Source organism: Aethalodelphis obliquidens, unplaced genomic scaffold, assembly GCF_003676395.1.
Source record: "Aethalodelphis obliquidens isolate GAN/ISIS:26980383/991018 unplaced genomic scaffold, ASM367639v1 scaffold105, whole genome shotgun sequence".
NCBI lineage: Eukaryota > Metazoa > Chordata > Mammalia > Artiodactyla > Delphinidae > Aethalodelphis > Aethalodelphis obliquidens.
The window spans coordinates 2,074,979-2,199,096 of NW_020838049.1; the positions used below are offsets into that span (position 1 = coordinate 2,074,979).

Genomic DNA, 124,118 nt, shown 5'->3' on the forward strand with positions numbered 1-124,118 from the left:
TCCCTCTTTTCTGACATAACAAGAAACAGATCCAAAAATAAATAACTAAAAACACAGTAGGAAATCAAGATCACTTTAAACACTGTACAGGACAGGAGATCAAAATGCACAGGCATACAATTGGTTCATTTGAAAAGAACCTGATATTCTGAAAAAAAATTAACAGTGAAAATATTAATTTTTCAGAATGATTATACTCAGTAAAACATCTTTAAACAAGAATAAATTTATTTAATTTCTTTTAAAGATTTAATGACATACAAAATGTATATAGTATAATATCTTTAATACATTTTTTCTTTCTCCCCCCCCATCAATATTAAACACTATTTGAACAGCTTATCTCTTTTTCCCTTGTCTGTATCTATGAGATACACTACTGAATACAAATAAGATTTACACTGCTCCCTCCCAAATAAAAATTAAAATTAGTACCTAGGGGAAAAAAAAAGAAAGAAAAATAGTCAAAGCACAGTACTTCAGACAGATTGAAAGCTTTTCTTGTTGTTGAGTATTCAACAATATCTGGGGCAGTTAAATTACATTTTATTGGCATAAAGTTGCATTGCAATCTCCCAACATCACAAAATGATAATCCAATTCAATTTCTTAAGTACCACAAACAATATTCATGTTCAGATGTTCCTACACAATTTTAAATATATGCAAGAATTCATGTTTACATTCTGATTTGATATACTGGTCAATAAAATCTTTTGAGAAGTATGTAACTTCCAAGTTGTAACTATAGTAGATATAGATAAGAAAAAAGCACTTTAACTTTTCTCACAGGGTAACTTCTCTTGGACAGTGAGTTAAGTTTCTCCTTTGATATATTTAGGTTATACCAGTCTGCCATGGCTTTCTTCTACTTAACAATGTTTAAAAAAAAAAAAAAAACACTAATACTTTGCACAATTTGGGCTCTATTTAACGAAAAAACTGGCTCTACCTTTTAAATAGGAGCCTAACCCTGATTCATAAGGTCCCTCTTAGAAAATGGTTTTCTGCTTGGGCTTTCTATATCCCTGTAGATCTAGAATTGTAACAAGCCATCTCCTTTCCCATGAGATGGGAAACAACAAGCATCTAGCTGGGCACTAGTGACATCATCACTGAACACACTGAAACACACTGAGGAAGACACCTGACTGCCATTTAACCAAAAGACTGGGTGATTTCTTCATTTTGCTAGCTGAATGGCAGTAAACCAGCTGCCAATAAAATCTGCACGGACACCTAACTTTGGTTAATGGTATTGCACCACATGAAGAGAGGGTATTACCCTCATCAGAACAAAGTCAAATGAAATCCTCTGTTAAAAAGAGCCCTTTAAAAAGTTATAAATACTAATTTTTCTTTACCTTTAAAATTTAACAGCTGCCAGCTGTATTGTATAGGGAGTTCCCGACTAATTTAATCAGGTCAAAAGAATATTGACCTTTTAAATGTGCCAGTTCAGCATATTCAATTAGCACACGCTTTTCTTTATTACCAAACAGTTCCCTCCTAAATGAAAAGTGACAGTAACATTTTTGTGAGATGTAGGCAAAACCAATGATTCAGTAATATTATAACATCAGACGAATAGAATTAGTTGATTCTGATTCTTTGGTGGAATTTCCAGGCTGAAGAGTCAAATCAGAAGGCTCATCCTGAGGAAATATAATTTTGTCAGGTGTATAGTCATTCCTCTTCAGATCTATATTCATGACCCCCAACAAAAAAAGAAAAAAAGAGTATCGCTTAGAAACAAAAAATTAAGAACATTTTCTAAATCAATTTCCCTCTAAACATGCCAGATCTATTTTCTACAAGGTTGTTATAAATTCAAAAGTCACAAAATTTATACACATAAAAATGAAATCATTCAACAAATAATTATTACACTCCGACCATGAGTCAGTAACTCATGTAAGTGTAGAAATGCAGCAGTGAACAAGGCAGGTAAGGTCCCTGTTCTCATGGAGCTTATATTCTTGTAGGTGAAGAAAAACAAATAGAAAAATGACAATTATAAGTAGTAGCAAGTGCTTTGAAGAAAATAGTGTGATGAGGGTCAGGTGGGAGACGGTATGAGGTGATTCTTTTAGATAGGGCTGGGCAGAAAAGCCACAGGAGGTAACATATAAGACCTGAATACTAAGAAATGACCTATCAAAGTCCCAGGAAGAGTACTCTATGCAGAGAAAGTTAACTGCAGACTGCAAAAAGGAAATGGACTTGGTGTGTTCCAAGAATGGCAAGAAGCAGCATGGCTTGCATGTAGTGAATGAGGGAAAGACTAAGAGAAAATGAGGTCAAACAATCATTAACGGTCAGCAGTTGTCAAACTACAGCCTGTGCGCCAAATCTGGCCGACTTGTTTTTGTAAATAGTTTTACTGGAATGCAACCATAGAAATTTGTTTACAGATTGTCTATGGCTGTTTTTGTACTACAATGAGAGAGTTGGGTAGCTGTGACACAGGCCATATGGCCCACAAAGCCTAAAATGTATACTTCCTTTGTTTGCCTTTTACAGAAAAGTTTGCTGACCTCTGATTCATGGTTTGCAAACTAAGTATAGATTACGGTGAAAACCCACTGGAAGGTATTAAGAAGTCTTAAGGGAGGAATGTAATCAAATTTGTTTAAAATGACCATTCCAATCGTCACATGAAGTCATGTTAGAGGGCTACTGGTAAGAATCCAGGAAACAAAATGGTGGCAATGATGATGAAGAGAAATTGATAAATTCTAGGGAGATTTCAGAATTTGAGCAGACAGAATTTGACAGATTGGTTATGAAAAGTAAGAGAACAGGGCTTCCCTGGTGGCGCAGTGGTTGAGAGTCCGCCTGCCGATGCAGGGGGCGTGGGTTCACGCCCCGGTCCGGGAGGATCCCATGTGCCGCGGAGTGGCTGGGCCCGTGAGCTGTGGCCGCTGGGCCTGCGCGTCCGGAGCCTGTGCTCCGTGGCGGGAGAGACTGTGACAGTGAGAGGCCCGCGTACCGCAAAAAAAAAAACACAAACAAACAGAAAGTAAGAGAACAAAGGAACTGGCTAGCTTTTAGGTTTTGAGCCTGAGCAACTGGGTAACCATTAATGAGACAGGGAAGCAGAATTTCGTGGGTAGGGGTGGAAAATGAAAGTCAAGAGTTCTGGAGTGAAAGTGTTACTTAAAAGTAATTCAAGTAGCAATGTAGGAAACTCAATATAGAAACAGGAGCTCAGGAAAGAAGTTAGTCTTCAATTAAATTTGGTACTATCAGGATGTAGACTGCCTTTATAGCTATGGGATAGGATGAACTCAGGGAGTAATAGACATATATGACAATGGTTGCAGAACTGGAAAACAATGCAGTAGTATCAAATTTATACTTTATAAACAAACCATAGTCGTGTATATACCCTTATACTTTTATCTCCATGTAAAATAGAACACTCAGAATATGAACTGTTAATTTTAATTTCAGTAATAGTCTATATTCAATGATCCAAATACATATTTGCTACAGTATGAACAATTTTTTTTTTGCGATATGCGGGCCTCTCACTGTTGTGGCCTCTCCTGTTGCAGAGCACAGGCTCCGGACGCGCAGGCTCAGCGGCCATGGCTCACGGGCCCAGCCGCTCCGCAGCATGTGGGATCTTCCCGGACTGGGGCACGAACCCGTGTCCCCTGCATCGGCAGGCGGACTCTCAACCACTGCGTGACAAGGGAAGCCCCAGTATGAACAATTTTTGATAAACTTTAAATTCAAGACTTTGCCAGTAAGGCCTTAGGGAATGCAAATTAATTTGTAGCTGAAGTGTACACAAAGAACAATGGACAGAAACACAATTATAATTCAAACACAATTATAATTCAATTCACAATTATAATGCTGTTAACTAATGGTGTAACCATGGGCAAATCATGTAAACTCTTATTTTATGTTCTGTAAAACGATGGACTTGGACTGGGTTGCTTTTAAGGTCCCTTCCAAGCTGTAAAATCCTTTAAATGACAATTTAAAAAACAGATATGCTATTAAATATTGCATTGTATCAAAACCAAATAAAAATTATATCTGGGCTGCCTGTTAAATTCATCATTGTGTGTTCTACTTCTGGCTTAAATGGACTAAGCATATTTCATCCTCTCTCTCTCTCTCACTGATTACAAATAAAAACTGATTACAAGTAAAAACATGATACATAAAGCAACTATCTCAGATTTCTGAAAAGTAACAGCAGACATATAGGAGAAGGAAATCAGAACTTGAAGAACGATTTATATGGTGGTGAGCTTCCTGTTTTTTTCCCATCTCTTATTTCTGGGCTTAGACTTGAAAATAGCTCAATCATAGAAACATACAGTGAGCATGGACACAAAAAGCTCCAAGACCTTCTGGCCACAGGATAAGGAAGGAGGACCCTGTGGGATGGAAAATGTTGAGGGGAATTCCCTCTTTTTAATTATTCTTTTTGCTCTTCTGCCCTTTACCTAAGCCCTGGTCATGAAGAGGCATTCCTACAGTGGTGGCAGTTGGGCAAGAACCTACAACTCCAAGAGAAAACCCTTCTCTCTGACCAGAAGAACTGAGAATATGTACCTCTATGATCCAAAAAGTATTATTTTCAGCACCAGAAACAGACCTAATTGCAGAATGTGTGTGACAGCACAGGGATGCCAAAATCCTGGCTTTCTAGTCAGTGTACCAAAAAAAAAAAAAAAAAAAAAGGAAAGAAGAGGCCCCCAGGAGTCACAAAGTTTGGAAGAAATCATGGAGAGGAGGAAAATGGAGAGAGAGATACCCTAAATTTATGTATGAAATCCCAGACTCAGGCTTGAGTGGCACATATATGGAAAGACGGCATAGCATAGGCTTTGAGAACTAAACTATGGTGCAGACCTTCACTTGTGTCCCAGACTTGCCCTTGTTTGACACACATGTGAAAGAGACCTGGTTAATAATGCAAAGCCTTTAAAAACTAAACTGACAGTAGAGGGACAGCCACACAGAAAACAGACTGGGACTTGTGAACTGAATTTAACTGAGTTGATTGCCTACTAACACCAAAAATCTCAAGGATTCAAAATTCAAAATTCTCTATAGAGGATTTTTAATAAGACCTCAAAAATCTTATAATATTCAAAATATCCAGGACACATTCTAAAATTACTAGAGATACAACAAACAGGAACATTTCAAAGATTCTCAAAGATTCTCAAAATCTTATAACATAATATTCAAAATATCCAGGACACATTCTAAAATTACTAGAGATACAACAAACAGGAACATTTCAAAGATTCTCAAAGAAAATCTTTGAATTCTCAAAGATTCTCAAAGAAAAATTCTTGAAAGAAAAAGAATCTTTCAAAAGATTCTCAAAGAAAACCAAGAGAATCCAATCCCAAGGTTACTCAGATGGTAGAATAATTAAAAGACTTTAAACTACTAGAACCATACTCCATGACGCAGGACAAACAGACTTGAAATGAAAGGAAAAGTAAGTTTTCAGCAGAGAAATAATCAGTATAAAAAGACCAACAGGAAATTATAGTACTGAAAAATATAACTGAAATAAAAAATTCAGTGTATGAGCTTAATAGCAGAATGAAGAAATAAAGAATGAGGAGTCAGTGAATTTGTGTGTAGATCAATAGAAATTATCCAATCTGAACTAAAGAAAAAAATTAATTTTTAAGGAAGTAATCAGAGCCACAAGTTCCTGGGTGACAATATCAAAAGGTCTAACATTCTTTTTATGAGAGTCCAGAAAGAGAAGAGATTGATGCGGACAAATATTTGATGAACTAAGAGCTAAAAACTCCCCAAATGTGATAAAAGTCATAAATTGGCAAATTCAAGAAGCTTAGTAAAACTGAAACAGGATAAACTCAGAGAAAGCTACAACTAGACATAACTGCTAACTACAGTTAACATAACCACAGAATCAAACTGCTCAAAACCAAAGATAAAGAATAAATCTTGAAAGAAGATAGATTATAATGATACATTATGTATAAGGGAAGAACAATTCAAATGACTGGAGTTTTCATCATAAATAACAGAGGCTAGAAGACAGCAGAACATTTTTTAAGTGCTGAAAGAAAGAAATGTCAAGCTAAAATTCTAGATCCAGTGAAAATACCCTTCAGGAATGAAAGCGAAATACATTCTTAGGTAAGGGGAACTAAGATCAACCACTAAAAGAACTAAACATAAAGATAAAACAGAATACTAAAACAGAGCAAGGGCTGTGGGGTGTGTGGGGGAGAAAACAACAAAAAAACCAAACCAGAGACATCAAACAGAAAACAATAAAACAGCAAATCAAAATCTAACCATATCAATAATTACATTAAATGTAAAGGGTCTAAAACAGCTATTATAAGATGGAAATGGTTAGATTTTAAAACACAAACCTAGGAACTAACTATACGCTGTCTACAAGAAAACCACTTTAAATAGAATTAATATATACAGGTAAAAAGAATGGGAAAAGATACCTGATGAAACCACTAATCACAAGCTATGTTAATATCAGACAAAGCAGACTTTAGAACAAGGAGAATTACCATGGCATTAATTTAATAAAAATTAAATCACCAAGAAGTCATAACAACTGTAAATCTGTATGTATCTAAGAGCAAAGCTTCAAAATACATGCAGGAAAAATTGATAGAACTGAAAGCAAAGCAGATAAATCAACAATTATACTTAGAGACCTTTCTTCTAAGTAATAAATAGAATAGACAGAAAATCAGCAAGGATATTAAAAACCAGAACAACACTATCAAAAAACTTTCCTTCATTGGGACTTCCCTGGTGGCCCAGTGGTTAAGAATCCACCTGACAATGCAAGGGACATGGGTTTGAGCCCTGGTCTGAGAAGATCCCACAGGCCGCAAAGCAACTAAGCCCGTGTACCACCACTGCTGAATCTGCGCTCTAGAGCCTGTGAGCTACAACTACTGAGCCTGCGTACTGCACCTACTGAAGCCCGCGCACCTAGAGCCCCTGCTCTACAGAGAAGCCACCACAATGAGAAGCCCGCACACCGCAATTTAGAGTAGCCCCCACTCGCCACAACTAGAGAAAGCCCGTGCATAGCAATGAAGACCCAATGCAGCCAAAAATAAACAAACAAAAAAGACACCTGTAATTAATCCATAGGTCAAAGAAGAAATCTCAAAGGAAATAAGAAATATTTAAAAAATAAAACTAAAACATACCAAAAAAAATTTTTTTTAAATACCAAAATTTGTGGGATGCAGCTAACACAATGCTTAGACGAAAATTTACAGCACTAAAATGTTTTGTTAGAGAAAAAGTCTCAAATGAATATTTTAAATTTTTACCCTAACAAACTAGAGAAAAAACAAACTAAACCCAAAGCAATCAGAAACATGGAAATAACAGAGAATAAATCAATGAAACTGACAACAGAAAATAGAGTAAAACAATGAAAACAAAAAGTGGTTCTTTGAAAGTATCAATAAAACTGATACACCTTAGCCACACTGACCAAAAAAACAAAAAGCACAAATTACCCTAATGAAAGATGGGATTCACCACAGACCCCCCCACAGACAAAAAAAATAAGATGATAGTATCATTGACTCTATGTCCATAAGTTTGACAATTTAAATAAAATGAAGACAAATATTGCATGATCTCACTTATACATGGAACCTAAAAAAACAAACTCACAGAAACAGATGACTTGTGGTTACCAGAGGTAGAGGGGTGAGGGGAGGGAGAACTGGAGGAAGGTGGTCAAAAGGTACAAATTTCCGGGCTTCCCTGGTGGCGCAGTGGTTGAGAGTCCGCCTGCTGATGCAGGGGACACGGGTTCGTGCCCCGGTCTGGGAAGATCCCACGTGCCGCGGAGTGGCTGGGCCCATGAGCCATGGCTGCTGAGCCTGCGCGTCCGGAGCCTGTGCTCCGCAACGGGAGAGGCCACAACAGTGAGAGGCCCACGTACCGCAAAAAAAAAAAAAAAAGTACAAACTTCCAGTTATAAGATAAATAAGTACTACGGACGTAATGTACAACATGGTGACTACAGCAACACTGTTGTATGATATACAGGAAAGCTGTTAAGAGAGTAAATACTAAGAGTTATCGTGAGGAAAAACATTTTTTTTCTTTCTTTTTATTCTATCTATACAAGAAGATGGATGTTAGCTTAATCTAGTGTGGTAATCATTTCACAATATATGTAAATCAAACCATCATGCTATCCACTCTAAACTTATAGATATGTATATCAATTATTTCTCAATGAAAGTGGGAAAAAAAAATAAAATGGACCAATTCCCCAAAAGACACAAACTACTAAAACTCACTCAAGAAACTGACATCTATTTTAAAAAACTAAAAATTAAAAAGCATCTGACAGAACTTCAGACTGAGATGGTTTTGCTAGACAATTCTATCAAACAGTTGAAGTTGGGATAATATCAATTCTATACAATCTATTCCCCAAAACAAAAGAGGTATAAACACTTAAAACTTATTTTTAAGGTCAGTATTATCCTGACACCAAACAAGACAAAGACAGTACAAGGAAAAAAACCCCATAGACCAATATTCTTCATGAACATAGATATAAAAATCATCAACAAATATTAGAAAATTGAACCCAACAACACATAAAAAAGATAATATACCGTGACAGGGACTTCCCTGGTGGCGCAGTGGTGAAGACTCTGCACTCCCAATGCAGGGGATCCGGGTTCAATCCCTGGTCAGGGAACTAGATCCCACATGCATGCTGCAACTAAGAGTTCACATGCCGAAACTAAGGAGCCCGTGAGCTGCAACTAAGAAGCCTGCCTGCCACAACAAAGACCCAGCACAACAACAACAACAAAAAAATATATATATTATAATAATATAATATTATATATAATAATATTTTTTATATATATATATATATATAAAAATATAAATATACCATGACAAAGTGGAGTTTGTCCTCGGAATACAAGACTGGCTCAACGTTTAAAAAGTCAATCAATGTAATTCGATGTAATACTAACCAGTTGAAGAAAAACCAAATGATCATACAAATAGATGCAGAAAAGACATCTGACAAATTCAGTGAACATTTAGGATAAGTGTCTTCAAGAAATGAGGCATGGAAGATTAGTCTACTCTCACTACTCCTATTCAACATTGTACTTGAATTCCTTGCCATTACAAAAAGTCAAGAAAAAGAAATAAAAGGCATACAGATTGGAAAGGAAGTAATAAAACTGTCTCTATTGTCTACCCAGAAAATTCCAAGGAATTTACAAACAATAAACAAGAACCAAACAAACAAAAACCTCCTAGAAGTGAGTTTAGCAAGAACACAGAATACAAGGTCAATATACAAAAATAAATAATTTCTGTATCTATTAATAATGAACAATTTTTAAAAATTTACAGATAGTAGTATTAACATGCTTACTATGTGCCTGTCACTGTTCTAAGTACGTCACAAATACCAACTAATTTAATCCTCAAACAAACAAAAAACAACAAACCTCTATGATGTAGGTATTCTCTGAGGCCCTGGAGTCTGGCTCCCAGGTCCAAGCTCTTAACTACTACTATATTATTGGTCATAATGAGAGGGACTTTTAAAAATACAGCTCAAGGACAAGTGCCAGGCACCTGTAATTTTGAAAAAGTTCCACAGGGGATTCTGACACACACCAAAGGGTGAGAACAACTGGTTTGTGATACAACTTATGATTCAATAATAACTTGTAATTCTTCGAATATAAGATGAAGTTACTATCGTGAGAGACTGTATCTTCAGTTCCTCTTCCAGTTTCACAGAATACTCTTTTCCCAACTCTTTTCCAGGCTAACTTGAAAGTCTATTCATCCTTCAGTTTTAGGCAAATCTGTTAGTTCCCCAGGTAGCATTCCCTGACTTCTAAGTTTGTGTTAGGTGATCTGCTTACCTGTTCTATTTTTTCTGCTTGGCATTTATGATAGTCCTATAATTCTCTGTTAATCTTGTCAGTATCCAAGACCTGGGTAAACTCCACCGAGTGCAGGGACCATGTTTGTCTTGTTCACTGTGCATTGTTAATATCTAACACAATTCCTGGCATCCAGCAGACACATAATAAATATGTATTAAGTGAATGGACTTTGTGTTTTTATAAGTAATAAATGAAAGCACAGATCCACTTATAACCAAAAATATGTATTTATGCTTCTGGCCTTATGAAGTTCTGTAGTAATTAACTTTGCTAACAATTTATATATTATACTGATTAAGAAAATGCTTACCTGGAAGTTTAAGCTTTCTACAGCAAGAATTACAGTGATGTTTTGCTCTGAAGTTTTTTATTGCATCTTCTCCTAGGTTTGCTGGGCCAAAAACCATATCACAGGATCTGTGGAATTGGTAGTTAAAAGAAAAAGTCAGTTAATGAAAATAGAAATGTAGAATTTGAAATTACAAAAATGTCTTAATGAAATTATTAAAACTTATTACCTCTTTTCTTCTGCCTTTATCACAGATGGGTCAGTCAAATTTTCACCCACACCTTTATATGTATATATTAAAAAGACAATTTTATTATATAATTGATATAATTACATAAGTATAATAAAAAGTCACAAGAGATTCTATAGCATCATCAACCATTACATGATGTTAAATTATTCAAAAGAGGATAGGTTTTTCACTCTTGATATTTCATAACTTGACTTATGACCTCAACATTGCACTAGGAACACAGTTCCTTTGACATGAACAACAGTTAAATGTCAGAATAGGTAGGTAGGCATGTAATCTCCTGGTGACACCAGTTTCTGATGCAACAAGGCCAAGCTGGAAGTAAATATCTCCTTATTTACAATTTGCCCTTGTTTCACCTTAGTTAGCGAAGAACAATTAGGTACATGAAGGCATGATCTATAAGTCATTTTACAAGTCTTTTGGATTTTTTAAAATCACAGGCTAATTACATTTTCTTGCAAAAGATTTAGATTACATAAAGAGTAAGATTGTGAACATCTTCCTTCACCTCCAGCCCTCTCCAGAGGTGTTAAAAGTGTGGTTAAATCTTTTCAGTCTCATCTATTCATTCGTATAAAGAACAACTACTGATATTTGAATAATCATAAAATATTTAACCCATTAGAATGAAACCTAATAAAACGGGTAGAATTTCACAATAGGAAAAGCTAGAATTAAAACATGAGTCTAATTTCTACTCAGATTGGCAAAAATTAAGTAAATATTCAGTAATGAAGAGATGGCGAAGAAATGGGCGCAGTGATGAGTGCTCACAGTGCTGAGTATGAATTCACATAACCTTTTGGAAAAGTAACCTGGCCGTTGCTATTGAAATTGTACTCATCTCTAAAACTAAAAATAGGATGACTGTCTCATAATAGAGGATGTAAATCATGCTATGCCTCCATACTACAGCTGTTAAAAGGAATGCCTCAGATTTATCAATAATGATCCAGAAGATGGCCATCATGTATTATTAGGTAGGAAAAAAAAAAAGTGAAATACACACACACACATACATATATATAGCATGATCCCAGCTGAAGGAAAATCACAACACAAAATGATTAAAAGTAAGTTTAAAAATTTGTAATTTGTCTTCACAAAGGTAGAGGAACAGTAAAGATGGGAACATTTTGTTCTTTATATTTCTATATTGTTTAACTTGTTTGTAGTAACTGTCTAAAATATTTCTATGAAAAAAATGGCTCCATGAACACATTAATTTTGTAGAGAACACCACTATTACTCTGCTTGTTAAAAATAACTGCCATCTTTTAATTAACAGTTTGGCCTCACTTCCTAGGCATATTTGAAGATGGACTAGCCCGTCTAATAATATACATCAGAAATTTCACTATATATATCACTTAATCATTTATGTAAAATGATGAATTTACTGAAAAAAGGATAGCTATTTTTACAAAGATTTTCTTTCTTGAGTTGGTATTGAAAATCAATACCAACTGTTTGCTTTTCAACAAATTGTTTATATTTGGGAGTATCTATATAATGAAAGAAGTCATCAAGTGATAAATATTCTAAACAATTGTTTTTATGTGATTGGAAATCTGGTCTTTGTTGACATTTGAAATTAAAGCTGCTCTTTAGGGGCAAAAAAAAAATGGAACCTATAATGTGAAAGTGCCATCCAGGCAGAGCTGGCAATTTGCTCAATTTCATTTTTCTTTGACCCTGCTGTGAAGCTGCATAAATATTACTCTAAGCAAATCATTGCTCTCTCCTAGTCATAATTTCTTTTTTTTCTCCCTTTTACATGTATGAAGGAATCTGTCTACAAAGATGGCTATGCTCAGTTTTCCCCTCCTTGTATACATGCTGCTCTACCTTCCAAGTGCTTGAATCTATTCTCTACCTCTTAAATCTGAGCTGTCCTTATAACTTACCTTGACCGGTAAAATGTGGCAGAAGGGATATGGGCCCATTCTGGTCCTAACCTAAGAGTTTCTGCTTTCTCTCTGGAGGAAGCCAGCTGTCATGTAAGAAGTCTAATTACCTGAAACTACCATGCTACAAAAAGTCCAAGCTACCCAGCCATGTGGAAAAATCACTTTGTGGTGAACTGAGGAATTCAGCTGTCTTGAACAGAGACCTAAGACATTTGGCTCCAGTCAAGCTGTCCAAACTAGTCTCCAGCCATTCAAACCCTCCAAGGGGACAGTAGAGATGAGCCATCCCCAAATTCCTTAACCAAAGAAGTGTAAGCAAGCAAAATGGTTGTTTTAATCCACTATTAGGTAGTTTAGTTCACAGTAATAGATAACATAAACACCAGGAACAATACAGATAGTTGTTATTGTTTTAAAGAAATGGTCTTTATACTTTTAAAGAAATTAAGGCTACAGATCTATGAGTGGAATAGGGGATTTCACATGATTTTGCTTATTAAAACATCTGTATTACCTAAATAACAATTAAGATAGCATCTCACTCTTCAGGGCCCTGATAGCTATATACTATGGCTGTTATTGACTTGCTTTTTTAACAGCTTCTGCTGACCTAAGACTTTACCTATCCATAAATTAGCAGATTTCTGTATATTGCTCATAACACATGAATAGATGAGAACCTAATGCATAATTCCCTTTTAGCAATATTTTAATAAATTTACCTTGTAAATCAAGTACCAGTAACTCCCCTCTTGTATATTCATAAGTCCAATGGCTAAAGGCAAGCATGATCTCTTCCAGTGTATTTGTTGGAATAATCTCATCACCATTATTGTTGTTGTATTTTCTAAATTCTCCAGTCATACATTCTTCCACAGCAAACCACTGTCCTGCTGAATGGCAATACAGCAGGAAAACTTCAAGGAACCTTATGAAAAACAGTTATAGATATTACTAATAGTTTTTTTTTATGATAAACAACCGAATGACAATTTTTATTGATTTAATAATCTTAACCAATACACAATCTATGCCATATATAATTCTTTCAGCTCTGCAACCACCTACACTTATTCTCATTTTTCAACTCAAGTTCAGTGCCCTCAGAAAGGTTCCTGCTCAATTTAGTCATTTTATCCTATACTAGTAGTTTTCTTAATAAAATTCTAATCCATCTTTAAAATGGGTAAATAATGAAATATTCAGCATCAATAATGAAGGTCAAAAGAGAATGCTATCCACATAACACTAAAAGATCTCAAAAATTTTAAGAGATTTACCTTGGAGAATATGGTATGGATTTGGGTTTCATTTGGTTGAAGGCAAATGTGAGCTTTTGTGCTGCTCTCTGTTGTTGAATTTCCTACAGAACAGAAAAAAGAAACCCTCATTCAACACTGAAATTAAGATTACTTGATTTATCATACTTTAGAAGTGAAAACATGAAGCTCAAATAATGCTTCACTGTATGCATTCACTAGCACTTACTCTAAGACAAAGATGCAGAACTGTATCTTCTTTATAAATACTTGACCATGTATTAACCACCTCAGGAAGAAAAGATTTGATAATATAAAGATGTCCTGATTTGAGGATATCATGTTCTGACCAAGTACACTGTACTTTGACAGCTCTTCGTAAACCTCCTCCCATCTCCTCTTTACTTAAAAACTCTATTTTGGCACAGAGGCCTAGCTGTGACCACGAAGACATGCTGTTATTCAGTATGTTGGGAGAACTCTCTTCCAAGCGATACACTGTGACAGGCTCACCTGCAACATGAATAGACATATTTTAAGGTCAAAGTATGACTCTGAAAATCACAAGGTAGAAATTGGCAGGTATCTTTGGTTAAGATTAAGTAAGGAATAGAATACGAGATGGACCAAGTTGTAGTTTTATAAAAGAAGTTTAAGGGCAAGAAATACTCAGAAACCAAGGATCTAATATCTCTAAATTCACCTGTATTTGGTAATAATAAGCATTTTTGAAATCATGAACATTTTCGAGAAAAACTTTTAGAAAGCAATTAGACGTCTAAACACTTCTAAACTTTTTAACAGGAGGTTAGATCTGTTCCACAAACCCTGTGATATCAATTTATTAATGCTTTCATTGCTAAACTACGGATCAAGAGCTTTTCTGAATTAAAATACACCACTGCTTCCGATATGCCAGAAAGAGAGAAAATCAATACTTCTGATGCTTCCTTCAGTTTAAACATACCTGAATCTTGTAGTAATCAGACTGATTAAAATTTATATGAAATTAACAATTCTTAATGTGATCCTTCCTCTTTCTGTCACCACCCATGTTCTATATTACAGTTAAAACCACATGTTAATTAAGGGTTTATTTTCCCTCTTATTTCTTTACTTTTTGGATTTACCTCTTGGAGGCACAGGTGTAAATGGAATGCTCTGGGATAATCTCATCAAGTTATTTCTTTCCACAGCTGCATAAAAATGAGAGAGAAATAATGAAATCCCTAAAAGCTCAAAGAACTACTAAATTTTGTTTTTAATATTTACTATTACTAACCTGAGTAATAGTAATTTGTATCCATAACTGGTTTAAATGGAGAAGCAAGACCTAAAATGGTAAATAAACAAATGAGACCCTTTTAAAAGTACTAATGCAGCATAAATTTTTGTTCAAGCATTCTCATTTAATCATCCCAAGTTTCCTTCATGTAAGCTCTGTTCACAAAAACAGAAAAAAACAAGTAATAAATTATGTCCATCATGTGCTTTATTACCCTACTTCATTATGCCAGATTAGTGGTTAACTGTGTAGTATGACCCCTGGAAGGGAAAAAGCACATGATGGTTCACACTCTCCTGTTATAAACTGCATTCTTCCCTTATTCCCTACTCAAAAAGAAAAGTGTCAGACCTTTGGGGTGTGGGGCTGTAGCCCTATAACCATTTTAATGTGTTGACCATGAGAAGATATAAAATAACAAAAAAGCCCCTCTTCCATCTCTAAGTATATCTGAGGACTTTACTTTTTTAAATTTTTTTATTGAGGTATAGTTGATTTACAATGTTGTGTTAGTTTCTGTGAGGACTTCACTTTTTTTTTTTTTTTTTTGCAGTACGCAGGCCTCTCACTGTTGTGGCCTCTCCCGCTGCGGAGCACAGGCTCCAGACGCGCAGGCCCAGCAGCCATGGCTCACGGGCCCAGCCGCTCCACGGCATGTGGGATCTTCCCGGACCGGGACACGAACTCTTGTCCCCTGCCATCGGCAGGCGGACTCTCAACCACTGCACCACCAGGGAAGCTCAGGACTTCACTTTTTTATTTTTTGGCCACACCGCGCAGTTTGCAGGATCTCAGTTCCCCAAACAGGGATTGAACCTGGGGCCATGGCAGTGAAATCCTGGAATCCTAACCACTAGGCCACCAGGGAACTCCCGAGGACTTCACTTTTTAACTGTACTGAGAAAGATGGAGAATAAATTGAACCAGGAGAATAAATTGAACCTGCTACGTGTTACGTTTCTAGAATATAAATGAAAAAGAACCTATCGTCTTGCAGAAGAAAGCTAGTTAACAGTTGTATCATTGTGTGAGAAGTATAAAATATAGTGTGTGTGTGTGTGTGTGTGTGTGTATATGTGTGTATGTGTGTGCATGTGTATGTGTGTTCTCACACATGCACACAATACAGGACTGTAGAGGAGGGGTACCAAATGTCTCCTGGTTGAAGAAAGGTTGAAGGATATCTCAGAGGAAGAGGGCTTTGTGAGTGCAAGGTCAAGGGGGTCAAGAATACCTCCTGCTCAGGTTTCACTTAGCTGACTGAAAAAGTACCATTCACTAACACACGGAATATAAGGGAAGAAGCAACCTGGGTAGCAAGGATAAAGGGGAGTGGGGAGACTTTTGTAAAACGATCATCATTCACACGGTGAGTTCTTGTATTTGTGAAACACTTATAATGAAGAGAAACAAGCTGAAGGGAGAACTTTCTACTACCTTGGCTTTTTCAAATATGAAGTCTAAAATTTCTTCCTTAGGACAATGTAGTATTTGCTAAAGTATATCATATACAATCCTCAGTTTTTCGCATTAAATCTACCACACAGACTCACCATTCAACGTTCCTTCTTCAGATGGCCTAAAGAAACAACAAAAAATATAAGTTACAATTTTAGTAACTTAAAATTAGTTTTGGCTACCACAAAATTTTTTATTTTATGAAGTTACTGTGATTTAATATAACATTATTAAAGGAATTCTGAGATTCAGATTCACTTTTGTTTGAATATTTGCCACTTCCCTTAAGCTTGTACCAAATTCATACACGGATATGTATAAATCCATATGCATATACTTTATCAACAACTTTTACCTCCAATTTATGCCTACATAAATATTACTAGTAGTTTGATGCCAAACTGAAGGTTCAGTACTAATACAGTAAAATATTCCATGACTCCTCTATTTGTGGAGATTCATTCCAGTACTTTAATAATGCCTTGAAATGACTTTGCAGGATTCTAAAAATACTTCAACAGAACTGATGGGCAAAGAACAGAGAGAACAGCAATTGTATATCATTTTGCAAAATTCAATTGCTAATGTTGAAAAAAATTTTTTTCCAATGTGAATATGTTTATTTATAACAACATATACTGGTACCAAGTGTAGGTTCTATTAATCCCAAAGATTCCAGTGCAAATTAGAGACAAGTGTAGTGGAAAGGAAAGGGGAATGGGAATCAAGAAAAATAGATTAGAAGCTTAGCTCTCCCATTATACAGTTATGTGGCCTTGCTCAGGACTAGAAGGACTAGATCTAGAAAGAACCACTTGAGCAGGAGACATTGGTAATCTCTTTCTTGCTCTTACATTCTATCTGATCCTAATATTTCCCGTTGGCTTTCACCTTAGTAACATCAATATTTCCTATAGGAAATACTTTGACCCTAGCATCAGCCCTTTGTCTACTGCTGATAAACCACTGTTAGCACATCCAAAGAGTACTGACCAACTCCACCTTTCTGGGTACTTCTATGGGTCAGCATTCTGTAACTCAAAGTTCTCTTGTTAGCCGAATTAACATCAACTTTAAGTACTGATTCTGCATTTCCATCCTACAGTTCTACTTATAAAAGACATTATTCTCTGAAGAGGTCTGATTATAAATAGATTTTCCAAATGCCATTCAGGGCCAGGATACCTCCACAATTTGAACAACTGCATACCCACATAGCACCTGGTTTATTCTCGTCTCCATATATTCACATCTATTTCTGATACAGAGAAGGAAATAGGGAAAACACTATATAATATATGATAAATTCCCTCAAATTGGCCTCCCTTCTCAAGCAGTTCACATTGGAGAGTAACTTTACCATGCTTCTAGTATCAAAACAAGATTACTTTTTTAATTACTCTTTTTTAATGTCCTTTGGAATCCTAAAATACTAATTTCGAGGCTGGAAAACAGAGATTATCTTTGATTCTTCTTTATCGTTATGTTTAATCTGTACTGAAAATTTTCACTTTCTGGGGATGACTACTTGTAAGATTGCCTTTTGTTTCTACTTTTGGTTCTGGATTATCACATCAGCTTTCTCGTGGAGCTTCCTGTATGCAGGCTTTCTAATGTACACTGTGTATTACTGCTCTAATTATCAAAGTGTTTCCCAAAAGCAGAAGAAAGGCTTGTTGATTAGAAAGATGGGCAGAGAAATTATTAGCTAAAGTGTCAAACTAAGTTGAACAAGTTTATTCAAAAGCAAGTTGGAAACAGGACTAAATAATAAAATCATAACTGTATCATTATAATGAAAATTTTATTTGAGTTGTGGTTATAATATGACTAATGTAACTATATAAAATCATAAATTAAAATATATACATTAACTTATAATAAATGATTCCCTAATCTCTTCTATGTAAAGACAGGAGATCACAAAATAAATAATCAGCAATAATTTCAAGAAGTGTTAAAAAAGATGATGCAAAGAGCAGGAAAAAAACAACATTCAATACCTATGATACTTTGCACACTAACGATGAGAAAAGGCTTACTTACATTTCTCTATTTGATGGTCTATCTTGTAGCCAATCCTTTAGTCAGAAACAAACACAAACAGAAAGTTAAAGAAAAAAGTCTCTAGATAAAGCATAACTGTTTATCTGTTTTGTATCCTACATGTTTGATGAATGAAGGGTTGAAAAGTTAATATGAATTTGTTTTATACAACTGAATAAAATAAAAAACTGGTATAAAAGCTACCATAAGGCCATTCCACAAAGTAGAATAAACAATTTCATGAGTGTTATTTCCTACAACATAACTGTAATTGTCTGCTGACAATTTTATTTTCTTAAAATACATATTTGTTTCTATGACTCTAAAAAAAAATATGTGCCTGGTGCCAAAACACATCAAAGTATAAAGATAAAAATTAAAATCATGCAAACTGTGACAAAGAAATCACTAATAACAGGCATATTTCATTGAAGCCCTTTTGTGTGTGTACGTGGTGGGCTTTATTCTGCAGTTTTATAATTATTTTTCTAGGTGTGGATTTATTTTTACCTCCCCACTTTGGGACTTATGCTTCCTGAATTTGAATCTTCATATATTTCATCAATTTGGAAAATTCTAAGTCATTTATAATCTCTTCAAATTGTCTACTCTCTCAAGGCCAATTTAGAGGTATTTTTCCATCTCTTTACGCTTAACACATTTTCCACCTAATTATAATTCTATGTTACATTGTGGTCCAATTTAGCAAAATTCTCCATTCAGCTGTGCCCAATCTGTTATTTTAACCCCCACCGAGATTTTTTTTTTTTAATTAACTTATTTTATTTTTGGCTGCTTTGGGTCTTTGTTGCTACGTGTGGGCTTTTATCTAGTTGTGGCAAGCAGGGACTACTCTTTGTTGCGGTGCGCGGGCTTCTCATTGCGGTGGCTTCTCTTGTTGAGGAGCACGGGCTCTAGGCACACAGGCTCAGTATTTGTGGCACACGGGCTTAGCTGCTCCACGGCATGTGAGATCTTCCTGGACCAGGGCTCGAACCCATGTCCCCTGCATTGGCAAGCAAATTCTCAACCACTGCGCCACCACGGAAACCCCTGAGATTTTTTATTTTTTCCCAAATTTTCCAGTATTTCTGAGTAATATCTTTTCTTTTTTAGAAATATTTATAATACTTTTTAATGGCTTTAATCAGACTTATAATCTGTAACCAATAATTCTACTATCTCAAGTTGTCAGAGATCTAATATGTTTGTATAAGCTGGCTCCCACAAGTTTTGTAATTTGGCATCGTGAGGTCATCTTCAATGGAACCTTATTTGTAGCAAAACTGTGCAGCTTAGGTTCAGGATGAGTCCTTCAAGAAAGGAGGATTTGTTACTGTGAAACTCTGCGTTCACTAAACACCCTTCCCACTGAAATAATTTTTTTAATAAAATGATTTTTAATAATACAATCTATCTCCTTATAGCACACTGTAAGTTAATATGGTTAATATGTTCTTTTTTTCTTTTCTTCAGGCTTCTAAAATGTTTTAATAAGAATGGGCATCTGGGGGACTTCCCTGGTGGTCCAGAGGTTAAGAATGCGCCTTCCAATGCAGGGGATGCGGATTCGATCCCTGGTCGGGGAACTAAGATCCCACATGCCACAGGGCAACTAAGCCCAAGTGCCGCAACTACTGAGCCCGCACGCTGCAATGAAGATCCCGCGTGCCTCAACTAAGACCCAAAGCAGCCAAATAAATACATAAATATTTTTTAAAAAAAAAAAAAGAAGAGAAAAAGAATGGGCATCTGGGACAACCGGCAGGCGAGTGAGCAGGGCAAACTGGGATCACTGGGCGGCTGGAACTCCTTGCTGGACCCGATCCTCCTGGTGAGCATTTCTCTGCTCAGGGTCATAGACTGCAGACTGGGCAACACTTTTCTCAAATGTTCCTGGGCAAGGTACGACTGCCAGGGAGGGGATGGATTCCTCACTCCCCATGCTGGGCCGGTTGTGGGCACTGGAATTCACTTCCAAGATTCACTGCTGGCTGGCCTCAGCTGGTGCGAGTGTCGAAAAATTTTTCCCATCATCTTCAGTAAACATTGCAACCTTTGGGCATGCGTGAAGAAAGTTTCCTCTCCCCCAACCCCCTTGCTGTCGCCACAACAAAGGAACATGCATAAATGAGATGAATAAAAATACAGTAATATTTTTTTTAAAAAAAGAATGGGCATCTGATGGACTTAGAAGATCCTCTTGTTTCCTTTCTGCATTAGATGATGGAAATGAGTGAAACAATAGCAGCAGCAGGTCAAAGGCTTCTAACAGGATAAGATAAAAAAAAAAAAAAACCTGGTGTACAAATACACTGACTGGAATATCCAAGGGGTTTCCCTTTCAGTTTATCACAGAAATGAATCCACATCCCATTCGCACACTGAACCACTTATAGTGCCCAGTTCTATGCACAACCTGGGATTTCTCCCCTGCCTGCTCTGGCAGCTTCCTGGAATCTTCTCCATCACCTTTGCTTGCCCCACCTGGGGCTGATAACACCTGGTTGAATGACTTCTTTGTCTTCTGAAGAACCTCCAGGCTCTCATGGTTGCCTTGCTTGCCAGGGTGGGAGCAAGCAAGAGGGTGTGAGTACATGTGTAGCGTTCAGTCCAGGGGGATGGGGCCAAGTTAATATGTTCTTGATGATCCAGGATCATAATTATGAGCACTAATTTCTATACTTGACTAGAAAGGAGCAACTGTTTTTGCTTTCTCCCAAGCTATTTGTCTTGGTTGCCAAAGTCTGCTTTTAAAGAGTGTTTGTAAAATCAAATATTACTCCAGTTGGCTGGGAATAATTTCATATCATTAGCTTCAATTCAAACAGAGATTCCTACCTTTCTTTCTTCTGCATACATTTTTCTTTAATAATTCCTGACTATTCACTACAGGAAGAAACTCTTTTCCATAACTGCTACTATGCACTGAGGTCAGTTTTCTAATGTTAAAAATTTTTTGAAAGCTAGATATAATCTCAGATAAAATATCACCATCTTTTAGCTCTTATCTAATAAATAATTTTTTTTTTTTTGCGATACGCGGGCCTCTCACTCTTGTGGCCTCTCCCGTTGCGGAGCACAGGCTCCGGACGCGCAGGCTCAGCAGCCATGGCTCACGGGCCCAGCCGCTCTGCGGCATGTGGGATCTTCCCGGACCGGGGCACAAACCCGTGTCCCCTGCATCGGCAGGCGAACTCTCAACGACTGCGCCACCAAGGAAGCCCTAAATAAGTATTTTTAAATACGCATATGTTTAATTGAAATGTACAAACCGGTAGTAAAGCTGCTTTGGAATCTACTTCATGACTGTCTTCTATAGATGGCCTTCTACTGTTACTTTCCACTAAAAGAAAATTTAAAAAAATAAAAAAGTTATACAAGTAAAACAAATTTTTTTTAATACCAACTAACCAAACACAAAGTGTTTCGAGGCATAATATAACTTACCTAAGATAACTTATCCTCTCCCCAACACTGATGAATGTAAGCGTTATATGAGTCTCACGGGTCTCTTGACAGGATATCAAAATTATTCAATTTATTTTTGTGAAAAGGCAATATGAAATAAAAAAGTATGGAAAAAAAAGTGTCTTGCTCTTCCCCTGTTCCCAAATTTCTTGTGTATCCTTCCAAAGATATTTTGTGTTTCTATATATACCCCTGAATCTTCTTTTTTAACATAAATGCTAGTATAATATATATATCCTCAGGTTTTTTGTTGTTGGTTTTTTAAATTTAAGCTTGGAGATCTTTCAGTATCAGTACACAGAGGATTTCTCTATTCTACTTTGATATTATGCTGAACTTCATACAATGGATATACAATAATTTATTTAACCAAACTCCTATTGATGGACATTTGGCCTGATTTCAATCTCTTGCTGTAACAATGTTGCAATTAATAATCTTAAACATCATTTTACAGTAATGGAAAAAAAATAGTTCATCTTTCCCCCCATTTAAGATGCCACTTTTGTCACATTTTGCTTGTTTATGCTAAACAAACTTTAGAATTAAGCCTATTTTCCAAAAAAAGTGAGGATGTTAAATTTTAAATTAATTTAGAATTTACAACCTCATGATACAATAAAGGAAAACCTCAGAAAGAACAGTGAAGAGAAATCTTAGAACGAAAGAATGAACGGTGAAAGGAAATCTTAGAACATTCCAGGTATAGAGGGCAAAAAGAGCAGATTGAGATATATTAGGGGACTCTGGGCAAAAGTTTTTCAAGATGATGAAACTGAATATTTTGAAAAAATTTATTCAAAGAGCAGAGAATCCAGTGTTGATCTAACCAAAATCATGACATAACTACACTGGTGGGACAGGGTAAAGACATCTGTGCATGCATGTGGGCTAGGGAATAGAGAGGGGTGGGGACGGCGGTAGGGAAGAGCTCAATCCTTGTCTTCTTTAAAGTGGGAGGTTAATAGATACTGCCTAAAACTGAAATACAAGGATATAAAATTACAGGCATCCTAACTTTAGAAATAATATCCATGTTATCCAAAAATAGTGAGTTTTATTTCTTCCCTCCTAACCCTTCTACCATTTATTTTTCTTCCTTTTCTTCTTTGGCTAAAATGTTAAATAGAATCCTTGTCTTGTTCTCCTTCTGGGGTGTTCAATATTTCACTATGAAGTATGGTATCCGTGGCAAGTTTTTGTTAGATACCCTTTATTCAGATTAAGGACACTCCATTCTATACTTACTTTGTTAGGAGTTTTAATCATGAATGGATGTTGAATTTCATCAAATTCAGCCTTTTCTGCAGCTATTAAGATAACCATATGATTTTCTTCTTTAATTTGTTACTATCATGCCTTATATTTTTGAATGTTAAACTAATTTGCACTCCTGGAATAAACCCAACTTGAAGAGAATAAAAGGAGAAATGATGGTGAGGGGAATAAGGAAGTACTGCTTTTCTTAAGGAACCTTATAAAGATTAAATGTACATAACTGAAAAGTTAGATAACAATAAATTTATACGCATATAACTATGATCCCAAAAAAGCATGATATGGAAACATCTCCAGATCATTCAACTTTTTAAATGAAAAATTAAACGTGCAGGACAACATGTATGGTATGCTACCTTTTGTGTAAAAGATGAACAAGTAAAAAAGACTATGTCATATATGACCACATAAGCATGAAACTAGAGAAAAAACAAAAATAACAGTGGTTACACATGGGGTTGGTGTGAGACTGAGACTGATTTTCAAAGTGCTTGTGTGTGTGTGTGTGTGTGTGTGTGTGTGTATTTTAATTTTGAACCAAATAAATGTATTAATTATTTTTAAAGGTTAAAGCAGAAAAATAAGTTGATTAAATGACTATACAGATTAAAATACAACCGATTCATTTGTAAAAAAGTCAGCATATTTGTAAAAAGTGAGTCTTTGCCTTTCATCTTTTAAGTCTAAACAATCTGTTGAAAAATATTAGAATGTTCAGATTATGTATTATTCAAGGTTAAGAACAACAATGATGGACCAGAATCTTCATTTTCTTCTGCAACATTCATTGCTCAAGCGTGTGACATACATAAAATACATTTAAAGTTTAATGATGTCCATAAAATACCTGTAAAGCTTAAATGAGTATATTTGTTAGCATAATTCATGAAGTCAAAATACTCACCTTGCTCTGAATGAAGAGGAACAGAAGTTTTGTGACACTCAGTAAATCCAGCATGAGAACTCACATGTTTCAGAGTGTTTTCAGAAGGAATATCATTCTGCATATTATACATATACACAATTTTAAAACAACTGAACTAAATTTCAAATCATTGCTCTAAGTAGTATAAGAGCCTCTGGATCTATTTAGCTCAATATGCTTTAATCTACCTGGACTCCAAGGGGTATATTACAAATTACAGTTATTTTCTTCAATGTCAATTTCAAAAACTGCCATCAAAACACCTTACTTGCTTATTGTTCATAAATCCATCTGAATGAGTTCTTTTTCATAGCAATACAAGTTCATTTAAAAAATTGGAGGAAAATAGGAAACTGTAGGGAAAATAATAAAACATTTATCAATTCACCTTAAAAAGAAAAAAACTATTTTACACTAAAATTGAAACAGCAATACTTTCTTCTTTGGAGAGTAAAAAAGTGGAGGGGAAATTTATTTTGGGGAGTTTTGGTAGCTTTCTTATTGCTTTGTATAAGCTATTTGTATAACAAAGATCTATCTGGTCATTATTTGTCAAATTTCAATTTTTTTCATATTTGTTTTATCTATGCTTTTATATTTTTAGGTACTCATCTCTTTTCATCCTTCCCTTAATATTTGTTCTAAAAGCCCTCCTGGCTTTACTGACTTAGTATTTCTATTTTCTTAAGTTTGTTTATACTTTGAATTTTTATATTTAAATCCAGAATTCATCTGAGCTTATGAAGCAATATGAAACAGACGTTTCCTAATTTCTACCCAGTTGTCCAATCTGTGTGTTTACTGACAAAGCATTCCTTTTCTCATCAATTTCTAATCCAACTCTTATTAAATTTGTATTTGTAGAAGGGTTATTTTGGAGTCACCAAAATGTTTCACTAAATATTCATGTTTCAATTATACCACTTGTATAGATATTTTAGAATCTAACAACTAATTCTCCCCCATTTTCTTCTTTTTACCTATTCGTTTTTCCAGATGAACTAACGAAATTCATTAAACTAATGCAGAAGATCTGATACCTTCACCCTGTTTTTTTTTTCAGCTATACACAGGTCATACTACTATGTAACTTTAAAATATTTCCAAACCTCTACCACCGCTCAGAAACAATGAGTTTTAAAATGTTACTACCACAATAAGCTATTACTTTCATTAAATAAATTTAACTTAAACATCTCAAGAATATTAAGTTTTTCTACCTTTGATGTTTCACATTCTTCACATTACAGCTGATTTATTGATATATAGCCAAGCAAAAAGTGCTAACCTTTTTCCTATTGTCACAAAGCAACTCTGATTTCCTTTCTGATTTTAGTTGTTCCTTTTGGAACCAGTTCTAGCTATTTCTTGATTGTTTTACTTAAGTATTTTCCTTGATATATACTCTTTGATACAATGACACATCAATTTCATAGAACCGTCTTTGATAGAAATTCTAGTGTGGGACTGATGAGTGGGCTTCAAGGTATTTGTAAACTCTATAGTTTAAAAGAAAAAAGTTTGTATATGTGCATTTGCCTGGGAAGGTGGTCTGTAGTTTTCATTAAATTTTCAAAGGGATGTATAACCCACAAATGTTCAAGAACTCAAAACCTCTAACCGTCATGAGCTAGAGCTCATTATTCTATTATTACAGTTCTTTTCCTCTAAGTAAAGTACTCACAGTTGTTAAATTTAAAACATAGCCACCACTTTTCTTCCCACTCACAGAAACTTGTTATTTCTTCTTGTTTTTACCAGGAAGTTATTTGCTCACTTAAAAATTTTCAGCATACTCCTGTTTTAAGTTCATTTAATAGGTCCATTGTTAAAAGGTGCAATCTGTGGGGAAACCCTAACATCTACCATTTACCATTAGGAAATGTCCATTCATTATAAATGATTTCCCACCATATATCAAGTGCTTCACAACAGCAAAATGCCCTCAGAGTGTCATCAAATTCCTTCAACTACTGTTGTGACACCTTGTTAAAGATACCTTAAAAGTTCAATGAAATATAAATTAGAGAATTAACAGCCTAAGTCAGGGTAACTATAACTACTATAACTAAGGATTGAGAAAAGTAGAGGCACTAAAAAAGTATTTAGGAAGCAAAACCAGGTAGACTTGGCTGTTGACTGGAAGGGTAGGATGCTGATGCTATTAACAGAGGTAGGAAATACAGGAGGAAAAGAAATATGTCTGCTGAGAAGGGAGATGACGGTGAATTTGAGGTTTTGACATGATGAGTTTAACAACTCTCAGAGTTCCAGCTAGTTAGCAGTTCTAACCTTTTACTGTGGTGTCATGTCAATTCTCTAAGTCATAATCACTCCAAAGATTTACTTTCTCCATATCCATTCCTAGCCCTCAGAATTTTCCTGGCTAAAATTGAAGTGTACAGGTTTAGAGTCAAACTTGGGGTCAAATGCCACTTAGGCACTAATGCCCCTATTACTAAGTTTTATTACTAACTGCTAAAAGGTATCAATAAATATCTCTAAAATTCTAGGATACCAAGTACTCAACTATAATATTTAAACATTTAAAAAATTACTTTCACTAATAAAAAGTGAGCAAATATACTACCCAAATTATCATGTACATCTCTCTTGAACAACTAATTATACTATAAGGAAGGACTAAAATAAGAGGCATTGGGCTCTCTTACACTGACATAAATGGACTCTACAATTGAGCAATATAACATACTGGGTCCATATTTTTAATTAAAGGGTATCTGCATATAGGAGAAAGAGAGTGTGATAGAAATTTTATTAAACTTAAATAATTCCAAATTACAAAAAAACTCTATTAAAAGTTACGAAGGTCCATAAAAAACTTCATTTACTATAAAATCCACTTCAGTTAAAACCTGTTCAAGAAAAACCCCATATGGAATGTAGATATATCACGTCTATATTTTAAGAATTATAAAACCAACTCTGGTAGAGCTTTGTCAGTTCTTCTTTCTACTTATTATTTTTTCTCATTCATTTATTCTTCCCTTGTTTTTCATCATCATGTGTCAGCTAATGCTACCTAAATTCATTCAACCTATTTATTTAGTTCTCTTCTTCTCTGTAAGGCATCATATATAATGGAAAATTCAGATCGTTAGAAGTATGTCACAGAATTAAAATGGTTAGAATACATCATGCAAATTAGCCTTATGGTAAGTTTATCTTACCTACTTCCTCCATCTAAATGTATATGTATATTTTAAGTTAACTTTTTGACTCCCACAAGTACTAAAGAGACTTTACCTGATATTTACGCATCTTTGAATACTCCATAATCGTTATTTCTTACATCATTCTGATGGTCTTATTTGAGTTAAGAAATACAAACTTAAAGGCAAATATGGAAAGAAAGGGACCTCATGGAATCACTACATCTCAATTTCCATATAGTCACCAATTAAATCCAAAGTTAACAAAATCTAGTTAATAGACATTAAATTATTCACTTTTGTACAATAATTCAATCAAAATATATGCTATTAAAAATACAAATGTTGGGGAATTCCTGGCGGTCCAGTGGTTAGGACTCTGTGCTTTTACTACCAAGGGCGCAGGTTCAATCCCTGGTCAGGGAACTAAGATCTTGCAAGCTGAGTGGCACGGCACCCCCCCCCCTCAAAAAAAGTCGGCATTTATATTATAAAAAATGCACTTGAGTCTACCTTTTAGATGTAGGGTAATAAGTAACATGTCCTGACAGCAATTTCACAATTAACTATAGATCATATGAGAAATAATCATTTATAAAAGCTTATATTATATCATTATCATTTCCTTGACTCTAGTTTTAGGAAAAACTTTATTTCCGTTATATTTATCACTTGATCATTTCTACAACTTAAGTTCTTAAGGGATGGAGAAGCTTAGCACTTTTCCAGGTCTTCCTAATTATCTCGATGTAGCTGTTATTACCCTTAAAGCTCAAATTAGTTATTGGTAATTTATGAAAGCAACAGTTAAAAAATAAAAATTTTCAGCCAGGAAACACACCTTTTTGCTAGTTGTTCTGTATACTTTAAAACTCATTTAACCAACATTTACTGAACAGCTTACACTTGCACACGATACTGTAGTTACTGGCATATTCAGCTTTTTATTGCTAGACCACAGGGTCCTTGAGAAGCAAGGTTATATTCTAATGAATTTTGGGGCCTGGGAAAGAGTTGAGTTCAATGAGTAGTCTGTGGAAACCATACAGGGAGAAGCATTTTTTAAGAGAAATTATTAAATAGGTGATTTTTAACTTCAGTTAAAAAATGCAAGCTATTTGTACATTTTTTCATATTCTTCAACTGTTTCTTCTTTTTTTCAAATTATGTATAAGCTTCAAATATTTGGAACTCTCATGTTGATGATGGTTTCTGCTAACACTGTATTTTTCCTGAAAAATATGTTTAATTCTATTTTGAACTAAACTCCAAAATAGCAAAATAATCACGCTGCTATAAGGATTTACTTACGGATAATATTTCTTTTATCTTGTTTGACGTTTCTTTAAACCTCTGTAAATCCATGCTATCTCTGTGTCCTTAAAAAAGAAAAAAGAAAAGATTACAACAAAAAATACTTGTTTTTTTTAGTTCTATCAAAATAATGTCATTGCCTAGTCTATTCAAACAAGTGACGTATGTTGTCTTGTGAGTAGTTTTGATGGCTCTGAAGTTTCCTGTAGCTTTCCTGATAAATACTGAAAATAGGTATCAAAAAGCTGGAGAAGATGAGTAGTTCAAGTTTACAGTAACAGGATCCTAAAAGAATCCAACATGTGATATGAAGTAAACTGCTTGAAATTTAGAAGAGGGGGAGCAGTCATTTTTACTCTCAATAAAAAAAGCATTATATATAATTATTATACATATATACATATAAATATAGACATCAAACATATGTATATCTACATATCCATACCAGTGGCAATATATTAACAAACAGACTAAAATATGTTTTTAAAAAATAAATTGGGATAGATTTTATGTAGGAAAAGTTGTCTCTATAAACCCACAGTGAACTCACATAGCCTAGCAGTAGAGATCAGCAGGCTCAGTACCTAGATAATCCATGGGGTTGGCCCTAATGTGGAGAATTTTACATGGACATAACATTCTGTGAACCATCTCTATACATGTTCTGTGACTAGGTAAATTCCTAGGCTGGGAAGGCTCATATAAGTGTTAAAGACAAGGTTGGGAAGCCACCTGAAGGAAAAATTCTAACTTGAAGAGACAGAGGGCCTTCTTCAAACCTTGGAACATTCTGGTTATGTCCACGAACAACCCAAGTTGTTTTCTAAGAATTCTTTGTTAAATACTTTTATCTTTAATAATCTAAGAGGAAGGCTGTTAGAACACTATATTCTACAAATATTTGGGGCTTAGCTAGCTCTACAAAGCATTCCCTCTTCATCTTTTCCTTCCACGTGGCATAATGTCAACATTTAAATAACAAAACATCATCATTAAAAACAAAACAAATAAAACCTTAAACATACAAACCACAATATTAGTTCTTTCTTTCTGCCTTCATTGCCAAGCTCTTGAGTCGCCCCCCCATCACTCTCCACATTCACTCCCATTTGTACTTTATTTCACTATAATCAGGCTTCTTCCTCTATCACTTCCTTCACTGAAACAGTTTTCACCAAGGTTATTAACATGTTATCATTGCCAAAATAAATATATTTTCAGTCCTTATTTTACTTGAGGTGAGGTATAAGAATGAATCATTCCTTTCTGAAATGATCTCTGGGTATATACTCTCTGGGTATATAAATGGGTTGACCATAAATACTCATTTTCCAAGTAGAGTCTTGGCTTTCCCTATTATCCTAATGTAAATATCAGTAACATACCCTTTCACTCTCAAAAGCATACTGGCTTGGATGAAAAACTATATGGTCAGCCTATTTATAAAACACTGTTCTTTTCCAGTTACTTCTAGCCTCCCCTATACCTTTGTCTTGCAACACTTACACATCACTCAAATTCTTTCAACAAAAGTTGATCAAATTCAAGAGACTATGCTTAAATTCAAAAGACAGAGTCCAGGGCTTCCCTGGTGGCACAATGGTTGAGAGTCCGCCTGCCGATGCAGGGGACACGGGTTCGTGCCCCGGTCCGGGAAGATCCCACATGCCGCAAAGTAGCTGGGCCCGTGAGCCATGGCCGCTGAGCCTGCGCATTCGGAGCCTGTGCTCCGCAACGGGAGAGGCCACAACAGTGAGAGGCCCGCATATTGGAGGAAAAAAAAAAAAAAAAGTCCAAATAAGTTTTCCATACAATTGTTATTATAGTAAGTTGCACCAAAGAGGTATGTGCTAATATAACTAGTATAGCCCAATTCAACCTACTTCCCCGACTTCTGACTCCTTAAAAAATTTTTAGAACTATACTCTATGAAAAGGTAATCCACTTGTCACACAAGTACATGATTTTATTAATTAGCAATTTATTTTTATTTCTAAGGTGATAATTATAATTAAAAAATAAATAATATTGATATACAAATATCAGTTTGCCAAACTTACCTACGAATGCTCCAAATTCTACATTATCTCCTTCTGCAGCTTTAGAACAAACAGTTTCTTGATCTTTGGTTATAGTTTCCAAGTGGCTTTTGCAACTTGGCTGGGATGGTGTACTAACAAAAAATTTGGTTGGTGGGGATGATAGATGTGGTATGCTATTAGACGAACTGCCTGATTTTTGATTTTTACTAAACATTTTTAAGGTTTCTACTCCATGTTGTCTCTGTCGCAGTTCTGGAGGAGAGACAGCACTTGGGAATAAGGCACCACAAGAGGAACCAGCCTCTGGAAAATTGAATTCTTTTCTCTGGGGTATTACAGGTAAATCCTGACCTGATATGTTAAATTGGGAATCTTTTTCATCTTTCATAAAAATATTACAAAGAAAAGGATTATTACTTTCAAGACCACCTTGAGGAAGAGAGGAGCTAAGTGTATTTACAACACTGTGCTTTTTCCATACAGAAGGTCTTACAGGACCATCATCAATAAGGTTTTGAGCCAAATGTTTGGAAATGCTCAATTCTCGTGTGATTTCATTGTGAACTTTGCTAGCTTCTGAAGCTTTCTGGGCAGTGAGTGTTTTTAATGTATCTACAGTCAGGGCCGAAAGATCTTGCAAATGGCCAATTTGAGAATCTAATGATTGTAATGATCTTTTGATATAGTTGACGCGATCTCCAACTTCTTTAATCTGAATGGACATCTGCTCCACTCTGTAAGGGAAACACAGGAGTTTTACAAATGTTAAAAATTAATGGTTTCGAAATATCCGCCTGCCAATGCAGGGAACATGGGTTCGATCCCTGGTCAGGTAACTAAGATCCCACGTGCTGTGGGGCAACTAAGCCCGCGTGCTGCAACTACTGAGCCCACAAGCTCTGGAGCCCACACACCATGACTAGAGAGCCCACGCACCATAACGACTGAGCCCACACACTCTTGAGTCCGCACACCTCAACTAAGACCCAACGTGGCCAAAAATAAATAAATAAATAAATATTAAAAAAAAAAGGATCAAGTGCTAATCCTATTATAATAAAAATATAAGATTTTAAAACACACTTTTGTACCATAGGCTATTTATTCCCCCATCAGAGTAACACAAAACTGTGTATTCAGCTACATACACATAAACTACTATTACCATTATTGTACCTACACAAATACCATATACTTTTAGAACGTAGCAAAACTAATGGAAAGAAACATGTTTTAAAATAATTAAGACAGTTTAACTTTTCTCCACCAACTCTTTTCTGCCCTCTGTAACAAGGGTCAAAAAACAGTTAAGAGACTGACTGACTGACTTACATGAAGTCTTAGAAGTAAAGAACTGAACTGTCTCACAATATATTATGTAAAATCATTACTAAACTTACTTGTTTGACAAGCATAAATTGAACAATGACCATGTGTAAGAGACATACCTAAGAGAACCCACTCTGACACAAAATCAGTTATAATTAAAGAGTTTCTGAACCTTTCAAAAGTGACACGAATTCTCTCTTCACTCCCAGAATGGAATTTGTCATCTTTTTCATTAAAATACATCTCAACACACTGCTCTTCAAAATCATGAAGTTTCTTTTGATCTTCTTCTGTTAAAAAAAGTTCTAAGGAGGGAAAAGAAAAAAAAAATCAACAGAGACATCAAGATAAACTTTAGCTCATGAGTTTTATGTTATTTAGAGTTCATAAGGCTATGTAAATCATCAGCATTTTTTTTTTCTTTTTACTGGTGTGTTTCTAAAGCCCTAAACAAGTATTTCTACTTCTTTCTTCACTCACAGTGTGATGTTGGAAGAATAGTTTCCAGTATTTCCTCCTTTTCGAATCTCCTTTTCCTATAAAATACCCTACCCCATCTATCTCTCACACCTCTCCTTCGCATACCCAGGTACAAGAATATAAGAACTGATTTGATAGAATAAAAAGCCACTGTAAAATTTTAGGCAGAGTTTATTATGTCTCACGTAGTATACAGAATGTACTAAAAGTGTTATTGTTTACACAGCAGTCAAAATGGTTTGTAGAACGGCAAGTGTTATGGTTTACACTAGCATTTTAACAAAACCGAATTGAGATGCCATACCAAAAAGGAAATTTAATACTAAATTTACTTTTATAGATAAACATATTGCACTTTAAATTCTTTTATGTTTAGGCAAATTCAACAAAAGCCTTTACAATAACATTAACCAGTTAAGTCTTCTGAATAAAATTAATACTTAGCTTTCAGGGACTTCCCTGGTGGCACAATGGTTAAGAATCTGTCTGCCAACGCAGGGGACACAGGTTCGAGCCCTGGTCTGGGAAGATCCCACATGCCGCGGAGCAACTAAGCCCGTGCGCCACAACTACTGGGCCTGCACTCTAGAGGCCGCATGCCGAGAGCCTGTGCTCCACAACAAGAGAAGCCACCACAATGAGAAGCCCGCGCACCGCAACGAAGAGTAGCCCCACTTCACCGCAACTAGAGAAAGCCTGCGTGCAGCAACGAAGACCCAACGCAGCCAAAGATAAATAAATAAATAAATAAATGTATTTTAAAAAAATACTTAGCTTTCAGTGTGATACTGATAAGTGATAAAATAAAAACATTTGCCTTAATATATTTTACTTACTTGGTCCATCCGAAGTCTTGTCTTTTTTTCTTCTTTTACATATGCAGCAAAACAGAGAAACTATATGGCTGAGAATGATAAGTGGTGGAGGCAGAACTGGTTTCTCATGATAAGCCATAATAAAATGATAACGTTGGTACTTCCATACAATATTGGAAATTGCCTTCACTTGTAAATACACATTGCTTGAATAACAAAGAATAAAAATAAACAAACTTAGCTAATCACATTTTAAAATTTTAAATACTAAAATTTTATTGTAATTCTACTCTAAACAAGGATTCAAAGGAATACTCCACCATAAACAAGACTAAAAGGTAAATGCGAAACCGGAAAAAAACACATGCAACAGTATAAGGCAAAGTTTGATACTGCTGAGGGTCTTAATTATAAACTCCCAGAAAAATAGGCAGAAAATATGATTTTAAGCTTTTTAAATTACATATAAATGACAAAAACAGAAGAAAATATTCAATCTGAGTAGTAACAAAATAAGTGCAAATAAAAACAAGACTCTTATGTACTGTCAAATTAGCAACCATTAAAAAGATAATACCTACTGTTAGCAGAGATTTGGAGACACAAGGCCTATTTTGACTTAAATAGAAGAAGTCTGAAATATACATATATTGAACAGTTCTGCTTTTAGGAAAACACTCTAAGGAAATACATAAGGATTAATAAAAAATTTAACCACAATGTGGTTTTGGGGAACAAAAAATTATAAACAATCGAATGGAGCAATATAACATATTGGCTTAAAAATTACAGTCTATATCATGGAATACGAGGTAGTCATTAAAAAACTGGAGAGGGATATTTATTAATGTAGGATAATATTCATGTTTTGCTTAGTTAAAAACAGTATACAAAATATAAGAAAATTATTTTTAAAAAGAAAAAGTGGTTCATATATATAAAAAGGATGTATACCAAAATACTAAGAATGGGATTACTGAAGAATTTTCTATTTGCCTTTCTGTTTTGTATACTGTGTATTCCCTGGCCACCTTGTAATAAATACAAAATAAAGATTAAATTTATAAAAGAACTGTATGTTGAAAGATAGAGTCTCAAATTTAGAATTAATTTGATTTTGAAAATGCATGCTTTCTTATTTGTAATTTTCAAAAATAATTTTTAGTAGTGTAAGCCTCAATAAAATCTTTATATACTTTAAATTTTGTATAGTTCCTTCAAAAAGAGAACTATATATTAAATGATCTCATTACAATAAGCAACCAAATAAAATTCTTACTTGAAAAATGCAATAAGAAGATTGACCATAATGATATACTGTACAAAGAGGTAGACTGCTTGAAGAAATGGAGTCAACCATGTCCCAGGACCACAGATTTCAGTGATAGTGGAATCCTTTGCACAAACTTGAGAAAGAAAAAAAAAAAATTAAAACAGTAATTTACCAGTTACTGCTTCTAGTCAATATTTGTGTACGTTTGTTTGAAGGAAGTTTTGATTATGTACATATCTGTTTCACAGATTCTAGCAAAAGCTTCTGGGCAGGCAGCCATACAAACACCAACTTAACAGTATTCCAAAAGAGAAGAATTTTGTGAAGGATGTGGGTACTATTCTACGACTCTACTCCATACAAGGAAGTATATATTTCTGTATTATGTCTACCCTCCAAGGTAGGGTTTAGCCAGAGGAGCATTAAGAATAAAACTCCCAGATTCAGCCACACATTTCTATAAGAAAAATAACTGAACCAGAAAAGAGTATGATAAACTCATAGTAAATCTACAAACATAATGATTACTGACTTTAGCTTATTATGCCACAAAGGAGGGTTGGAGGAATGGTTAAAGTGCCTCTTAAATATACAATGATTAGATTTGAATTCCTTGCATTTCATTGCCTCCATCTGGAATGTTTCTGAAGCCATAACACAGCTGAATTAAGGAAGGGAAGAGCTTTAATACCCACCAGAGTTACGAGGAATAAAGTAAAATAAATTCAAGTAGGGCAAGGATTTGAATTAAATAGTCTTGAATTAGTGACAAGTTTTATACAAATATTTATAATACACTTAGCACCTGGTGTTTTGTAAGCATTTAAAAAATATACATCATTGAAATTCTCATCATGGCTGTATCATTTCTTTCACATAAAATGGTTTTACGGGCAAACTGATGCATAAGGTCCTTTCACTCCTAAAAAAAATTTTTTTTTTTTTTTTGCAGTACGCGGGCCTCTCACTGTTGTGGCCTCTCCGGTAGCAGAGCACAGGATCCGGAAGCGCAGGCTCAGCGGCCATGGCTCACGGGCGCAGCCGCTCTGCGGCATGTGGGATCTTCCCGGACCAGGGCACGAACCCGTGTCCCCTGCATCAGCAGGCAGACTCTCAACCACTGCGCCACCAGGGAAGCCCCTAAAAAATTTTATGAATCTATTTCCACTCTATTCAGATTAGTTTGATGAAGCAAATACCCAAGAAAGAGAATGCAGGAGAGTAAAAAACCATATCCAATGCTGTATAACTAAACTAGAGCCACATAAGAAAAAGCAGACAATAAAAACCTGGAAATGACACTAAACAGGAAGCCATTAAACACAAAATTTTACCAGGCTGGTAAAAACCTCACTGTTTTAACCAACATCTCATAACAACTGATGACTACTATGTGACCATCCCCTGATCTAATCACCTATAAATAGGTGGGTAAGGAGCAACACAGAATGGGGGTGATGGAGGAGTAAAGTAAGATGGGTGAGAGAGAGCAAGAGAGAACATGAGCAAACTAACAAAATAAAGATTCTATAACTCAATGTGAAGGTCAGAAGAACATCCTTGAAAGTTGGCAGTATCAACTATGTCCACAAGTTATCTAGCCTTTTTAACTAAAACAACAGAATAGCTTTATGAAGAGAATGTATTCAGAGTTGAATTTTACAATTCAAGAATATACAATCCGGGCTTCCCTGGTGGCGCAGTGGTTGAGAGTCCGCCTGCCAATGCAGGGGTCACGGGTTCGTGCCCCGGTCCGGGAAGATCCCACATGCCTCAGAGCAGCTGGGCCCATGAGCCATGGCCACTGAGCCTGCGTGTCCAGAGCCTGTGCTCTGCAACGGGAGAGGCCACAACAGTGAGAGGCCCGCATACCGCAAAAAAAAAAAAAAAAAAAAAAAAAAGAGTATATACAATCCAACTAATCAGTGTAATTCCATTACCGTTGCCCTGGACAGGTAGACTGAAGCCAATCTGAGCTAATGAGATTAAAAAATAGGTTCAATAGAAGGCATCTGGGAAAGGGACTTTTTCCCCTGAAGAGAACCAATGGAAAACAGTGTCTCTTTCCTCCTGTTGCTTGTGACAGAGTCTTACAATTGTAAAGGAAAACCTGTATGAATCAGACACTTATTACAGAGGACTGGGATGAAAAAGAATGTGTCCTTAGCATGAATTAACCAGTCCCAAAGACCACAGACCACTCTACCTCTGAACTTTCTGTTATGTGAGCTAATGTATGTCCTTATTGTGTAAGCCAGTTTAGGCCAGATTCCATTATTTGCAGCTAAAAAAAATTCTGAAATACTTTTTTTTCAATTAATTTTTGTTATGTTTCTTCTGGGATTAACTAATGTATCATGGGAGGATTTAGGCTAGTTAACAGTTTGATTTGTGAAAATTTGTAATATTACTATAATGCAATTTTGACTTTGAAATATGAAATAACCAAAAGATATATCTGTACACATAAATCCTTACCATCAATTTCATATGCATAAACTTCACCAAAAATCATCCAGTATGGATGAAAAACTATGTCTTTAGCAAGAGTCCAAGATGGTGCTTCGCGAGGATAAAGTATTGCCTTTCTGGGAACACCAAAACTAAGTAATACAAGAGCCATAATCACTACAATGTAGAACATATTGGCCACCTGTTAAAAAATGAACACTGTTAAAATACATGGGAATTTAAACACAAAGACAATTCTTCATCTTAAAAAACAGTTTCTAATGTTCCAACAGATAACTTGAATCTTTGAGTTTCTTTTTATTCCTAGCCATTAGCATTCAAGAAACCTCATCACTACATAAAACTTAACATCCAGGAAATTATGTAAAAACTGATCTGAACATCAGGTAAGTCACAGGCATCTTCTACATAATGAACCATATCACAGGCTCAAACTGGAGTCTGCCTATCTCATGTCCATGAAGATTTTAAAGAAGTAAAGACATAAGGGGCAGATTCAAGGAACCAATTTCCATGAGAGTTCTTTCCTAAAACTGTTCTGTTCTTATACAGGAGGTGCAGACTATCTTTTCTACCTTCCTTTGATAGTATCTTGTGCCCACTTCACAAAAGAAAGGCATTCTTCTCACCCATCGTGAACCCTACCATGGTGCCTTGTCTCCTGGGCTGTGAAAACCTCCTAGGAGGTAAATAAAACAACAAACTGAATTATCAGTATGGGTGTTGAAAAAATTAGTGATACCCGTATCTGGTTAACAAATTCTTTTGCAAGTCACGTAGTTTGCAATTCTTTAATTTCAACAAAATTGAAAAAGAGCCTAACTGAACTATCACATAATAAATCATTAAAAAACAATTTTTATTACTAAATCACAATGTGAATTTTGACATCATTACTCAGGAATTCAAAGAATTAAGTGAAATGCTATAATGAAACTTCAATTTCTATCCACTTATTTATGTGTACAAGTGTTCAGCACTTACATCTAAGAAAGTAAATGTAGTGTCACTCTGGTAATATGTAATAATATTCATCCACAAATAATAATCTAAGGGGAAAATCCCATGGAGATCAAGAGACTACATTTACAATAAATCTGTACTTTAATCTACTATGAACTAACAATAATTGTAGTAATAAATCTATCTAAAAGAAATTACTAAGACATTTTCATATGTTTTGAACAAGTATATAGTGAGAGTAGAAATGGAAGGCAGGACTGTGAAAAGTAAAGAGGACAGTAAGTCTACACTAGATGGAGAAATTATAAAATATTTATTTATAAATAATCATTTAGTCTTGATCCTTTACCTTTAAAATTGTTAGATCTGCCAATAAATTTTTTTAAAATTAAGTTAGAGTTGAGTCCCTGTGACTTACAATAAAAAAATCCCATACACCGCCCAAGATTCAGTTTTTTTCTTTGTAAAATGGTTAAATAATGCCTTATTTGACCACTTAAGAGAACTACTAAAAGAATATATGTTTTCAATAAACAAAATCTTGGGATAAAAGATTTTTAAAGGCAAATAATTCATCAAAACATTACTTGCGGCATTTGCTGTAATTTGGAATCCAAATTAAATAAAGAAAAAGCCCAACTCAAAAGTTCAAATCAAAACCCAAACCTGAAATATTCTAAATTTATTCAAGGTCTGTTGGCTGATGATTCAGAGTTCTCTGGATTTCATACCTTTCACATAAAGCCTATTTGACAATCTTCCTTATATTTGATCTAAATTTAACTAATTAAAATATCTGAATATTCCATTTCTTATATCTAAAATGAGGGTTCCTAGCTTGAATGTATAGGTATATGGAGTGAGTAGGATGAGTTCAGCATTTACCATGTAATTTTCATCAGTCTGATCTCTATTAAAGATGTCAAATGTGAAGATTTCTTCTACTTTAATCTTTCATATCTTTATGAAAGATATGAAGCTGTTTTCTCTGATTAGAAATTCCCTGCTCAGGAAAAATTCCTACCTATTTTCTAAACTTTTTTCAAATACCATGTTCCTTGTGAAAGCTTTGTCTTCACAAAACAGCTTATCATATCTTTCTCTATCTGCTCACATGCTTGTCTTATATACTAGACTGTGAATTCCATGAGGATCTGGACCACGTCTTATTCATCTTTGTAGTCTCAGCTTAGTATAATGCATAACATAACAGATACCCAATGATTAAAAAATGTTAAGTTACTCTAGGAATCTACTACATACTATAAAATCATCTCCTTTATTCATTAAAGCTATACTTTAATGAAGGATTTCTTATACTTTGCAGCATCTACTTTAAGCAGATAATTAGAACATTAACCATCTGAGAGTAATGAAGGAGGTAGAAAGGGAAGATGGCACTAGGAGAAAAGAGATAATGATATGATAAATAAATGGTTGACAAGGGGAAAGACATAATCCTGGTGGAGGGTGGTTCTAAAGAAGATCAAAGGTAAAGAAGAAAATGAAATATATATTTCAGCTCCCTATAATTGGGATGGGAGAACCGGTGGGAGTGTTGGGAGTACATTAGAGGTAAGATTCAGATGGAAATCCAGACAGCTCCACTCTCTCTTGGCTTCCTTACTTTTCCCATCTCCATCTGTTATTAAGATTGTTCACTTTTATACTTCCTGCACCTTCCATTTACTGTATAGCACCATTAAATTAACCCAATAACACTAAGTCACTAAATAATCTGGTAGACAATGAGAGCTAGAGTGGTTTTTTGCCCTAAAACTTTAGGCTAAAACCAGTTCCTCCCCCAAAACCTTAACTCCCCTAACTTTTCCTGGAAATATCACTACTTCATGAAAGAATGCAAAATGGATAATAAGTACTTCTTTGATGTGACAAATAATAAACCAGTAATTCTTAACTGGGGAGAGTAGGATACACTCTCCTAGAGGGAAAATGTGTAGTGTGGAAAATCAAGTATAATAATGAAACTCTGTATTCAAAAAATGTAAAAATTTTGTCTTCATGATGCAAAGCAATGCTGATAATCCTGTGAGCTAGTGGGGTTACTTAAAAGATAAATTTAATCTAGAAGACCAATTTTAAAAAGAACTGAGAAACAGCATACACATAATGAGCCCATTTCGATAAAACTATTATATACATTTATTCGTGTGAAGTTTGACACAAATAAACACACGTATTCATATATATGTCTTGAAGGATGGAAAGGTATACATCAAACTGTTAATATTGGATGTCTCTGGAGGGTAGTTTGTCTGCACTTGCTAAAATTTTCTACAATGAATAGTAATTTTAGAATAAGGAAAGAAAAGTTACGTTCACAAAAGCAACAGAAGCATAATAGAGTTTGCCTTTTTCAACTTAAAACCGGAAGTAATTTATGGCAGGAGTAGGCCCAAATTTATGGCAGGAGTAGGCCCAGTACATTTTAGATTTTTTCAGCTCAGTGCATAAAATACTGCACATTAAACCTGACATCTGTATTTTAAAAACAAAACCTGCCAGTTGGTTAAGCCTATGGGAAAGAGCAAAATATTGGGCATATTATATCAGGAAAAGATTAGATGTTCTGGATATAAATTTTAAAAACAGTCTGGGTCAGTAAAGATAGGAGGAAAGAGATACCTAAAGATATAAACCACTGACGGTATTTGTTTAGTTAGCATTATCTTGCAAAGTGCATTAATAAGGGACAAGATTAGTGTGGTAGGTTGGAACTGAGCATGAGGAACCCTTGTGAGACTTCTTCAGACTGCCCCACTGGTTGAAAATCATCATAATGAACAATCTGACTAGCTGCTTTCAATATCCATACACTGAAAAGTCACTCCAAGATGATAAGGAAAGACAGAGAAATGTCAACCTACTTCTTTTATGGTAAAGAAAAATCAAAAATTGGCGGGAAAACTCTTCAATGGTTTCCCCTATATTTTTCTTCTCTAAAGTCCTAGTTTTCAATGTTCTATATACTCCAAGCTACTACGCCCTGTCTAACCAATTTGCTAACAAACTATACCTCATCACAAAAAAATTTCCAGTCAGTCTGTTCCTTTTTACTCCCATCTCTCTCAAGCTTTCGAAGAATGGCTCAGATTCCACTGCTTTAACAAAAACCTCCACAAATTTCTCTCTTTCCATGAATCCCTATATCCTCTACTCATTAACTTAATCAATAAACCACATTGATAGTTTTACTAATATCTCATATAATTTCCTAAAATACTTTATGTAGGATAGGCTCCTCAAGCTAGATTATGTAACTGTTAAAAATAACTAGAGGACTGATAAAGTCAAAAAAGAGAAATGTGGTTTCACAAAGTTCAGGGACAATATCCTAATAACCAATCTGCACTGTCTTGCGTAACAGTGAAAATATAATAAACATTAAAAACTACTTGGTGAACAATTACAGTTTTTTAATTTATAATCTGCTGCTAAAGATATAAAAATAAGAGAAAAAAATCTTAACTACCAACCTATGAAAATACAATTAATGTTCAGTATTTTTATGTTGTTTTTTTCCTACTTGAAATGGCTTATCCACCCAACCAACAAATATTTACTAAGGAGGAATCTACTAAAGTGATAAGTATTGAGATACTAGAGATATAAAGGTGACCAACACCAGACAAGGTTTCTACTCCAAGGAATTTAAAGTCTAGAGGAGTATATAAATAATACAATAAGAATGTAGTTTAAAATACAGTTAGACACAGATAAATATTCTGAAGGGAAAAACATGGGTCCCATAAAATTATACAGCAAATAAACTTGATCTAGTTGAAAAAGATCAAAAAAGCTTCCCTGAAAAAAAACATGTTGAAGCCAAGATCTGGAGGACAAAACTAAGTTAATTAATGAAAAAAGCTAAGGATATGAGTGTAGATGAGGGTGATCATTTTACACAGAAAGAACATGAGCTATTCTTGGTTCTCTGATAGGGGCTGTGTTAAAGGAAAAAGATAAAGGTTTGTGTGACTAGAACACAAATAAGAGGTCAAAAATGGTAAGAGGTGAGACTTAAGAAAGCAAGGAAGATGTTACTACTGGAGGAAACTAGGTAAAGAGTACACAGAATCGTTCTGTATTATTTCTTACAACTGCATGTTAATCTGTAACTATCTCAAAATTTAAAGGGAGGGAGGGAGAGAAGAAGGGAAGGAGGGAGGAAGAAAGGAAGGAAAGCAACAGTCAAATTGGACAAGGCTTATGGGTTTCATTATTAAGTACACTGATTTCTAGCAGTAATGCAAAATCATTAAAAGATGTTTTTAAGAAGGAGAACTGACATATACAGATTTGCATTTTGAAATATTACTCTGGCTATAATATAGATTGAAGACAGGCCAGAGTGCTTGTGAGTAAACAGATTACTATACTACTGCCAGTGCCAGATGATGACAGATTGGGTTTAGGGTAGTGGCAGTAAAGATGAAAAGAAACTCATAGATTGGAGCTGGCAAGTTCATATTTTTCAAATAGCCCTAGCAAGTAACATTTAAAAATTAAAGTATTTCAAGAGAAAACAAATAAAATAAGGTTTCCTAACTTTATCCCCTCAAATATTTTCTTCAAAAGTTAATATCCTGGGCTTTCCTGGTGGCACAGTGGCTAAGAATCCACCTGCCAATGCAGGGGACACAGGTTCGAGCCCTGGTCCGGGAAGATCCCACATGACATGGAGCAACGAAGCCTGTGAGCGACAACTACTAAGCCTGCACTCTAGAGCCCGTAAGCCACAACCACTGAGCCCACATGCCACAACTACTGAAGCCCATGCACCTAGAGTCCATGCTCTGCAACAAGAGAAGCCACCGCAATGAGAAGCCCGCACATCACAACAAAGGGTAGCCCCCGCTCACTGCAACTAGAGAAAGACCACGCGCAGCAACAAAGACCCAACTCAGCCAAAAACAAATAAATAAATAAATTTTTAAAAAAGCTAATATCCTTAGGAATGGGTCTATTTGCAATATGAGGCAAATAAACATGAACTATCATTCTCTGGTTCAAGTAAAACTATATTAATAACATATTTTTATGATTTTAAGAAAAAATATCAATAAACCCATGAGTATTGTCAGACACCTCTCAACTTACCATTTTTCCAATCATCATTACATAAGGTCCTGCCTGTTGATTTACAGCTAGAAAATCTAGCAAACGCACATACCAAAATATTATGTTAAGACAGTAAATTAATCTTCCAGCCACAAAAACATGATTATCATATGCATTCTCAAAGTTCCATTTTGCTCCAAATCTTAGTCCAAATCCAATGAAGAAAGAAATTATGGCAATTGTATCACTGATATTGAAGTAATCACTAAACCACACTTTAATCTTCTGGCTTATTTTTCCAGCTTCAGACATAAAGATCTACAGGTTTAAAAAAAAAAAAAAAAAGGTTTCATCACTTTCTTCCTATTAAAACATATACCAGAATTCAATTATACTGTCAGAGCAGAATTTTATATATCATTTAATATTTCAAAGTATTTTGACTGTCTTGGCATTTGATCACCAAAACAATTCAATAAGATATCAAAGGCAGATACTTCTTATCCTCATTCTCTATACATAGGGGGAAAAAAGGTAAAAAAAAGACCCACAAATAAATGACCTGCTCAACCAAGGTCATCCAACTAAGACACTGAAAATCCTGGATTAGAACACAATTCTCTAGACTTGGAATGTGAGATACCTATCAAAAGTTGTTTTATTTTTCACTGAAACAACACTAGGATATCCAGGTAGGATCTTCCAAAGGTGCCTTATTTGCAGAAAGTAAACAACTCAATGGTTTAAGTAGCTATACTTAGCTCTTTAATATAAAAAATATTTTAAATTTTTTGTGGGGAATGGTAATACATTTAGAGCTTCAAAATCATAGTGTATCAAAAGTAAATACTGAAAAGTCTCCCTTCCACTCTTCAACCCAGCCAACTAATTCTCCTTCCCACTAGAGGCAATCACTTTTATTACTATCTAATAAATCCTTGCAGAACTGTTTTATGAATAAAAAAATTATATGCAACTTGCTTTCACAATTTAACAACTTAATTTCTTCAAACATGTTAGTAAAACAACAGATTTCATAAACATATGGGCTGTGGCACTCAAAGGCATTTAAAATGCATAAGCTATTAAATTCCTATTATACCTAAGCGGGAGGGAAGTACAATGCCTTCTATTTTTGCAATTTCATGTACTCTCTAAATGTAGAGACATGAAATAATTCATATGTATTTAAATAACTGTGTTATAAAACAACATTTATATAGGTACTAGATTAAACAGAAAGTATAAAACTTTTTTAAAAACCTTTTTTTCCAAAATCAGGATATTAGAAAATTTACAATTTTAAACTGAAAACTCTGATAGACATAGGGATCTAAATCTAAATGATAATTCAATGGGCAATACAGTACACTTTAGAGCAGTACAACCTAAGAGCAAAGTAAGAATATAATTTATCTACCTGATTGGCTATATGTATATTTAATACTTTTTGAGAATGGCAAAGAACACAAATATGAATGTTGAGGAAATAAGACAAAAACAAATCTATTTTTTGAGACAAATCATTATCTTTGTAATTGTGACAAAGTTAACCACACAATCTCTATTCTTTGGCCATCACTTTTAGAACAGCAAAACCAAACAATCTATATACTTCAATAACATCACCTACTGGGTATATAGGTGGGTATATGAATATACTCACCTACATCATGGTTATGTGTGTGGGTATGAATAACATATACCCACACACATAACCAAAACAAAACGTAACACCCTCCATATATACACTAAGTTATTGGTAGGAAAAACTAAAGACATACCTCACGGACTTTCTCAATAGCATAGGTAAAAATATAAGCAATAACAATCCATTCTTGAACTGAAGGTAATTGTTCCATTTGTACAAGAACGACAAATGTATAAAGCATCAGAAATCCTAAGTATGCCAACTAATAAAAAAAGAAAATACAAGATATGAATAAAATTTATTATAAAATACAATTTCTTTACTATGAAAATTTCCAAGCATACACAAAAAAAGAGACGAAATGAGCCCCTGTGAAGTATCTCCCAGCTTCAATCATTAAAAAAGTTTCGGAAGTAACTCTTCTTCCATGCAGACATTTCATTTATCAATCAACCATTTATAAATGGTCCCCAGGGTAAAAGTGTGTTATTCTAGACTTTAGTTGACTTTTTAGTACTTCTCATAGGAAGAATTTTATAATACCAGGTTTATGTTCTCAGTATAGTCCACATAATTCCACTTAACTTATATTATACCTCAAGTATCATACTATAGAACTTCATCACCATCAAGAAACACATAATATGTGGCTCCTCCTTCCCCCAACCAAGTAGTGTTCCTAAGACAACTGGTATTGGATTAGCCAAACAGTTCCTTTGGTTTTTAAGTAAAAATAAAAGACACATTTTTCATTTTCACCAAGAACTTTATTGAACAACGTAGTCACCCTTTTGTTCCACTACCTTCTGCCATTTTTCAGGCAACTTCATAATTCCATCTTCCCAAAATTTTTGTATTTTTGAGCGAAGAACTGTTCCAGATGCCTTTTACAGTCTCCCAGGGAATGGACATTTTTTCCATTAAGAGAAGTTTGCAAAGGCCAAAATAAATGGAAATCTGAATGTGCATGTCTGGTGAATACGACGGATGAATGAGAACTACTCAGCCAAGCCATAAGAGTTCTTGCCTGGTCATCAAAGAAACATGTGCTCTTGTGGTATCCTGATGGAAGATTATGCATTTTCTGTTGACTAATTCCAGAAGCTTTTCATTGAGTGCTGCTTTCAGTTGGTCTAACTGGGAGCAGTACTTGTTGGAATTAATTGTTTGGTTTTCTGTAAGGAGCCCATAATAGAGGACTCCCTTCCAATCCCACCATATACACAACATCGCCTTCTCTGGATGAAGACCAGCCTTTGGTGTGGTTGGTGGTGGTTCATTTCACTTGCCCCATGATCTTTTCCAGTCCACATTATTGTACAGTATCCAGTTTTCATTGCCTGTCACATTTTAAAAACGGAATATTTTCGTTACATTTAAGTAGGGAATCGCATGCAGAAATACGGTCAAGAAGATTTTTTCCACTTATGTGGAATCCAAACATCAAAGTGATTAACATAACCAAGCTGGTGCAAATGATTTTCAACGCTTGATTTGGATATTTTGAATATGTCGGCTATCTCCCATGTGGTATAACGTTGATTGTTCTCGATGTCTTGATTTGATCGTTATCAACTTCAACTGTCTACCTGACCACGGAGCATCGTCCAGCGAGAAATCTCCAGCATGAAACTTCGCAAACCACTTCTGACATATTCAATCAGTCACAGCACCTTCTCCATACACTGCACAAATCTTTTTTTGCATTTCAGTTGTTTTTATCTTTCTTGAAACAATAAAACATAATATGCTGAAAATGTTGCTTTTTTTCTTCCGTCTTCAATATTAAAATGGCTACACAAAAATTCACCAATTTTGATAAGCTTTTTTTAAATGACGCTGATATGACAGCTGTCACAATACAGCCTAACAAAATTGTTTTGAATGAAGTTGAAGACAACTAAGTGCTACTACAGCCATCTTACAGAAAAGACCCAACGAATTTTTTGGCCAACCCAATATTTTCTTAGCTCCCAATCACTGAGGTTGAATCCCAAGAAATGTAAACAAATATGGAAAACATTCTCCCTAGGTAAGAGAACATCCCACCTTTGAGACTCTTAACAAGAAAGGTTATAAGGAGATGATAAGGAACAATATATAATAACATTTGAAGAGTCATTTCATTTCAGAGGAAAACCCAGACTCTCTGACCCTTGAACAATTGTGGCTGAGAATTCTCTCATCGTTTTCCTTGCCTCTACCAGTTTTAAAATAAGCCATATCTTTGATTTGAACTATGGTGGAGTAGAGAAGTAAACTGCAATATGCAAAGAAAGAAGAAAGAAATTCCTAGAGCCACCTGAATTGTCCATTTTTAAATAGTTGTTCATACGAATGCAAACATATGAAACCTATGTTATTTCCATTAGTGGAGACAGAATTTGGGGATTATATTAGGTAATTCAGATTTACAATTTCAACATCTGAACAAGATGGAGCAAGAAAATTTTCGTATTGGGAAGGAAGCGTAATGAATTAGTCTCAGGTTAATGGGTATGTGTGTAGGTGAGAAAGCAATGGTTGAAGGAACAAATTCTCAAATGTTCATATTAGCATAAAGTTAACAGAGAACTAACATTTGCATACTTTGGCAATTCAAAAAAAGCCTGATAATGATGAAAATGAAACACAACAAACATGACAACAAAAACCAAAAACAACTTAAAAGTTTTCCTGGGGAGTAAAAACTCATTCACTCGGCCCCTGGAAAAAAGTAGGCACCAATCTCGTGTGTTTCTCAGATGGAGTCCATTCCTCTATGGACATGTATGCTCTTTAACCTGGTAGTAAAATTTGTTCTTCCACTGGCAAGGGAAAAACCAATTATGTGACAGATAACCAAACATGTACTATGATTAAAGAAATAAGCTATCATACCACTGAAAAATAAAACTATATGAATAATCTAGATTACTTTTCACCATCAACTAACACTGCAGAAAGGTTTATTTCCAAAATTTTAACATTATCTGCAAAATCCAAAAGCACGAAGAAATTATAATTGTGTATCAGAGAACGTACTATTCTTTTAAGTGGAAAATGGATTTCCAGTGATCTAAGTTATATCAAGATTAGTATGGACTCTAAACCAAAAGTACCCTTAAAGCCTATCTTTTAAAAACATTTTGCTGGCTCTGCGGGGACCTGGGCTCCAGCTCCATTCCGGGCGGGGGGTGTGGGGCAGTGAGGGTGGGGCCGCTCCGCCCTCAGTCACTTGGGGGAGAGTGCAGAATGCATGGCCCCACCCCTAGGGGGTTCCTGGAGGGGGTGCCCCAAGCGGGGGGGGGGGGGGGGGCGCCCACTGCGGCCACAGCCCCAGCCAAATAATACCTAAATGTTGGAGTTTGGAGCAGAGAAAGGTTTACTGCAGGGCAATGCAAGAAGACTGGTGGCTCATGCCCCCCAAATCCCAAACTCCTGAAAGGGTTTCAGCAAAGCATTTTTAAAGGCCAGGAGCTGGTTATTCCTGAGACAAAGGATGAGAGAAATTGGCCTTTTCAGCATTTCAAAGTCAACTATGAAAGTTCGGCTTGTGGGTAGGAGCTGGTGAGGGAGATGTGCTGACACCTTTGAAGGTATATTCTCAAGATGCTGATGTGTTTCTTCAACATAATATTCATGAAAAAACAACCCAGAGCAGGAGGAAGAACAGGAGGAAATGGCAGCTTCTCAGGGACTGCTGACATTCCAAGATGTGGCCATAGATTTCTCTCAAGAGGAATGGGAATGACTGGACTTTGATCAATGGGAATTGTACAGGGACAGATGTTAGAGAGCTATAGGGATCTGGTCACCTTTTTGGAGCAAAAAAAGGATCTCTAGGATGTAAAGGAAATGGAGACAGTAGCCACATACCCAACTATGTCTTCTTACGACACCCAGATTTTGATGACCACAAAGTAGGCACGGAAGATTTATTCCAAAAAATGCTGCTGGGAAAACATGAAAGTTGTCGACTTGGAAATTTAAACTGCAATATACTGTGTATGGTCTTAACCAAGAGCTCTATTTTTCAATAACTACAACAGCATTTATAATGGAACAACAAGCTATCCCTGCATTGAATCAGACAATAACTTTGACCAAGACTCAAGTCTTATGAAACATCAGGGCACTGAATTTTCAGAAAACCATTCTAAAAGTAATAAATACAGGAATGTCTTTTACCAAAGCTCAAATATTACTACATATAAGAGGATTCATATTGGAGAGAAGACTTACAAATGTAGTGAATGTGATAAAGGTTTTAATCAGTCTTCAACATCAACTTACTCAACATCAGAGTATTCATACTAGAGAGGAATATTACAAGTGTAATAAATGTAGGAAAGTCTTTAATCAATCATTAAATCTAAGTAGACAAAGGAAAATTCATACTGGAGGGAAACTTTATAAATGTAAAGACTGTGGAAAAGCCTTCAAATGGTGCTCAAAATGTACTCAACATCAGAGAATTCATACTGGGGAGAAACTATACAAATGTAAAGAATGTGGCAAAGCCTTTACCCAGGGCTCAAATCTTAAGCAGCATCAGATAATTCACACTGCAGAGAAGACTTACAAAAGTACAGAATGTGGCAGTACCTATAATCAGCATTCATATCTTATTCAGCAGAGATCTCATACTGGAAAGAAACCTTACAAATGTAGCAAATGTGGCAAAGCCTTTAACTGGCTCTCAAAAACATCAGAAAATAACAGTAGAAAAAGTAGAAAAAAACCATAATAGCAAAAAACATACAAATGTAGAGAATGTGACAAAGCCTTCAACCAGACCTGTTACCTCGCTCAACATCAGAGAATCCATAGTGGAGAGAAACCCTACAAATGTAATAAGTGATGAAAGACATCAGTCCTAAATGTATACTTCAGAAAACACCTGAGGAGTTCACAGTGGAAAGAAACTTGAATGATGAAAAAAATGTGAAAGTACTTAATCAAAAATCAAATCTAAACAAATATCAGAATACATAGTAGAAAACATTAAAGTCAGTAACTTTTCTGGCGTTACTCTAATTGAGAATATTACAGAAAATAATCTAAAGTTAAAACACTTATAAAATTTGTTTGTGGTATTGATCACAGGATCACAGGGAATGATGTTTGGGCAGGTGTAATTATTATCAGCATCTTTTTTATACTGGCATTATTTGAGATTATTTGAAAATAATACTAGGTAGGAATCATTTATTTTTACTACTCCATGGATGTTTAAAGAGCCTGTAATGTAAAATGTACAATGAAAATCTAAATGGAGATGACATCTGTCATTGATTTAAATCATTCCTATAGATCACCATTAGTTAAGTGTTCAGGGAATCATTCTTTGTATTAAAGACAGAGGATCACTGTAAATTTTAAATAGTTGTGACCATTTGCTTTTAGGATAAAAGGATGTTAATTCATTAAAATCTTGATAAACATTCATTAAATCAACAGAAAGTCATGAATATAAGTTGGCATATTTGAAACAAATACATCTTCATCAATAACTAAGAAAAATACAGGTAACCCTTCCATAAGAAGTTATAAAATTACTGTACATCCATGTTTACTAAATAACTAGGCTTCTTTGTGTAAATCAAAAAAATCACAATTCTCAGATCATTCTATCCAAAGAACAAGAATTCTTCTGAATTACTGTAATCTGTATTTTGATAGAGAATCATAGATGGATTGTTAACGGTTTATTTAGACCATGTAGGAACTTAATACGTTAACTAATAAAACTGAATGGTTTTTAATGTGGTAAAAACAATTTTTGCTCAATTTTAAAATATACCATGTTACTAATTCAAAAAGATACATGCACCCCAATGTTCATAGCAGCATTATTTACAATTGCTAAGATATGGAAGCAACCTAAGTGTCCATCAACAGATGAATAGACAAAGATGTGGTAAATATATACAATGGAATATTACTAAGCCATAAAAAAGAATGAAGTTTTGCCATTTGCAGCAACATGGATGGACTTGGAGGGTATTATCTTAAGTGAAGTCAGACAGAGAAAGACAAGTATTGTATGATATCACTTATACGTGGAATCTTAAAAATACAACAAACTAGTGAATATAACAAAAAAGAAGCAGACTCACAGATATAGAGAACAAACTAGTAGTTACCAGTGGGGAGAGGGAAGGGGGGGAGGGGCAATATAAAGGTAGGGGATTAAGAAGTACAAGCTATTAGGTATAAAATAAGCTACAAGGATATATTGTACAACATGGGGACTATAGCCAATATTTTATAATTTTATAAATGGAGTATAACCTTTAAAATTGTGAATCACTATATTATACACTGTAACATATAGTATCAATTATACTTCAATAAAAAAAATCATACCGTGTTAAACCAGAATTTTACAATTGGTGCATGATAAAAGGCATAAAACTTCCGTGTGATTGGAAGCTTTTTTGATTTTATTTGTATCTCCAATTCATTCTTCCCTTCATTCCTGTCCAATATTCTTACTTCTTTAAATACTTCCTAAAATAAAAAGAACATTTATTGTACATTTATTCACAACAAATTTATATTTACTTTAAATTTTTTCTCCTCCTTACCATGGGAATCTCTTCTGTTATGTTTTGAAAGTTGTTCTCACTATCTTCCATTGTCATTTGATGAGCATCTTGAGATTGTGGAATATGAGACATTTCAGCCTTAGTTTTATATTCTAACATTAATATGGCAGGTGGAACTAAAATGCTTAGTATGACCTAAAAATTTTAGAAACACAAAAGTTTACATTTTAAAATTAATGGCCTTCAAGAATATAATAAAGGCAATAAAAAGGTATACAATCTCCTGATTATTAGTTAGCCATTTTTCCCCTGGTGGTGCAGGGAAAAAAAACTTCATTTTACTTATATATAAAGAGGCCAGGTTGAATTGTTTTAAAGAGTAACAAAACATTTGAGTATTATGATATAAGGGTATAGAAAAGATTTAATAATTATTATACACTTGTCCTGTTAAAAAATCAGGTTACAATTTGTTCAGAAAATACATTTTTGTCTAAATAAAATGTAAGCCTTATGAAGTTAATATGTGCTTAATTTTATCCTAAATCTCTCTGCAAGTGTTCCATGTCACAACGTGATTACTCAGCTTGTGCCTCTATAAACAAAAAGGTTTATTTCCAAAATTTTATGTATTACCTGCAAAATCCTCAAGCACAAAGAAATTATAATTGTGTGTCAGGGTTTCTATTATAATTGTATATCAGGGTTAATCCTTCACCATTATTTTTAGTATATGATCAGTATTTATTATCCACTTACAATGATCAGTGATTAAACTACTTGCCTGATTTCTGCCTTCTATATTTCTATACCTTTTTTCAGACATAAAATAACAAAAAGGAAAGTTTAAAGTAAAATCTCTCACTAATGAAACTGAAAGTACCAGACAACATTTTACCCCAATTTTTAACCATAAAAACCGAGCAGATCCAATATACTTCAAGCAAATTAAAAGTAACAGATTATTAAGTTAGTAGATAGGTCCTGAATTTTAGAATTTGGGAATCATCTTTTCATAAAGCAACAACTTTTTTTTCATGGCTGCTATAAATGCCAATACTCCCATTTGTTGCTCTCATGCTCCTGGCTCAGACTGGGGAAACAATCACTATACACCACACCTGAAAAGGATTCAGAGTGAAGACTAAGAGGGATAAAATGCCAACACCGCAACCCCTACCACCCTCACAAATCAAGGCATTTTACTATACAGCTGAGCTAATTCCTCTGTTCTTTTTTATCTAATCACACACTTTATATTAAATTATTTCTAAGGTATACCTTGTACCAGGAATTTTTCCTCATATTCAGCCTTCCCATCCACATATCAGATAACAACATTTGTGTACAGGTGTGGGCTACAAAAGGTCTAAGTCTTGAAGAAACTGCTAACTTAAGACAGGTGGAATTACTCCAATTTTTCAGTTCGTAAGTGAGCAATTTCATAGCCATGGTTTCATCTTGTCTGAAGGATTGTTCTAATAATTCAACTGCCAGTTGACCAAAATCACTATCAAAAGATAAAAGCCAAAACATATTCAGATTACCAAATTGCAGTTTTAAACCATTATCCTTAAGTCATTCATAACATGTTCCAGTTTTTAGTATTTTCACACACACACTTAGGGAAATGTGAGGCATCAGAATCATAGTAGCCCTACGTTTTCAGATATCCACTACTATGTGAAAATCACAAAATATTAAAATATGCCACATTAGGAACAAGACTGAAAATGTGACTCCGGAGCACTTTCCCCCGGTCCTAGAAATAAACCTATAGACTCACAGGAAACCAAAACTGACAATATTCAGATGCTCTGTTCAGAAAGTCTCTATATAATATTTCAAACACAGAAGAGGGTTGGTACCCAGTAGAGAGGAAGAATAATGTGAATAGGGACTAACCTAATATGAAGAACATCTTAATCTTAAATCCCTGGTAACATGATCACAGGATCTCTATTTGAGTTATTTCCAGTAACAACTCTTACTCTCTTCCAAAGACAGCCCATTTTGGGGGAAGGTGGTCCTATTCTCTATTATAAAGCTTCCTACAAACTACCTTTCTAGCTTAATATTCTATTACTCCCCTAAGTAGACTGTAAAACTTGTGAACTATTTTATTCTTCTACGTATGTAGTCCCACCAGCTGAAATGCCCTTCCAGCTGAATTAAATTTATTTCCTTAGACTACAGCTCAAACCTCACTTTCTTCCTTTCCCCACCACTTCAAATGGAACTTTTCCTAATCTAATTGCTATTATGTACAACTAATTATTAAACTGATTTCTGGCATTTCTTCTTTCTTGTTGAGATATTTAACTCTTGAACTGCAAACAATATACATGCCTAGGCAGCAAAGTTTCTTTTTGAGTTTTTTAAAAAAAACTTAAACATTTAGAAAGTGGGTTTCTCTTAATTTTTCCAGTAAAATTATAATATGTAACCTAATTAGTGCATGGCACTATAATCTCCACTTAAACCCCCTCTATTTTGTATTTTAAAATGTTTCAAATGATAAAATGTAACTTACTTGGAATACTGTTTCAATTCCTCTGAAGTATCATCTACGAGGTCACTCTGCTTTGCTTCATATGCCATTGAACGATAGATCTTACAGGCAACTAATGCTTTAGCCATTGATTCTTCACCATGCTGCCACAAAAAACGGGCCATGACCTGCCTCTTCATAAGGCAAGCCCAAATTAGCAGTTCATTAAGTGGATAAGGAAAGCGCTTGGTTTCTGGATCATCAATATCTACAATTTCATCTTTGGTTCTTTTCTTCTTTCCTTCTTCCACAGCTGTATCAATCTTTAAGAGAAAATAAATGTTATAAGGCTCATCAAAATAAGGCCATAAGACATTCATGTGAGAATTTTAATAAAATACCCTTTATTATTCAATTTCATACAGCTGCACAAATCAAAATAGCATAAATTTTACACACTTGATTTTTATTATAGCTATTCATTTTATAGAAATGTCATTTCCAAAAAAATGTCTTTGCAACGAAGTTTTCCAGGATTAAAGAAAGGGCCTAAATATTTCAACTAATATCCAATAAAACACAGTATTAATAAAAGGAAAGTCTGGATAACACCTCTGTCTTGCATGTTGTTAATCAAGTAAATATGGAATAAAAGGAGGCAGTTAAGCAATAATCAAAGCATCTAAAAATTCTGGTCATTATCATAGTTAAATACTAAAAAATAACAGAATCATTAACAATGAATATCTTTTGGCATATAGGAAAATGAATAATCAAGGATATAATACCATATCTAAAAACAAAAGATAATTCTTACTAAAACAAGTAGTTTTTTGCTTCATAATACTAAGTAATTTAGAAAGAACAAAATGTGAAAGCCAGAAAGGGTAATATTTAAACAAATATACCTTTGGTCGGTAGGGCTGTGCTGTTTTAATGAAATGATTATGCCTCATTTTTTCCTTTTTATCTGCTCTATTGCCAAAAGATTCCTGACTCTTTCGCAATTGAGGAGTGCTGCTGGAGGTATTTCTGCCAGACCTCTGAAAACAAAAGCTTATTAGATTTTATAGATTTAAATATGCTGTTATGCTATAAAAAAATCAGTTTTTACTCATGTATGTATATATAAATATGTGTACGCACACCAAAAAAAATATATAGTTTCTTCAGGATTTCAATTACAAAATATTTCTAACTACTCTTAGTTTAAAATCTCATGTTTTTAAGGCAATCCCACTTTTACCATTCTAAGTAATTTTTAACTTTTAAAGTGTGTAAGTTCATTTTAAAGCACATCTATAGACTTCCCCCCAAATATTAATTACATACCCGATTATTTCCACCAAGACTATTATATATTAATCGAAAACGTTTCCGAGTGTAGGTGCATCTATAGGTTCCTCCCATAAGATATTCAATAACAAGTCCTATATCAATTAGAGTGATCTTATATCCTGGAGGAAGATTCCCCTGAAAACAAAGCATTAGTTTTAAAAAGACAAAATAGTATTTCTCAATATTTCCATGCCATGCCTAGAAATGTGCCTACTACTCTCCAAAATAACAAATGTTTACTTGTTACAGGAAGCTGGAGTTGCCAGCAGCTAACTTTACAGAAGAAGGGAGTGATTTGTTTCTGTTTCCTTTTGTAAGAAGAGAGATTCTGAAGTTTTGAAGTCCCAACGGTGTGGCTCAGGACAGGAGTATGGCTTACAACAGGAAGACAATTCGATCTCTCCACTGTACTAATACTTCACACACACAGGCAAAGAAACCTCTAAGTGCCAAGTATTCTGTTTCGCCGTGGCACATGAGTTGCATTTTCCTGCATAAATAATGCTATAAATGTTTCCTGAGGGGCCCATTAATACTTATAAATATTTTTAACCAAAATTATATTGGCCATATTGTAGATTACACGTTTTTATAGCCTTGACTAGAATTCAACTGCCGCCTATAACATTGTTCAGAGATAAAAATTCATTTTCCCAGGGTATCAATTTACAAATGAACTTTTGGAACATAATCCATTTGTGAGTTTGGAAAGACAGTTTCAGAATGAATTATTGGTTAAAGGGTTTAATCATCAGATGAGTTATATATGTTAACCAATTCTGCCCTCTTACACCATCCATCACCATTCTTTTCATTTCCCTAATTATAACTTCATGAACTTAGTACTTTTTAAAATGCTTATACTTTTTATATTTTGGCTGCATCTGTGAAGTTTCTAATTTCTAGATACCTATATTCTTTAGATCGCTAATTTAAAAACTAATCAAAAAACATATTTTCACCTTAAATACAAGATTTTTGTTTTTATTTCATCTTAAGCAACCTCAAAATATGCTCTATGATTAAGGATGTCAGGTATGATAGATATTTTAGTTTTATTTTTTTTTAAATCTGACAAATACCCTTATGTTATGAATTCACTTGTATGGGAAATAATTTAAGGAAAATAATGTGAGTTATCTAAAAAAAAGATAAGCAATTTCTCAAGCTATACAAATAACTCTTAGAAAACTCATTAATTTGAATTAGAAAATATTCAATTACTGCTTTTACTTCAGGATTTTTCACTTATGCAAGTAGAAAAACTGGGCTTATTATTATAGCCATCAATGTAAAAGAAGTTAACATATAACAAATCTCCTATGTGAGGTTCCCAGAATTAATAACTATAGTTCTGCTAAACCACGTAAGTAAATCATAATGCAAATGTGTTTAAGAAATCCCTGGACTGAAGGTCTCCCTCATTATTCAAGCTTTCTGGGAAGAAAAAAAAAAAAAAGAAAGCTTTAGTTACTTAAACAAAACAAACAAAAATTAATGTGAACTGTCCAGAATAGGAAAATCTACAGAGATAGAAAAGAATTAACAGTTGCTTAGGGTGGGCTCAGAGGCAAGGAGTAGACAAGTAGCAGGAATGGGGAGAGACTGCTAATGGGTATGAAGTTACTTTGGGGGGTACTGTAAATACTCTAAAATTGTGGTGACGGTGGCACTACCCTAAATATAGAAAGTCACTGAACTATATATACACTTCACATGGATGAATGTTATGGTATGTGAAATACATTTCAATAAAGCTACAAAGAAAAGCACATGGAAAAAAATAAAAAAAATTTTAAGTGTGACAAAGTCTAAGTTCTTTCTATGAAATGTTAGTTTAGTATTAAACATATTACAAAACACAGAAAATGACATTTCTATCAAGTTTTCCATTTTTTAATAGTATACTCACACTTAATGGCAAGTAAAACATTTGAATGAAGAATTCTAGAAGGAAAGCATTTCAGTTCAGAAACTTTAAAAATAATTCAGTTAACTAAATATGAGTACTTTTTCATCAAGGGAAATAAAACTATTGGATATCAATAGTTTAAATTGTTATAATTTTTAAATAAGCGTTTAAAACTATTAATTCACAGAGAATTCAGTAGAAAAGAAGAGGAATATCAGTGTATCAAATTTAGTCACCACAGAATGGCTTCAGACCATATGAGAGCCTTATATATGAAATCACTACCAATACTGAATATAAAAGAAGGGGGAAGAGGGAGAGAGACAGAGATGGTGGCGGGGGGCGGGAGAAAGACATACACAGAAAGAAAGACAGAACATTTACAGCCTTTTTATTGGCAAAATCTGCCATTGAAGATCACCAATCTGTGTTTCTCTCAATGTCCTTTACATGCCCAGGGAACAAATTTCTTCTTAACACAGACAATGAAGACCTTCCTTTATGAACAAATGAGCATTAAGAAATTCATCATACTGTATCCTGGATGACTAGAAGCTCAGATTTTAATTTCATAAACTTTCCTTTCTCTTGATTTCTGATACATTATGCTCTTTACTCCTGTATTACTACAAATTTATCCCTTATTTTAATCTCGATCTAAAAAAAGTCACTTTATTGCTAATTTTAAGATGCACTGAAATGCTTTCTAGAAACAGATGAAGTATAAATGACTTTTTTAAAATAACATTTTTCGAAAACAAAAATAATCTTTTACCTGTTTGACATCTCGAACAAGATGAAATAGCATTGGATTAGTTGGGCCTTGTTTCTTTAAGGAGAAAATAATTAGAGCAAACTATTATTTTTCTTCTAAAATAACTTAAACAACTTCCTCTTTGTTACAGGACTTTTGTTCTTACACAAATTATATTGTTTTTGAGTTATACAAGTTCTGTTCATAAAATGGAACAAAGAAAAAGATGTAACTATTTCATGTTGTCATATTTACCTTTCACAAGATATATAATTTCTTATGCTCTTACATTTTTACTTATGCAAAACACAAAAGCTTTTCTTTTCTAAAAGTCATGCAAACATTGCAAGCTTCACAATTATATGTTAAATTTAATTTATATTTCATTGATAATGGAGGCATACATTCTCTTTCCTCTTGTTAAAATGTCTGTACCTCTGTTTCTGCCACTAATCATCAAGCTGTAGCAATACATTAAATATTTTGGGTAACAAACTTTTAACATTTATATAGGCCATCTTTTCCCTATTATCTTAATTCTATTTAAATATAATATTACAGTAGACTAATGACAAGTTTCATTTTTACATTAATCTTATTTTGATGGTATCCTGTATTTTGAAAAAATACCCAGGAGTATATGTTCCCCCATCAAAACTGAGATAAATGGGCCAAAAAGATATTCTTCTAAACTTTTTGGACAGTGCTCTGACCTATATGAAATTTACTGCAATTGATTCTATGTAGCACAAATCAAGAGAATTATTGTCAATACTTTAAATCTATTGTTTAAAAGAAATACCAAATGAGATTTTTCTCCCACCACTGTGTTACTGTTAATTTTTATGAGGTCATTGTAGTAATCAATTCAATGTACTTCTCCATTTTGATTACATATACTTGGTAATACATTTTCAAATCTAAGTGGGTAAACTTATTATTCCTTTGAAAACAATATTATTTTCTTTGATTTTACTGGCTTTCAAATTCTATATAATATCTAAAGATGGCTATAACTGATACTGCATTCTTTTTACAGTATTTAGTCTATAGACTTAAGAGCTGAGTTCCCTCAGCTCATTCTCCCCTGTAAGTTAATTTTTTTAATTTAAAATGTCATTTATTTTTAACATAAAGAAACTTAGTAGAAATATTTACAAAAAATTGGTAATATTTTAGTGCACTTAGCCTTACAAAATATTTACAGCTCAAACATTTCTGAAATGCAAAGGATTATAAAAAATAAAGACAGAAGGCCTGTAAGTTAATTTTTTAAAAATAAATGTGTCTTCTAAGTGAATGTGAATTATTTCATAGTTTTTAAGTATTAGGAAGCTTCATTGTATTTTCTCTAATAATATATAATCAGAGAGAAATGCAATTTTTGTAATTCTATTTTATCTTAATTCATTAATGTTTATTCATTAAATATAACTTCTTAGTAAAAAATAAGGATACTTTAACACAGCAGTTCTCAAAAGTACAATCTGGGGACTCCTAAAGGCCCCCAAGACCCTTTTAGGAGGCCCACAAGATCAAAAGTGTTTTCAGAATCATGTTAAAATGTTATTTGCATTTATTCATTCTCATTCTCTCAGTGTTCAGTGGAGTTTTCCAGAGGCTTCATGATGTGTGATATTAAATTCAAAAACAAACATGAGAATCCAGCTGCCTTCTATGAAACCAGACATTAAAGAGATTTGTAAGCCATAAAAGTATTCTACTCTCCTCATTAATTCTTTTTTGTTTTCTTGGGAAATGTTATATACATTAACATGTAATGGATTTATTATTTGTATTGAAGTACAAATTAATAAATATTTTTTAAATTTCTTGGTGTTACATTCCAATATGGTACATATCAACACACATAAGCAAAACCTCTCTAGAACAGCTCTTTGATGTCCTCAATAATTTTATGTAATAGGATCTTGATAACAAAAAGTTTGAGAACCACTGCTTTATCATGTTATATATAATCCCTTAAATTTAAAAAATTTTATCAATAATTGATGCTGAATGTTAACTATTATCTTAATAACTTTGAGTTATACAGTTAAAAAAATTACTTTCCTTGCTAATGGGATCAATTTTTATTTTTAGTGTTTTATATTTGCTTTACATTTCAGGGATAAACCTTACTTCGGCACAATGAATAATTTTTACATCTATTTGCTAGAGACAGTAGAACGCCAACAAATCCCTACTCAAAGGAAATTTACAATCCACAGTAGAAGACATAACTGTACTTAACAAACTGCACCACTGGGCTTCAATGTAGTACTGCCTCGGCATTTTAACTAGGTTCCAAACAAAGAATAAAATCCAGTAAGTGGGTAGTAGTAGCTGGAAGAAAAACACATACCAGCACTGTGTAAACAATTAATGCTTTTTTAAAAAGTTTATATTTTGGGGAAATAGTACGTAGATGACATAGTTGAAATATCCACTATGCGGAGGTGGGAGATAGGAATTAAAAGGCCAAGTGAGAGAGATAGCTGAGGCACAATTTCAAAAGCTGAAGAGCTCTGAAAATCAAGCGAAGGGTTTGAGTATTATTCGATACATACTGGGGAGCCATCAAAAGTTTTTAAACTGGGGAAAGATATGATAAAATATGTCACTATAAGAATATTTAGGTTAAAGATTTGAAAATAGACAAGGAAATGAGATTACTGAAGTAGTATAGGCTGGAAATGATTGAGTAGTACAAAGACATTAGGAATGAAAAGAAAGAGATAAATAGGTAGAAACTGATAAATAAAAGTAAACAGCTTTGCAGAGAAGTCAAAGTTAGAAAGCTAGGATTTGGTCCTAGTACTCCTCAAGGTATACTTCTATTAGTAATGAAAAGCCATTAAGAAGAGTAGTATTTACCCTCTCCAATGTTAGTGATATGAAATTTGAAACAAAATGAGAAAGGCTTTGTAAAAGGAATAATTAGTTTTCAGGAGCTCTTTAAAAGAAAAATTGAAAAACAGTACGTAAGCTGAAAGTACGACACCACAAGGTCAAAATCATGAATGTAAACAACAAAAAGGAGAAAAGAAAAAGCAATGTGTAATTTCTCCATGGGTCAAAGGAATCAAAAGAAATTTGGTGTAACAAATGACCACCAAGAAAAAGAAGAAATATAATGACTCTATAATTAAGAACTTGATCTTATAGTTTTAAAAAGGGTTGAGGTGAAGGAAAGGGTTAACACTAACGACATCTCTTTCCTATGTGGCTATGGTGACAGAGAAGGTCTCCAGAAACAGGGAAAGGGTTTCAGACTGTCATATAAACAATCTATACTAAGACTGGCTGTAATTTTTCCATGTAATCCAGCAAAATATTAAAGGTTTTACCAATAGGAATGAATATACTCAGGTAAAATGACACTTTCCAAAGATGATAAAGCTTAGTCCACAAAGAATTTTAACATACACTTACAGTGTTGTAAAGTTCTTCCAGTCTAGGAATGGTAAGGAATTTATGCATGCTTACTCCATTTTCAATAAGAAGTTTTACAAATGCAACTCTATCCATTACAAGAGCATCAAGCATAGCTTGTTCCAAGGATCCAACCTAAAACAGTATCAAAATTAATAAAATTATACAAACAGTTCTACATGCAAGTCCTTAGGATTTATACATATTTGTTCCTAAACAGTTTTAAAACAAAATAAAAAAGATGCAAAGTAATAAAAGGCTAGGACTTAAGGTATATAGGGAATAGATAAAAAGACCTCACTAGGGTAGCATTCCCTAAAAAACATTCTGTAGGACAGCAAGGGTTACGTGGGGGTGAAAACAAGAAAGAATCCACCATCAAGTAAATTTTGGGAAAAATACCTTAGAGCAATGGTTCTCAGTGTTTAAGAAAGGTTTTTTAGAGGGATCATTTCAATAATTGGGGGCCACTACTACATTTAATGGACACGGTCAAAAGATACCAGAAATCATGCAATATGACAGACAATGTCACTCAAAAAGGAATTGCCTTGTATCTCATACAACTTTCTATTATCCTGTTAGATTCTCACAAATGAAAATCCAGTAATTCTGCTTTACATATAAACACAAAGTATTCTGTCACAAACTTTCCAAAAATACAACTACTATGTAAGTCAGAAAAGATTGTACTTAGTTTTCTTTAGAACTTTAACAGAAACCATTCACCGTCAGAGAAAAATCGTATCTCTTAACAGCAATACAACATGCGGCACTGCAGTTTAATATAACACGCGTATCAGTCAGCATTTGTAGCGCTCCCTTGTAAGTTTTTAGAGACACTTTTACAGACTTCAACAGACACTGAATCAAACACTCTAAAATCAGTAAAGACACAAATACAGAAATTTCACTGAGAAGCATTATAAAAGTCATCTTATTAATGTAATAATATTAGTATGTTTAGTATTACTGATATATTAATATTTTAATAATACCTCATTGCTTCTGTAAAATTTTAAATATTTTGGTATCATAGGATAAAAAACTTTGTGAAAATCAATACCAGAATCACTGGGTTTGGGCTTCCCTGGTGGCGCAGTGGTTAAGAATCCGCCTGCCAATGCAGGGGACGGGTTCGAGCCCTGGTCTGGGAAGATCCCACATGCCGTGGAGCAACTAAGCCTGTGCGCCACAACTACTGAGCCTGGACTCTAGAGCCCATGACCCACAGCTACTGAGCCCGCGTGCCTAGAGCCCGTGCTCTGCAACAAGAGAAGCCACCGCAATAAGAAGCCTGCACACGGCAAACGAAGAGTAGCCCCCACTCCCCGCAACTAGAGAAAGCCCGCGTGCAGCAACAAACACCCAACGCAGCCAAAACTAAATAAATAAACTAAATAAATTTTTAAAAAATCATTGAGTTTTTTCACCTCTTGTTTTTAAATCTTTATTGTCTTCAAAAGTTTACCATACAACTATACAACTTCTCTACAGCAGTTTCTATTACCATTTCTTTACCCAATCTACCCGATTTCCATTACTTTGCAAAGGATAGGGTCTCCAAAATCTTTTTAGCATAAGACTAAATGCACGCCTTATGCATGATGGATGATGATCAGACAGCAGATATGTTTTCTGTCATTTTTTTTTCACCACTCAGTTCTATTTCATAACAAGGAAAATATTTTGGCATTGCACTTAAAAACAAGGCACAACTAACTTATAAGAATGTAATACTTATTCAATTTCTCATATATTAACAGCCTATAATTGATCATGGCATGTTATTCCTATTTTAGTTAAGATTATCTCCTACTTTCTCGTATCACATACAAATCTGATTTGTTATTAACTTATTCTAACATTAACAACATTTACTCTATTGCTCAGTTGGTCTTCTCTCCTTTCTTTTCTTACCCTGTACTTGTAAGGGGTGTTCTTCTGTTCCTCATGGGTTTTAAGTTACCAACAATAACATTCCTGTATTAGTCTGGTTAATTAAAAAAATCATCACCAAAACCTATGTCAAGGATCTTACCACCTATGTTTTCTTTTAAAAGTTTTATGGTTTCAGGTCTTATGTTCAAGTCTTTAATCCATTTTGAATTAATTTTTGTGTGTGGTATAAGACAGTGGTCAAGTTTCAGTCTTCTGCATGTGGCTGTCCAATTTGCCCAACATCAATAATTGAAAACACTGTCCTTCTCCCATTGTATATTCTTGACTACTCTGTCGTAAATTAATTGACCATATGTGCATGAGTTTATTTATGGGCTCTCTATTCTGTTCCACTGACCTATATACCTATTTTTATGCCAATACCATACTGTTTAAATTACCATAGCTTTGTGACACAGTCTGACATCAGGAAGCATAATGCCTCCAGTTTTGTTCTTCTTTCTCAAGATTGTTTTGGCTATTCAGGATCTTTTGTGGTTCCATACAAATTTTAGAATTGCTTGTTTTATTTCTGTGAAAAATGCCATTGGAATTTCGATAGAGATTGCACGGAATCTGTAGATTGCTTTGGGTAGTATAGACATTTTAGCAATACTAATTCTCCCAATCAATGAGCACAAAATATCTTTCCATTTCTCTGTATCTTCTTCAATTTCTTTCATCAACATATTATAGTTTTTAGTTCACAGATCTTTCACCTCCTTGGTTGAATTTATTCCTAGGTAATTTATTCTTTTTGATGCAATTGCAAGTGGGATTGTTTTCTTAATTTCTCTTTCAGATATTTTGTTATTAGTGTATAGAAACACAACAAATTCATGCATATTTATTTTGTATCCTACAACTTTGCTGAACTCATTTATTAGTTCTAACAGTTTTTTGGTGAAGTCTTTAGGGTTTTCTACACATAGTATCATGTCATCAGCAAAGAGTGACAGTTTTATTTCTTCCTTTCCAATTTAGATGCCTTTTATTACTTTTTCCTTCCTAACTGCGGTGGCTAGGGCTTCCAATACTATGCTGAATAAAAGTAGCAAGAGCGGGCATCCTTGTCTTGTTCCTGTTCTTAGAGGAAAAGCTTTCAACTCTTCACCATTGAATATGATGTTAGCTGTAGGCCTTTATTATGTCATATATGCCTTTATTATGTTGAGGTGCCTTCCCTCTATACCTGCTTTGTTGAGAGTCTTTATCATAAATGGATATAGAATCATGTGAAATGTTTTTTCTGTATCCACTGAGTTGATTATACGATTTTTATCATCGTTTTTCTTAATGTGATATATCACGTTGACTGATTTGCAGATCCCCGGAATAATCCCACTTGATTATGGTATATGGTCCTTTGAAAGTATTGTTGAATTCAGTTTCCTAAATATTCTGAAGATTTTCAAAAGATGTTGTCTGAGGGTATGGATTCCAGTCAGTCTGAATCTGGATGCTGAAATACTCCCCTTAGGGACCCTGATAGGTAACTGCACATTCTCCACTACTGGGAGCTAGTAAAAATACAATACGTTGCTTGAACAAGCAGAAAGGTTTGAGAGAGAACAAAAAGCTGAGTCAAGGTTGATTGACAAGGCTCATCCCCTACACAAGGCTACTTCTTCAAGACTGGAAGAGGTGGTTATTTCATCTACTGTACAGAAACCAAAACACAGTCAAGTAAAATGGAGAAACTGAGAAATATGTTCCAAATGAAAGAACAAGATAAAACCTCAGGGAAAAACCTCAATGAAATGGAGATAAGTAATTTACCTGATAAAGAGTTCAAAGTAATTATTATAATGATGCTCACCAAATTGTGGAAAAGAATGAACACAGTGAGAACTTCAACAAAGAGATGGAAAATCTAAGAAAGTACCAAATAGAAGTCACAGAGCTGAAGAATAAAAAACTGAACTGAAAAATACACTAACAGGGTTCAAGAGCAGACTAGATGAAGCAGAAGAAAGGATCTGTCAACTTGGAGACAAGGTAGTGTAATTCACCCAGAGTAGCAAAAAGAACTTTTAAAAAAGTTAAGTTAGCTTAAGGGACTTATGGGACAACATCAAATGGACTGATACATTTTAGGGTTCCCAGAAGAAGAGAGAGACAAAGGGGCAGAAATTGTATTTGAAGAAATAAGGGCTGAAACTTCCCTAACCTGGGGAAGAAAACAGACATCCAGATACAGGAAGCTCAGAGAGTTTCAAATGAACCTATAGAGACTCACACCAAGACACATAATTGAAATGCCAAAAGTTAAAGACAAGGAAAGAATATTAAAAGCAGCAAGAGAAAAACAACTTGTTACATACAAGGGAACCTCCATAAGACTATCAGCATATTTTTCAGCAGAAACTTTGCAGGCCAGAAGGGAGTGGCATGATATATTCAAAGTACAGAAAGAAAAAACTTCCAACCAAGAATACTCTACCTGGCAAAAATTCTTATTCTGAATTGAAAGAGAGAAAGACTTTTCCAAACTAGCAAAAGCTAAAGAGGTTGATTACCACTAAACCAGCCTTTCAAGAAATGTTAAAGGAGCTTCTTTTAAGCTGAAAAGAAAGGGTGGTAATTAGTAACAAGAAAACACATGAAAGAAATCTCACTGAAAAGGTAAATATATAGTAAAAATAGTAGATTAATCACTTATGAAGTTAGAATAAAGGTTGAAAGACAAAAGTAGTAAAAATAGCCATGATTACAATAATTAGTTAAGGGATACTCGAGGTAAAAAGATGTAAACTGTGACATGAAAAACAGAAAAGAGGAAAATAAAAATGTTGAGATTTAGAATGGGATCAAACAAATGGTTATCAACATAAAATAGACATTACAGATATAAGTTATTATATGTAACCCTCATAGTAAACACAAAGCAAAAACCTATACACAAAAGACAAATACACAAAAGACAAAGAGAAAAAAATATAAGCATATCACTAAAGTCATCAAATCATAAAAGAAGAGAGCAAGAGAGAGAGAAAAAAGGAACAGAATGGAACTACAAAAACAGTCAGAAAACAATTAACAAAATATCAGTGAGTACATACTTATAATAATTATTTTAAATGCAAATGGACTAAGTTCAACAATTCAAACACACAGAGTAGCTGAATGGATAAAAACACAAGACCTATCTATACGCTGCCTATAAGACACTCACTTTAGATGTAAAGACACACATATAGACTGAAAGTGAAGAAATGGAAAAGGATATTCCATGCAAATGGAAACCAAAAGGAAGCTTACTTGTATCAGACAAAATAAACTTTAAAAAAAAGACTGTAATAAGAAACAAAGATGGATGGCACATAATGATAAAGGGGTCAATTCAACAAGAAGATACAATATATGTAAATATTTATGTACCCATCATAGGATCATATAAATACATAAAATAAATATTAACAGTCTTAAAGGGAGAAACAGACAGCAATACAAAATAATAGAGGACTTTAATACCCACTTACATCAGTGGAGAGATCATCCAGACAGAAAATCAGTAAGAAAACATCAGCCTTAAATGACACATTAGACCAATGGACTTAACAGATATACAGAACATTCCATCCAAAAGCAAGAGAATACACATTCTTCTCAAGTGCACACAGAAAATTTTGCAAGATAGACCATGTTAGACCATAAAACAAGTCCTAATAAATTTAAGAAGACTGAAATCATGTCAAGCATCTTTTCTGACCACAATGGTATGAAACTAGAAATTACACAAAGAAAACTGGAAAATTCATAAATACATGAAGATCAAACAACATACTACTCAACAACCAATGGGTCAAAGAAGAAATCAAAAGAGAAATTAAGAAGTACCTTGAGAGGGCTTCCCTGGTGGCGCAGTGGTTAAGAATCTGCCTGCCAATGCAGGGGACACGTGTTCAAGCCCTGGCCCAGGAAGATCCCACATGCCACAGAGCAACTAAGCCCGTGCACCACAACTACTGAGCCTGCACTCTAGAGCTTGCGTGCCACAACTACTGAAGCCTATGTGCCTAGAGCCCGTGCTCTGAAACAAAAGAAGCCACTGCAATGAGAAGCCCGCACACTGCAACGAAGAGTAGACCCCGCTCGCCGCAACCAGAGGAAAGCCCACGCACAGCAACAAAGACCCAATGCAGCCAAATAAATAAATAAATAAAAAGTACCTAGAGAGAAACAAAAATGGAAATATAACATACCAAAATTTGTGGGATGCAGTAAAAGCAGTTCCAACAGGGAAGATCACAGTGATAAATGCCTACCTCAAAAAACAAGAAAAGTCTCAAATAACCTAACTTTACACCTCAAGAAACCACAAAAAGAAGAACAAACGATACTCAAAGTTAGTAGAAGGAAGAAAGTAACGAAAATTAGAACAGATATAAATGAAACAGATTGAAAAGACAACTAGAATGAAACTAGAACTAGTTCTCTGAAAAGATAAAATTGACAAACCCTTAGCTAGACTCAGGAAGAAAAAAAAGAGAGGACTCAAATAAAATCAAAAATGAAACAGATGTTACAACTGATACCACAGAAATACAAAGGATCATTAAGAGGTTAATATGAATAATTACATGCCAACAAACTGGACAGCCTAGAAGAAACAGATAAATTCCTAGAAACATACAACCTATCAAGACCAAATCATGATGAAATAGAAATTCTGAACAGTCTGATTACTAGTAAGGACCAGACAGCTTCACTGGTGAATTTAACCAAACATTCAAAGAACTAATACCAATCCTTTTCAAACTCTTCCAAACTCATTTTATGAGTCCAGCATTACTCTGATACCAAAACCAGACAAGGACCCCAGAAGAAAAGAAAATTACAGGCCAACATTCCTGACAAATACAGATGCAAAGAGCACTATTTCTAAAACTTTTTTCAGTTACAGGATTTTTAAAGATCTATACCCTATAAAAAACACAGTTTTTATCAAGAGGCAAATAGAACTTATTAAATCCTAAATGGATCTGAATGTTGCAGAAACGTTTGGCTACAATAAGTTTGCACTTTTGACTGACAGGTAAATGTCAAGTTAGGTAACAGTTGCAGCAAATACTTTGATATTAACTTAGCTTAATTAAATTATACTGTTTATATAGATTATTTACATACCAGCCACTGCTGTCCATAAACAAATACATGATTTTTGGCAATGTCAACTCTATCCCATGCCAATGTAAGGATGAGCTGGTCAAATGCAGATGCATTAGTGCCTAATCAAATAAAGAAAACAGTCGACAAGTTCAATTAATTTATCTCCATAAAATATGAACACTTATGAATTCCCCTCCTCCCCCTTTAATTACATAGCTGGTGTCAGTCACTATTCAGAGGTAGCCTGCCTCAGAAAGATAAGGTTACCCCAGGGTTGAGGACTTTTATTTTCCAACTATAGAAAAGACACAGCCTCATCCATCGCAAACAATTCAGAATGCATAAGAATGAATAGAAAAGAAAGATGATCTGTTTCTATCACAGCGATAGTATTGACTGTTAATATTATGAAAAATATCCTTACAGGTGTTTTCTGTGCATATATAAGTTCATACATATACTTTTAATTGTTTATGCAAAAGCAGGTCATACTATACAAAATACTCAGCCTGCTTTATGTATCATATTTAGTTTTCAATAACAGTACATACAGATGTACCTTATATATATATAAATACCTTTTAAAGGTGAACTAAAATTTATTCAACAAATATTCTAACTAGTGGACATTTCACATTATTTTGAATTTTCTGGTGAGTGTATCTTTGTGCACATATTTAACAGGATGAATCCGTAGAAGCCAAATTGCTGTGTAGAAGGGTATATAATTTAAAGCTTTGGATACACTGCCAAAATATATTACAGAAAGGTTATACCATCCATCAGGAGTATACAAATACCCAGTTGGAGGATAAAAAGCTTTTTTTTTTTAATTTATGTTTTTTTTTAAATTATAACATCTTTCCATCATTTCCACATTTCCCCCAAGTATTTGTATTCTGCTAAAATCTTTCACTTAAATTTTGACTCATTTTTCCATGAGGTATTCATCTTTTTATTACTAATTTACAACACCTTTTTGTGATCCTTCCACATTCCTGTTCTCAGTTTTCTCATCTATAAAATGAGGAAAATAATAGGAAATCTTCCTCTTAGGGCTGTCACAAGGGTAAACAACATAAACCACTAAAGCACAGTAGCTAGTACACAGAAAGTACACAGCAAATATTAGGTGCTCTCTTTTTATTTTTTATTTTTATGCAATCGCATTTATTGATCTTGCCCTTTATGGTTTCTAGGCTTCCTATTACTTATGATCTCTTATTCTCAGATGATGTAAATATGTTATATTTTATTATAGTATTTTTCAAATGTCTGATCTATTGGCAATTCATTGTAGTCTGATATTTGGGAAATTCTTGTGAATGATAAGATAGTGCCCTCTTGCTCTGCTTCTGCCACCTCACTGCATATTGGACTTTCAGGTACTCGGACAGAACAACATTTTAATTTCTAATTTTTGAAAAGATTTTTCACTACAGTATTGTTTGTCTTATCAGTTAGATGTCTTTGGAAAGATAATAAGAGGAAAACAATTCAACTGCGTGTGCATTAACCCCTTAGTCCTAGAAGATACCATTAGTTTTCTTTCCAAATTTTCCTCCCTAATGAAAATAGCACATTTAAGAATGCTATCCTTAATTTCTATTAACTAATACTCTATTACTTTTAAACACTTATTTTTCAGCCAATTAAAAATGTGACATGTTTGACACATTCTTAACAGGATAATTAAATAGGTCTAATGGCATAAATCCTGGTATGAACTTTTTAAAAAGTTATAAGATTAAAAACAAAAGCAAATTTGTCAAAGAAAGTGAACACTGTGTCTTTTTCAAAGAAAAACTATTGAAAAATTCAGTTCTCAAACATTTAGTCAAATTAAAAAATCCTAACTTATATAAAAACACCATAAATGAAAGACCTAACAAATTTTAAGTCTTACCTTTAAGCAGTGCAGTAAGTATTGCTACATCTATATCTTGATGTTCCTCTGATCCAATGTGGAAAACAGTAATCTATTTAAAGATCAATTCATAATATTATGCCTTTATATTTTATAAGCTAAGACATAAGGCATATAAATCGCAAAGTAACTGCAAACTACTTGGCAGATATATAGTTTTTTTGAGTCAGGAATAATTTCATTACAATCAAAACACAGAAAATTAAAGAATTTGTATCATTTACCAAATAAAATTCAAGTAGGGACTTCCCAGGTGGCACAGTGGTTAAGAATCCACCTGCCAATGCAGGGGACATGAGTTTGATTCCTTGTCCAGGAAGATCCCACATGCCGCGGAGCAACTAAGCCTGGGCGCCACAACTATTGAGCCTGCGCTCTAGAGCCCGTGTGCCACAATTACTGAGCCCACGTCCCACAACTACTGAAGCCCGCGCGCCTAGAGCCTGTGTTCCGCAACAAGAGAAGCCACTGCAATGAGAAGCCCACACACTGCAACGAAGAGTAGCCCCCACTCGCTGCAACTAGAAAAAGCCCACACGCAGCAACGAAGACCCAACGCAGCTAAAAATAAATAATAAATTAAAAAAAAATAAAATTCAAGTATATTCAAAATGTTTGGTTTCATATTATATTAATTTTTTATATATTTTATGTCCATTACTAGAATAAGCAATTTATGAGCTAAGGCTATAGATTACTAATCTGAGTAAATCCTGCTGTTTCTTCTGCAGAGTGGACACTTACTCAGTTCAAGTAAATATATGTGTTCTTGAATGAGAAGTGTTTTGTTGAATCCTTTTACTGGAAATTTATTTAAAATTATTTGAAACATAATACCATTAGAGAGAGGTTTTCATTTAATAACCTTTTCATAAAATAAAAGTCTATTGTTATAACCCCAATACGAATTTTTCAACTAACTTCATTTCACAGTATACAAAAATGAAATGCATGAAAGAAAACAGCAGATCAAACCATGTTATCATCCACCTACTTAGAGAACTGTTAAAATTTTTTGTCTCTGTAAACTTAAGCCCATGTCTAGATGACTGAAATTAAGCAACACTGGTCTCTATTTTTTTTTATTGGAGTATAATTGCTTTACAATATTGTGTTAGTTTATACTGTACAGCAAAGTGAAACAGCTATACGTATACATATATCCCCTCTCTTTTGGGATTTCCTTCTCATTTAGGTCACCAAAGAGCACTGAGTAGAGATCCCTGTGCTATACTATACAGCAGGTTCTCATTAGTTATCTGTTTTACACATAGCATCAATAGTGAAGCAGCACTGATCTTTAATTTAATTTGAGCACTCACTCAGAGGAAAATAGGGTTTTTTCCTCCAAATATATTTTAGAGAAGCCAATAATAACTCTTTAGAGTTCTTCCTTGATCCTGAACATAATCTACTGAGGCTTAGTTATGAAACTTTTCCAAAAATAGAAGTGTAATACATGTCTCCACACCATATAAAAACTATATTCTAGGGGCTTCCCTGGTGGCACAGTGGTTGAGAATCCACCTGCCAATGCAGGGGACATGGGTTCAATCCCTGGTCCGGGAGGATCCCACATGCTGCAGAGCAACTAAGCCCATGCGCCACAACTATTGAGCCTGTGCTCTAGAGCCCATGAGCCACAACTACTGAGCCCACGTGCCGCAACTACGGAAGCCCGTACACCTAGAGCCCCTGCTCCACAACAAGAGAAGCCACCACAATGAGAAGCCCGCACACCACAACGAAGAGCAGCCCCCGCTCACAGCAACTAGAGAGAGCCCGCGCGCAGCAACAGAGACCCAACCCAGCCAAAGTAAATAAATAAATAAAATAAATTAATTTAAAAAAAAAACCTATAATCCTTCTATGCTATCTCTTAGCTTGAACAAAATTATAAATGACATCTTTACATGGTTAGAAAAGATTTTAAAATTTTAAATCCAAAGTTTTTAAAAAAGTATTTCTCCAATTGGGAATTCTCTGGAGGTCCAGTGGTTAGGACTCCATGCTTTCACTGCAGAGGGCCTGGGTTCAATCCCTGGTCAGGGAACTAAGATACCATAAGCCATGGGGAGCAGCCAAAAATTAATTAATTAATTAAAAAGCATTTATCCAGGGCTTCCCTGGTGGCGCAGCGGCTGAGAGTCCGCCTGCCAATGCAGGGGACGCGGGTTCATGCCCCGGTCTGGGAAGATCCCACATGCTGCGGAGCGGCTGGGCCTGTGAGCCATGGCAGCTGAGCCTGCGCATCCGGAGCCTGTGCTTCACAACGGGGGAGGTCGCGGCAGTGGGAGAGGCCCGCGTACCACAAAAAATAAAAAAAATAAAATAAAAATTAAAAATTAAAAAAATAAAAAAGCATTTATCCAATTTAGAATGTATTTGAATGAAATAAAAAGGCTTATTCTGGGCCTCCCAGGTGGCGCAGTGGTTAAGAATCCACCTACCAATGCAGGGGGACACAGGTTCAAGTCCTGGTCCGGGAATATCCCACATGCTGCAGAGCAACTAAGCCTGTGCGCCACAACTACTGAGCCTGTGCTCTAGGGCCCGTGTGCCACAACTACTGAGCCCACGTGCCACAGCTACTGAAGCCCATGTGCCTAGAGCCCGTGCTCCGCAACAAGAGAAGCCACCACATGAGAAGCCCACTCACCACAACAAAGAGTAGCCTCCGCTCGCTGCAGCTAGAGAAAGCCCGCGCACAGCAATGGAGACCCAATGCAGCCAAAATAAATTTATATTAAAAAAAAAAAGGCTTATTCTGTGAAATGTACTTACGAGCTCCTTTCTTTTCATACATTCCATCAGTGTTTGAAATAAATGAACTGCTTCACTCTGGCCAAAGTTAAATGTTTTTTTGATGGTTGAAATAATATCAGGCTCTGCTGCATCATGAAGATTCCTAAAGTAAGAGGAAACATAACTCAATCCACTGATTTCAAATTCCATTATTTGCAGAATCTAATATCAAGTCCTAGTGGATCCAGGCAAGACATTTAAAGATACTGTATTAATATTAAATACTTGACCCTGAGTGAAATTTTCTCCTTCATTAGACTCCTACTATAAGTCATAAGGGTGGAAAATGGAATGGAGTGATTTTTCTCTTTTAATTATTTCTAATTTTTTTTATAAGGCATGTGTTAATGTTATCAGTTATACAGTATCTTATCATGTAAGATATTGTATAAAGATAATTTTAAGATAATATGGTGTAAAAAGCAGTATTTTAACAAAATGTGTTAAATATCAGCACATTTGCACTTTTATTTTTTTCTCAATACGGAATATATTTACATGCTCAAAAATATAATATAAAATATAAAACTGTGAAAATTCATAGTGAAAGTCTTTCCCACTGTCTTCCATCAGCCATTCCATCTCAACTGCTTTCAAGAAACGCTATTACTTTGTATAATGTTTGAGGATCTCTTTCAATACATACAATTATCTCCTTGTCTTTTTTCCTTCATAAAAGGTGCCAAAATCTACATGTTACTGTACATTTTCCTTTTTTTACATATATATTTTGGTAATCTTTCCAAATCTAATATACAGATACCTTATGTAACTACAAACTACTCCGTTGTGCAGAGGTACCTTAAGTTACTTATCTAGTCTCCTTGATATAAATGTTCTATTTTGTTCCAATCTTTTACTGTTACAAACCACACTGTATTGAGTAACTTTATATATGTTATTTCACATGTGTGCAAGTACACTTGTAGGAACAATTATCAGAAATGGAACTGTTGCGTCAAACGATACGTGCCTCTGTCTATTTAACAGGTCTTTGAAAACTGTCCACTACAAAGACTTATATTTTAATTCATTCCAATAATGTATCAGACAGGCTATTTCCTCAAGACTTAAGAAGGTATTTTCATATTATTAAAACACTGAAATGAATCTAATATTCTAAAAACCACAGCTTCTTTACATAAAATTATTAAAAATATGTTGTAATCATACACTTACCCTCCTTCTTCTGTCTGTTTATGAATATATGCTAGTAGATCTGCAGCCCTGCCTGTTCCTTCACATACGACGACTGGAACAGGAGGACTTTCCTGAAGGTATTCTAAAACTGTGAGGATAACGTTTGGCCCACCCTCAAATATAAGTGCCACCACAGGAACACCTTGACCAATTCCTTAAAAAAGGTAAAAGATTAATTATGATATTAGACAAAATTCAGTAATTTAATCTTAGTTTTCACTCAATCAAAAATAAAATGCCAAAATATAATTTCTTATAAGACTGTGTTGACTTAATTTTATGTACTCAACATGATATATAGTCTGATATAAATAAATTAAATACTGAATAAATTACTTTTGCACTGACTTTAAGTCTGTTCTAAATAACAAAATTAGAAAATCCAATATATAATGAGGCACACACTATAATTTATATATTCACTGAAAAGCAATAATTATTTTGTATATTTCACTAACTTTAACTCGACAAGAAATTAAAACACCAATTTGGTTTTCAGTTTTTTAATACTTTATGAGTTGAACTTCTCATATGTATTTGTCTTTAATCACTTTTAAAATGTCTATTGTTGATTCCAAATGCATTGAGACATAAATATAGAAATTAACAGAATCAGGATTACATAGACAAAACAGATCAAAAAAATCCAAGACCTCTATTAAGAGTAACAAAAAATTTAGTGAATACCAATTTTTGTTTTACAATAACCTGTACTGCAGTGAACGAATCCAAAATATAGGCATTCCCTAGTGGGGTATGAAGGATAATAAGATATTCCTAATTTTTAGGAAATGCTATGACTCCATCATAATCTGAAAATACTGTTCTATAAGTTTGTATTTCTATTTCACTTTGTCATAGAGCTCACCTCCTTGATCTCCTAAAATTATAAAATTTTTCTTTTGGAAGTAAAAATCCAGATGTTGAGCCAGAAAGTTTGACCATGGTCAGACAGGAAGACCAGAAAACGAGGGGAAGATGGCGGAAGAGTAAGATGCAGAGATCACCTTCCTCCCCACAGATACACCAGAAATACATCTACACGTGGCACAACTCCTACAGAACACCTACTGAACGCTGGCAGAAGACCTCAAACCTCCCAAAAGGCAAGAAACTCCCCACGTACCTGGGTAGGGCAAAAGAAAAAATAAACAGAGACAAAAGGATAGGGACGGGACCTGCACCAGTGGGAGGGAGCTGTGAAGGAGGAAAGGTTTCCACACACTTGGAAGCCCCTTCGCGGGCAGAGACTGCGGGTGATGGAGGGGGAAAGCTTCAGGGCCGCAGAGGAAAGCACAGCAACAGGGGTGCGGAGGGCAAAGTGGGGAGATTCCCGCACAGAGGATCGGTGCCAACCGGCACTCACCAGCCCGAGAGGCTTGTCTGCTCAACGGCCGGGGCGGGTGGGGCTGGGAGCTGAGGCTCGGGCTTCAGTCGGAGTGCAGGGAGAGGACTGGAGTTGGCGGCTAGAACACAGCCTGCAGGGGGTTAGTGCACCACGGCTAGCCGGGAGGGAGTCCAGGGAAAAGTCTGGACCTGCCGAAGAGGCAAGAGACTTTTTCTTCCCTCTTTGTTTCCTGGTGCGCGAGGACAGGGGATTAAGAGCGCTGCTTAAAGGAGCTCCAGAGAACGGGCGCGAGCTGCAGCTAACAGCGCGGACCCCAGAGACTGGCAAGAGATGCTAAGGCTGCTGCTGCCGCCACCAAGAAGCCTGTGTGTGCGAGCACAGGTCACTAACCACACACCCCCTTCCGGGGAGCCTGTGCAGCCCACCACTGCCAGGGTCCCAGGATCCAGGGACAACTTCCACGGGAGAACGCACAGTGCACCTCAGTCTAGTGCAACGTAACGCCGGCCTCTGTCACAAGCTACCCACCCCCACCCCACACTCCGTGCCCCTCCCTCCCCCCCCCCACCCCCGGGCTGAGTGAGCCAAACTCCCTGAAGCAGCTGCTCCTTTAACCCCGTCCTGTCTGAGCGAAGAACAGACCTACACGCAGAGGCGGGGCCAAATCCAAAGCAGAGCCCCGGGAGCTGTGAGAACAAAGAAGAGAAAGGGAAATCTCTCCCAGAAGCCTCAGAAGAGTGGATTAAAGCTCCACAATCAACGTGATGTACCCTGCATCTATGGAATACATGAATAGACAACGAATCATCCCAAATTGAGGAGGTGGACTTTGAAAGCAAGATTTATGATTTTTTCCCCTTTTCCACTTTTTGTCAGTGTGTATGTGTATGCTTCTGTGTGAGATTTTGTCTGTATAGCTTTGTTTCCACCATTTGTCCTAGGGTTCTATCCGTCCGTTTTTTTTCTTCTTTAATTTTTTCTTAATATTTTTTGTTTTAATAACTTTATTATATTTTATCTTACTTTATTTTATCTTACTTTATCTTCTTTCGTTCTTTTCTCCTTCCTTCCCTTGATCCCTCCTTCCTTCCTTCCTCCTTCCCTCCCTTCTTTCCTTCCTTCCTTCCTTCTTTTCTTTCTTTCTTTCTTTCTTCTAATTCTTTCTTTCTACTTTATCCCCCTTTTATTCTGAGCCGTGTGGATGAAAGGCTCTTGGTGCTGCAGCCAGGAGTCAGTGCTGTGCCTCTGAGGTGGGAGAGTCAACTTCAGGACACTGGTCAACAAGAGACCTCCCAGCTCCACATAATATCAAACAGCGAAAATCTCCCAAAGATCTCCATCTCAACACCAACACCCAGCTTCACTCAACGACCAGCAATCTACAGTGTGGGACACCCTATGACAAACAACTAGCAAGACAGGAACAGAACCCCACCCATTAGCAGAGAGGCTACCTAAAATCATAGTAAGTCCACAGACACACCAAAACACACCACCAGACATGGACCTGCCCACCAGAAAGACAAGACCAGCCTCATCCACCAGAACACAGACACTAGTCCCCTCCACGAGGAACCCTACACAACCCACTGAATCAACCTTAGCCACTGGGGACAGACACCAAAAACAAGGGGAACTACGAACCTGCAGCCTGCAAAAAGGAGACCCCAAACACAGTAAGATAAGCAAAAGGAGAAGACAGAAAAACACACCACAGATGAAGGGACAAGATAAAAACCCACCAGACCTAACAAATGAAGAGGAAATATGCAGTCTACCTGAAAAAGCATTCAGAATAATGATAGTAAAGATGATCCAAAATCTTGGAAATAGACAAAATGCAAGAAACATTTAACAAGGACCTAGAAGAACTAAAGATGAAACAAACAGCAATGAACAAAACAGTAAATGAAATGAAAAATACTCTAGATGGGATCAATAGCAGAATAACTGAGGCAGAAGAACGGATAAGTGACCTGGAAAATAAAATAGTGGAAGTAACTAGTGCAGAGCAGAATAAAGAAAAAAGAATGAAAAGAATTGAGGACAATCTCAGAACCTCTCTGGGACAACATTAAATGCACCAACATTCAAATTATAGGGGTCCCAGAAGAAGAGGAGAAAAAGAAAGGGACTGAGAAAATATTTGAAGAGATTATAGCTGAAAACTTCCCAAACATGGGAAAGGAAATAGTTAATCAAGTCCAGGAAGCACAGAGAGTCCCATACAGGATAAATCCAAGGAGAAACACGCCAAGACACATATTAATCAAACTGTCAAAAATAAACACAAAGAAAACATATTAAAAGCAGCAAGGGAAAAACAACAAAATCACACAAGGGAATCCCCATAAGGTTAACAGCTGATCTTTCAGCAGAAACTCTGCAAGCCAGAAGGGGGTGGCAGGACATACTGAAAGTGATGAAGGAGAAAAACCTGCAACCAAGAATACTCTATCCAGCAAGGATCTCATTCAGATTTGATGGAGAAATTAAAACCTTTACAGACAAGCAAAAGCTGAGGGAGTTCAGCACCACCAAACCAGCTTTACAACAAATGCTAAAGGAACTTCTGTAGGCAAAAAACACAAGAGAAGGAAAAGACCTACAATAACGAACCCAAAACAATTAAGAAAATGGGAATAGGAAAATACATATCGATAATTACCTTAAATGTAAATGGACTAAATGCTCCCACCAAAAGACAGAGATTGGCTGAATGGATACAAAAACAAGACCCATCTATATGCTGTCTACAAGAGACCCACTTCAGACCTAGAGACACATACAGACTGAAAGTAAGAGGATGGAAAAAGATATTCCATGCAAATGGAAACCAAAAGAAAGCTGGAGTAGCAATTCCCATATCAGACCAAAAAGACTTTAAAATAAAGACTATTAGAAGAGACAAAGAAGGACACTACATAATGATCAAGGGATCGATCCAAGAAGAAGGTATAACAATTGTAAATATTTATGCACCCAACATACAAGCACCTCAATACATAAGGCAAATATTAACAGCCATAAAAGGGAAAATCGACAGTAACACATTCATAGTAGGGAACTTTAACACCCCACTTTCACCAATGCACAGATCATCCAAAATGAAAATAAATAAGGAAACACATTCTTTAAATGATACATTAAACACGATGGACTTAATTGATATTTATAGGACATTCCATCCAAAAACAACAGAATACACTTTTTCTCAAGTGCTCATGGAACACTCTCCAGGACAGATCATATCTTGGGTCACAAATCAAGCCTTGGTAAATTTAAGAACATTGAAATTGTATCAAGTATCTTTTCCGACCACAACGCTATGAGACTAGATATCAATTCCAGGAAAAGATCTGTAAAATATACAAACACATGGAGGCTAAACAATACACTACTTAATAACGAAGTGATCACTGAAGAAATCAAAGAGAAATTAAAAATACCTACAAACAAATGACAATGGAGACATGACAACCCAAAACCTATGGGATGCAGCAAAAGCAGTTCTAAGAGGGAAGTTTATAGCAATACAATCCTACCTTAAGAAACAGGAAACATCTCGAATAAACAACCTAACCTTGCACCTAAAGCAATCAGAGAAAGAAGAACAAAAACACCCAAAGTTAGCAGACAGAAAGAAATCATAAAGATCAGAGCAGAAATAAATGAAAAAGAAATGAAGGAAATGATAGCAAAGATCAATAAAACTAAAAGCTGGTTCCTTGAGAAGATAAACAAAATTGATAAACCATTAGCCAGACTCATCAAGAAAAAAAGGGAGAAGACTCAAATCAATAGAATTAGAAATGAAAAAGGAGAAGTAACTACTGACACTGCAGAAATACAAAGGATCATGAGAGATTACTACAAGCAACTCCATGCCAATAAAATGGACAGTCTGGAAGAAATGGACAAATTCTTAGAAATGCACAACCTGCCAAGACTGAATCAGGAAGAAATAGAAAATATGAACAGACCAATCACAAGCACTGAAATTGAAACTGATTAAAAATCTTCCAACAAACAAAAGCCCAGGACCAGATGGCTTCACAGGCGAATTCTATCAAACATTTAGAGAAGAGCTAACAGCTATCCTTCTCAAACTCTTCCAAAATATAGCAGAGGGAGGAACGCTCCCAAACTCATTTTACAAGGCCACCATCACCCTGATACCAAAACCAGACAAGGATGTCACAAAGAAAGAAAACTACAGGCCAATATCACTGATGAACATAGATGTAAAAATCCTCAACAAAATACTAGCAAACAGAATCCAACAGCACGTTAAAAGGATCATACACCATGATCAAGTGGGGTTTATTCCAGGAATGCAAGGATTCTTCAATATACGCAAATCAATCAACGTGATACACCATCCTAACAAATTGAAGGAGAAAAACCATATGATCATCTCAATAGATGCAGAGAAAGCCTTTGACAAAATTCAACACCCATTTATGATAAAAACCCTGCAGAAAGTAGGCATAGAGGGAACTTTCCTCCACATAATAAAGGCCATATATGACAAACCCACAGCCAACATCGTTCTCAATGGTGAAAAACTGAAACCATTTCCACTAAGATCAGGAACAAGACAAGGTTGCCCACTCTCACTGCTCTTATTCAACATAGTTTTGGAAGTTCTAGCCACAGCAATCAGAGAAGAAAAGGAAATAAAAAGAATCCAAATCGGAAAAGAAGAAGTAAAGCTGTCACTGTTTGCAGATGACAGGACACTATACATAGAGAATCCTAAAGATGCTACCAGAAAACTACTAGAGCTAATCAATGAATTTGGTAAAGTAGTAGGATACAAAATTAATGCACAGAAATCTCTTGCATTCCTATACGCTAATGAAAAATCTGAAAGTGAAATCAAGAAATCACTCACATTTACCATTGCAACAGAAAGAATAAAATATCTAGGAATAAACCTACCTAAGGAGACAAAAGACCTGTATGCAGAAAATTATAAGACACCGATGAAAGAAATTAAACATGATACAAATAGACGGACAGATATACTATGTTCTTGGATTGGAAGAATCAACATTGTGAAAATGACTCTAGTACCCAAAGCAATCTACAGATTCAATGCAATCCCTATCAAACTACCACTGGCATTTTTCACAGAACTAGAACAAAAAATTTCATAATTTGTATGGAAACACAAAAGACCCCGAATAGCCAAAGCAATCTTGAGAATGAAAAACGGAGCTGGAGGAATCAGGCTCCCTGACTTCAGACTATACTACAAAGCTACAGTAATCAAGACAGTATGGTACTGGCACAAAAACAGAAAGATAGATCAATGGAACAGGATAGAAAGCCCAGAGATAAACCCACACACATATGGTCACCTTATCTTTGATAAAGGAGGCAGGAACGTACAGTGGAGAAGGACAGCCTCTTCAATAAGTGGTGCTGGGAAAGCTGGACAGGTACATGTAAAAGTTTGAGATTAGATCACTCCCTAACACCATACACAAAAATAAGCTCAAAATGGATTAAAGACCTAAATGTAAGGCCAGAAACTATCAAACTCTTAGAAGAAAACATAGGCAGAACACTCTATGACATAAATCACAGCAAGATCCTTTTTGACCCACCTCCTAGAGAAATGAAAATAAAAACAAAAATAAATGGGACCTATGAAACTTCAAAGCTTTTGCACAGCAAAGGAAACCATAAACAAGACCAAAGGACAACCCTCAGAATGGGAGAAAATATTTGCAAACGAAGCAACTGACAAAGGACTAATCTCCAAAATTTATAAGCAGCTCATGCAGCTCAATAACAGAAAAACAAACAACCCAATCCAAAAATGGGCAGAAGACCTAAATACACATTTCTCCAAAGAAGATATACAGACTACCAGCCAATAAACACATGAAAGAATGCTCAACATCATTAATCATTAGAGAAATGCAAATCAAAACTACAATGAGATATCATCTCACACCAGTCAGAATGGCCATCATCAAAAATTTAGAAAAAATAAATGCTGGAGAGGGTGTGGAGAAAAGGGAACACTCTTGCACTGCTGGTGGGAATGTCAACTGGTACAGCCACTATGGAGAACAGTATGGAGGTTCCTTAAAAAACTACAAATAGAACTACCATATGCCCCAGCAATCCCACTACTGGGCATATACCCTGAGAAAACCATAATTCAAAAAGAGTCATGTACCAAAATGTTCGTTGCAGCTCTATTTACAATAGCCAGGAGATGGAAACAACCTAAGTGTCCATCATCGGATGAATGGATAAAGAAGATGTGGCACATATATACAATGGAATATTACTCAGCCATAAAAAGAAACGAAATTGAGCTATTTGTAATGAGGTGGATAGACCTAGAGTGCATACAGAGTGAAGTAAGTCAGAAAGAGAAAGACAAATACCATATGCTAACACATATATATGGAATTTAAGGGGAAAAAAATGTCATGAAGGACCTAGGGGTAAGACAGGAATAAAGACACAGAGCTACTAGAGAATGGACTTGAGGATATGGGGAGGGGGAAGGGTAATCTGTGACAAAGCGAGAGAGAGGCATGGACATATATACAGTACCAAACGTAAGGTAGATAGCTGGTGGGGGGCAGCCGCATGACACAGGGGGATCAGCTCGGTGCTTTGTGACCACCTGGAGGGGCGGGATGGGGAGGGTGGGAGAGAGGGAGACGCAAGAGGGAAGAGATATGGGAACATATGTGTATGTATGACTGATTCACTTTGTTATAAAGCAGAAACTAGCACACCATTGTAAAGCAATTATACTCCAATAAAGATGTAAAAAAAAAAAAGAAAGGAAGACCAGTGTCAAAAATACCAACTTTTAAGACATTATCTACCAAAGAGTGATACCTACTCGTGTTATCAACTTTAAGCAAGGTGATTCTTACTTCACAATAAAGTATATTTTTCCTCTTCAATCTTGAATTTCAAAGTCGGGTATTGGAATATGTCATACATTAAGAATATTTTTGAATTCCTTGAGCTGCAGTGGGATTACAATAGCAACAAAGCTTCCAATGAACCTCTGTGGCTTTGGCTTTGTTATCTGAGTACCCTATTTAATCTCAGACTTCCTTTCCTAGATCTTATTTTGTGTAAGGTCAGTCATTCATGTTTGTTTTGTATGTTATCCTGCTACATAAGGAAATGAACACTTAAAGAACAGTCTACCTTTTTTAGAATGCTGCTGGCAAGTAATACAGCCCAGGATAATTTCAACAACAAAAAATTTATAAATTCCCTTACTAGCATGAATTCTTTGCTGATTAATAGTTTTTTCAAGTTCTCTTCTCAGTCTGACTTCTGCCCCATACTTTCCAACAGTGCCATCATCCACCAATATGAAATGGGAATGTAGATTATTCAGAACATTCAATTTGCTCAGAGGGTTCAATAACGTTTGGTAAGGAGCAACCACCTAAACAATAGCAAACATTGAGAGTTAGTGGGCAGGATTAAATTTAATATAAAGTAAAAACAAATTTTGAAATAATCTGTAAAGGCAAGTAGGAGGTTAAGATTCTATTTATGCATAGCAACAAATAGAAAATGTAAAAGAATATATCAAAAAGCATGAGCTTTTAAGCAGCTGAAGATTATTCAATAATGGGTTGAACCACAGTATTGTATTTCGGCTATCACTGCAGAATATACCATATTTCATCATCATCCCATGCAAAGGAAACAGCAGCAAACAAGCAAATAAACAAACAATGTGAAGAAACTATTAAGTTATTACTGAATAAAGTGAAATATATAAAGGACACTGAATAAAAGCAATCAAATGTCATAGTTATTTTTCCAGTCATAAGTAGAATCTTTAAAATTGATGTTAGAAATTTAATTGCACTTGAAAGTGATCATTATAATTCAGTAATTCCTTTTTAATAATCTCTTGAAAGATATCTATAAGCAATTCATATGTCTTTAACCTACTTGAATAAAACACCGGTATTTGATTACTACTCTTACAGACAATACAATTAATTCTTAATAGAATGTCACCATTAAAAATATAATTACAAAGACTGGCATGACATGGAAACGGTGTGAAATAGTTATACAAAAGAAGGCAGAAACAATGTATTAACACTACTTTTTGTATCTATGAATGCATTTTCGAAACGGTCGTGGTATGATCATGAATATTTTAGGTTGACTTCGCATTATTCTTGCTCTAATTTTGTTTATACATAAGTTTAAATGTAAGAAAATTTAAAAAGCACTCTTACATCTCTCCCAACAAGATCATTTCTGTTTTCAATCACTCCCCACGGAGCTATTCCGATAGTGCAAATCTTTCGAGATGATCTGGAAGTATGTTCTTTAAGGGCATCACCAACATGTTTTGCCACACCTGTTCATACAAAATTTAATTCATTTTATTTGGAAGTCTTTACAGTGTTCAGAAGAATCCTTTGCTCAATAACATTACAATTGGTGGTATTTTTCTTTACATACACTAGATAAAAGGCAACAAGGTCCAAAAGACAAACTTACAAAAGAAAATACAAGGACAAAAAAGAAAAAAAAACCCCACAATGTCAAATCACTACAACTGCCTGAAACACACGTAAAACTAACTTTTACCATGTTGTTAGACCTAGTCTCCTCTCTTAGATTCCTCATGTTAACTGTAGTTTTTGTTACTGCTCTAAACATCATCTTAAAAAAAAGAAGAGTATGGCTCAGGACTATAAGCAAAGCACACATGCTCACAAAAAACTACAAAAGTTTTCCAACTGAGTCAAAACTGGGAGGAAAGTAAAAAAGATAATTCAAAAGAGCACACAACTTCTCATTATCACTTGTTATGGACTGAACTGTAACCTCTCCAAAATTCCTATGTTGCAATCCTAATCCCAGTACCTAATCCCAGTCCCAGAATGTGACTGTATTTGGAAATCGGTTCTTTAGGTTATCATGTGAAAATGAGGCTGTTAGGGTGGGCCCTAATCCAATCTGACTGGTGTCCTTATAAGAAGGGGAAATTTGGACACAAAAAGAGACACCAGGGATGCACATGCACAGGGGGAAGGCCACAGGAGGACACAGGGAGAAGAGAGCCATCTGAAAGTCAAGGAGATGCCTGAGGAGGAACCAAACCTGCTAACATCTTGATCTTGGGTCTCCAGAACTGTGAGAAAATAAATTTCTTTTGTTTAAGCCACCAAGTCTGTGGTATTTTATTATAGCAGCCCTAGCAAACCAGTGCATCACTCGATTTGATTTTTATAATGCATTAAATCTCATTCCTAACATGGATTATGGAAACAGCACCTTCACTGTTCTTCCAAGTGATGCCTTGCCTGTTTACAGTCTATTTTTAAACGATCAGTCAAGTGATCTTTGCTCTTGTCAACTCTCTGTTTAAAATCTCCCCTTCTCATTCGATTAAAAGTCATAGTGCTTATGATGGCCTACAAGGCCTTATATGATGATCTGTCTATTGCCCATGCTATTCACCACCCCACCCCACGCCAGGCCTACCACCACCACCACTCACCCATGACTTTCTGATTTCATCACTTGGCACTCCTTGCTCATTCCAGTCAAGCTACACTGGACCTTTCTTACTATTCTTCCAACACTTGCCACTTCTCCTTTAAATGCTCTGCCCCACATGATTCTTATCTTGCTCACTTCATTTCCTTACATCTCTACTCAAATGTCACCTTATCAATGAAGTCCCCTCGACCATCCCTCACTATCCCTCCTCTGTATTTCATGTGTCTCCAAAGCACTTATCATCTAATTTATTATACACTATTTAGTTATGTTTGTTGTTTGCATCTTCCCCACTAGAATATAAGTTCCATGAAGGTAAATATTTTATTTTGTGGAATGATATATTTTCAGCAGCCAGAAGAGTGCCTGACACACAATGAGGTTCAAAACACAGTTGCTGATAACAAATTAGATTTTTCCAAGCTAATTTAAATAATAACTATGTTTTACTTCGGATATTAAAATTAATTTGCCTTCAATATATCCAACCTGTATATCTGACAGGGAAGACTTAGAATGAAAGATTATAGTACATTAAAAATTAATTTGAAAAGCTATTTCTTACCAGTGTCTAGGCAATGAATTGCCATTCTTCTCTCAATTTACCAGCAGTCACAGAGAGACAAGAACAACACTTCACTTTACAGTAGGGAGTCAACAAACTTTCTTATAAAGGACCAAATTGTAAATATTTTAGGCTTTGCAGGGCATACAGTCTTTGTCAGACCACTCAGCTCTGCTTTTATAGCACAAAAGTATGATACAAATGAGTGTGGCTGCATTCCAAAAAACCTTTATTTACAAAAATAAGGAGTAGGCTGGATTTGGTGCATGGAGCCACAGTTTGCAAACCCCTGCTCTAAAGCATATTATTCTTGGGGATTCCCTGGCAGTCCAGTGGTTAGGACTTGGTGCTTTCACGGAGGGACGGGAGTCCCGGATTCAATCCCTGGTCCGGGAACTAAGATCCCACAAGCCGCACAGCATGGCCAGAAATAAATAAATAAATAAAGTCTTAATTTAAAAAAAGTGAATGATAAAGCATATTATTCTTTTAAAAGAATAAATGAAAACCAAATACTTTTTCAGTTAGCATTTATACTTAGGAAGTAGATTATTTAACAGAAGAATTGAATATATTTATATTCAGTGTTGACTTTTCAAATATCTAATTGATATTATGAAGAATTTACAAGCACATCAAATAAAATTGGTATAATCACATTACCTGTGTTTACTCCTCCTGTTAAAATCCAGGCTCCAGTTGTAACTGCAGCTTTAATAAGACCCTTTCCAAGCAACTGCTTGATTCGTGGGTGAAGCTCAAATTTCTGCATGCCACCGTGTACAGAGATAACAAGTTTGGGTAATTCCATTTGCCATTCTTTAAGCAGAAGTTGTAGAATGACTTCAGGTTTGGTGTCATATGATAGCCTCACATACTAATAAAAAAGATTTTAAAACAATAATTAACAATTGAATATTCATAGGTTTCAAAATGCAACATTATATGACTTAAGAAAAATTTTGTTTGGATCAGATTATTATAAAATAGATTTCACAGGCTACTTGCAATATATTTACACTTCTAGGAATAAGCAATAGCAAACGATTTTAAAGTTGGAAAATCATTCCATAAGAGCTACAGAAGTAGTGGCACTGTAATTTTTAAACCAAGACGTAAATTTGTTACTCTTTCTGTTTATATAAACTTAATTACCATTCATCTGATTTACAAATTTATCCACAGTACTCATTGCCTTGTTTAACTATAAGTATGCATTGAGTGAGAAGTGTTAAGGATAGGTATGATGATGGGAAAAGGGAAAATAAGAGAAGAATGGTGAAAACATGGAGACTTCTACAACTCTTGCAACTATGAGAGGCAAATACTGAATTATCTGTTTGAAAGTTTGATCAATGATCTAATCCATTGATCAGAATTGTGACTATGCAGTAAAGTAACACAGATTTTTTTAATACAGATGATTGTTTCCTTCACTGGAAGTAACTGTGGATTTGACTCACAAATTGCTGAAAATAATAAATTTTGCTCAGTATTTCAAGGTGTTCAGATGGAATCACCACTTTAATTTTTGAAAAATCATTCTATAAGAAAATAAGCTATCATATCTGTGGAGTAAGTTCCTCTGGTTTGAAAGATTAAAAAAAGGATCTTTCTGGTAGGTGACATCACAAAATTTACTTGCTATGACTACTGTAATTCATTTTCTTTATCTAAAGCACCTATGACTTAGCTCGTAAGAAATCTAAAATATTCAGATGTTGGAAGAAAAACACTTTTTTTTTTGTGGTACACAGGCCTCTCACTGTTGTGGCCTCTCCCGTTGCGGAGCACAGGCTCCAGACGCGCAGGCTCAGCGGCCATGGCTCACGGGCCTAGCCGCTCTGCGGCATGTGGGATCTTCCCGGACCGGGGCACAAACCCGTGTCCCCTGCAACGGCAGGCGGACTCTCAACCACTGCGCCACCAGGGAAGCCCAGAAAAACACTTTTAATCATCTCTAATAAAGGTTCTTTGCAAAACAACATATTGCCAATTCCTTTACAAATAGAGATCAAACACCAAGGAAAATTATCCCAAAATATCAGAATTATATAAAACTGAGAAGACTCCAGAATCCTTTAAGAATGATTTGTAATGAGATTTGTTCTGTACTCTTTCTGCATTAGTTCTGTTTAACTCATTACTATACTTGGGTACATTAAGTAGTGTTTGGAAAACAATCTAAAGTTAATTTTTTTTAAAAAAAGATTATGTTAGTAATAAATGAGGAATTCCATTTCCAGCAATGATGGACTAGGTTGTTTTCGACTAACTGCCCCTGGGAACTAAAGAAACTAGAAACTAGATAAATAACACCTGTTGTTAAGCTATCAGTGAGCTACCAAAGCAGTGACAACTTGTGGGATCAGGATCCAAGAGAATAGAAAAAATGGAGAGACAGGCCCAGCATTTGGCACTGCTTATCAAATCAAGGCAGGGAGGGAGGCAGGTGGAACAATCTACGGGATAATATGTTGATACATCTAAATGAATAATAATTATGATTTGGAAGTTTAATACACGAAGAAATAAAATTCATGCCAACAACAGCACATTAGTCATGAGGGAAAAAAATGTAGTCACAAGTATTCTAAAGTTTCTTGCGTTGTCCAGGAAGTGGTAAAAGTACTAATTTATAATAGTAACAAGTTATAAATGCATTTTATAGTATTTATTATAAGATTAATCTAAAGAATAGAAAAACAATGTATAAATAAAATGCTATAAAGAAGGAAAGCTTAATAAAAAAATACTTAATCCAAAAGATCAAAAAGAAAAGAAAAAGTGAGATAGTAGACTAAACTAAAAAAAAAGGTTCAATTCAACAAGATATAACAATTCTATATTCATATATGTACCTATACAAAGAACTTCAAAATACATAAGGAAATGATTGAAACTAATTTTCTGACACAATATTATTGTCAGGTAATAAACGTACATTATTAGGTAATAAGGTAAATAAAGAAACTCAAATACATGACATACCTTAGCTCTGTAGGAATGAGAACCCCCTTGAAAATTTATGACTCCATAAGCATCCGTTGGGCTCTGTTCTGTATGTTTTTCCACAGACCACTCTTCTAATGTCTGATTAAAATGGTCACCCAATTTCACATCTGAGTATTTCATGGCAAGACTTGCAGTAAAACAAGCATGTTGCTTGACCAAGCGACCACAAAAACACCTAAAGGAAAAAAGTAATAAAATTTTAAAAAGACCTTTTAAAAAATTAGTCAATGAAAAACCATATGAAAATAAATGAACTCAGAGTATGAAAATTAATCTTTTTGATTTTAGGATATCAGTAAATTAATACCTTCACCATAGAATTAAAATAGTATAAATACATTAGTATTTGATGATACAGTCTTCTAAATTTAGTATGGGGCATCTACTTCCTACTGGATGGGCAAAACAGCATTGGAGATTGCAGAAATAAGTGTTAGTGAACCTGAAGACAGATCAATACAAATGATCTAATCTAATAAATGGGAAAAATTATTTTAATTAAATAAAAATGAAACAGGGCCTCAGTGACTTGTGGAAAATATCAAGCAATCTAATATATGTATAACTGGAGTTTCTGAGGGAAGAGAGATAGAGAATGGGGCAGGAAAGTATTTTAGGAAACAATGGCTGAAAACTTATAAATTTGTTGAAAAATATGAACTTGCAGATATTTATGCAAGAAGTACAAAAAGAACCATTCCTAGGCACATCATAGACCTGCTGTTGAAATCCAGAATTACAGGGAAAAAAAAAAAATCCTTAAAATAGCCAGAGGAAAAAAAGACCCATTACACACAGGAGAGCAACTACACTAACGACAGCTGACTTCTCACTAGAAACCAACAGCTAGAAGACAATATAATGGTATCTTCAAAGCACTGGAACGAGAAAAGTGTCAACTCAGAATTCCACATTCAGTGAAAATATCCTTTAAAAATGAGAGTAAAATAAACATATTTTCAGATAAACCAAGCTGAGAAAATTCCTCTCCAGTATATCTGCATTATACCAAATGCTAAAGAAAGCTCTTCAGCCTGAGTGTAAAGACACCAGACAGAAAACTTCCCATCTAGAGGAACAAATTAACAGGACTGGAGATGCTAAAACAACTCAATATATCTAAATGAACATATTCTATGCAATTCTTTTCCTAGCCCACCACCAAGAGACCTTCTCATCTTCCTCTTGTCTTCTTTCATCACAGCTTAAAAGAACAACATTACTCTTTAATTAGTTGCCTAAGTAAGAAATTTAGGTACCATCCTCAAATCTTCCCTTTCTCCATACATCCACCAAATCCTACTGAATTTGTCTGATTAATCCCTTCAAATATGCCTACTTCTCCTTCATCACCATAGCCACTACCTTAATTCAGGCTCTCATTTTTTGCCAGAATTACTCCAAAAGTTTCTAAACTATTTTTTTCTCCCAATCCAATCTCCTCAAAATACCAACTGCTTTTATTGAGGAAAAAAAAAAAAACTAAACATGTTACTTCCCTATATAATACCCTTTTAACATGAAATCAAAACTGTGTGGCATAGTACACAAAGAGCTTAAATGATCTGGCCCTACTTATTTCTCCAGACTCTGATCTCTCCAATGTCCATCTTACATTCTACAGCCTACAGTTTCCTGACAGAACCATAATCTTTTTCACTGCCAGGCCTTCCCACATCCTGTTCTCTCTGCCTAAAATCACTTTCCCTCAATCTTTACCTAAGTCACATTCAGCTTTAGAACTCTGCTCAGATACCTACACTTGAGTTTCAAGCAGCTTTGCCTGATCCTTCACCTCCCAAGTCTGAGTAAAGTAACCCTTAAACATAATGGCCTGTGAATTTATCCCAATGTATTCTGATTTCTTTTATACATTAGTTTTATTTTTCAAAATTTGTGCAATGAAGTTATGAAAATTACCTGACGAGTTGTTGACAAATTTGACATCCTGGAAGGCACCTATAAAACAAGGTAAATCTATTACTTAAAGGGAAAAATTTTTTTTAGTTTAAACTATATAAAATCCATTAAAAAATACAAAACAAAGGAAAAATTATGTATTTAGTTTAATTTTTCAGTAGATAGCACAAGACATTTATACCTTAATTTACATATTCAAATAACTACTTTTTAAAACTAACATGATTTTCATATTTTAAATATAATTAGTTGTGACTTAAAACCCAGAAACCATAAGAGAAAAGACTGACAGATTTAACTACATAAAAAATACAACATTTTTATGTGGCAAAAATATGTCACTCATAAAGTCTAAAGGTAAACTGAGAAAAAATATTTGCAGACAAGATGTTAGTTTTCCTAATATATAAGAGCTTCACTGAATCAATATAAAATAGGAAAATATATAAACAGATAATTCACAGTAAAAACAAACATGAAAAGGTATTTGATTAGAAAAAAAAATTTTTTAATCCTTTAAGACAATATCTTGGTGAGAATATAGAGGAAAGTTGCCTCGTATCTGCTGGGAGGAGTATAAACTGATAAACTCTCTATGGAGGGCAATTTGGCAATACTTATCAAAATGAAAAATGCAGACTCTTTCTCTAAGTCTAAAGTACTAAGAGTGAAGGTTAAAAAATATCTACAGCATATGTGTAAAATGATTCACTTATAAGGTTATTTACTATAGAATTTTTATTCATTCATTCATTCATTCATTCATTCATTTATTGTGGTGAAGGAAAGAGCAGCATTTATTGTAAGGTACCAAACAAGGAGTCAGGGACGGCTACTGCTAAAAAACCCAACAGAATTTTTTTTTCTAACAGCAAAAAAACAGAATAGCTAAAATGTCCTAAGGGAATACTAAAATTATGATCCAGATATATAATTAAAAAGGATGTAAAAATTAAGAGCAAAGTGGTTATTGCCAAGATAATAAACACGAGATAAACAGTATGAATTTAATAGGGAAGAGGGAGGAATAAATATACATCTGCTTGGTCAGACAAAGAGTATATCTATTTCTGAAAGGTATCCCAAGGAATACGTAACACCAGTTTCCTTTAGGGAGGGGAACTTATAGTTAAGGCACAGTGGTAAAAACGAGGCTTTCACTTATAATTTTTGGTACCTTGTAAATCAATGATTAACCTATTCATATTAAATTAATTTTAAAATCCAATTAGTGTAGGAAAAAATGACCAGCTAATGGTGTTTGTAAATTAGGTCTCATATGGATGGCTACAGGCAAGGGTATTTAATAACAGCTTGAGATTTCTTTAACACCTAATGAGGATTTGTATTATTTCTACTGCAAAGTAAAATTAACAAAATTACAAGAAATAAGCTCCTTAATGATAATACAATCTATTTCTTAATAAAGCAAAACTATAATTTTCTCTAAATGGAAGAACAACACAGTCTTATTTAGAACTGGCAGATCTAAATTCTAATCCAATCTTTATGAATTATTAGCCATGTGACCTGGGAAATGTCACTTATGCTCTCTGGTTAAGAAATGTAATCTTATCTTGTAATAAAACCTATCTTTAATAATTAGTAAGAAATACAAATAAATCATAGAATAATGATTGGAAGAGACATTAAGGTTATCTATTTTAATGATCTAAAAAGACATTTACAGAAATTAACAAAAATTGGGGGAATATTAAAGAATATTAAAAATGTTTTCTCAACAGTAATCAAATAAATGCAAATTTAATACATACACTATTTTCTACTCATCACTTTTTCTTGAAGATGATGGATCATATTACTCTAGTCAATATTCAGGCAATCTTGTCACTACTGGTGATAATGTGTATTCTTTTATCTTTTGTAAAGTTTTTTGGCATTACACATACTAAGCGGGAATAAAACTTTAAACACAAAAAAGTTTTATCCACTAAGATCTCCATTGTGACCTAATTTTAATTTATAATGCTAAAAACTGAAAATAACTCAAACGGCAAAGAGTAGGATAGGTATATGAATTGTGATACATACACTAACAGAATATTAACTACCGTTCTTATAAAATATCTGTATCATGAAAAAATGTAATTCCTATAACATTTTGTTAAAAAGCAGATTCAAAGCTTTACGTATAGACTGAATTTAGCAATATTTTAAAACGAAAGCTATGCACTGAGAAAAGATTAAAAATAGGTGCAATGTTATTAATAATGACTGTCTTCATGTTTTGAAACTGAGTATTGTGCCTACTCTCTTTTTTTTAATGACAGAGTAACTTTTTTAATTAAATAAATAAATATATTTATTTATTTATTTTTGGCTGCTCTGGGTCTTGGCTGCTGTGTGCGGGCTTTCTCTGGTTGTGGCGAGCGGGGGCTACTCTTCATTGCGGTGCATGGGCTTCTCATTGCAGTGGTTTCTCTTGTTGCGGAGCACGGTCTCTAGGCGCATGGGCTTCAGTAGCTGTGGCTCGCAGGCTCTACAGCGCAGGCTCAGTAGTTGGGGCACACAGGCTTAGATGCTCCGCTGCATGTGACAACTTCCTGGACCAGGGATCAAACCCGTGTCCCCTGCATTGGCAGGTGGATTCTTAACCACTGCGCCACAAGGGAAGTCCCTGAGCCTACTTTCTGCATCTCAAAACTTTCCAAAAGTTATTATGCACATTCCTCTTATGATGGAAATTTGTTTAAGTGAGAGATATATTCAAAATAGGTATTTTTTGCTGTTTAAAAAAAAAGAGAAATGTTGAATTCAAACAGCAGGTTTATGTAATGTAACAAACAAAAGGTTCAGAAATTCTATTCAACAAATATTTACCAAAAACTCACTATGGACAATAATGGTGACAGGTGCTATAATTTAAAATACATCAGTTAATAAAAGATTACTTACTTGGCTGTATTTTCATAAGAGCCATATAGTAAATGGAAGTAAAGTTGCAGAGAAGATTACTACATAGCAAACAGGGTTTAACAGGAGACAGCAAAGGTAAGAAGACTAAAAATCCTTGTAAATGCCTTTTTCAATTAATTTTTCCTAAATGCCTGTGAAAAGAGGTGCTCTGTAGGCCAGAAAATAACTGTATTTTTGATTTACCCTTTTAAGCTTCTTGCTATTTTTAGGTCTAAAGAAAAAGAAAAAAATTAGGAAAAATATTTCTTCAATAAATACCTCAACAGGTCTTTTTCTTGAATTCTAACTACTGTCCTTTACTTAAAATTTTTTCTATTATCAAAGCCATTTTAAAGACCAAAAGACAATCAGAGATGCCAACAGAATCTCTGGTGACAAGTTTTCCACTAAGTGCTCATTATAGCTATATTTTGGCAAACAAAACCAGCAACTATTAGGTTCATATTGGTTTCTTCAGCATAAACCATAGTGTTGGGCACTCAGTAGATGCCCATTAAACCGATACACAAACATTTTTAAGTTCTCAGTATCAGTGAATCAATTAAAAAAGAGAGCCTTAACTGTCTTTGTAATACACTAGTATGATACGGGGGAGATTAGGGATGGAACAACACTTTGAAGAAGAGATTAGGGATGGAACACCACTTTGAAGAAGATGTTGTGAAATGTCATTAAGAACTCCAGAACACTGATATTTTGCTATGATAGCTCCTTCTCCTAATCCTAAAAGAATAATTAACAGTAAGCACAAAAGTTAACAGTAACTACAAATAATAATTTAAATTTTTAATAAATAAATAGCAATATAATTTACATCTAAATTTCTAGAAGAGGGACTTCCTTGGTGGTCCAGTGGTAAAGAATCCGCCTTCCAATGCAGCAGACGCAGGTTCAATCCCTGGTCAGGGAACTAAGATCCCACATGCCGCGCGGCAACTAAGCCCACGCACCTCGACAGGAGAGCCCACGCACCACAGCTACAGAGCCCATGCGCACTGGAGCCCTCGCGCCACAACTAGAGACAAAAATCCCACACATCGCAACTAAAGAGAAGCCCAAGTGCCACAACAAAGAGACCGTGCTCCATAATGAAAGATCCTGCATGCCTCAACGAAGATCTCGTGTGCCACAATTAAGACCCAACGTAGCCAAAAATATAAGGTAGGTAGGTAAATAAATTTATTTATTTATTTATTTCTAGAAGAACCCAGAAGAAAGAGAAGTATGCTTACCTGTGAGGGTCTTTTGAACTTGGTATAATGTATACACATTCCCTCTTGGTCAAAGTGCTTTCTATCCAGGATTTCTGGGACTAAAACAGAAAGTTTAAAAAAGATGGTTTATAAATTAACCAACTAATATTACAAGGAAAAATTTAATGATAAATACATTAAAATAATTTAATTCACTAAATATTTACTACATACAAACATGTTGACTGATGACAGCACACCTAAAATATTAGAATCATTCCATTTAAGTCCAGTGAGATTGAGATTACTAAATCAACAGTGCTATGCAGATACTGTGGCTTCAAATAACCAGAGAGGAGGGAAATCGAGTTTCAGCCAGAAACTTCAAGAGGGGCTGGTATGATCCTGGGAAGTGGATCATTTTAAGGCCAATTAAAAGTGACTGTCAGGGCTTCCCTGGTGGCGCAGTGGTTGAGAGTCCGCCTGCCGATGCAGGGGACACACGTTCGTGCCCTAGTCTGGGAAGATCCCACATGCCGCGAAGCAGCTAGCCCTGTGAGCCATGGCCGCTGAGCCTGTGTGTCCTGAGCCTGCACTCCGCAACGGGAGAGGCCACAACAGTGAGAGGCCCGCGTACCACACACACACAAAAAAAGTGACTGTCAGATTCAACTAAGAATAAAATAAAACCTAATAATAGCTATACTCTGTTTCTAAGACAAATACCTAAAGCATAGGCCATGGAATGGCTAATGGTACAGGGACAGAAAGAGATATCAAGCAAATTCTAATCAAAAGAAAGAAAATACTAAAAAAAAAATAGATGCTAAACATCAATAGGGATAGTGCAGGTTATTATATGATTTCAAATATTCACCAGACTACTACAACAATCTTAAATATGAATCACCAAATAAAGTAGTCTCAAAATGCATAAAGCAAAACCATCAATATGGAGAATAAGACAAATCTAGGACGACAGTGGAAGATTAACACATTTCCGTCAATTACTGTAAACCTGAAATAATTTCAAATTTAAAAGTTTTTTTTAAATTACTTTTTATAAAAGCAAAACCATCAATATGGAGAATAAGACAAATCTAGGACGACAGTGGAAGATTAACACATTTCCGTCAATTACTGTAACCTGAAATAATTTCAAATTTAAAAGTTTTTTTTAAATTACTTTTTATACCACCACTTAAGCTTCTGCTGGATCCCTAGACTCTGTATCCTGCTACTGGTGATTGATTAAAAAGGGATGAGGTGGACTTCCCTGGTGGCTCAGTGGTTAAGAATCCACCTGCCAATGCAGGGGACACGGGTTCGAGCCCTGGTCTGGGAAGATCCCACATGCCGCGGAGCACATAAGCCCGTCCACCACAACTACTGAGCCTACACTCTAGAGCCTGCGAGCCACAACTACTGAAGCCCACACACTTAGAGCCCATGCTCTGCAACAAGAGAAGCCACCGCAATGAGAAGTCCGTGCACAGCAACAAAGAGTAGCCCCCGCTCACTGCAACTAGAGAAAGCCCGCATGCAGCAATGAAGACCCAAGGCAGCCAAAAATAAAATAAAATAAATAAATAAATTTATTTTTTAAAAAAAGGGATGAGGCATTACATACTGAGATAGGTGAAACTCCATAAATTCGGACTGAGTAGATTGAAGATCTTGAGCTTCATCCTCCACATAATATATATATTAGACATATAAACATTAAACATCTAATATATCTATAGATATTAGATATATATTAAATATAGATATTAGCACGCTCTCTCTCTCAAAATCTCTCACCCTTATCTCCCTCTTTCTTACCAGTACAGTACAAAAAGGAAGAGGCTGTATTCCAAAAAGAAACCTCTAGGGAATTCTCTGGGGGTCCATTGGTTAGGATTCTTCTGTGCTTCCACTGCAGGGGGCATGGGTTCGATCCATGGTTGGGGAACTAAGATCCTGCAAGCCACCACCTTCTTTTTCTAACTAAAGTCTGGTAGTATTCCTTTGAAGAATCTGCTTCCCTACATACCCCTCGGGGGGCGGGGGGGGAATAGGAATCTCTCCAGTTTTACTGTACTAGGAATACACCTAGCAAACACAACCCTGATTCAATCCAATTCCCCATCTATTCCATAACTGCCTATATTAATATGACTACGGAAAAAAACAAACAAAACAACACCCTCTGGTTTCACTTTAAAGCCCTGACCACAAACCTCAAATGTCCCTTCATGATGCCCAACAGTCACACCATATTTCCCTGGTCCATTTTCTCATTCTTCTGTATGATTTCACACCACCTCCTCCTCCCTCAAACCTCCAACACTCCTTCACCATTCTTACTCTCAAGTGATGACCTACTTCCCATTTCACTCAGAAAATTGAGCAGCAAGAAGAGAACTTCTACAAACCTCTACCACATCTGTCCACCAATGAGTATCTATACCCACACATTCTGCCTTCCTTCCTGTGACTGTGTTCCTATTTAAGTCTAATCACTCTTGTGCTCTAGACCCCATACCCTTACTAACTCTCCACCAGTTCTCCCTGATTTTTTCCCCTTCTTTATTAACTTATTCCTATCAGCACGTAACATGCTATTATTCTTCCCATTTTAAACACAACAAATTTTGCATGACTCCATTTGCCCCTCAAGCTAACACATAATGTTTCTGTCTCTATCTACAGTAAAGATCATTGGAAGAAGTGTTTCCCTCTTTTCTTCTCTTCCTATGCTTTCTAAAACCCACTCCAGTCAGACTTTCAAGGCAAGCACTCTCCTAAAATAAGTTTCAACAAGATCATCAACGATTTTCTCTAAATCCAAAGGTCAACTTTCAGGACTCATCTTCATTGATATATCAGCAGCATTTAACAATATCAACCATTCTTATCTTCTTAAAACATTTTCATCAGTTAGTTTGATTTTCTTCCCTTCACTGGCCACTCCATTGCTGATTTCTCCTCTTCTCCTCAATCTTTAGACTTCTTTTTTCCAATTATATTCACTCAGACTTTGGACTTCTTTTTTCCAGTTATATTCACTCAGACTTTGGACTTCTTTTTTCCAGTTATATTCACTCAGACTTTGGACTTTTTTTCCAGTTATATTCATTCTTTTAGTGCTCACATCCAGTTTGCCATCAATACACTGGATAACTCTCTAATTTGTATTTCCATGTCAGATCTTTCCCTGAACTCCATGCTCACATATCCAACTGCCTACTTAACAGCTTCATTTTGATGTCTAACAGGCATCTCAAACGTAACATGGCCAAAACTGAGCTCATCTTTCACCCAAACACTATTTCTCATAAAGTCTTCCCCATCTCAGTAAATGGTTAACTCTATTCTTCCAGTTGTAATTCTTTTTTTTTAAGGCAAAAAATCTTTTTCTTTTTTTTTTTTGGCTGCATGGCATGCAGGATCTTAGTTCCCCAACCAGGGATCGAACCTGTGGCCCCTGCAGTGGAAGTGTGGAATCTTAACCAATGGACCGCCAGGGAAGTCCCTTAAGGCAAAAATTTTAATGTCATCTTTGATTTCCTCTTCCTATGTACTTCATATATAATCCCATGGCAAAACCTGTCAGCTTGCCTTCAAAACCCATCCAATATCCAACCACTTCTCACACCTCCACTGCTACTATTCTGGCCCAAGCCATCATCACCTCTTGCCTGGCTTACTGCAGAAACCACTCATGCCACCCTTGCCAAAAGAAATAAAATAATCTTTTTAAAACATTTTTATTTTATTTATTTATTTTTGGCCATGCCACACAGCATATGGAATCTTAGTTCCCTGACCAGGGATCGAACCCATGGCACCTGCAATGGAAGTGCAGAGTCTTAACCACTGGACCACCAGGGAAGTCCCTAAAGTAATCCTTTTAAAATATGTCATTATGTCACTTCTCTGCTCAAAACTCTCCAGTATTTTCACATTTTACTCAAAGAAGTTTTATAAAAGCCAAAGTCTTTATAATAATCTTTAAGGTCCTAGTGCTCTGCATCTCTGCATCTTGACTCATTACTTTCATTCTATCACCTCCTTCAAGTCTTTGAGCAAACGTTACCTTTCTCAATGAGACTTACACTATTTAGGAATGCAATCTCCATCACCCCCTACTCCCTTATGCACCTGTAGAGCAATAGAACCATCCCCAGGATCACATTTAGAGCATTCTCCTGAGAACCAAAAGATCTGGCCACGTCAGTTAGACTGCTGGTATATTATTGCTATCCTGGCCCCTTCTCCCACTCCACAATCATAGTACACTGAAGGTAGGCAGAGCATCTGGACCTGAAGACATTTATTCATGTGACTTCTGCTTGTAACTTGAAAAAAATACCATTTGGTAGGCTGCTCTGACACGTGATAACGTGAGGTTGAATTTCTACCAAAACCAACTTAACCTACTGCTTTAAACTCATGAAATTTTCATTAAGCTCCTATTATTAAAAATGCAGGGTTTAGGGGTAGCACTAAAATTATACTGTAATTTATCATTTAAAGGGTTGCTTCTCTCTTCTAGAAAAAATTGGAACTGGTTTGAGGGGGAAAAACAGATTAGTGGTTGTACTTGCTGCTATATTTTTACTGGTTGTTAAAGCAAGACAAAGATTTGTTTGGAATTTCTCCCTGTGAGCTTCTTTGCAAACAAATGGCAATGACCACAGCTCAGTCTCATGCTATGGTAATGAAGTCCACCAAAATTAGATTCTAGAACTAGACATTTAACATACGCAAATAACCTACTAAAATAATGGCAATATACATGCATGAGAAGCACTCAGACTACTCCGGTACGAATTATATATATATGTTTTTAACTAAATCATTTGCAGTTCATGAGCGTATGTCTAAAGCCTACAATATGAATGAAAGATGGGCAAAAAGGGAACACAACATGAGCAAATTTATTAATTAACAGTGGACCTTTCTAAGGAGTTCTGTCAAAGACAACCACTTGACAAAAGAGGAAAACGTCTTAGGGAGAAGTTGGAAATATATGGGCATAGATAAATGCTATGAAATGCAATCCTGTACAGTTCACATCCTCTTTTTTTTCTTTTTTTTTTTAACCTCGTCTTTTTCTTGATAGGAAAACTAGAAAGAATAGAGTAGACTTAAACAACACTGTCAATCAATTTTACCTGATGGAACTTATAAAATACTCCACCCAAAATAGCATATACTGATTTAGGACTTATTTGCAAATAAGATAAAGGAGTCAGAAAACTCAACATTAAAAAAAAAATCCAATTCACAAATGGGCAAAAGACATGGAGAGACATTTCACCAAAGAGAATATGCTTACTTTACCAAATAAGTATAAGAAAAGGTGCTCAATTTCACTGGCTATTAGGGAAATGCAAATTTAAAACTACAATGCAATACCACTTCACAACCACTAGAAAGGCTTTAATCAAAGGCTGACAATACCCAGTGCAAGCACAGATGTATAAACTGGAATCTCATACTTTACTAGTCGGAATGCAGAATGGTATCAACACTTACAAAGGAAAAGTCTGGTTGTTTATTGAAATGTTAAACATAAACTTACATATGACTCCAAGATTCCATTCCTAACTATCTTCCCCCCAAAAATGAAAACATGTCCACACAAAGATTTGTATTTGAATGTTCTAGAAACATTATTCATAATAACCAACAAAGTGATATATCCATGCAATGATATATACTACTTAACAATAAAGAGGAACAAACTAAAGATAACACGCAACACTGCTGGACCTCAAAAACATTATGGTAATGGAAAAACCCAGACATAAGGTATTATGATTTCATTTACATGAAATTTCTAGAAAGGCAAAACCATAGAAACAGTAAGTTTAGTAATTACCTGGGGCTGAGAGTGAGAGCAGGGATAAACTGCAAACAAGTACAAGGAAACTTTGTGAGGTATCTAAAACTGGATTATGTTGGTTATAAAAGTAAATAAATTTATTAAAAACCATCAAATGAAAAAAAAAAGGAAAAAAACCCACCAAATGGGGAACTCCCTGGGAGTCCACTAGTTAGGACTCTGTGCTTTCACTGCCGAGAGCCTTGGTTCAATCCCTGGTTGGGGAACTAAGATCCCACGAGTCACACAGCATGGCCAAAATCAAACAAACAAAACAAAAAAACCCATCAAATGTGTATACTTACAAATGGCAAATTTTATAGTATGAGCATTATTCCACAACAAATCTGTTAAAAAGGCAGGGGAGGGTTACAAGACATGTAAAACAGAATGAGAAGATCAAACGTAAGTTTAATCAGAGCTCCAGAAAGAGAAAAGACAAGGTATGGGCAGAGACTTAGACATGAAAGTTACAAGACTGTCCAAAGTCACACAGCTAGTAGTTTACCCTGACTCCAAAGCCTCTACTAGCTTTCTTTTTTTAGCTTTTTAAAAGAAATTTAAGATAAGCATTTCAAAATCGTTTGATGATATGCTTTAAATAAGCACCTTTCTTACATCTTTTTTTGAAACCAATGAGTAGAAATATATTAATTACTTTCAAAAGTAGAATTCCTATGTAATCACTATGTATATAATTTTCTGAACATGGAGAAAAATAGAAAGAACAGAGAGTTAACATACCTCTCCTAAAAGGTATTGTTAATTGCTAGCTACTGCTAAGCAGTATTAGCTTTTCCCCTTTTCTTTCTCCAATTCCACTCCTCAGCAACAGTCTACCTGAAGCAACTCTAACTATAGCTATTCAAACCCAAGTGGCGATAGGGATGGAAGAATAATATCAATAGATTTCAAAATGACTGTTCTACAGCAACGAACTAATGCCCCAGTTAAGTCTAAATGCTGGCTTGTAAAACTTTGGATAGTTATTAATTGAAATACTCATAAAAGTGAAACACAGGTATATATACTTTTCATACCTTATGCCTTCCTATTAAATGTAAATATAAACATTTTCATTGACATTTTAATTTACATACGGAAGAAAAATGAATCCCAAGTAGCATTTAACATAAGAAATCATCAGAGCTCTCTTTAGGAAAATTAATCAGGGAGATAAGTAAAAGTAAGCTAGAGCCACCAGTCTTTTGGGGAGGGGCAATGGGAGCCTGGACTAGTAAAGGAATGGATACAACAGATAATTTCCAAATCCTTTATAGTTTAACACAATGCCTTACAAAAAAATAAACACTACAGATCAATTATTAATATAGTCCTGGTTTCTCATCCTTCCTTCAAATTCACCTCTGCAATTATTTGTCTAACAACAGACAACTCATCAGGGCCCAAAGGAACACCTTTCCCCTTAAACTGATGCTTCCTTCAACTTCCCCGCTTCTTAGAGAAGTATGGCTATACTCTAAATAGGCAATCAGTAAATTTTTTCTATTAAGAGCCAGATGGTAAATGTTTTAGGCTTTTTGAACCACATACTGTCTCCATCACCTATTCTTTGTTTTGTTTTTTAACCACTAAAAAACATAAGAACCATTCTTAGCTCAAGGCCATACAGAACAGGCCTTGGCCAGATTTGGCATACATAACATAGTTTGCCAACTCACACTCTAAATCCCACAAAAGCTTCCCACAAAAAATTCTCACCATTCCACTGAGTCAATTCAATCTAACAAGTACGTGCCAAGTCCTTCAGATTCTTCCCCTACACTGTTTCTTGGATATTACTAATGTCCCTTCTACCAGCCCTACAATCCCAAAAGATCCTTGTATTAAGAGTTGCTTTCTAGAGGAGGAACCAAGATGGAGGAGCAGAAGGACGTGCTCTCACTCCCTCTTGCGAGAACACCAAAATCACAACTAGCTGCTAGACAATCATCGACAGGAAGACACTGGAACTCACCAGAAAAGATACCCCACATCCAAAGACAAAGGAGAAGCCACAACGAGATGGTAGGAGGGGCGCAGTCACAGTAAAATCAAATCCCATAACTGGTGGGTGGGTGAATCACAGACTGGTGAACACTTATACTACAGAAGTCCACCCACTGGAGTAAAGGTTCTGAGCCCCACATCAGGCTTCCCAACCTGGGGGTCCGGCAATGGGAGGAGGAATTCCTAGAGAATCAGACTTTGAAGCCTAGGAGGAACTGATTGCAGGACTTCGACAGGACTGGGGGAAACAGAGACTCCAATCTTGGAGGACATACACAAAGTAGTGTCCGCATCGGGACTCAGGGGAAGGAGCAGTGACCCCAGGGTAGAAAGAGACCTACCTGCTAGTGTTGGAGGGTCTCCTGCAGAGGCGGGTGTGGCTCTGTTTCACCGTGGGGACAAGGACACTGGCAGCAGAAGTTCTGGGAAGTACTCCTTAGCGTGAGACCTCCCAGAGTCTGCCATTAGCCCGACCAAAGACCCCAGGCAGGTTCAAAGGTTGGGTGGCCTCAGGGAGGGAACCCAGCCCCACCCATCAACAGTCAAGTGGATTAAAGTTTTACTGAGCTCTGCCCACCAGATCAACAGTAACCTCTACCCACCACCAGTCCCTCCCTTCGAGCCTCTTAGATGGCCTCATCCACCAGAGGGCAGACAGCAGAAGCAAGAGGAACTACAGTCCTGCAGCCTGTGGAACAAAAACCACATTCACATAAAGACAGACAAGATGAAAAGGCAGACAGCCATATACCAAATAAAGGAACAAGATAAAACCCCAGAAAAACAACTAAATGTAGTGGAGATAAGCAACCTTCCAGAAAAAGAATTCAGAATAATGATACTGAAGATGATCAAGGACCTCGGAAAAAGGATGGAGGCAAAGATCGAGAAGATGCAAGAAATGTTGAACAAAGACCTAGAAGAATTAAAGAACAAACAAACAGAGATGAACAATACAATAACTGAAATGAAAACTACACTTGAAAGAATCAATAGCAGAATAACTGAGGCAGAAGAACAGATAAGTGACCTGGAAGACAGAATGGTGGAATTCACTGCTGTGGAACAGAATAAAAAAAAAAAATGAAAAGAAATGAAGACAGCCTGAGAGACCTCTGGGACAACATTAAACGCAACAACATTCTCATTATAGGGGTCCCAGAAGGAGAAGAGAGAGAGAAAGGACCAGAGAAAATATTTGAAGAGATTATAGTCGAAAACTTCCCTAACATGGGAAAGGAAACAGCCACCCAAGTCCAGGAAGTACAGCAAGTCTCATACAGGATAAACCCAAGGAAAAACATGCTGAGACACATAGTAATCAAATTGGCAAAAAATAAAGACAAAGAAAAATTATTGAAAGCACCAAGGGAAAAATGACAACATACAAGGGAACTCCCATAAGGTTAACAGCTGATTTCTCAGCAGAAACTCTGCAAGCCAGAAGGGAGTAGTATGAAATACTTAAAGTGATGAAGGGGAAGAACCTATAACCAAGATTACTCTACCCAGCAAGGATCTCATTTAGGTTTGATGGAGAAATCAAAAGCTTTACAGACAAGCAAAAGCTAAGAAAATTCAGCACTACTAAACCAGCTCTACAACAAATGCTAAAGGAACTTCTCTAAGTGGGAAACACAAGAGAAGAAAAGGACCTACAAAAACAAACCCAAAACAATGAAGAAAATGGTCATTGGAACATACATATCGATAATTACCTTAAACGTGAATGGATTAAATGCTCCAACCAAAAGACACAGGCTTGTTGAATGGATACAAAAACAAGACCCATCTATATGCTGTCTACAAGAGACCGACTTCAGACCTAGGGACACATACAGACAGAAAGTGAGGATATGGAAAAAGATATTCCATGCAAATGGAAATCAAAAGAAAGCTGGAGTAGCTATACTCACATCAGATAAGATAAAATTGACTTTAAAATAAAGAATATTACAAGAGACAAGGAAGGACACTACATAATGATCAAAGGATCAATCCAAGAAGAAGATATAACAATTATAAATATATATGCATCCAACATAGGAGCACCTCAATATATAAGGCAACTGCTAACAGTTATAAAAGAGGAAATCGACAGTAACGCATAATAGTGGGGGACTTTAACACTTTACTTACACGAATGGACAAATCATCCAAAAATGAAAATAAATAAGGAAACAGAAGCTTTAAATGACACAATAGACAACAGAGATTTAATTGATATTTATAGGACATTCCATCCAAAAACAGCAGATTACACTTTCTTCTCAAGTGCGCACGGAATATTCTCCAGGATAGATCACATCTTGGGTCACAAATCAAGCCTCAGTAAATTTAAGAAAACTGAAATCATATCAGCATCTTTTCTGACCACAATACTATGAGATTAGAAATGAATTACAGGGGAAAAAACGTAAAAAACACAAACACATGGAGGCTAAATAATACATTACTAAATAACCAAGAGATCACTGAAGAAATCAAAGAGGAAATCAAAGAGGAAATCAAAAAATACCTAGAGACAAATGACAATGAAAGCACAATGAATCAAAACCTATGGGATGAAGCAAAAGCAGTTCTAAGAGGGAAGTTTATAGCTATAAAAGCCTACCTCAAGAAACAAGAAAAATCTCAAGTAAACAATCTAACCTTACACCTAAAGGAACTAGAGAAAGAAGAACAAACAAAACCCAAAGTTAGCAGAAGGAAAGAAATCATAAAGATCAGAGCAGAAATAAATGAAATACAAACAAAGAAAACAACAGCAAAGATCAATAAAACTAAAAGCTGGTTCTTTGAGAAGATAAACAAAATTGATAAACCATTAGCCAGACTCATCGAGAAAAAGAGAGAGAGGACTCAAATCAATAAAATTAGAAATGAAAAAGGAGAAGTTACAACAGACACCGCAGAAATACAAAGCATCCTAAGAGACTACTACAAGCAACTGTATGCCAATAAAATGGACAACCTGGAAGAAATGGACAAATTCTTAGAAAGGTATAACCTTCCAAGACTGAACCAGGAAGAAACAGAAAATATGAACAGACCAATCACAAGTAATGAAATTGAAACTGTGAATAAAAATCTTCCAACAAACAGAAGTCCAGGACCAGATGGCTTCACAACTGAATTCTATCAAACATTTAGAGAAGAGCTAACACCCATCCTTCTCAAACTTCCAAACAATTGCAGAGGAAGGAACACTCCCAAACTCATTCTATGAGGCCACCATCACCCTGATACCAAAACCAGACAAAGACACTACAAAATAAGAAAATTACAGACCTATATCACTGATGAATATAGATGCAAAACTCCTCAACAAAATACTAGCAAACAGAATCCAACAACACATTAAAAGGATCATACACAATGATCAAGTGGGACTTATCCCAGGGATGCAAGGATTCTTCAACATATGCAAATCAATCAATGTGATACACTATATTAACAAACTGAAGAGTAAAAGCCATATGATCGTCTCAATAGATGCAGAAAAAGCTTTTGACAAAATTCAACACCTATTTATCATAAAAACTCTCCAGAAAGTGGGCATAGAGGGAACCTACCTCAACATAATAAAGGCCATATAGGACAAACCCACAGCAAACATCATCCTCAATGGTGAAAAACTGAAAGCATTTCCTCTCAGATCAGGAACAAGACAAGGATGTCCACTCTCACCACTATTATTCAACATAGTTTTGGAAGTCCTAGCCACGGAAATCAGAGAAGAAAAAGAAATAAAAGGAATACAAATTGGGAAAAGAAGAAGTAAAACTGTCACTGTTTGCAGATGACGTGACATTATACATAGAGAATCCTAAAAATGCCACCAGAACACTACTAGAACTAATTAATGAATCTGGTAAAGTTGCAGGATACAAAATTAATGCACAGAAATCTCTTGCATTCCTATACACTAATGATGAAAAATCTGAAACAGAAATTATGGAAACAATCCCATTTACCATTGCAACAAAAAGAATAAAATACCTAGGAATAAACCTAACTAGGGAGACAAAAGACCTGTATGCAGAAAACTATAAGACACTGAGGAAAGAAATTAAAGATACCAACAGATGGAGAGATATACCATGTTCTTGGATTGGAACAATCAATATTGTGAAAATGACTACACTACCCAAAGCAATCTACAGATTCAATGCAATCCCTATCAAATTATCAATGGCATTTTTTATGGAACTAGAACAAATCAACTTAAAATTTGTATGTAGACACAAAAGACCCCGAATAGCCAAAGCAGTCTTGAGGGAAAAAAACAGAGCTGGAGGAATCAGACTCCCTGACTTCACACTACACTACAAAGCTACAGTAATCAAAACAATATGATACTGGCACAAAAACAGAAACATAGATCAATTGTACAAGATAGAAAGCCCAGAGATAAATCCACGCACTTGTGGTCAACTAATCTATGAAAATGAAGGCAAGGATATACAATGGAGAAAAGACAGTCTCTCCAATAAGTGGTGCTGGGAGAACTGGACAGCTACATATAAAAGAATGAAATTAGAACACTCCCTAACACCATACACAAAAATAAATTCAAAATGGATTCCCGACCTAAATGTAAGACCGGACACAATAAAACTCTTAGAGGAAAACATAGGAAGAACACTCTTTGACATAAATCACAGCAAGATCTTTTTTGATCCACCTCCTAGAGTAATGAAAATAAAAACAGAAATAAACAAATGGGACCTAATGAAACTTCAAAGTTTTTGCACAGCAAAGGAAACCATAAACAAGACGAAAAGACAACCCTCAGAATGGGAGAAAATATTTGCAGACAAATCAATGGACAAAGGATTAATCTCCAAAATATTCAAACAGCTCATGCAGCTCAATATTAAAGAAACGAACAACCCAATCCAAAAATGGGCAGAAGACCTAAATACACATTTCTCCAAAGAAGATATACAGATGGCCAAGAAGCACATGAAAAGCTGCCCAACATCACTAATTATTAGAGAAATGCAAATCAAAACTACAATGAGGTATCACCTCATACGAGTTAGAATGGCCATCATCAGAAAATCTACAAACAACAAATGCTGGAGAGGGTGTGGAGAAAAGGGAACTCTCTTGCACTGTTGGTGGTAATGTAAATTGATACAGCCACTATGGAGAACAGTATGGAGGTTCCTTAAAAAACTAAAAATAGAATTACCATATGACCCAGCAATCCCACTACTGGGCATATACCCAAAGAAAACCATAATTCAAAAAGACACATGCACCCCGATGTTCACTGCAGCACTATTTACAATAGCCAGGTCATGGAAGCAACCTAAATGCCCATCGACAGACAAATGGATAAAGAAGTTGTGGTACATATATACAATGGAATATTACTCAGCCCTAAAAAGGAACGAAATTGAGTCATTTGTTGAGACGTGGATGCATCTAGAGACTGTCATACAGAGTGAAGTAAATCAGAAAGAGAAAAACAAATATCGTATATTAACACACGTATGTGGAACCTAGAACAATGGTACAGATGAACTGGTTTGCAGGGCAGAAGTTGAGAGACAGATGTCGAGAACAAACGTATGGACACCAAGAGGGGAAAACCGCGGTGGGGTGGGGGATGGTGGTATGCTGAATTGGGCGATTGGGATTGCCATGTATACACTGATGTGTATAAAACTGATGACTAATAAGAACCTGCAGTATAAAAAACAAAAACAAAAAAACTAATACTAAACTCTCTTTGGGTTAATTTGTATGGAAATATGTTAATATAAATGTTTCAGACATTACATGAAATTTCTAAAAATCTTATATGTTCTGATATAATGTTATAAGTCATAATTCTAGTTATTACTTTAAAATGTATATCTCAGAAATAACTAAATTTCCTTGTCAATTATTATGAACTTTCACCAAATCTTTAACCGTGGTCATTTTTAAGTCTTTTTTCATTTACAGACAGTTCTGGATGTACTCTGATGCTTTTCCAAAAATGTTCCTGTAAAAGGGTTTCATCTTCAAGGAATTCATGGAAAAGACTCTGACAAGTACAGGTTTCTGGTAACTGACTATACTGCTGAACTGAATGAATAAGCATTTTCAGAACTCTAACAGAAAACTGATAAATTCATAAAAGTGCTAACAAAATATCAAGATAAATAAATTAATTACATGGGACTGAGTGAACTGATTAGGATGATTATAATTTTTGTGACTTTCTGTTTGAATAAAAAAAAAAATCCCGTAAGGACTCAGAGGCAAAAAACATACAAATCAATTTTCACTGCAAAGTAAAGGAGCTGTTACAGTAGAGGATTACTGGACTGAATGTCAATATTATGACATAGTATGAGTGTGTTTCGTGTTTGGTAAACTGCAGTCATTGTTGCTTTTGTTGTGGTCAAAAAAATAAATAAAAATATTTTTAAAGAAAAAAAAAAGAGTTGCTTTCTAATGAGGTGAAAAAAGAGGTGGGGCTAAAGAGTTTTAGATGTAGATTAACAAAAGTTATTTTTCCTGCAGGTTTCCTATAGCTGATAGTCACATATCCCAGCTGATAACTGCAAATCCTTCCCAATGACTGGTTTCTGCAATTTTTGAAATTCTGAGTTTCTGCTCTGCCATCAGGTATCCAATCAAATGTACCCTGGATTACAAATATATGTATATTTATATTCCTGATTTTATACTTCTTTTGCTAGACTGTATTACTGAATTTTACCAAAAGGTGGCACACTACAAACACAAATCTGAAAATTCCTAACTTAGGAACTTTTACTAGGTAAAGTAAAAACTAACTATATCCACAGAACATTAGCAAAAGAGGGAAACTTAGGGATCACTTAGTGATCTTCAGTGGTTAAAGAGCACAGATTCTGGAGTCAGATTAACCTGTTAGAATTCTAGCTTTGTTGTTTATACTGTCGATGCAACCTTAAGCAAGTTTCTGAACTTGTACCCTCACCTATAATACAGAAAAATAACAGTACCTAATTCACAATGTTGCTCTGAAGACTATGGTCCGTGTTTTAGCAAAATGCCACACACACAGTCATATTTCAACAATTCTTCAAAATTCAGTTATAAATTCTTCCTGTCTCCTAGCAATAAGGGGCACATATGCTATAAATAAATCTTCTAACCACATATGACTCTTCAAACAAGTCAGTAATAGCACATCCTTCTTGCCTATATGCTGAGAACAAAAATTGGGGGAAAAAAAGATTGCTTTAAAAATTCTACTTTCAAGGTAACATATGAAAATCAATCTATTTTTACAACTAAATACACTCTATGGTTCTATATATTAATATTAGAAAGGAGCTTCCAGCTATGGAGGTTCTACTGGATTAACCCTCCCACAGATAACCATAAACTCTGGACAAAATAAAAATTAAAAAAAAAAAACAACTACTTAACGGCACTGGAGAGGCAACCAAAAGCAAGCAGAAATCAGATGAAGTCTGTACTTAAGATATAGGGACAGCACTGAGCGAGCTTCCCATTTTTTGCCTAAGACAGTCCCCACTCCACATCTACTACGTAGCTAAAACTCCAATAGAAATTCCACAGTCTTACTCGCTTGAAGAACCAGAACAGCAACTTCAAGGTGACAACAGCAGCTGGAAAGTGATGGGAAAAGTGACTCTGCAAAGGACAGAGTCACAGAAAGGGAAGCTTAAATGCTGCACAATAACTCTGTTCAAATCTAGCTGACCCATGAAGTACGTATACATGGGGCAGATTTCAAGCATGTCAGTTAAGAATAAAATAACTGAACAGATATTTTTGCTGCCCACTGAAGGAGACACAGTTTGGAATTTGAGTACAGTCAAGTTAATCAACTACTATCCTAGTCTGCTTTGACTGCTGTAACAAATACTGGAAGACTTAACTGTGGTTTCAACAACCAAAATTCATTTTCTCACTTCTAGAGACTGGAATCCAAGATTAAGGTGCTAGTAAGGTCTGTGTCTGGTGAGAGCCCCCTCCTTGGGTTGCAGACAGCTGTCTTTTCACTGTGTCGGGGAGAGGGAGCAAGCTCTCTGGTGTCTCTTCGTATAAGGACCCTACCTTCATCACCTCATCTAACTCTAATTACCTCCACAAAGCCCCATCTTTAAATACCATCAACACTGAATTCTGGGAAGACACAAACATTCAGTCCATAACAACTACTTTTAAAAACAAAATCAGTAGTCTTCAGAGGACTATAACAGAACCCAGAGTCTCTCCAAAGTAACATTCACAACACCTATGATAACAATCCAAAATTACTAGATATAAGAAGAAACAGGAAAATGTGACCCATACTCAAGAAAAAAGGCAATCAAATTAAGAGGAAGTTTGCCTACTAATAAAATGCAATAGCTTAAAAAAGTTAAATGACACTACAGATCTAGAAATTTTGAGTTACATGATAATTTTGTACATAGGTCAACATGCCTGCCAGCAACAGCACAATGACAAAGAAAAATTAAGGCTAGCCTGAAGCAAAATGTTGAAAACAGCTGGCACTCTTTGACTTCCTCTGTCAAGTCCAATTTATTTGATCTCCTGGCACTCCTACAGGCCCTTACGCTAGAGTTCTGCTCTTGTGCTTAATTGGCTGCCAACCACTTAACTAATTAATAATTACATATTACTGATAATTCAAATATGAATCCTCTGAACAGGTTTTTAAGACACTGTTGAAAAGCTTCTGTGGAATGATAAACAGTTGGGGAAGTTTTATATATTAAAAAATAAACAGGGCTTCCCTGGTGGCTCAGTGGTTGAGAGTCCGCCTGCCAACGCAGGGGACACGGGTTCATGCCCTGGTCCGGGAAGATCCCACATGCTGCGGAGCAGCTGGGCCCGTGAGCCATGGCCACTGAGCCTGCGCGTCCGGAGCCTGTGCTCCGCAATGGGAGAGGCCACAACAGTGAGAGGCCCGTGTACCACAAAAATAAATAATAATAAAAATAAATAAATAAACAGAATCAGATTCAGACCATGACTATGTTTGTAAAGAGTCCAACTACTACAACCCATCTTATTTTCTGTTGGTTTTGCTGTCCTGCTGACCTCGTGGAGACTGCTACCCTGACTGCTTACCAGCCCAATACTGCCCTCAATTTAAGGGATAGAAAATGTTTGATAAAGATAAGTATGAGCAGTTACCATCATGCCATACCATCGAGTCCAAGACATTAAATAACTGAAGACTAGACACTGAGTCTAAAAAGTGACCAACCTCCATTTAGCTCAAACAGCAGTAATTTTTTCCTCAGGTATTCCAGATAAAGTCTTACCCAGAATAATTCATTTTATCATAAAGAATTATTATTAAAATGAAAAGGGATCAAAATTCATCATTTTAGGAGAAAAAAAGATAAGTATGTTGGCAAAAAAAAAAAAATTAAATTTCTTACACTAACTCAAGAAATTTTACCAGACTCCTAAGATTGCTAAAAAATCCAAATAAATATATTGACACAAAAGACAAACAGAACAACTGAGTAAATCACTTAGAAACTTGCACTTAAGGAAACTTGGTGTGTGACAGACACAGCAATACAAATCAGGAGATAATACCAATATACTATATGTATATGAACTATCACACTAGAATTCAAAATGAATACTAGATGGGTTAATAAAGTCATAACTTTAAAACTTCTACCAAAAAATAAATAACTTTATAACCTCAAGATAAGAAAAAGCACATGCTATAAAGAAAATACTGATAAATTATTACCTAAAATTAAAAACCAATGTACACCAACAACCTAAAAATAAGTAAATAGCCCACCATTAACAAAGTAAAAATTTTAAAAGCTAGAGACTGAAGAAGGTATTTGTAGCTCATAAAACAAACAAACAAACAAAAAAACAAAAATTAGTATCCAGAATACATAAAGAACTTCTAGAAGTAAATAATAAAAAAGAAAAAGATAATCCATTAGAAAACTGAGCAAAGCAATTCATCAAAGAGGAGGTAACCATAGCCAAAAACTTGTAACCTGAAATGATACACAACATTATCGGTGGACAGGGACATGCAAATTAAAACAATGAGGAACTACTACACATTCATGAATCTGGCAAAATAAAAGAACTGCATCAAAAGTGTTGGCAAAGGCGTTGGGGGAAAAAAAAGAATTCTCATATATTTCTAGAGGGAGTGGACACTGCACAACTACTTTGGTCAACACTTTGGCAATATCTACAAAGATGAAGATGCACCTACCCTATGACCCAGCAATTCTACGTCTAGATATATACTTCCTAGAAAAATTCTCACATGTGTACATAAGACGATACATATAAGAATGTTACATCATTATTTGTAGAAAAACTGGAAACAACCTAAATGCCCAGTAACAGTAAAATGGACAACATACAGCATATTCCTATCGTGGAATAATATATAGCAGCTGAAAGGGATAAACTAAACCTTACATGTATCAACATGAATTAATCTCCAAAACCGAATGTTCATTAAAAAGAAAAAAAAGAGGTCTTCCCTGGTGGCGCAGTGGTTGAAAATCCGCCTGCCGATGCAGCGGACATGGGTTCGTGCCCCGGTCCGGAAGATTCCGCATGCTGCGGAGCGGCTGGGCCCATGAGCCATGGCCACTGAGCCTGCGTGTCCGGAGCCTGTGCTCCGCAACGGGAGAGGCCACAACAGTGAGAGGCCAAAAAAAAAAAAAAGCTATAAGGATATACTGTTCAGCACAGGAAATATATCCTGTATTTAATAATAACTTTATTTTTTTAATATCTTTATTGAAGTATAATTACTTTACAATGTTGTGTTAGTTTCTGTTGTACAACAAAGTTAATCAGACATAAATGTACATATATCCCCATATCCCCTGCCTTATAATAACTGTAAATGGAGTATAATCTATAAAAATATTGAATCACTATGTTGTACACCTGAAACTAATATTGTATATCAATTATATTTCAATAAAAAAAGAAAACGAAAAAAAAGATCCATAAAAAGATGTACATAATTCTATATATATCAAACATAGAAACACCAAAAGACCACTATATAGTATACATACTCTTGGTAACAACATTACAAAAGCATCCAAAGGAACAATAAAGGCTAAATTTAGGATAAAAGTTATGTCTGAAAAAGTAGAAAGTGGAATGGGATTTTGATGGGGTACATCAAATTTTGTCTGTAATATTTTATTTCTTAAGCTGGGTGATAAGCACTGTCTGCTATATTATGATCTACACACCTGAATTCCATAACAAAAACAACCAGCAAAGAACTCAAATTATATACATTTATTTTAAAATATTATGTACTTTCAGTCAAATAGTATACAATTTAAATTCTGCACCTTTTTTCCTGGCTCCTTATTACCTAATAAAATATTTTTTCAAAAGCAACAGCATCTGTTGAATTAAATGGATCTATCACATATACCTAATTCAATGACCATTGATTGATATGTTTTCAGATGATACCACAAAAATTAATCTGAAAAAGAGAAATCTAAAGAAGTATTGGACATTCTCTATTACAAATCTTGAGCCTTCATATTGGAGTAAACCATAACAACCTATTCTCTGTCCCTGAGTAGTGTGATGATACTTTGTTGATACACTCATTATAGGCATCTATGGTTTTTATTAATGAGTTCTACCTGTAACAAAATCTATTTAGTTTAGTTAATGACTTTTCCAATCTATTAAGGATTCCCTCAGAATAGTAAATCTCTGCACTTCGTCAAAATACCATGTAAACAACTGAGTTATAAATAACCTATCCTAAAGTTATTACATAGAAATTTGGTAGTAAAGGAAATTCTACTAAGCTTTATAGCATTTAAAGAAAACATGGTACGACAAAATTTTTTTAAAGGTGACACATCTTTTTTTTTTTAGAGGATGCACCTTGCCTTTATTGAAGAGTCTTTAAAGAATTCAGGAGCTTACTTCATATTTTTTTTAACATCTTCATTGGAGTATAATTGCTTTACAATGGTGTGTTAGTTTCTGCTTCATAACAAAGTGAATCAGTTATACATATACATATGTTCCCATATCTCTTCCCTCTTGCATGTCCCTCCCTCCCACTCTCCCTATCCCACCCCTCCAGGCGGTCACAAAGCACCGAGCCGATATCCCTGTGCCATGCGGCTGCTTCCCACTAGCTATCTACCTTACGTTTGTTAGTGTATATATGTCCATGCCTCTCTCTCGCTTTGTCACAGCTCACCCTTCCCCCTCCCCATATCCTCAAGTCCATTCTCTAGTAGGTCCGTGTCTTTATTCCTGTCTTGCCCCTAGGTTCTTCATGACATTTTTTTTCTTAAATTCCATATATATGTGTTAGCATACGGTATTTGTCTTTTTCTTTCTGACTTACTTCACTCTGTATGACAGACTCTAGGTCTATCCACCTCATTACAAATAGCTCAATTTCGTTTCTTTTTATGGCTGAGTAATATTCCATTGTATATACTACTCAGCCATAAATGACACATCTTTTTAAATGACCTTAACTTTTTTACTTAACAGTAACACCTGTCATCTGACATCTCGCTAATAAAGATCCTTCTCCAGGTTTCTATAATTTGGCAAGTCAACACCTACTCTTCCACTTATAAGCCTTATGACCTCTGGTGAGTGATTCTGCTTCTCTGTTCTTTATACAAATAAGGGAGGGCGGAAAAAGTGTCTACTTCATAATGGAGTCTTGAGAGTGATATATGTAATTGATGTATGTAAAGCATTTAGAACGATGGCCACAAAATGCTAATACATGTTAGCTACTATTGTGAAAATTTGTCTAAAGCCTATAACACACTTTGTTTAGTCAGGAGTACCTTCTGGGTAGAGCACCTTCCAGGTGCTGGGTATGGTAAATTATACTCAAAAACAAGGAAGACTGCTAGTTCACATACTGAAGGGTAATTTACAGTCCCATCTTTCTATTCTAGTTAATGTTTCTCCAGTCTCCTCCTCCTTATAGTATTAGTCTGCTTCCCAGATAACTTTCCTTCTATCATTCCTAATGTACTACCAAACTGTCAGAGAAAAGTAGGTAACTAAGCCTATTAAATTTCACTTTGCACATATTTTTCAACCAGTGAACTCTGGGCTTAAGGGTGCTATATTTCTGATAATGGCTTGGCTCAAAAGCTTTTTTTCTTTCTATGAGGAGTTGGGTTTCCAAAGGATGAAGTTTTCAGAAGTCTGGCAGCTGGGATAGTTGAGGTGTTAAGTTATTAACATGTTTTCATGACGCAAGGAGGGACAAATAGTGTTTCACAGACTTTAATCCTAGTACTGCTCCTGAGGTGAAGTAGAAAAAAGATTACCATCTGTCTTTCACAGAGTAACAGTGTGACTTGGCAAAGATGCTTAGGTAAACAGGCAAGTCTATCAATTTCAAAGAACTGCTTACCGCCATACACCAAAATTTCTTCAACAGGGTTCTAAAACCTTTAGATAGTCAGGAAACTAAACACATATTCCCCCAAAAGATCCAGAGTAATTTTCTAAATCCTAGGTGAACCGAACCAAAGGGTCAACAAAATATCTAAAAGTAGTAACTTAATTCAAATTAAACCAACATTTTTATAAAGATAAACTAGAAGAGGTCCAATTCTCCAAGTCACACATTTCACTTATATTCAAACTAATCTAATAATTACAAAGCCCCTTCTAAGAGTGACACACATCTAAGTGTTTTTATACCAATTCATATAAATGACTCAGTTCAAATTCCCATAGATAACCAAATGTTCCTCATGTTCTAAACTAATCTCAACCACTCTGAACTTTGCCTCCAGGCAACAAACTTAAAACAGGCATTTTTAAGACTGCTCATTTTAAGAGCAGTCTCTTAAAAACAAAAACAACAACAACAAAAAAAACTGTAAAATTTAATCATATGCTGAAAGGTTCCCCCAAAAAGAAAGGAGAAACAGAAACCCAGAGTGAAATAACTGAGCAATGGCAATAATCATCAATTGCTACCATTATGTGAATGTATGATGGGGAACGTCACAACTCAAAGATCAGGCAGCTGACAACACCAACCCACTGGTCAATCTTAACATCAAAAAAAGAAAAACCAGACAGCATGTGCCTCTTAATGTAATGCAATAAAAAGTACACAGCACCACCTGTGAAGCAGTCTTGCCAAAACATCCAACTAGAATCTCATAGAGTCTTTAGATTAACCACTCGTTCACAGGAAATACAGAGGAGAAAGGAACATGTTACAGGATGCTATATGGATACATTCAACAAAATCCAAACTGTGGGAAATTCTACAGGGCAAATGATCTGGATTTTTTTTTCATTAAATAAATGTTAAATGACAAGACCAAAAAAGGGGGGGGAGGGGATACAAGAGACTGAGATTTATCAACCAAATGCTGTGTGGACTTCTTTGGATCCTGATTCAAACAAACCAACTGGGAAAAAAAACATGAGAAAATTAAGGAAATATACTGAATATTTAATGATATCAAAGAATTATTAATTTTAGGTGTGCTAATAGTACTGTGGATATGTTAAAGTTTTAGAGATACACATAATGACGTACCTGTAGATGGAACATGTCTGGGATTTGCTTTTAAATTATCCAGTTGAGGAGGAATGAGAGGGATAATAGCAGAAACAATATTCACATGTTTCAAACTGTTGAAAAGGGTCATGGGTATATGGTGATTCATTGTACTATTATACCTTTGTAAGTTTGAAATCTCCCACATTAGAATGTTAAAGAAAGAGATTATCAGAGTACTGTATCAAAAATATCTATGGTTGGCAAAACTCTCAAACTTAAATTTTAGAAGTGTTTGCTTCAATAGACCTTCATTTAAAAATCAAAACCAGGGACTTCCCTGGTGGCAGAGTGGTTGGGAATCCGCCTGCCAATGCAGGGAACAAGAGTTCAAGCCCTGGTCGGGGAGGATCCCACATGCCACGGAGCAGCTAGGCCCATGCGCAACAACTACTGAGCCTGCACTCTAGAGCCCGCAAGCCACAATTGCTGAAGCCCGCATGCCTAGAGCCCATGCTCTGCAACGAGAGGCCACCGCAGTGAGAAGCCCGTGCACTGCAACAAAGAGTAGCCCCCCTCCGCTCACTGCAACTATAGAAAGCCCGCGCAGCCATGAAGACCCAATGCAGCTATAAATAAATAAATTTGTAAAAAAAATAAATCGAAGTCAAAAATACAATTTTAAGTACTGCCTTTAAATATTATATTTGCACATATTAAGTAATGACTTCAACTATTACATGTTTTCATTTTATGTCTGGTTCTTCTTACTGACGTTTGCTAACACACACACACACACACACACACACCTCCTCGAAAGGAACCAAGTTCTAAATATTCTAACGCCTAAACATCTCAATCAGTTCCTTCTTTTCTTCTACTGCTTCTTTACGTCAAGCCCTAAATATTTTGGTCAGTCTTGCTACAGCCTCCTTATGGACTCTCTTTTCAGCTTAAACACACAGCAAGTCACCCTCCATACTGATTCCTTCAGTGGACCCCTCATCTCCAGAATAAAATCCAAACTTCTTTGCATAACATACATTGCCCTCAGAAATCTGGTCCCTGCCTATCTTTATAACACTCCCAGACTAGCACCCCATATATCATCCCATACTCCACTCTTTCTAAACTACATACAGTACTCGTACAACAGATCTTAAGATAAACTATGGATGCTTTTTTTTTTTTTTTTTTTTTTAGCCGCACAGCACAGCTTTCAGGATCTTAGCTCCCTGACCAGGGGTCGAACTCAGGCCCTCAGCAGTGAAAGCGCCGAGTCCTAAACACTGGACCAGGGATTTCCCTGGATGCTCTTCTCTTCTAAAGCTCAGTTCCCTTAGACTAACACCACCAATACCAAATTCTACATACCTTCTATTTCCAGGTTAATTAATTCCTATTGCCTCTACGACACTCACTTCTCCTATCAGCTCCTTTGCAAGCCTAACTAGACTTTCCTTTCTCTCTCCCTGACTAGCCTATACATTCACAGTAATCTATGCAGTAATATCAAACTACCTTTTTGCTTTTTGCATATCTACACTGCCCTTCAAGACAGAGTATCACAGAGCCTGCTAGACACTAAATGTTTGTTTTGTGATGTATGCATCTCCCATTGACAACAGACAGGTAGTTCTTTTATAAATAACTGGAATGTAAGCGGTTTGAAAGTGGGAAACTTGTCTAACACATCTTTGCCACTCCAGTGCTTGGAATATATTAAACACTAAGTGTTTACCAAATGAATGAAACAAATATTTCTAATAGCCATGGTTTTTAATTTTGTAACAAAATTTATTCCACTGCAGTTTCCCTTGTGTTTCTTGGTATTTTATTTGTTTTGTGTTGTTTTTTGGTCTGTTGGCTGATTAGTTTTAAAGCAAAGGCCTTAAACAAGAGTTTACAATAAGAATTATACACTGTAGCTACAACATACTTAGGGAAACTTTCAGGTCACAGTGTTTACCTTAAAGTTGAGGAGGCTCAACGAATTATCATTATTGGAGAACCTCAGTATTAGGTTATCCTAAGGTTTCACTGTAATTTAATTGGAAATTGTAGGGAAAAATCACAAAACTCAATAGCAGTCAGGACCCAACCAACGTAAAAAATAAAATCAGATTCTTAATTTCAAATTTTAAAGTGAAAACTTCTCCCTGTAGAAACAACAATGCTGCATACAAACGTTGTTTCGGAGGCGGGGGGTGCATCTGCCACAAAAATGGAAAGACAACAAACACAAGAGAAACTCTGACCACGTCAATTTTTGAAGGCTAGATTTCAAAGTGTGTAGATGGCGACATTAAGAGGCTGAACTTAAGAACAGCACCTGAGGTAAGACTAAGAAATTGACTTTCACTAGAATGTCACTAGAAACAAAGTCATCTGGTTGCTTTAACCAAACAGTAGGAAGCAATGGCTTTTAAGATGATGAATCGTCTTCATTTCCATTTTCTAACGTATCTAAATTTTTTTCTAAATACTTAAGTGGCATGTTCAAATGTATGCTATTTACCATATAAAAAAAGGAAAACTAGACACATCACTGAACAGTATTAATGGTTTGCTTTTTTTAATGAAAGGCACTTTGATTCAACTTCCCCCCCCAAAATAGATTCCCTTAAAATCCACTTAAGTAATAAATGTTAAAATTTAGCGTCGGTAGAAGAACTTAACAAATCCTTCTTTTAAAAATTACGAAAAAAGGTAAAATGACGTTTTTATTGACTTTACCGAAAAATGTGGAAAATAATGGAAAGGTGTACTATTTATTCAAAGCATAACTACTTTCGTGGTTTCAATTTGTATGCTACTTGAATTAGTTTCTAGAGAAAAGTAAACCTGCCAGACTCCAGCAAAGAGAGAATTGTTTGCATGAAGCCTATCTAGTTCAACTACTGACCAGGAATACCTATCCGCTCGTCAAGTCTCTGATCTAAATGACTTTCTCTGTGAGAAATCTTCTAATTTTATTCCTGGCCTTAACAAAAACCTCTATCAGAAGGTGAAATGCGCCGCATCCCTCTCGCAACTTTGGTTTAAAACACGACCAACCCTTCTCTGGGGCAACGGATGAGGCGGTTCGACACAAATCCAGACAACACATCGCCTCGGTACCTACAGCAGCGCCCCAATAAAACCCTTAATTCTTGCTAAAGAAAATTCCAAACCAGATTTAGCGTCAATATCGTCTAATCCCTCCTCTTGGGCTCCAGAGGAAAATGGACCTGTGGAGTACACGCTGCGCAGCAAACAAGGCACAGCTCCAAAGCCGTATCCTCTATCCCGTTTTTGCTCCCTCTCAGCCCTCCCTCTGCTTCCATGCAGAACTTGAGCAGAGCATTTGGCTGCCTTATCTGCCAGCAACAAGCGCCAGGAGGAACGCGCTCCCGGGAGATGCGGAGCTTGCAGGCTGAGCGCTGCCTCTGGCGCGCTGCGGCCGCTCAGCTCTGCCAGGTCCTCCGCGGCTCCCGCCTCTGCCGCCCCGAAGAGCCCTCGCTTGAGCCCTGGCTCCGCTCAGGGGATTCCCGCGACGAGGTGTCGCGCCAGATTTGCTACCTGCTTCCTGCTCCTCACCCGCGAAAGAACTGCACTCCCGTCCCACCACGGCAAGTCCGGAAGCCTCAAGGCAAACCGGCGGTGCATAGCCCCAGGAACAGCGGCTCCGCGCACACACTTGCCAGCCGAATCCTCCCCCTTCCCTGCCCGCAACCCCCAGGGCCATTCCCCCGCCTGGGCCTGCGTGGGTCCAGTACCATTCTCCTCACGGGGCGGACTCCGGAAGGGCAGCAACTCCACCTCCTCCTCCTCCGCGGCCTGTAGCCATCTATCGGGAAGCGTCTCCGGAGGCGGCAGCAGAGGCCGCCGGACAAGGACAGCCCAGGGAAACCTTCTCAGAACTAACTCAGCTCCGGCACTAGCAGCAGAAACTGAGTCTTTCATAATTGTGCGACCAACTCCGCCGGGTGACTGGCCACAGGGACGCGCCCGCGCCCGCCTCCGCCGGCGACGGGGCTGGAGACAGACCACGTGAGGGGCGCGTCGTGTGCGTAGCCGCCCGCGGCCCGGGTCACGTGAGAGGCGCGCGCTCCCTCACTTCCAGGCCGCCTCCATGCGCGCCGCGCGTACGCGTCGGGCACGAGCGCCCCCGTCCCAGCACCTCGGCTATGCCGAGTTGGGTGAGGTGTTCTCCCGAGATCTCCGTGGGATACCTAGGCGGGACTTGCACAAACATCTGCCTCAGCTCGGGGAGTGGAACTTAAGGAAGCGATAGTTGAGGTTTAAGGTTTCAGGCCGCTGGGATCCCGCCGGGAGTTGTGGCGTGGTCTTGTCTGTGTTAACTGGGCCTGGCGTCTGCCTGCAACCCCGTAGCTGTGCCTCAGCGAGGGTGGAGGCCTTCCATGTTTTTCTCTCCTAGTCCAAAATGGAAAATTATCTTGACCCAAATCATGTTCTTCCTCTAGCTTCCCCTGTTTGTGCCAGCAAAAATTCTTCTGGCTTTAACTGTGGGCACTAGCCTTTCCCTCCAGAGATATCTCCCGCCGGCGCAGACACACCACACACCTGAACCTAAGACTGTGGCTTTTCTGTCTTTCCTTTTCCTTTGCTCTCACACCAGCCCAGGTTTGACCATTAGGGTTGCTTTTCACACTCCGGAAAAACGTCAAGAGTTCCTCTGTCTGATGCTAATCTTATCTCTTTTTTAAAAACAGTTTTATTGGGACTTCGCTGGTGGTGCAGAGGTTAAGAACCTTCCTGCCAATGCAGGGGACACGGGTTTGAGCCCTGGTCCCGGAAAGTTCCACACGCCAGGGAGCAACTAGGCAGGTGCGCCACAACTACTGAGCCCGCAAGCCTAGAGTCTGTGCTCTGCAACGAGAGAAGCCACCTCGATCACCTCAATGAGGCACCTGTGCACCGCAACTAGAGAAACCCTGTGAGCAGCAACAAAGACCCAATACAGCCAAAAATAAATAAATAAAGTAAAATTATTTTTAAAAACAGCTTTCTTGAGGAATAATTGACATGTCAATTAAGTAACCTATGCCTATTTAAATGTACAGTTGGACAAGTATTGACATTTATACACCCATGAAATCGTCACACTCAAGACAGTGAACGTATTCATTACCTCACACTTTCCTTCTGCCCTTTATAATTCTTCCATCCTGTCCCTCCCCATCTCCATCCTTTAGCAACTACTGATCTGCTTTCACTCACTATAGATTAGTTTGCATATTCTAAAGTTTTATGTAGTGGAATTATACCATATGTACTTTTTTGGGGGAAGGGAGAGGAGGTCTGGCTTCTTTCACTCAGCATAGCTATAACCTTGTAAACCTTTTAAAACACAATTCACTGAAGTAGGATCTTCTCTTCAACAAAACTGATCCACCCATTTTCCCGAACAAGCTTTGGCCATACTTGTGAACAATCTTCAATTACAGACATACCCTGGAGATATTTCAAGTTCCATTCCAGACCACTGCAATAAAGTGAATATTGCACTAAACTGTGTCACATAAACGTTTTGGTTTCCCAGTGCATATAAAAGTTATGTTTACACTATACTGAGGTCTATTAAGTGTACAATAGCATTATGTCTAAAAAAAACCACATACTTTAATTTAAAAATACTTTATTGCTTTGAAAATAGTATCTTTGGGCTTCCCTGGTGGCGCAGTGGTTGAGAGTCCGCCTGCCAATGCAGGGGACACGGGTTCGTGCCCCGGTCCGGGAAGATCCCACATGCCGCAGAGCGGCTGGGCCCGTGAGCCATGGCCGCTGAGCCTGCGCGTCCTGAGCCTGTGCTCCACAACGGGAGAGGCCACAGCAGTGAGAGGCCCGCGTACCACAAAAAAAAAAAAAAATAGTATCTTTGAAGAGCAATAAAATGAAGTGCAATAAAACAAGGTATGCCTGTATTGTATATTCCTTCCCCATCTGGCAGGTCCAGCAGGACCAAGGTTTAAAAAATGTTTTTTTTTTTTCTTTTTGGCGGTATTGGGTCTTTGTTTGCTGAGCGCAGGCTTTTCCCTAATTATGGAGAGTGGGGGCTACTCTTCGCTGCTGTACGTGGGCTTCCCATTGCGGTGGCTTCACTTGTTGCAGAGCACAGGCTCTAGGCGCTTGGGCTTCAGTAGTTGTGGCATGCAGGCTCAGTAGTTGTGGCTCGCAGGCTCTAGAGCACAAGCTCAGTAGTTGTGGCTCACTTAGTTGCCCCGCAGCATGTGGGCTCTTCCCAGGCCAGGGGTTGAACCCATGTCCCCTGCATTGGCAGGCAGATTCTTAACCACTGCGCCACCAGGGAAGTCCTAAAAAAATGTTTTAAAACATGTGTCATACCTTTCCTACTAGATTGTCAGCCCCTTGGGGCAGGGATCTAAATGTTTATTTTCTAGATCTCAGCTGGGCCTATGCACTTTCTGCCTTTAGGGAGTTTATAATCTAGAAGGTGGAAACAAACCAGAAAATCAAAATAAAATGAGATAAGAGTGCTCTGTTCTCCTTGGTCTTTGTGTCTCTGGCCTTTTTGTACCCACAAGTCCCCTTGCTTGGATGGTGTAGAAAAGAAACAAGAATATCTCAATGATAGTTGGTCTCCAGAAATTTTTGGTAAATTGGAGCATTTAGTGTAGAGTTAGAAATGTTGCTTGCCATTTCAGTAAACAGCGAATGTTGCCCATGATCAAGCCATCAGCCACTATCACCTTGTGCTCTGAGGGGAATTCAGGATAGAGAAAGACAGGATACTGGCTCTAGATAGTTACGATGCATATCAAAGGAATAATTTCAATGAGCCCAGACCCTTATTTATTTATTTGGCTACATCAGGTCTTAGTTGCGGCATGTGGGATCTTTCATTGCGGCACACGGGCATCTCGCTAGTTGTGGTGCACAGGCTCAGTAATTGCGGCATGTGGGCTCTAGAGCGCTCAGGCTTAGTTGCCCCGCGGCATGTGGGATCTTATTCCCCCCCCCCCCCCCCCCCCCCCCCCCCCCCCCCCCCC

The 124,118-nt window shown here is 35.9% G+C and overlaps 1 protein-coding gene across 6 annotated transcripts; it reads right to left on the reverse strand.

The window, feature by feature from the left end:
• Positions 1 to 206: 206 nt before the first annotated feature.
• Positions 207 to 121,148, reverse strand: TRPM7 (transient receptor potential cation channel subfamily M member 7). Of its 6 annotated transcripts, none has more exons than XM_027096673.1 (39): positions 120,864 to 121,148; positions 94,730 to 94,809; positions 90,561 to 90,599; positions 88,617 to 88,815; positions 86,289 to 86,502; positions 83,785 to 83,909; positions 82,799 to 82,970; positions 74,158 to 74,332; positions 72,958 to 73,081; positions 70,153 to 70,225; positions 68,265 to 68,365; positions 61,194 to 61,328; positions 57,780 to 57,833; positions 55,087 to 55,227; positions 54,663 to 54,797; positions 53,797 to 54,077; positions 52,545 to 52,773; positions 51,303 to 51,458; positions 51,082 to 51,225; positions 44,864 to 44,992; positions 43,119 to 43,397; positions 37,041 to 37,215; positions 34,569 to 34,695; positions 33,311 to 33,495; positions 32,167 to 32,299; positions 30,684 to 31,399; positions 28,621 to 28,688; positions 24,116 to 24,212; positions 21,738 to 21,808; positions 18,463 to 18,497; positions 16,512 to 16,537; positions 14,956 to 15,006; positions 14,804 to 14,869; positions 13,903 to 14,186; positions 13,695 to 13,777; positions 13,137 to 13,342; positions 10,478 to 10,529; positions 10,270 to 10,376; positions 207 to 1,702 (listed from the first exon to the last, which is right to left on the reverse strand). In XM_027096673.1, exons 1-39 carry the CDS (start codon positions 120,864 to 120,866, stop codon positions 1,572 to 1,574), a joined length of 5,601 nt encoding a protein of 1,866 aa, XP_026952474.1. In that variant the 5' UTR covers positions 120,867 to 121,148; the 3' UTR covers positions 207 to 1,571. The 6 variants fall into 6 exon arrangements, 5 of the variants coding, with proteins under 5 accessions (XP_026952474.1, XP_026952476.1, XP_026952475.1 ...); XM_027096675.1 differs by having other exon boundaries at positions 207 to 1,655; positions 120,864 to 121,094; XM_027096674.1 differs by lacking the exon at positions 57,780 to 57,833 and having other exon boundaries at positions 120,864 to 121,093.
• Between the last annotated feature and the right edge of the window lie 2,970 nt (positions 121,149 to 124,118).

What these genes read in the sequence shown, in the direction of transcription:
- TRPM7 (XM_027096673.1), bottom strand. An exon ending in ATGATCTTGTTGGGAGAGAT is followed by an intron (nt 82,971 to 83,784) that starts GTAAGAGTGCTT and finishes GCTATTGTTTAG; the next exon opens with GTGGTTGCTCCTTACCAAAC. An exon ending in TACACCTGTGCCTCCAAGAG is followed by an intron (nt 14,187 to 14,803) that starts GTAAATCCAAAA and finishes TTCATGTTGCAG; the next exon opens with GTGAGCCTGTCACAGTGTAT.